The sequence below is a fragment of the Bidens hawaiensis genome, unplaced genomic scaffold, assembly GCF_021521415.1.
Source record: "Bidens hawaiensis isolate Kalapana, Puna unplaced genomic scaffold, B.hawaiensis_p1.1 tig00023231_1, whole genome shotgun sequence".
Lineage (NCBI taxonomy): Eukaryota > Viridiplantae > Streptophyta > Magnoliopsida > Asterales > Asteraceae > Bidens > Bidens hawaiensis.
In genome coordinates this window covers 52,702-196,880 of record NW_027493646.1, presented here as the reverse complement: position 1 = coordinate 196,880, position 144,179 = coordinate 52,702, and the positions used below count along the sequence as shown (strand labels likewise).

The 144,179-nt window shown below is 37.3% G+C and overlaps 2 protein-coding genes, 1 long non-coding RNA gene and 1 pseudogene across 5 annotated transcripts; 2 read left to right on the top strand and 2 right to left on the bottom strand.

Annotated features, from left to right (window-relative positions):
• Positions 1–39,366: 39,366 nt before the first annotated feature.
• On the bottom strand, positions 39,367–42,557 carry LOC143567185 (monolignol oxidoreductase AtBBE-like 15 pseudogene; annotated as a pseudogene).
• A 17,372-nt stretch (positions 42,558–59,929) lies between these two features.
• On the top strand, positions 59,930–61,431 carry LOC143567179 (uncharacterized). 2 transcript variants are annotated; one of them, XR_013141371.1, is made up of 3 exons: positions 59,930–60,083; positions 60,176–60,214; positions 60,764–61,431. It is a non-coding gene; the product is annotated as an uncharacterized LOC143567179 (long non-coding RNA). The 2 variants fall into 2 exon arrangements; XR_013141370.1 differs by having other exon boundaries at positions 60,162–60,214.
• A 40,447-nt stretch (positions 61,432–101,878) lies between these two features.
• Positions 101,879–108,319, bottom strand: LOC143567182 (transcription factor TGA2.3-like). 2 transcript variants are annotated; one of them, XM_077053654.1, is made up of 9 exons: positions 108,065–108,319; positions 107,854–107,989; positions 107,418–107,483; positions 107,096–107,155; positions 106,338–106,415; positions 106,173–106,224; positions 104,912–105,183; positions 103,294–103,539; positions 101,879–102,158 (listed from the first exon to the last, which is right to left on the bottom strand). In XM_077053654.1, the coding sequence occupies exons 2-9, from the start codon at positions 107,917–107,919 to the stop codon at positions 102,012–102,014; spliced, it is 987 nt and encodes a 328-aa protein (XP_076909769.1). In that variant the 5' UTR covers positions 107,920–107,989; positions 108,065–108,319; the 3' UTR covers positions 101,879–102,011. The 2 variants fall into 2 exon arrangements, with proteins under 2 accessions (XP_076909769.1, XP_076909768.1); XM_077053653.1 differs by lacking the exon at positions 108,065–108,319 and having other exon boundaries at positions 107,854–108,020.
• Positions 108,320–143,196: 34,877 nt separating this feature from the next.
• Positions 143,197–143,736, top strand: LOC143567184 (uncharacterized). Its single transcript, XM_077053656.1, has one exon. The coding sequence runs from the start codon at positions 143,197–143,199 to the stop codon at positions 143,734–143,736; it is 540 nt and encodes a 179-aa protein (XP_076909771.1).
• Positions 143,737–144,179: the final 443 nt, after the last annotated feature.

Sequence of the window (144,179 nt, the reverse complement as noted above, 5' to 3'; positions counted from 1 at the left end):
CAGGTCAAGAAAACAATGTATCATGCACAGATATTGATAAAGTTGTTAATACAGTGGTTGAGTGGGCTAAAGAGGGTATTTAATTATTGGTAATACAGTGATTAAGTAAAATGATGTTTTGTGTAAACAATTATATTATGATAACTTAAAATAACGGAGGTTAGCATACCTAGGAAGATAAGGTTGTAACTTGCAACTAGTTATGCAAGTTGTTTTAAGATTATGCAGATTTTATGTTGTAATGTCTTAGTATAAATAGGTGGCTAAAGTGTCTTGTACAAGTGTGGTGGTTTAATCCCTTTAATACAAAAGCAATTTTGTGACTTTGATTTCCAACAATTATAAATAAAAAACAAAAGGGGTTGAATGTATTTAATTATAGTTACAATTATTTTCAGTCAAATTTAAAATGAGTTGTTTTATGTTTAACAGTTGACACTTGATTGTCAACAAGTGATAACCTCATTACACTGAAATCTCCATATCTTCTGAGAGAGGTTGACGTATCCGCTAGTGTCACAGAATATGAAGAAATAATTTCAGAGTGTATATTTTTTTGTCTTGAAGACATTTGGGAGGAGGTCTACATATCCACTCACACAGACTCGTTCAAGGTGATCTTTGAAAGCTACTGTCCTAGAATTTATATAACCACCAATGCAATGGATGCATTCACTGAACTAATGAACTATGAAGAAAAGAACAAATCTGCAGCATCACCGTTCAGATTCTTTGCTTCAAGCACTCTGCTGGTACAAATTAATCTATTTTGTTTGTACTATTAGAAAAAGCTCAATAAACTCTTTCATCATATGCATTTTAATTAATATACAGACAAGTGACCACTATGTTGAGTCAAGGGGTTACACATACAAAGAAAGACTGGATGTGTTTTCAGACAACATCGAAAAACAAATGGCAATTTTTGGAATCAAATCACTCAAGGAGGTTGCTATAGTGCTCGTGCCAATTCTACAACACGAACATTTCTTTGTGGTTACCTTCAATCTTCAAACAGGAGTGATAGAATTACTTGACAACAGTGCAAATCAAGAAATACCAGCTGATGCAAAGTTTGAAAGCTTAGAAGACAAATTAAAAGCAATTAGAGAGAATTTTGAAGAAAGATACAGAAAGACTCCTGATATACTGGTAAACATATATACCTTTAACCCAAAAAACATACATACCTGTTATAAAATTGTCAAAAATACTTAAATTGCTTTATATTTTGTTTAGAAAAATGTCTTTTGCATGTATCTTAAAACAATCAAACACCCCATTGCTCAGCAAATCCAAGTAGCAACAATCAGTGGATTGAAGATGACATGGAGAACAAGAAATGATGGAATAGATTGTGGTATTTTTGCTATGAGACACATGGAGACATATGATGGGAAGAGACCATGGGGGTGTAATTTCAAAAAGGAAGGCCCTGAACAACAGAAACAGCTAAAAAGGTTGAGGTCAAAGTATTTGTGCAAAATCCTCCTCTCGTATGTAAACCAACACAGAAATACTCTTATCAAGAAAGCACTGCTATTCCATGAAAATAACGACACTCGTTTAACCAGAGAAGATTTGATTGCTGAACTTAAGAAAAGGAAACAACCAATTTGAATGATTTCAAAACTGACTGCTATGTACTTTAAGATACTTGTTATGTTATGTTATGTACATTACCACTTTGTAATGTACTTTAAGATAATAGTTACATGTTGAATCAATGTTTTAACACAAACATAAAAATTTTATTATTACCAAAACACACATATAAATACACCATCACAAACATACAAATTTTATTACTACTAATCTCTGAGTGACACACATATAAACACACCACCACTACATCATAAATACTCATGAAACACCATCACATACTAATCTCTGAGTGACATAAGAAACTTCAACTTCCATTCCATTGAGCAATTCAGTTCAAGAATTGCCTTGCCCAAAAGTTTTAACTGGTCAAGCTCTCTTTGTCCTACATCAACCATAAACAAAACAGCAAGATCTCGGATAGTACTAACGGGCATTCGAGTAAGAACTTTTGCAATGACATCCATGGCATCCAAGTTGTTGCTAGTGTTTATAAATTCTTCAGTAAGAGTTTCCCGACAAGCTTTATCTGCCTCGATTTGATCCTCAATTTGCCTCATGAGTACATCCTTGTAGGCTGTGGATGATGACGAGCAATTCATTATTAACTAAAACAAATAATTAATTATCATGTAGGTATATGAGTTTCACAAATGTGGTGTAGGTATATATAACCAAAAGGATCAAAGACAAAACAAAAGTGTGTACCACACTTGGGAAACGCTTACAGACGAATAGTAACTCTGTAATAAAAAAACAAAAGGGTGTCCCGTGCTTGGGAAACGCACAAACTTGTCTCATGTGTTTATATCACCTGTCAGAATTAATTTGGGAAATCACTCACAATTATACTAACCTGTCAAAAATCTTGGAAAAATATTTAGGTTATGATAGCCTACATTAAAGTTAAGCTATATCTTACTAGATCAAACTTAACTCCATCAAATTACTGGCTCAACTACTGAAAATTAAATAAATACTCTATATATACTCACCTGTCTAATTTGTTATTCAATCACACTAACATTTTCAAAAAGATAATAAAAATTTATTCTTCTGTCAAAACCGTGAAGAACATGGTGAAAGAAAGGATGAATCTTGAGAAAGAGAAAGGCGACACTTTGTTGAAGACAATCAAAGAGATTAGGGCTAGACTCGCATTTGAAAAATCAAAGACCCTCGACTCATGTAAACTCATGTTGTTTGAACCAGACACTGAGTTTAAGTCAAAGGTTATTAAATATCTGAAACAACAGTCTGCATGCTACGAATCAGTGTGTGGGACTCTGGTTGACACCGTAACTACGGTGTCAACCAACATGAGTTTAAAGGAGTTGGGAAAGGGAGATTCTGGACAGGACGGAGTGATGGTGATGTTAGCTTCTCTCTCTTTTTTTTTGTGATGCATTGTAATTAGTGGTACTTTTTGTATGGCATCATTTGATGAATGGTAAATATATGGATTATCATAAAATGCTTTCTTACATGTTTTATGGATCATCTAATGGCTATCTCTTTCTTTGTTAAAAACGCTTGTGATACGCTTATTAAATCGTAAACAACACTTTGTTAAATCTAAAAATAAAACAAAAAACACTTTGTAATCAATTAGGTTAAAATATGTTTTATATTTGTTCAAGCGACTCTATTACACTTGTAACACGCTAATGTACAAAGACATATAAATATCCTAATACGCTAGTAACACGCTTGTGTAGAACAACTCCTTTCTAAACCCTCCTATATATATATACATTTATATCTAGTTTTGTTTTCAATAAAAACTCCTTTTTCACTCCCATAAACACTAAAATAAAACACTTAAAAAAACCACAACATCCATTTAAGAAATCTCATCGCGGACCACAACATCCAGTAACAATTGATCTCAGGTTTATTGTTTTTGTGGTCAAGATGCCATTCTAAGAACATCAAGAACCACCAAAAATCCAGGTCGGAGGTTCTACAATTGTGCATCTCAGGTAAGTGATATTGCAAATAAAGTTGGAATTCATCTACAATTGTTGACCCTAAACTCTATATTTTTTAACTTAGGGCAAAAAATGTGATTTCTTTACATAGTCTGATTGTGTTTCGTCCACAAGCTCTGATGTGTGCACAAGATGTTCAGATATAATTCCTATATTGATAAGGGCAAATAAGTCATTAGAGGATCAACTTGCAAGGAGTGTAACTTCACTGATTGAATCAGAAAAAAAAAGTGAAAATATTGTATTTTATTTGCTTCTTGTTGTTTTTAGGGCTTTTAATTAGTTTTGTAATTAAAAGCTAAGAAACTTTGTTATGATTTTAGACCAGCTATTATGATGTATTTTTATGTTTCTGAACGGATTTAAAGGCCTTTTAATGAGTAGTTTAGTTTGAGTGTTTTCAAAATCACAGTGTATTTATTTCATTAAAAAGAGGTTATTATAAAAAATTAATAAAAGAGGTTATTATAAAAAATTAATAAAAATATGTTCCCTACTGAGTTTCGAACCCGCGATATTTGCAATCTATGTTTAATCACAAGCGCCTCAACCGTTTGAGCTACACCCTGAGAACATAATAGAACCTCTTCTAATATTTATATAACGAAATGTCGATATTTAAAATTTTCATTTTTACCCACCAATTATCGACTTATCTTCTGGAAGACTCCCAAATCAATTAGTATTGACCAAATAAAATCTCACAATCTCATCAAACCCTAATAAATGATCTGCTAGTGTATTTATTGAACTCTCGTCAATTAATTCCTACCAAACAACTTCATAAATCTCAGGTGAGTACCAAATATTTTTGCTTTTAGTGTCATACATAATAAAATGCCAGCTACATTTATTGACGTTAATTAGTATATATATATATATATATCGTTGATGAAACAGTTAATAAAAAAATTCTTGGAAGATGGATAAGTCTTGGATGTCAGTAGGCGACAGGTGCAGTAAAACATATAAAGATGGTGTTAAGGCATTTCTAGATTTTGCAGTTCGTAATTGCAAGGAGACATCACCACCAATTTCTATTTAATGTCCATGTGTTTGGTGTGTGAACCACGTATCTCTTAGTGTAGATGATGTAGAACATCACTTGTATAGGTTTGGAATTGATAAGAATTATACTACTTGGATAAAACATGGAGAAGCCGACACCAACATTCCAACTAATTATGTTAATAATACTGGGTTTTCCTGCACTTGCATTCCAACTAATTATGATAATAATACTGGGCTTGCTGACACCACCATTCCGACAGATTCCTGTGAAACTGTAGAATACAAAAGACAATTTCAAAGGCGACAAGAAGTATCAACAGTTTCTAGAACTACTTAATGACGTTGAGAAGCCCCTGTATAAAGGATGTTCTAACTTCACCAAATTGTCTGCATTAGTACAAATACTCAACTTGAAGAGCAAGCACGGGGTATTTCATAAGTTCGTTAATGAACTTCTAAAATTGTTGAAAAAGATGCTACCTGCAGATAAAAATGGTAAATAATATGTATGAGGGCAAAAGGATAATGAAGGCAATGGGCTCAGGATACGAAAAGGTACATGTGTGTATCAACGACTGCATTATTTACTATAAGGATTACAAGGATTTGGAAGCATGTCCAGTTTGTAACAAGTCATGGTGGAAGGAGGATAAGAAGACTAACAAAACTTATATAAACACGCCCGCTAAGGTACTGTGGTACTTTCCCATTATTCCATGGTTCAAGCACCTCTTTCAATCAAAGACCACAATAGAGAATTTAATATAGCATGCCACGAGTACCAATAAACACGGTGATTTACGCCACCCATCAGATTCACCAGCATGGAAAGCCATAGATGACAGGTACTCCGATACCATCGGAAGCGATCCAAGAAATCTTCGTCTAGGGATTTGCACTGATGGGGTCGACGTACATAGAGGCAACAGAAACCACAGTGCCTGGCATGTTTTAGCAGTCATTTACAACCTTCCACCTTGGATGTGTATGAAAAGAAAGTTCATCTCCTTATTAATATCCGGAGTGCCAGGAAACAATATTGATGTGTTTTTACAGCCTTTAATTGACGATCTGGCATCTTTATTTGAGGTCGGGGAGCCAACATATGATGCACATAAACAAGAAATGTTTACACTAAGTGCAGTTGTATTATGGAAGATTAATGATTACCCTGCTCTTGGTACACTATGTAGTTGCCCTTACAGTGGATTCAAAGGTTGTGTAGTGTGTCGGGGCGATACTCAGTGTGTTCGACTTTATCACACAAAGAAGCAGAGTTATGCTGCCCACATAAGGTATTTATCACATGACCACCCTTTCAGAAAACAAACAAAGACGTTCAAACGGAAAAGAGGAGATGAGAACCGCTAAAGAGCCTATGACAGGGGAAGAGATATACGACGAGGTCAAAAACATTAACAATGAATGGGGAAAGGGATCTGAATCCCTAAGTAGGAGTAAGAGAAAAAGGGATAACACAACGCCACAGCCATATTGGAAGAAGTTCAAAATATGGTACCAACGGCTCAGCTATTGAAGTATTTACCTGTCCAACATTGTATTGATTTGATGCATGTTGAAAAAAATGTGGCAGAAAGTATTATCGGGACGTTGCTGAACATTCCCGGTAGGACATAAGACGGATTGGCAGCTAGAAAGGATTTGGATTTTTTAGGGATTAAAAAGGAGTTGCAACCGAAAGCAAAAGGCAACAATACAGAACTGCCTGCAGCATGCTTCACATTATCAGCACAAGAAAAATACATGTTTCTTGAAACATTGTATAAACTGAAGGCTCCACTAGGGTATTGTTCTAACTTCTCTAGTTTGGTGAATCTTAAAGAAAGGAAGCTACAAGGCCTTAAATCACAGGCTTATGCAACAGTTTCTTCCCCTTGCAATACGGTTCATCATGCTAAAACCAATGAGAAATGCTATAATCAGGCTTTGTTTTTTTTTCAAGTCAACTTATAGCAAAGAAATCATTGTAGAAGAGCTTGATAAGATGCAGGAAAAGCAAATAGTTACACTGTGCCTGCTGGAGAATTACTTTCCTCCATCATTTTTTTATATCATGGTTCACTTAACCGTGCACCTTGTCAGAGAAACAAAATTATGTGGGCCACCATGCTTTCGTTGGATGTATCCCTTTGAAAGGTGTATGAAGGTTATCATAGGGCATGTGTGAAACAAAACTTATCCAGAAGGGTGAATTGCTGAGGAGAACATTGCGGAAGAAACAATCGAGTTTCTGAGTGAATACCAAAAAAACATCAAGAGTACTGTTGGTATTCAACATGATAAGCATGATGATAATGGGGAGACAATTCCTATCACAGGCGCTAAATCAATTGAAGTTTCTCCTGATCTCTTCAAGAGAGCACATTTCTATGTGCTGCAGAATACGCCTGAAATAGCGTCGTATATCGAGTAAGTATTACTAACATATATACTCTAAATTATATATATATATATAGGGTGCAGTTACTGTACACTAATGCCTTAACGTACGGTAGATACGCGAGACGCTCAAAGGCAAACAACAAAGGAAAAAACCTAAAATGCTCAGAAAACTTAAACGCTCAGCAAACGCACCCATATATATATATATATATATATATATATATATATATAAGTTCAGAATATACCATACGTTAAGGCATTGCGTACGGTAACTGCACCCATATATATATATATATATATACATACTAGCTGAGTGCCCGCGCAATGCAGCAGGGTGTGCACGCAACTCGACTGAACGTATAGTATGTGTCAGTACATACGTCATCTGATGACAGTGTGCACGTAGCCCGAAATTTTACATGTAACTCGTGCAAATCCAGTTGTGTGTAATCGAAGATTGAACACGCGTAACCGGCCCGGAATGCATGTTACTGACATTAAAACATAATTAACCAACACCACGCATGTAATTCATAACGATTACCGGTGCAGGGCGCTATGTTGAGCGCTTACCAAGATTTGGCTATGTGCGTTACGTGGTGCTGAACACGCGTTTATCGGCCCCGGTACATGTAAACAACGACATCTGCGTAACCGGTGACGAAAATCAAGAAGCAAACCCGAAATATACAGTAATTTCAAATAAATCACTTTTGTAAACCAACCCGTTTTGGTCCTAAACCCGTTCCGAATCGACATTGGTCTGACCTGGCCCCTATCTACTCGAACCCGAACCAAATTAACCATTTTTCTTGTATCGACTTGTTCTAACCCTAATCCACTTTTACAAATGACCCAAGCTCACCCGACTCGACCTGTTACCAGTTCTACACGGTAATCGCGTAAAATGTTAACTTTTTAAAACAAAAACACTATAGCAATACCATACTCAAATTAAAGAGAATAAAATACTCGTTTTTATGATGTAGTTATTTTAAGAAAAATGTTAACGTGTGAAAATATATGGATGTTAAAAAGTGAGGGGTAGTTGGTTTTGAATTATGGGGTATATGTGTAACTATTATCTAAATTTACAAAAAAAGTAGTGAAGTTGAGGGACCAAAGTTATAAGTATATTTTAAAGGAATGAAAAGACTTAATTACCCTTAATTTTTATATTTTTGATGCATTATGTTTTGTACATAAAACATTGAGTTTTGTACCTCTTAAAATTTAAGAGGTCCCTCACTCATGCTTTATATATAGTATAGATATTAATTCACAATATATTAGACTCCAACTTGCAGACAACACAAGACCTCTTTGAAAAATCAAATGCCCGGTAAACGACAAGCGTTGCTGGAAAAGGAGCATACTTTAAAGTTTGGTGACTGGTTACGCGACAAGGTAGATCAATTTATTAAGTCTTCTATAATTTTTAAAAATCTTTTATAGAGAGAGCTAATCCTTGTAATGAAATCCAGGTTGAAAGAGAGCTAGCGGGCTCCCCAGGTTCTATATCGGAAACCGTAAAGTGGATTGCACACGGAGCACACCGCAACGTTTACAAATACGACTCATACGATATCAACGGTTTTGAATTTCGTACAAAATCTCAGGATGGTAGAGTTTACCAGAACAGCGGGGTTGGTGTAGAGGCGGATGACATGCACATCAAAAAAGACGTGGTGACCTATGGACAAAATTTTTATTTTGGGGTTTTGCAAGAGATATGGGTCCTAGATTATCATACTAAAATAATTCCGGTCTTCATGTGCCAATGGGTTGACCTTAAACATGTCAAACATGATATTCTTGGTTACACGTCGGTCGACCTAAACAAATTTGGCCACAAGGATGATCCGTTCATATTGGCCTCGCAAGCACGCCAGGTGTTTTATGTTCAAGATCAGCTGGATAGAAAAAAGCATGTTGTCCTCATGACTCCACCCAAGAATTATAGGCATTCGTATGACGAGGTCCATGAGGAATTTAGTATGGTAACTTTCCCTCATGAGGGTAATACATTTCCACTTATAAAACCAATTCAACTGCTTCGTAATGAGTCCCCGGATGATTACTGGAGGCCCGGGAAAAAGCCTACAACTATTCGTAATGGAGATTGACACCGATGTCGGGGTTGTCGACCCAACAGTTGTGTTCGTTCGACTAGTTAGATGTAAATATATGGTTAAATTTAGTTGTGATACATGATATCACCATTATTTACTTTGTACTTATTAATTCAAACTAAAGAAATATTGGTTGTTTTTAATACTATTACTATTTATACAGGCCGGTTTGTTGAATTCATTTCATCTTCTGGCTATTTTGGTCAATTGGTATCAAGTTCAAACATACATCATGTTACATCAATAAAAGTCACAATTGACTTGTAGTGTATCATAGTAAGATCAATAAAGTCATTACACTCATAACTGACTCGTGCTATATCAAAGTTACATTAATACAAAGAAATCCCAAAAATGCATCATGTTGTCTACGGTGTTCATGGTTCGGTTGGAAACCGCGAAACTGCCTAAACCGGCCATCGGTGACAGTCATCATTTCTCGTCTGATGGTTTTGTTTCTTGCACAACCTCTATTTGGTTATGTTTCAACATACTTTTTAACAGCTGGTTTCCTGCAAAACATTATCAACTCATTTTATAAAAAAGACCATTATGCCCTTCTTTTCACTAACCTGCATACCAAAATTGTACCCTCCATACTCAAATCTTTAACCAAAGCATCTGTGGGTCTTAGACTTTGAAGAAGCCTTTGAACAAATAAAATTCAGTTTTGAAAACCCCCTTCCAAACTCAACGCCATTACCAGTAACCTAATTTAAGATTTGGTGATGGCATTGAGTTTTGGAAGGGATTTTATCAAAATTTAATATCTTTGGGAAGTTTAAGATCTGTGGAAACCATAGATTTTTTCTGCTTGGCCAAGTTTGGAATTCACATAACATATATCTATTAAAGCCTAATAAATTTCAGCCACCAGTTTTATTGCAGTCATTAAAGTCTTTGTTGTTTTATAGTTGGTTGTTGAGTGTATAATTGCATACTACATGTCAAAATGGTTTCCACACGCTTTGGAAACGCTCACAAGCTACTATATCTTGGAAATATATATCACGCTAGTAGTACGCTTTAAATAAACTATATCTTACTAGATAGGCTACAAATCAACTTAACTACATTAAATTACTGTCTCAACTACCAAAAATTAAATTTTAGGTCTATTTTGTTATTCAGTCACACTAACATCTATTATAAAGCTAATTAAAAAAAACTACATCCAATACGCTTTACTTACGCTTAAACCAAAATATAATAATAACATTTACAGTTAAGAATACCATTTATAATAATAACATTCAATAACATATTAATACCAAAATATAATAACATTTACAATAATAACATTTACATTAATATAGAAAACCAAATTACATAAAACTAACTCATAGCATCCGATTCCATATCTGAATCTACATCGATATCCATCGGATTCTCAGCTTCTGGAGTCCTACCATCAGATTCCATATCTGAATCTACATCCGGATTCTCTTCTGGAGTATGAGAGGGCATGATCCTCTCGTACAAGCCATCCGAGGTGTAGGTGGAGTCCTTAAGCCTTTGGAGGCGAAGGTTCACCTGAGTATGGAATGCCCCATAAAGGGACACAGCCTTGAAGTCCTCCAAGTCGTTCAACTCAATGTACGCCACCTTGATTCGGGGGGACTACCATATCAATGCTGAAATAGTCAGCAGTGGTGTACCCAAGCCACCTAACCTTTCGGTTAAGTTGTTGGTACGTGAAGGTTTGAGGGTGGACATAGTCCACAAACCTCACCATTTGATTCTTTCGGACGGCGCCGGAAGAAAAGTGGAAAAGAATGGTGAAAAATGTGGGGTCGTAGTAGATGGGGGCATGAGTACCCGGTTTACGTACGATTCATGTTGAAGCCATTATCGGAAATAAATCGGAAGAACGTGATTGTGGATTGTGATTTTGATTGTGATTGTGGATTGTGATTGTGGATTGTGACTGGTATTTAAACACCATCGGAACCCGGCAGTACATCTCCCTGACAATTTGAAATTGGCGGCACAAGAAACTGTAAAGGCAATGATGACGTCGCCACTCGTCAAATCAACGTGTGGCCATTAATTACGTTTGGACACGCTTAAAAATCTTTTAGTGTGACCATTTATCACTTATAGCCACACATAATAAATGTATCTATGACAATAAAAAACTTAGAAAAAATAAAACTAAGATACTCTTTGGTCACACAACCTCGTATAAGTGGCCATTAATTACATTTGGACACACTTAAAAATATTTAAGTCTGAACATTTCTCACTTATAGCCACACATAATAAGTGTATCTGTGACAATAAAAAACTTATAAAAATAAAACTAAGATACTCTTTGGTCACAACCTCGTATAAGTGGCCATTAATTACATTTGGACACACTTAAAAACATGTAAGTGTGACCATTTCTCACTTATAGCCATACATAATAAGTGTATCCGTGACAATAAAAAACTTATAAAAAGAAAATCTAAGATACTCTTTGGTCACACAACCTCGTATAAGTGACCATTAATTACATTTGGACACACTTAAAAATATTTAAGTGTGACCATTTATCACTTATAGCCACACATAATAAGTGTATCCGTGACAATAAAAAACTTAGGAAAAATAAAAGTAAACTACTCTTTGGTCACACAACCTCGTATAAGTGGCCATATATTTTAAGCGTTTTAGCCACATTACTAATAAATACAATGGTTGTTCGTCATATTTCGCCACTATATTAAAAATGTGGCTAGAAAATATGACATTAGGTCACACAACGTAATATAAGTGGCTATATATTTTACCTTTTAGACACATCTCTTATCAATACAGTAGCCGGTTGTCACATTTGGCCACCCTATTAAAACATGTGGCTAGTTAAATGTCACAGTTTGTGGCGAATGCATGTGTTTTTGGTCACATGTATCAAAGATCAAACAAACTATGACTGTAGGTCACATTTCGCCACACTTTTTTATAATGTGGCTAGTTTTTTTCAAAGTGTGGCGAAAAGTACCTGAGTAGGTATAGAACGGTCACATGAAGAATAATATGTGTGGCCAAAACATTCTGAAAGATTTTCAAACATGGTCAAAGACCTTTTAGCCACACATTTAAGCCGAATTGTGGCAAATCACCCAGACCACATGTGTGGCTAAAAGTCGATATTCACGTAGTAAGCCCTTTTGGTTTGAAAATCTAACAAGAAGAATAATGTATGGGACGGGTATTGGTAGATGATGAGAAGGTTGGTCCTAGAACCAAAAATAGTGCTTTGATACCATGTTTTCAATAAATATTCAAAGAAGAATTTTGTTGATTATTATTATTGTTGTGTTTCTGTGTTTTTTTGTCTCTAAAATACAATGGAAGACAAAATATATACAAAATGAAGGTATGACCATTACAAGGAAATATAAAATAAAAGAAAAGTGTAATCCTTTGATTGTAGCCGCGAACGGTCGATGCTTGCTGTAATTAGGTGATGAAATTTGGAAATAATGAAGGTTTATTTTATTACATATTTTCTTCTTATAACTTTCTAACAGATGGTCGGATTATACCCGATCCAAGATGACAAAACCCGAAAATTATTTCCACACAAGAAGTTAATAACCTAAACACGACATATGTATTTACAACTTGACACATACATGTCCCATATAACCCGAAATATTTTAATTTTATGTTACTATTTTAAATTATTAACTTACAACCAAAAATACAAACGTACATAAAATAGTTACATTAAAACTATAAATCTAGATGTTTAATAATTTTATTTAACTTATAAATTTTGGCCATCACTAATCGCATTACCGCTCTCTCTACTTTTTTTTCTCCTTCACGAATTAACGTACGAAATCACCTTTTTTCTCTCCTCAATAATTGCACGACTGTCTCGTTCTCTAACCCATCTCAGTTGCTCTTGCTTTTCTTTCTTGATGTTCAGGTGGTGGTGCGACGGTGGTGGATGTAGTAATGGCAGCGGTGATAGTATCGAGAAAGTATGGTGAATGAGAGAATTGAATGAAATAAAAGAAGATGGTGTAGATGAAATGATCTTGATATATTTAGAGTGAATATGATTCCTTGTGTAATAGGCGAGTCCCTCACAATGGTCCATTCAATTATACGTGTCATTCTTGCATACCAAATACTACCTTAAGTTCTTGGAGTATAAGATTTTAGTTGGTAGGCTATTTCGTTTCCCCACCTTTATAAAATTTTCTCAGTATCACCTTTGGTTTCACATTATCATCCACCATAAATATAATATAGTTAAGTACCCTCTAACATAGGAATACTGATAGTAATTCATTGTTTTTATTCTTTTCATCACTTGTTTCCTTGATTTCATAACTATCCATCATGCTAATTAACTTCTTTTGTCATCTCAAATATTAAGTAATTCAGGGCCTCCTTACTCATGTTGTCAATCACCTATCATGATGTGGTACATCATCATCGCTGCGAGAATTAGTTTCAACATTGGAATGATCATTAAATTAAACATATCTCTTGTCATGTAAGAAGTTATAATAAGGGATGTAACTCTAGATTCATGTTATTGCTACCACTATCACTACCAACATCATCGTTGCTCACAATGGGATACATAATACCACTATAGTACCCACCTTCTTGAATTTGACCCTCATGATTTTGGACGTTACCGCCACTTACGATTGCATATTTACATCACGTAGTTTTTCAACGATTATATTGAGCTTGTCGGCTTTAATATAGAGATCCTCTAACACATGTCACAAATCGTCAATATTAGCAATATATATTTAATAATATATCACAAGATATTATAGGAGATATAGATCGGTTTTATATTTATATTTAGATAATTTGTTATGATCTTTATCCTAATTGTGTTTGTATAAGGTTAGGATTGCTCCACTATATAAGGAGAATTTATTCATAAAAAATATTTAATCAATTGGATACCATTATTGCTTTTATGGCCTCAGAGCCAATCATCCAAGAAAAACCATAATCAATCAGTCACCTTCATCTCATAGCAGCCATCTTGGTTTCGATCAAGTCCCACGACAGGTTACAAACTAGAGTCATCATCCACGAGAGAAACAAAGTCCTTGCATATGGTTTATTCGACAACAAATATTCAAAAAAAAATTCGTGTTCTTGATGGAACGAAAGTCACCTACTCCGCGTGGGTTAAGTTGTTTAAACTCCACGCAAGAGGATATAAAGTATTACAACACATAGACGACACGCCTGCACCCGTAAGACCGATCCAACGTACGCAACTTGGGCAGAAATTGACTCGATCGTTTTTGCAATGGATCTACGGAACCATCTCAGATCATTACCTCGCTTGTGTTATCGACACTGACGCTACGGTTCAACAGGTTTGGAACAAAATAAAACAGATATTGTCAATAACAAACATGCTCGTGCAGCAAAATTAGAGCAAGAGTTCACAAACCTCACCTTAGCATCCTGCTTGTCTCTTGATGATTATTGTCAAAAATTGCAAGACTTGGGAGAGAAATTGAACGACGTGGACCACAAAGTTGATGAAGCTCGCCTTGTTTCGCAACTCGTGAACGACCTCCCGTGCGAGTTTGATGTGGTGGCCACAATCATAAACCAATATGAAACGTTAGGGGTAATGCAAGAACGACTATCGAGGCTGAAAAACAACGTCAAAATGCAAGGCATGACTCTGCCCAAACTGCACTCGTAACATCAAACAAGAACAGGTCTCATCGCCCTCTTACAAACCAATCCAGTACCAATGGCTATAATGGGTCCAGAAAAAAAAATTATAACGGTTTCAATAACAACAATGGTTACAACGGATGGGTCAAAATTATCAGCCCAGGTATAGGAGTCGTGGGCATGGAGGCGGCAGGGCTTACAGAAACAGGGGAGGAGGCAGCACCACATAAAATAATCAAAACTAACCTTCCCAAATAACTATCCAAATTGGGCTGGCCCACCATTATCCTAACCAGTTTGGTCATCCATGGCAGTTACATTCCTTTGGGCCAGCAATGGTTCCAGCCCAATATGGCAACCAACGACAGTTTACTCAAGGTGAAACCCACATGGCCCAAGTTGCACCTCGTGGTTTACTATCCCAACAACACTACAATATGATGAACCCAACCGAACTTGGACATGCCCTACAAGCTATCAACCTGAATGCACCCGAACAAAGCTGGGTCATAGACTCGGGCGCCTCGTCTCATATGACTGCGGACCCGGGTAAGATACACCATCATTTTCCTTTAAATTTAAATGGCAATATTTCGTTGGCAATGGTTAATCATTACCTGTAACCGGAACCAGCAACACCTCATACCATTTTCCAAACCGCACGTTTCAACTTAAAAATATACTTCTAGCACCTCAAATTTTCAAGATTACTTTCTGTCAGAAAATTTTCCACTGATAATCATGTATTCGTTGATTTTGACCCTTATGGTTTTTCTTTGAAGGACCTCACGACTGGAACCCTCTTTTCCAGACATGATAGCATGGGGAATCTATATCTATTCACACCGCCTACCATTCTGCCTGCTACCTGCCTAGTAGCTTCTCCAACTAATACATGGCACAATCGTCTTGGTCATCCCAGCAACCAAATTTACATTTACTTTCTCGTCATTTATTTATTTCATGTAATAAAGATTCAACTTCTAGTTTATGTCATACTTGTCATTTTTCTAGTAGTAAAAGACTTCCTTTTTTGATTCTAATTCCATTAATATTGCACCGTTTGACATAATTCATTATGACCTATGGACATCACCTATGTTATATGATCAATGTTATAAATATATAAGGTCCTCACAGATAATTACTCTCAATATGTTGGGTATTCCCACTAAAATATAAATTTGAGACATTCAAGAACTTTACCAAATTTTACCAACTTGTTAGGATTAAACGCACACACGAAACCGAACACGACACGAAAGCAATAAACGAACACGAGGATTTAACGTGGTTCGGTCTAAACTGACCTACGTCCACGGGTGGCAACTAGGTATATCTTTATTGAGTGACCAATATTACAAGTACATAATGTTGTTTATATAGAGACTGAACTAGGGTTAGTAAATTATTATGCAAGAAATCTAAACCGGGCCGGGCTTGGGCCCGACCGCCCACACCCGTCTCCTCTTTTGACTTCATATAATAAACCGGGCCAACAAGGCCTACGAACCCAACAATCTCCCACTCGGAGGCCTTGAGTACTCTCGTCTGCACTCCTGATTGTACTTCTGTAATCTGAACATTAAACTTCTTCTAGTTGCCACCGCCTTCTCATCAATTAACCTGAAGGCCCGTTGAAGCTCCCCGGAGCTCCAACACGTCAGTCACGGCTGAAACTGCCCCTGACCCATTCTCTGTCCCTACCGGCTCCCACTGTAACGAACTACCGGATCCTGAGATAACCTGAGAACAAACACTCTCCATATTCAGCAAGTAATTCATTGGAGAGACTTTTACAGCTGGAATACTGGTTTTCTTAATCCACTGTCGACCTGGAACTGTAACTGAAACACGACCTGTGCTCCCACTGTCACGATGTCCCCCAACTGATTTAACCTTCCTAGCTCGTTCATCCTGAATCTTCACTTTGGCTCTGGGTTTGTTACTTGCAAAACGAACCTTCTTCTGCCCACGAGATTCTGTGAACCGGATTTTGTCTTTCACCAAAACTGGATCCACTCCTTTCGATGACATATCGACCATATACAACGAACCCATTTTCTTGCCACGAGCAACAACGAGATTCCCTTTGACTACTTTCCACTGCCCATTCCCGAACTTAACATCGTGCCCCTGGTCATCCAACTGCCCAACTGAAATCAAACGTTTCTTCAAACTTGGAATAACCCTCACGTCTTTCAAAGTCCAAGAAGTACCGGCTGAAGTTATCAAATCAACGTCTCCCATACCCGTAACCTCTAAAATATCATCATTCGCTAGTCGAACCTTTCCAAAATCCCCAAATTTAAGATTCTTCATCGTTTCACTACAGTGAGTGGCATGAAACGATGCACCAGAATCCATCACCCAAGCATCAACGCTACTCTCAACACTACAAACCAAAGCCTCATCACTACTGACCCCGTCATCTGTGTCGTCTTCTGTAACGTTCACCTCTTTCTTACCATTCGGACACTGATTCCTGAAGTGTCATTTCTCTTTACAACCCCAACATTCAATATCCTTACGAGTCTTAGACTGACTCCTCTTCCTGCTCCCACTGCCTCGCTGTTTTCCCCTACCTCTACCTTCTGTGACTAGCATATTGCCTGATGATTCACCTGAACTTCTGCGTCTTGAATCTTCTCCCAGAATCAGATCTCGAATCCCATCGAAAGTAATATTTGTAGACGAACTACAAACTGCAGTCACTGTTTGCGACCAACTGTCGGGCAAAGAGGATAATAACAAGAGGCCTTGAACTTCATCATCAAACTTAATGTCAACTGACACTAAGCGGGACAAGATCGAATTAAGATTATTGATATGAGTTGTAACTGACCCACCCTCTTTCATTCTTGTTGTCACTAGCTCTCGGATAAGATAGACTTTATTCGCTGCCGAAGGCTTCTCATACATGTTGGATAGTACGTCCATCATACCACGGGCTGTGGTTTCTTTCATGACGTTAAACGCCACATCTTCCGACAACGACAATGTAATACAAGCCCTAGCTTTCTTGTCTAACTTCTTCCAATCTGCTTCTGACAACTTTTCTGGTTTTTCATCCTCAAACACTACATCCAAGTCTTTCTGACAAAGTAGTGCCTCAATCTGCATCTTCCACCAACCGAACTTCTGTCCGTCAAACTTCTGTATCGAAACCTTTCCGTCTTCTGCCATAACAATGACTAAAACGAAAAACTGGATAAAAACAGAGACAGACACAACAATGGCACGAGCCTGAACTTAACAACTGTTCTACTAAACTCTGTTAAAAAATCAACATATTTAAAACGTGCAGCGGAATAACGAACTGTAAATCAGAAAACAGAAACTTTAACCGAAACGATAAACCTGACAAACGCGGTTGGCACTGGTTCTCCGTTTCTTTAACGCTTCTTCTGACTTGACAACGATTATTCAACTAAAATAGGATCTTGATTAACGCGTTCCTGGCTCGTACTTTGCAAAATATGATCTCGTCCCAACCCAAATATTTTCAAGCTAAGCTGCTCAAGACTTGGCCCATACAAATTAAACTAAATTGTTGGGCCTAGTGCCTAAATTCGTGACCCAAAGAAAATATAATTTGTTTTTCTTTCTTTTTTTTTCTATACCACAAAATAAACCAAATGGGCCTCCTGCCCAATTACTTCAATACGTGATCCCAAAGAAAAAAAATAAACAATTTTAGGTCTCCAACAAGGTAGGAAACTACTTACTGTACAAGGTCATCTTCTGCAACGGTGCATACGATGGTGATGACAAAGTTAATTGCTTTCAAACAGAACCAAACAACTACAACGAGCGCGCGACAACGGCTGCTGTGGCGGCGAGAGTCAGACGATAGTGGCGAAACAACGGCAGAGGAACCCTAGCGCAGTAGGGTGGCGGCAGCGGAAGGTTTGGCGGCGACTCGGCTGGTTCAACGTGTTCTTCGCGTGATCCGAACCTAAGCTCTAGATACCACTTGTTAGGATTAAACGCACACACGAAACCGAACACGACACGAAAGCAATAAACGAACACGAGGATTTAATGTGGTTCGGTCTAAACTGACCTACGTCCACGGGTGGCAACTAGGTATATCTTTATTGAGTGACCAATATAACAAGTACATAATGTTGTTTATATTGAGACTGAACTAGGGTTAGTAAATTATTATGCAAGAAATCTAAACCGGGCCGGGCTTGGGCCCGACCGCCCACACCCGTCTCCTCTTTTGACTTCATATAATAAACCGGGCCAACAAGGCCTACGAACCCAACAATCTCCCACTCGGAGGCCTTGAGTACTCTCGTCTGCACTCCTGATTGTACTTCTGTAATCTGAACATTAAACTTCTTCTAGTTGCCACCGCCTTCTCATCAATTAACCTGAAGGCCCGTTGAAGCTCCCCGGAGCTCCAACACGTCAGTCACGGCTGAAACTGCCCCTGACCCATTCTCTGTCCCTACCGGCTCCCACTGTAACGAACTACCGGATCCTGAGATAACCTGAGAACAAACACTCTCCATATTCAGCAAGTAATTCATTGGAGAGACTAACGCACACACGAAACCGAACACGACACGAAAGCAATAAACGAACACGAGGATTTAACGTGGTTCGGTCTAAACTGACCTACGTCCACGGGTGGCAACTAGGTATTTCTTTATTGAGTGACCAATATTACAAGTACATAATGTTGTTTATATAGAGACTGAACTAGGGTTAGTAAATTATTATGCAAGAAATCTAAACCGGGCCGGGCTTGGGCCCGACCGCCCACACCCGTCTCCTCTTTTGACTTCATATAATAAACCGGGCCAACAAGGCCTACGAACCCAACACAACTCATCGAAACTCAATTTCATACAAAAATAAAATCATTCCAATGTGACCTAGGGGGTGAGTTCGACAATAACGAGTTTCATAAATTTGCTACCACCCATGGTATTGTATTCCGTTTTTCTTGCCCCCAAACCTCTCCTCAAAACGGAAAATCCGAGCGTATGAGCCGACGGTTGAATGACATTATTCGCCCTCCCCTTATGCAAGCACACTTGCTCCCTGCCTTTTGGGTAGAAGCCTTTCACAGAACTGCATATTTACACAACATTATCCCAACCAAAAGCTTGAACATATTCACACCAACCTTTGCTCTATTTCAACGACATTAAACCTATGATCACTTGCAAGTTTTCGGCTGGGCTTGCTACCCGAAACTCTTTGCTACACAAACAAACAAACAAACAAACTTTCACCTCGTTCTACACGTTGTGTGTTCCTTGGTTATCCTCCTAATTTATGAGGATACCGATGTCTCGACCCTATCTCAGGTCAAGTCCACATTTCCCGCCACGTCATATTTGACGAAGCCACTTTCCCGTTCACTGAACCCATCCATGACACACAATACCATTTTCTTGATGATAAGACCCTACCTCCCATTTTTTCGTTTCCTCTATCCAACCCATCTGTCTCGCAAACTGTTCCTACCGAAGCCAAATTTGAGTCACCCTCACCCTCAACAGCGCAAAGTTAGTCCACGGCCCACTCATTGTTACATCACCCCACGACCTTTTAGACTCCTTCGACCCAACTCCCAACTACACCACCTACTCAACTATGTTCCGTTACACATTCCATGACCACTAGATCCAAATATGGTATCTCCCAACCAAATCCAAAGTATAACCTTAATACTGTTGATAACATTCATATCTCACCCATTCCCTCATCATACCAAAAAGCTTTTCTTATCCCAACTATTTACAGGCCGTTTCCAACAAATTCAAAGCATTAAAAGATCATGGAACATGGGATTTGGTGCCTTATCCGGCTCATAGTCCAGTGATACGATGTATGTGATTATTTCACCACAAGTTTAAATAAGATGGTACTCTAGAAATATATAAAACACGGTAAGTAGTTAATGGAAAAACACAAACCGAGGGTATTGACTATACCGAAACATTCAGCCCCGTGGTCAAACCTGCCATGATTTGTACTGTTTTATCACTTGGTTTATCTAAAGGATGGCACATTCATCAGCTAGATGTTAAAAACGCCTTCCTACATGGTGATCTTAGTGAAATAGTATATATGCACCAACCAGCAGGATTTTTCGATCCATCGGCACCAAGACACGTCTGTCGTCTTCACCGATCGTTATATGGGTTGAAACAAGCGTCGCGCGCTTGGTATAATAGGTTCCCTAAATTTGTTACAGCGAAAAGGTTCAAAGGTGGTGTTTGCGACGACTCGTTGTTCGTATTCCACAATGGGCAAGATTTGGCATATCTACTATTATATGTGGATGACATAGTTCTTACCGCTTCTTGTGAGGATCTTATTAACCGCATTATTGGTACGTTAATTTTCAATGACAGATATGGGACCACTTCACCATTTTTTGGGTATCACGGTAACACGAACATCCGACGCTTTATTTTTATCTTAGTCGCAATATGCTATCGACATTTTAAAGCGGGCTAATATGATGAATTGTAAACCATGTGCTACTCCCGTTGAAATTGGTTCTAAACTGAGTGCTGAAAATCGTCCACTCTTAGCTGACAGGACGAAATATCACAGTTTGGCCGGTGCATTGCAATATTTAACTTTCACCCATCCTGATCTCACATACGCGGTTCAACAACTTTGTCTCTTTATAAATACTCCGCGGGAACCTCATATGGCTTTTCTATGACGGATACTTTGCTACTTTCGTGGCACACTTGATCATGGCTTATACCTATCAATATCTCCCACTACTTATTCGGACGCCGACTGGTGCGGATGCCCGAACTCACGAAGATCCACATCTGGATATTGTGTTTTTTTGGGCAATAACTGGATATCGTGGTCTTCTAAATGACAGCCTACCATCTCTCGTTATAGTGTCGAGGCCGAATACCAAGGGGTAGCTAATTCAGCTACTAAACTTTCATGGTTTCGTAATCTACTTATGGAGCTACATATGCCTTTGTACCATGCTTCCATGGTTTATTGTGATAATGTCTCCGCCGTTTATTTATCGAGTAATTTGGTACAAAATCAACGCGCTAAACATGTGGAGATTGATATCCATTTTGTCCGTGAACAAGTCTGGCTAGGGAATATCCGCGTGTTAGTTTCAAGTCCAGTCTGAGCGTGCGTGCGTACAGCCCGAACTGCGGGGGTGTATTAGCAATATATATTAAATAATATACCACAAGATGATATTATAGGAGATATAGATCGGTTTTATATTTATATTTAGATTTGTTATATCTTTATCCTAATTGTGTTTGTATAAGGTTAGGATTGCTCCACTATATAAGGAGACTTTATTCATCAATAATAATTAATCAAATTGGATACCATAATATCCACGATATCCATCATAAGAATTGGGATACGTATTTACTCCAACGTAGCATGCTATCATGATAGTTAAAGGCTCTTCTACCACCTGACGCAGGACGGATGAGAGAAAAAACTACTCGAGATGCATATTCTAACTAGGAAAACCTAAATCAAAGATTTGTTAATTAGGATATCATAAGCTATCTTCATTGCATTATTTACAAATCTTTATAACTAGTTTTATATCATTCCGGTGGACGGGTTGTGCCAAAATGTTATCACTATCATTCTTTGCATTTTGAAAGGAGACAGTATTTGTTTTAATAAACCAATTTGATTAAAATAATCGGCTAGCTCTTCTCATGTGTGAGTAAAAAAATACGGGCTTTAATAAAAACACATAGCAATTAAAATCAAAATAATCATAATAGTAGTAGTAATAATATTTTAATAATAATATAAAAATGATCATAACAATATTATTAGCATTGACAATTTTTTTTGAACTAGTATTAGCATTGACAATTTTTTTTGAACTATTAGTGTTCAAAATTTTTTTGAACAACTATTAGTATTGACATTGATATTGCTTGAGGAGCCGACTCATTTGCATGCCTTTACATCTTCATACCTTCGTCTTCCTTTGTCTTCAGAGTAATTTCTAGAAAACTCATATCAGTTCAACAAAACCTTTGGCACAATCAAATAACAGAAGTATCATGAATAACTAAATGCCATAAACAAAAAATTAGTACTATACCTCCATAAATTTCCTAATGTCAAATTTGGGAGCCTTCAAAATCTTAATTTTTCACTTGAAAACATTCTGCAATGGATAAATGCCAGATGTCGGTTCATGCTTTTTCAATATCTATACCAACTGATTCGGGAACGTACTTTATAATCAACTCCTTAAGCTCACGAGATTGGGATTGGGTCACCATAATGTGCCTCGTCTTCCTTCGAATCTTAATATCAAACATAAAAATCAAATAGCAACAAAGTGCTTCATCATTGTTGTCAAGTAGCAGGCTTATATACAAACTTCATACATGTTTGATTTGGGTAGATGGTGCGCTACAAGTCCTTTTCACATGATCAACATTGCTTTTTATTGAAGCAAAAGCAACTCAACTAAAAGAAACACTTATCTTGTTTCAGTTGGGGTAGGCTGAAATCGAAATTGTTTTAACAAAGTCAGCCGTGAGCCAAACCGTTAGCAACAGGTTTTGATCTTTCTATAGCGAACCCAACTGTTAAAATCTGAAAATAAACCAAACTGTAGTGAACGGCCTCGCTTCAGTTTGGCCACCAATGGTCCCAAGTACCCTGCATTCGCATCCCATAGGAGGGCTAAGGTTCTCTAAATTCTTTCATATAATTTTTGTCCGCATATACAAAAAAGAAGAAAAACACAGTTAGTTTTTATATTTCAGCACATCATCTGGATATCTAAATCTCATAACATTTTAATCTAGCAGAAATATAAAATTTATCACCTAGAGAAAATACATAAAACAACTATTTTCTAGTTGGTCCATTGGACTATAATGCATGTTTGTTTAATCTATCCAGTGTAGTGATGGTCAAACTGTTCCACGGTGTTCACATGTAGGAGATTGCTTGGAGCAAGAGCCTTATTATTTGAGCAATGAGTCATTTAGTATCAATATCATAAAGCATTATTATATAAAGAATGCAGATAAGCTATGCTTTGTTACATGTATGTGGGTAAGACTTGTTTTATCAATTAAAGAGAAAAAATACCTTTGCAATCAGCATTGCTTCTAATCCCTCAAGAAGTTTTCACATAACCGTGGTCGGTGGTTCATCCTCAAAGCCCAAAAACAGCAATGACCTTTGAAGAGGTATGTACCCGCCTCAACAACGAGCGAGGCGGGTCAACCCACAAGATATAGACAACAGGCTTGAAATCAAGACATTAAGAAGTCACAAAGCCAAAACCTATGCGCATGGCGCATATCACATATGCTCATGCATCACATGCTCAGGCATCATATGCCCAGGCACCACACATGCTCAGGCATCATATGCCCAGGCACCACACATGCTCAGGCATCATATGCCCAGGCACACATATGCTCACGCATATCACATATGCGCGCGGCGCATCAGCGCGCGGCGCATATCACATGCTCGTGCATATCACATCTGCGCATGAAACATCTGCGCGTGAGAATAAAGAGAAGACCTCGCGCATCCTCAGGATTGGCGCATATCACACATGCACATAATCAACCTCGTCCTTATCCAAATCAGGATTAGGGCAACCTTGATTGTGCACGTCAGACAACCTTCCAGAAGGTATCTTTTTAAGGAATAAGAATATGCTGATGTTGACAGCTGCCAAATGAAAGGTGGACAACTCAGCACAACCCATGTGCTACCACGTAATTATAACCAATGAGAAAGCACCAGGTGTCCCAGAGGACACGTGGCGCAGAGCAATTGGAGGAGGAGGCCAACAAGGCTGAGCCCAATCAGTGGAAACCCTAGCACTATAAATACAGCATCAACTCCACAAGGAGAGACACTCAATCATTCACAGTTACAGCCAGTAACATCATCATTCATTCACATTCAATCATATTCAATTACATTCAATCACAGACAGTTACATCCAGTAACACAATCACACAGAGTATTCAGCTATTAAGCAATACTCTCCAGATTTCCTTATTGGGACATATTATTATCTTCTCCAAAATACTTATTCTCACACCGGAGGGTTACCCCAAAGAGGACCCCTCTGTCCCTTTCTGAGGGGTAAGTTGACGGTGTTGTTCATTTTGTAGGTGGAAGAACCCAGATCCAAGAGAAACCATCGGTGAAATTGCATAATCACACCCGAGGAAAGTAGATCGTCTACCATTGAGTCGATCCACGTTTCTTCATTGGCGCCATCCGTGGGACAACGGCAATCAGATCTCATCAGATCTATATAAAAAAAAAATCACCATGGTTTCTGGCGTTCGTAACGTTGATCAAGCTCTGGAGGATATTGAACGTGAGGATGTTAATGAGGGACAACAGTTTCTGAGGGCGCAGCGTGATTCTACGCGCGCCACCAGTAACCGTCCTTTCATCACAACTCCTCATGGCCAGACTGAAACTCCTCCAGACGATCTTACGTTACAAAATCTTGCCGGCGCGAAACAAAAAGGACCAATGGGTCCAGAAGATGAAACAAATGATCCTAACGAATGGCTCATAAACGAGCAGCGGCGTCTAATGGACAAGTACAATGAGATGGTCAAACAGAAAAAGCTAGCCGACTTAACACAAAGGCAAGCGTTTGATAAGCAAACTGTTCATGGAACAAAAAGGCCGCGCGCGCCGGAAGAAGGACATTCTGTTCACACTGCACACACTGAGTTCAGTGATGAAGAAGTGCACAGCATGAGGAAGACGCGAGATACTCATGCAGGAGGCTCACAGCTCCGCGCGCCTGTGAACATGGCGCCTGGAGCCAGAGCCGATCTGGATCTGCAAATACCGTACAGCCCACCAGTTAGAGGGCAAGTGGACGTAACCACACCGTACAGACCAGCCATCTTGGTGAAACATTCAAAGTTCACTGAGCGCATCGCGAAGGCTCCCATCCAGCACAAAACCAAGATGCCAAGTGGTTTGGGTAAATATGACGGCACAACAGATCCAGACGATTTCTTGCAAGGTTTTTACAACACGGGAAACCTAGAGAGCTGGACGATGCCAACATGGTGTCACATGTTTGCTCGCTGCCTCACGGGCGCGGCGCGTGTCTGGTTCGAGAGCTTGCCGACTGGGCAAATTGATGGGTTCGAGGAACTATTGGAAAAGTTCCAAGCCCACTTCGTACAGCAGCGCAGACACACGCGCGATCCTGATGACATCATACACTGCGTGCGCAGGAATGATGAAACGATTGAAGACTACATCACTCGTTTCAATCAGGAGTCTCTGGCAATCGGAGGTATAACTGAGCAACTCCTGCGCGTGGCCTTTATACAAGGCGCGCGCAGTGATCAACTCCGCCGAGCTCTCGTAAGCAGAGATGGCATGCCCACCACGTGGGCCAAGTTAATGGAAGCATCGCGAGTCTTCGCGAGAAATGAAAAACAAATTGCCCAAGATAGAGCAAGAGAAAGAGCGCATCAAGCTGAGTCGCCGCGCAGCAAAGAAAAAAGGGGCAAACAGAACTCTGTATGGTCCAGGTTGCAACCAACCAGTTTTTCTTCCACAGAAAAGCAGGCGCAACCAAGCTCACCCCAGCCCCAAAAAGACGTTCGTAATCGCGGGGAGGGTGACAAGAGGGAGGGCGGCAGAGATCCTAGCAGACCTCTGCCAAGAATATGGACTCCCCTCACTAAAACGCCTTCACAGGTGTTAAGCACGGAGAATGTCCAATTCAAAAGCCCCAAGCCACTACACTACAAGGGACCATCAGACAGTGGCAAGTACTGTGAATTTCACAAGTCCACAGGGCACAACACTGATGCATGCCACCACTTGAAGGATGCAATTGAAAAGGACGTGAAATCAGGCAAGCTGGCTCACCTGGTAAAAAACTCAAGACCGGACAATGAACAATCAGAAGCCTCAGCCAGCAAAAAGTACAAAAGAATCTGTGTAGCTGAGGGAGGAAGGCAAGGGCAAACATCAAGAAAAAGAAGCGCGCAAATCCAAGGAGATTGGCGCGAGCAGCAAGTAATTTTCCCAAAAATCAGGGGAGGCCCTTCCATCAGCAGTCCTCTTGTCATCACTACACACATTGCTCATTATGAGGTGTCGAAAGTCCTGGTGGACACTGGCAGCGAGTCAGACATCATGTATGAGCAATGTTTCAGGAAACTGGATCCGGCAGACCAAGCAAGGCTTGAAATTGTGAATGCACCAATCTCTGGTGTTTCAAATGAAATCATTCATCCCCTAGGTCAAATACAATTTGAGCTAACTATGGGGGATGAGAAACACAAGCGAGCCGAAGTTGTTAACTTCTTGGTCTTGCCCACCACTTCTTGCCACAATATGATCTTGGGTAGGGGAACGATTGCCCAATTCAACGCCATACCGTCGCCAGCGCACGGCGCGTTGGGGTTCCCAACACCAACAGGTGTAACTTTTGTATACCGGGATCATTTGTGCGCAGTGACAAGTACTCCGCGGGAGGGGAGAATGAAAACTCCAATGGCAGAAAACGCGCCAGAGGAATGGATTCTCAACCCAAAATTCCCGGAGCAGAAGATCACAATTGGCGCAACGATATCAGACGACACGAGGGTGAGAATGAAAAGATTGCTCACGGCATATATGTCGGTCTTCGCGTGGCAACACTCTGATATGACTGGGGTTCCGCGAGACCTGGCACAACATTCCCTCAACACCTTCAAGTCTGTAGAGCCAATTGCTCAAAAGAAGAGAGTCATGGGGGATGAAAAGGCGAGGGCCATGAATGAGCAGGTTGAGGATCTACTGCGCGCAAACATCATCCGCCCGATACGATACCAGACGTGGGTAGCCAATCCTGTGATGGTAAAGAAAAGTAACGGGTCATGGAGGATGTGCATTGACTTCAAAGACCTCAACAAAGCGTGCCCAAAGGATTGTTACCCCCTCCCAAACATCGACGCAAAGGTGGACTCCGTGGCGCCATTCAAGCTCAAATGTTTCCTGGATGCCTACAAAGGCTATCACCAGATTCAAATGGCACCACAAGATGAGGACAAGACCGCCTTCAGAACCGACAAGGGTGTTTTTTGCTACACAAAAATGCCCTTTGGTTTGAAGAATGCGGGCGCCACCTACCAAAGACTTATGGATGCCGTTTTCAGCGAGCAAATCGGGAGAAACTTAGAAGTCTATGTGGATGATTTGGTGATCAAGAGCAGGGAGGAAAAGCAAATGCTCAAAGACATCGAAGAAACCCTTGGGCGCCTAAAGGAAGTTAACATGAAGCTCAATCCGAGCAAATGTACTTTCGGCGTACTAGAGGGAAAATTTCTAGGTGTAATGGTCACCAAGGATGGTTTCAAGGTGAACCCTGAGAAGGTGGAGGCCATCCTTGACATGCCCTCGCCATCCACCATGAAAGAAGTTCAGAAGCTGAATGGTAGATTGGTATCAATCAACAGGTTCCTAGCGAACCATGCAACCAAATCTACCCCATTTGTCAATACATTGAGAAACTGCTTAAAGAAAAGTCAGTTCAAATGGACTCCTGAGGCCGAGCAAGCTTTCAGTGAGATAAAAGAATGTTTGATAAATCTGCCCGCGCTCACAGCTCCACTTCCTGGTGAAACATTGACATTATATCTATCAGCAGGAGAGCGCGCCATCGGCGCAGTATTATTGGTGGATCGCAAGGGAATCCAAACGCCAATATACTATGTGAGTCGGGTGCTGACAGATCCTGAGACGCGCTACTCCATCATGGAAAAGTTAGTTTTATCACTAACACACGCGTCGCGCAAGCTTCATAGATATTTCAATGGTCATCCCATTGAAGTTCTGACTGGTTACAACATCCAGCAAGTTTTACGGCGCCCCGCGCTCTCGGGAAGGCTGACAAAGTGGGCGCTGGAATTAGGCGAGCACACGATCGCCTATAAGCCCCGTCCAGCAATAAAGGGACAAATCTTGGCTGATTTCATTGCCGAGGTCCCCGAAGGAAAAATTGAAGAGGCTCAGCGCGAGGTAGACCCTCCGCGAGCCAGTGATGAAGAAAATGTTTGGAGATTGTTCACTGACGGAGCTTCAAACAACGAAGGGTCCGCCGCAGGCCTAAAACTGGTGGATCCAGAGAATCATGAATATACTTACGCCATCAGGTTGGACTTCAAAAGCACCAACAATGAGGCTGAGTATGAAGCCCTGCTGGCTGGCCTGCGCATCGCGCACAAATTCGGGGTTAAAAAGCTAGAGGCCCATGTTGATTCGTACTTGGTAGCAGCACAGGTCAATGGCCTTTATGATGCCAAGGAGAACACCATGCCTCTATATCTAGAGCAGGCGAAAAAGCTCATCGAGCAATGTGACTGCTTCAGAATCATTCATATTCCGCGCAGTGAAAACAAATCTGCAGACGCGCTGAGTAAGATGGCATCAACCAGTTTTGATCACTTTGGCAAAGATGTCAGGGTAGAAGTAATGAGCACCCCGTCGGTGGTAGCGAAGTCTGTCCTGGTAACTCATACAACCCCTTCATCATGGATAACTCCAATAATGGAATTCTTGAAGGAGGGAAAGGTACCAGATGATCGCGCGCAAGCGAGGAAGATAAGACACAAGGCGCAGAACTATGAACTGCTTGATGGTACATTATATCGACGCTCTTATCTTGGGCCGCTCATGAAGTGCCTAGATGCTGAGGAAGCAAGCTATGTGATCAGAGAGATACACGAAGGAATCTGTGGAATTCGTGCTGGCCCGCGCATGGTGGTTGCCAAGGCAATGAGCGCAGGCTACTATTGGCCAGGCATGTACTTGGACGCTTTAAAAGAGATCCAAAAGTGCAAAGCATGTCAGAGCTATGCGCCAAACACCATGCGGCCAAAGAACAACTTGATTCCGGTGACCTCCGCATGGCCTTTCCATAAATGGGCAATCGACATTGTGGGTCCCCTACCACAAGCGCCTGGGCGAGTAAAATTTTTGGTAGTGGCAGTAGACTATTTTACAAAATGGGTCGAATCCAAGCCACTAGCAAAAATCACAGCCGAAGCGATGAAGCAGTTTATCTGGAATCACATCATATGCCGTTTTGGCTTGCCCATGGAAATTGTGAGCGATAATGGCAAGCAATTCACTGACAAGAAGATATCCAGCTGGCTCAAGGAATTGCGCATCAACCAAATTTTCACTTCAGTTTATCACCCTCAGGGGAATGGACAAGTGGAACGCGCTAACCAAAGCTTGCTGAATGGACTGAAGAAAAGGTTAGAGGGAGAATCCCATTCCTGGGTTGAAGAGCTACCTAATGTCCTGTGGGCACACAGGACATTAAACAAAACCAGCAATGGCGAATCCCCGTTCAGCCTAACCTATGGAACACAGGCAATGATTCCAGCAGAAATTGGGTGCCCATCACATAGAGTGCTCATGATGAGCAAGATTGATAACGAGCGCGAAAGAAGGTTGGATCTCAACTTACTTGAAGGGCGCAGAGAGGCGGCTATCATCAGTGAAGCCAAATACAAGAAAAGCTGGAAAAATATTACAACCAGCGTGTGAAAGAATGCCACTTTAAGAAAAATGATTTTGTCCTTCGCAACAATGAAGCTAGCCGCGCGATACCCCCGGGAAAAATGTCCCCCAATTGGGAGGGACCTTATCAAATCTCAGAAGAATTGGGGAAAGGCGCATATGCTTTAAAAGATTTGAAGGGAAAGAAGATCCCGCGCGCATGGAACGCGGCACAGCTTAGAAAATGTTTCATGTAAATGTCAAGTTTGTAATCAAGGCTTTTTAAGCCATTATGAATAATGATACGCGCTATCTTCTCTTAATGTGGATTCTATTACCTTTTGCATACATGTTTCACACTTCCCTTTATTAATTTTGAGCAATATGACAACATTGTATTGACATCAAAATGAAATAAAACGAAGTAAAACATACATGCGCGAGCTTCAAGCTCAAACGCGTTAACGAGTCTTAACTCTAAAACGTCAGGGCCTTAGCCCAACTCTATTACCTTTTGCATACATGTTTCACACTTCCCTTTATTAGTTTTGAGCAATATAACAACATTGTATTGACATCAAAATGAAATAAAACGAAGTAAAACATACATGCGCGAGCTTCAAGCTCAAACGCGTTAACGAGTCTTAACTCTAAAACGTCAGGGCCTTAGCCCAATAATGTGAGCCTTAGCTCAAACAACTCACAACATCCATCCCGCATGCTGCGCAGCCTGACCATAAAATACCTAAACAAAACTAAGGCAAAGCGAATGCCAAAACATAGTTGTTAAGGTCTCAGGTCGAGGTCGCGCATAAAGTTGTAATGGATATCTGAGTAACACATTGACGCGTAAGGCTAAAAAACTCATAATTCCATAAACGCGCGATAACGTCGCGCAAAAGAGGAATAATGAAAGCGCCAAGACACGTGTCAACACAATCAAGATATGGCAAAATCACTTACAATATGACAAGGGTTAAGTATAATAAATTCCTTACAACCTTGTTCTTATTCCAACGTGCAAGCATATCTTATATTCAACAAGCAAACATTCAATATAAAGAGATGAATGGGGAATGCGCAAGATGCGAAGAAGGGAAGAACAAAATTTCATTCCATTGAAATTTACAAGTTTACAAGATAAGATACAAATTACAAATAAAAATAAAAAACATGAAGGGCTTCTCAAGTCTCCACGTCGACGTCAGCCTCTTCATACTCCTCATCATCGCCCTCAGCATCTGGCGCAGCCTGCTCCTCGTCTTCTCCAAACTGACCATAGTCAAGTTGTTCATCTTGAATGGAGTCTTCTAGCACAACAGTGTCAGGAGCGGATCCTTTGGCCACGCCAGAGCCGCTAGCAACGCCAGCTTTCGCCGCGCCATCGTCGCCGCCAGCCCCTTCGCACTCGTCAAGTAATTTCTTTAGCGCGGCGAGATCGGGCTGGTCAGCAAGCGCGGATATCTGCAAATCATAAGCAAAAATATGAGTACAAAAAGACTTAGAAAATAAGTCAAGGCAATCTTATTAAGGTTAAAATACCTGCGCAAGGATGGGAATGGGAGTGTTCATGTACTTCTCCCCCATCGCGGTCATTTCCGCGCAGGCAGCGTTGCTCTGATAAGGGTACTCGGATGGGTTCTTCTTCAACATGCCATATTCATAACCATCCGTGAACCCTTCAGCTCGGCCCACCAAGCGCGCGGCAGCGTTGCAATCCATCACCAGGGCCTGAAACTCGTTTGAGTATTTCATCGCGTAAGCGCAACGAGTCATGCCCTGTGAGATCAGCCATTGGCGATCCTGCGCGAGGCCAGCAACAGACGTCTCGAGGGCAGGAACCTGAGAGTTTAATAACTCAACAGTTTCCTTAGTCCTTGTTAGCTCCTCTTTGTCGGACGCTGCTGCCGCCAAGATTTCTTCTTTTTCCACCCGCGCAGCATCAAGTGCTTCCTGGCTAGACGCTGCCGTCGCCAGGGCTTCATCTTTATCGACCTGCGCGGCCGCCAGCTCCCTCTTCAGGCGCGCAACCTCACTCTCCAGTGATGATTTTTCAGTTATGGACTGGACAAGAGCTTGGTCACGCGCCTCCGCCTCAAGCTCCAACTCGCGCGCTCGGCGCGAGTACTTGGCCGCGTCCGCCTCCGCCGCCTGCAGCTTCTCCCGCGCAGCCTGAAGCTCATGACCGCGCTTCACGAAGGCGCTGTTGGCACTGGCTCTGTTCTCACTGAGCTCGGCTTGGAGCTTCTCAGCTCTCTCGCGAGCATCAGAAAGATGCCAAGCAGACACCTTAGCCTCTTGCTTGGCTTCCGCAAGAGCATCACGTACTTTTACGTAATCAGAGCGAAGCTCTTGGGAGGCAGCAAAGAAGGCCGACCCAGCAAACATGTGGTCGTTGAGCAGGTCGTCGCGAGCGCGGTCCTCCTGGAACCTCCTTTCAGTTGGAGGCACAGCATGAGCCCAGAATTCCGCACACACACCCATGGACTGAAAGGTGCTGTCTTCAGTTATATTCCATCTCGGGCGGTAAATGTGATCGGATTCCTGCAAAAGCAAAGTAATTATCTAAGTTATCAAAACACTAAGATGGAAGTCCGCGCAGCGGAACAAAAAATAACCTATACCTGCGGGGATGAAGCAGAAAAGTCATCGCCAGCCCTACGAGAAGGCTCCGCCGCGAAACCTCGTGGCGCAGCAGGGCTGGCGCTGGCGCCCGCGGAGTCTTCAACTTCAAACTCCTCACCCTCCTCTGAAATAGGCCTCTTCTCCTGCGACCTAGAATCAAAATCGGTCTCGCGGGGAGGGCTGTGCGCAGGAGGAGGTGAGGGAGGTCTCGACGCCGCCAAGTCAGCGCGCAAAACGGCCTCCTGCTCCTTAGTAATGCCGATGACGGGAGATTCATCGCTTGCAGGAGCAGGAGCAGAGCCAACGGCGCTGGGAACGGCGCCAGGAGTGCCGCCAGAAGCTTGTGCACCAGCTACGGCTTCTATGAAAAAATCAACAACAACAAATGGTTCAGGACTTGATCTAAAAGAGTCAGAAAATAAGAGCGCAATACGTACCTTGGCGCAACTCCGTTCGCGCAGCAAACATCGCCATGAAGTCCATTCTACCCTTCTTTGAGGGTAAAACGGGGGACTTCGAAGCGACCTCCGGCGCAGCCTCGGCATCTTGTTGCGCTGTCGCCGGCTCTACAAACATTTGAGTAAGACAAGATTCATTAGTAATCCTATAAGGATCGCGCTCGTAGAAACATAAAGGATAAGCAAAGTTTACCTGTCGCGGGCGTTTCAGCCGCGCGAACGGAGGAGGTAGTGGCACCATGCCTCAGGTGGACAGGAGGTCTGCCCACTTTTTGAGGCAGGGAAGACAAGGAAACCTTGGTGGTAAACTCCTGGGTTTTCCCAAATCCTCCCGCCCGAGTAGGAGGATCCTGAACAACAGGGGCAACATCTTTCTTCTGTTTCTTACTGGCCCCTGCGCCAGTTTTCCCCTTAGCTTTACGCTTTAGTTGGGGCGCCTCCTCCTCCTCCTCCTCTTCCGCGAGCTCCAGCTCGTAGTTCTCCAGCGCATCTACAATACATGCAACAGAAGTGTTAGCAAAATTTGGTATTATAAAGGAAAATGCATAAGTACAAAGGCTTACCAGGCGCATCGCTGTCGAAGACAAATCCCAGATCAACAGGGATGAACATGTCATCAAAGCGATCGGGGAAGCCAACCTCCCCAGCGCCCAGCGCGACGGATCCACCCTCCATGTGCTCATCATAGGCGGCATGGATATACTCCTTGGTGACTGCACAAAACAAGTCAAATGAGTTCAGCAAAAAGAATTATATTCGCGCAGAAGTAAAGCAATGAGATAAAACTTACATAACCCGTCGACTTGGATAACGGGCTCAAGCGCGCTGTCCGCCCACCTCTTGCTCATACCAACCCCCACCAGCGCCTCCTCACAAATGTTCTTGGCGGGGGATGGTTCAGCGGTCAGCTTATTAACCCAGGCGCCAGTTGGGTTCTTGAGGACACCCACATCCGCAGGCGCAGAAGAAATCGCGCGCATGGTCATGCGGATGGGGATCACACCAGCCCTTATGTAAAAGAACCTCTCAGACCAGTCATGAAGGCTCTTGAATGAAACAGTGGAGCACTTCACCTTCTGACTGCGAGGAATAAAAGAGAACCAACTGTCTTGGATCTTGGGCTTGTAAAAAAACTGAAAGTGCCGAGGGGTGGGCTCCTCGCGCTGGGATTTGCACATGAACTCAAAGTGAGTCATGCGCACAAGTCCAAACGGATGGACTTGGGATATATGAATCCCATAGAACTGGAGCAGTGCACCCACAAACCTTGTCATCGGGAGACGAAGGTTGCAGTGGGTGAAAAAATGGCTATATAGGGATATATAGCCGGTAGGCGGGTCCGCGGCCGTTTGCCCGGCCACAGGCAACATGCAGCCAAACAGGGTGGGAAAACCCTGAGAGGCGATAAGGCTGTCAAGATCAGCCTGCCTCAATTTGCAGGGGATTTCATTCCACCTCTTCACCGCCTTGGTCCTCCCTACCTCCTCCGATGAGCCCTCAGCAGCCTTCTTCCCCTTGCCGGTCTTCTTCAATGTAGACATTACTAACGATTTTCTACGGCAATGGATGGGGGAGATTGTATTGTCTGAACTATCAGACATACAACTGTAAAATCGAACAAGGGAAACTTCTGAAAAACAGATAGCTGGAAGCAGAACAAGGGTAATCGGAATACAAGGAAAGAAAGAAAAGAGCTATGAATATTAAACAAGAAGATGAAGGATAAAAAGACTCTAAGGGCTGGCTTTTATAGGCCCAGGAGAGAGAAATTTTGGTGCTGAACGGACTTCACGCGCCCCCACTCGCAGGTCTTGGCCAATGCGAGCGCGACACGTGTCCCTGACACTGTGTGAGGGGACATGAAAGGAAACTATACGGCTGCTGCCAGAGTACACGCGCCACCACTCGCAGGAACGGACCAACACGAGCGCGACACGTGTCCCTGACAGCATGTGAGGGGACACGAAAGGCAACTGTAGCACCTCGAGCACACGAAAGGCCTGACACGTCTCCATCACTGGCCCACGTCAGCAACAACCAACCACGTTCAGGGACGATTCGTTTGTACCCAAGAGGATAGAATTTCGCGCAACGATGAATAATAAGAAGAAAAAGACAAACCCCTACTAAAAGAACAAACTGTTAAGTCTAATATCTATCTTGCCTCGCTCGCGCGAGACAAGACACACATTAGACTGGGGGGGCTTGAAGAGGTATGTACCCGCCTCAACAACGAGCGAGGCGGGTCAACCCACAAGATATAGACAACAGGCTTGAAATCAAGACATTAAGAAGTCACAAAGCCAAAACCTATGCGCATGGCGCATATCACATATGCTCATGCATCACATGCTCAGGCATCATATGCCCAGGCACCACACATGCTCAGGCATCATATGCCCAGGCACCACACATGCTCAGGCATCATATGCCCAGGCACACATATGCTCACGCATATCACATCATATCACATGCTCGTGCATATCACATCTGCGCATGAAACATCTGCGCGTGAGAATAAAGAGAAGACCTCGCGCATCCTCAGGATTGGCGCATATCACACATGCACATAATCAACCTCGTCCTTATCCAAATCAGGATTAGGGCAACCTTGATTGTGCACGTCAGACAACCTTCCAGAAGATATCTTTTTAAGGAATAAGAATATGCTGATGTTGACAGCAGCCAAATGAAAGGTGGACAACTCAGCACAACCCATGTGCTACCACGTAATTATAACCAATGAGAAAGCACCAGGTGTCCCAGAGGACACGTGGCGTAGAGCAATTGGAGGAGGCCAACAAGGCTGAGCCCAATCAGTGGAAACCCTAGCACTATAAATACAGCATCAACTCCACAAGGAGAGACACTCAATCATTCACAGTTACAGCCAGTAACATCATCATTCATTCACATTCAATCATATTCAATTACATTCAATCACAGACAGTTACATCCAGTAACACAATCACACAGAGTATTCAGCTATTAAGCAATACTCTCCAGATTTCCTTATTGGGACATATTATTATCTTCTCCAAAATACTTATTCTCACACCGGAGGGTTACCCCAAAGAGGACCCCTCTGTCCCTTTCTGAGGGGTAAGTTGACGGTGTTGTTCATTTTGTAGGTGGAAGAACCCAGATCCAAGAGAAACCATCGGTGAAATTGCATAATCACACCCGAGGAAAGTAGATCGTCTACCATTGAGTCGATCCACGTTTCTTCAACCTTCAAGAGAAGACATAAATAAATTTTAATTTATCCATCAAAATGAAGAGAATTAATGAAATCTAACATGCAGACAACTGTTGTGACTTGCGACGATGACGGAGTGCATTACACTGCATTAATTGAGAACTATAACTATCAAATAAAATAAACATTCCTTCGTTAGGCGTATGATAAAATAAAAAAGATTAAAACGGCTACATTAATTTGTTCCTCCAAAATCACAAGTGTTACTTGGTATTGGTCAATAGTAGAGGTGGCAGATGGGTTGGGTTGGGTCAAAACGGGTCATGGGTCGGAACGGGTTAGGGTCGAAACGGGTCACTTAAAAAATGGGTTGTTTTGGTTCGGGTCGGAACGGGTTAGGGTCAACAAGTTCGGGTTATAACGGGTCAAGGTTGGAACGGGTCAAAACGGGTTTGGGTCAAAACTCGTTTAACCGATTTTTCAGTTCGTTTTAGCGCGTAACAGCTCGTTTAAGCGATTTTTCAGTTCGTTTCAGCGCGTACCAGCTCGTTTAAGCGATTTTTCAGTTCGTTTCAGCGTGTAATAGCTCGTTTAAGTGATTTTTCAGTTCGTTTCAGCGCGTAACAGCTCGTTTAAGCGATTTTTCAGTTTGTTTCAGCGCGTAACAGCTCATTTAAGCGATTTTTCAGATTGTTTCAGCGCGTAACAGCTCGTTTAAGCGATTTTTCAGTTCGTTTCATCGCGTAACAGCTCGTTTAAGCGATTTTTAAAGTTCGTTTCAGCGCGTAACAGCTCGTTTAAGTGATTTTTAAGTTTGTTTCATCGCGTAACAGCTCGTTTAAGCGATTTTAAAGTTCGTTTCAGCGTGTAACAACTTGTTTAAGCGATTTTTCAGTTCATTTCCGCGCGTAACAGCTCATTTAAGCGATTTTTCAGTACGTTTCAGCGCGTAACAGCTCGTTTAAGCGATTTTTCAGTTCGTTTCATCGCGTAACAGCTCGTTTAAGCGATTTTTCAGTTCGTTTCAGCGCGTAACAGCTCGTTTTAGCGATTTTTTAGTTCGTTTCATCGCGTAACAGCTCGTTTAAGCGATTTTTCAGTTCTTTTCAGCGCGTAACAGCTCGTTTAAGCGATTTTTCAGTTTGTTTCATCGCGTAACAGCTCGTTTAAGCGATTTTTCAGTTCGTTTCAGCGCGTAACAGCTCGTTTTAGCGATTTTTTAGTTCGTTTCATCCCTTAACAGCTCGTTTAAGTGATTTTTCAGTTCTTTTCAGCGCGTAACAGCTCGTTTAAGCGATTTTTCAGTTCGTTTCAGCGCGTAACAGCTCGTTTGAGCGATTTTTCAGTTCGTTTCAGCGCGTAACAGCTCGTTTAAGCGATTTTTCAGTTTGTTTTATCACGTAACAGCTCGTTTAAGCGATTTTTCAGTTTGTTTCATCGCGTAACAGCTTGTTTAAGCGATTTTTCAGTTCGTTTCATCGCGTAACAGCTCGTTTATGCGATTTTTCAGTTCGTTTCATCGCTTAACAGCTCGTTTATGCGATTTTTCAGTTCGTTTCAGCACGTAACAGCTCGTTTAAGCGATTTTTCAGTTCGTTTCAGCACGTAACAGCTCGTTTAAGCAATTTTTCAGTTCGTTTCAGCACGTAACAGCTCGTTTAATCGGTTTTTCAGTTCGTTTCAGCACGTAACAGCTCGTTTAAGCAATTTTTCAGTTCGTTTTAGCACGTAACAGCTTGTTTAAGCGATTTTTCAGTTCATTTCAGCACGTAACAGTTCGTTTAAGCGATTTTTCAGTTCGTTTTAGCATCAAATAGCTCGTTTAAGCGATTTTTCAGCTCGTTTAAGCACTTAACAGCTTGCTTTAGCGATTTTTCAGTTCCTTTCATCACTTAACAACTTGTTTCAGCATGTTTTTGTTTCGTTGTTGTCAACATTTCAGTTTCGGTTAATTTGTCGATTTTTTTTTGAACGAGGACAACGGATGAAACATTTTAGTTTTTTTACATTTTTTGTTTTTGTTTTATTTTTTGAGTTATGATTTTTTTATTAATTTTTTATTAATTTTTTGATGATTTCTATTAAGATCAAAATCCCTCAAAAAAAATTAAAAAAAAAACAAATAAAAAATCATAACTTAAAATATAAACAAATAACGAAAATAGTAAAAAAACCAAAATATTTTCACCGTTAACCTCGTTCATCAAAAAAAAAAAAACAAAACAAAACCCGACAAATTAACCGAAACCGAAATGTCGACGAAAACGAATCAAAAACCTTAATCGACCCGTCTAGTGCGAAAACTCGAAAGAAACCGAAACCCAACCCGTCCAGTGCTAAAACTCGTGTCGGCACGAAAGCTGATCCGAGCCGAAACCTAAACCGATATCGTTCCAATCTAAAACCCATTTCAACCCAAACATGTCACTTTTCCTTAATACACTAACCCACATCGACCCATGTAGTTAAATTTGTCAACCCATTTTGACCCAAAAATAAGAATGTGGAATTTCAAGTGACCCATTTTGACTCATTTAATTAAAACCTATGACCCAATTCAACCCATTTGAATTTTAAAACAACCCAAATTGACCCATTTGGAATGGTTTGGGTCAAGGTTGCCACCCCTAGTCAATAGCATAAAGATGTTTTAAATAAACATAGTGGAAAACCAAATCATTTATTTATGCAAATTGCAAAGCAGTGGAACTCAACATCAAACAACTTTATTCAAGACAATAATTTATCAACCATCTTAAGAATATCTGATTTATTCATCACATTAGAAACAAGTAACGATTACTAATAAGAAACATGATCTAGCGGCTCGTAAAGTCACATGCTTTCGTATGACCCAGCGTGACTGTTCTCTTCACTCGTAATCAAAGGCGGTATACTCTGCTCAAAGAAGAAGAAATTATCTGGATCGACAACGCCTTTCACCAGTGCCAACCTCTCAAAGTTGTCACCGAAATACTTGTTTCCCCACGTCATCGCATTCAAGTAACTTGTGTTATCTGCATTGTCATTTTCACCTAAATCCAAATCCCTGTAGTTCACATAAGCCGCTCTAGGATTCTTTGACACATACGGTGTCATATTTTCGTGCATCTTTCTCATCCAACTTATACGCTTTTCTGATGCTTCAACGCTCCCATCATCCCATTTCTCGAAATACTGTATGTTATACAAATACCCATTTCGATGAGGGTAAGGAATTTTCGTCTCTTCAATCTCATCCATCTTCCCACCATGCGGTTCCATTATAAGGATCGGGTTCTCTCCCTCCAAACACCATTTCCATATCTCGTCTAGTTTCTCCTCAGGTATCGGTTCTTTCACATAGTCGGATTTAGCATTAAAGTAACTTTTGGGCTGGGGTGTCCTGTCTCTAAGGACATCAATGCTTTGCCCTTTTGGATAGTTATCAAAAAAGAGTACCGATTCGATCCAACTCAGTTCACTGCAGTCGCTTTCCTGTAATCCCAACTCAGGGAAGCTATCTGTTACAGTTTCAATGAGCTTATCGACGTTTCCAAAAAACATCGAATTGAATATTACTTGAAGTGTTCTGTTTCCTGCCTCATTAAAAGTAGGTAGTATTATAGCTCTTATGAATAGATCTTCACTTAGGTTGTGTCCAATATACTGCCACCTGTTAAAAAGACTCGAACCGCCTTGTTCTATAGTCTTGGAAAGACTAAAAACTGTAACTTTATCAGGAACATAAACAACAAGATTCACTTGCCAAGCAACCACAACACCAAAACTTCCACCACCGCCGCCTCTAATCGCCCAAAACAAATCTTCCCCCATCGATTTTCGATCAAGAAGTCTCCCATTCGAGCATCGATGACATTATCAGCTGCTAGACCATACTTTCTTATCATAGTCCCAAATCCGCCTCCACTTATTTGACCACCGACACCGACAGTTGTACAGATCCCTGCTGGAAATCCAAGATTTTGACTTGCTTGGGACACCCAATAATAAAATTCACCAACCAGTTTCGACCCACGCAGTGTTCTGATCCGAGTCGATTGTTATTGACCGCAATTCTCTGAGGTCAAGAACAACAAAAGAGGATTGATCATATGAAGTGTATGAAAGGCCTGCGTCCGCCACTTGGAATTTGGATTTGAATATTGAAACTTTTTGAACAAAGTATTGTAGATTGTACATGGGAATATGTTAAGGGTGTGACTATAGCTAGTGGTTTTGGAGTTGTGGATGTTGAAAATCTAAGGTTTATGATGGTTGACTGAAGAACAGATGAGTATTCTGTGTTGTTTTCGGTGAATACGAAATCGGAGGTTGTGACATTTGGATCTTGAGAGAGGCATTGAAGAAAATTATCTGCCAGTGGATCTGAAATTGTTGTAGAGATCAAAGTAAGAACTAGTAAAAGATGTAGTAGAGTTTGAGTAATAATATGTATGTTTTCTTCATGATAGTTGAATAATCATCAGCCTTATATGTACAGAAACTTTTGATGATTAATAAGGTGAAGTCAACTTAAGACAACTTACAAGCCTGTGTAGTCTTAAATCGTTGAATAATAATATATTAAAATAATAAATGGGTTATTGTTTTTGGTTTTTGGATTTCAGCGTCTTTCTCTGTCTTGGTGACAGTCGTTGGTTGTGTTTGTTTTTAATGAAAGTCAATTTAAAAAAAAAAAATAGTAATGAATTAAAATAGAAGTCTTCTTGAAAAAATGTTTGGTCAGTGTTGTGAAGATAAAATATTAAGATATTACAGCTGTGGAATTGTTTTTTATTGAGTTTTAAAGACAAAAGGGTAAAATATAAGAGTTTTAGTGATTAAAATGATTATTTATATGTGATTTTAAAGTTTATTGTAAGAAATTTATATATTACATTTTCAAACTATTTTAATGTATTCTAAGTCATTTTTTTTTTGTTTTACTTCTTATTTAAACATTTTTTATATAAAACTTGACATAGTTTAAATTAGTGTAGTTTATCATTTTTATATAAAAGATTAATTAGTGAAAGTGTAACATAGTTTGAGTCACCTTTACTTCAACGTTAATAATTTCTGATCCTCAACATATGTTGCACCTGCAAGTCTTGTATTAATGCTAATTATAGCTTGATCTTGAATAGTTGAATGGAATATATTTTAATCTAATCATGTAAGTTACATGGAAATAGAATACTAACGTAGTAGTATTATTATTATTATTATTATTACATGCTAGCATATTCCTTTAGTTATGAACATCTCTCTTTTCGTTGAACATAAAACACATAAAACATGTGTTTCACGTACAAGTCAGCTTCTTTTAATATTAAAATTTATTTTAATTTTGTTATTTAGTCACTGACGTGCAATTGACCCACTACATCATTTTCATTCCATCTCAGGAAGAAACTTATCATAGGTTTTGTAACAGGTGAGACTTGAACCCAACATCTTCCTCTTTTCAAAATAGAGTCCTTAGATGTCACATCTCAACAACTTGGGCTTAGATACACTAACAAATCTTGTTTTAAATATATAAAAAAAATCAACAAATAGTAATGTAAGCAACACCTACATGAATATACGGTATTCAAATTTATTGTTCCCATCATCTTGCAATTTTCACGGAACAACTTTTCAAACCTACATTTTCCAGTACGCCTCTTATTACAGGTTTTGCAAACTTCATTCTATCTTCTTTTTCAAATCATGTTTGTTAGCTGATCTCTTCCTTAATTCTCACCAGTCACCATGCCATCAGTTAGTGTTGCAACCAACTCTATCGTGAATTCAGTTGTTTGTAGAGTTACGGCTTTTACTGTATATCTTATCTTCTGAAAAAGACGCCAAATATAGGGACTAATTCTTTTGATTTTTGCGGTTATGAGGTGTGGGACTAACCTCGAGTAGTCAAACAACTTTGAGGTGAACTCTTTGTGGTCTTTTCATTTTCATTCATTGGATATCAATGACATTATTATAATGAATATTGCAAATGATTGAACTCGTATTCTGAAAATTGAAACTCTAAACAGAATTTAAATTTGTATTTTGAAATTGAATTCCCTACCTGGTCTTGAGTTATTTGAAACTGAATCTTGATGTTGATTTAGGTGGAGGAGACTATATTTATTTGTATTGGTTGGGTTAAGTAATTGTAATTAAAGATGAAATACTAAAATTAATGGATTGTAACTTACTTAAGTGTGATTAGTTACAAAAAAAAAATATAACTCACATTTTACTAAAATACCCATGCATTTAAATAATACAAAAATAAAAAGAAAATTTATGATTGGTCTAATTCACTTCTCGCACTCCACACTATAAGAATCACTTCTTAAATTAAAAAAAAAACTAAACCTATATATATATATATATATATACTAGACATGTGCCCGCGCGATGCGACGGGAAACAAAAACCATAGGAATCATGTAACAATTTTGGATGTTCAAGGTTCGTTTGTGAATTTGCGTAAAGAAAATTTTTAAGAAGTTCGTTATTTAATATCGTATAACAAAAATATCATGGTAAGTTAAAATGATTGTCATTGTGAATCGAGATATCGAAAATAAACGATTTTTTTCTTTAAAATAGAATTTCTATGAAGTTTTGCATGAGGATTTCAAGAAAATTACAAGCTATAATTTTGTGAATTTCTTGAAAAATCAAGGCGAAACTACCATAAGAAATTTAAAACGAGGAAAATCGTAAAAATGCAAATTTTATTTGTGAAAATTTATAATAAACCAAGGATTGCATAATGAAAGTTGTTTTGAAAATAAATTTGGGGTAACGAAAATTCTACCATGTGTATCATATAATATAGTGTAATTAAAATGTCGTGTGTAAGGCCCCATTCCCGGTGCCTCACTTTTAGAGTTGGATTTACTCATAAATATAGTTCTACAAATCAGAGTTAATTAAAATTTCGTGGAAACGTTAACTTAAATCATTAGTTACAAAACATTTAATCTTTTCTTTGGAACCATAACATAAAACATCATATTTAATACATCATTTCTTCCATCTTCATATGTCAGCCGTTCCATCCATGCCATGTTACATCCTCATGTCAGCTCAATAAACATATATACCTGCGTACATACTAAAAGTCAGCTACACTGAGTGAGTTCTAGTTAATACATATTACATAACATACATTTATATCCATATACATATGCATCCGAGGATACATATTATATTCTTAATATGATTATCTTTCTTTCATACATACATACATACTTTTATATTTAATCTTACTTTATATACTCCTATATTTAAAAGAGCATTACGCCCTACTTCCTTGAGTATTATTAGGGCACGGTCCCTTTTCTGCCTCGAATATTATTAGGGTCTAATCCCTTTCTACCTTGAGTATTATTAAGGCTCAGTCCCTTTTTGCCTTGAGTATTATTAGGGCTCAGTTCCTTTCTACCTTGAGTATTTGTAACACCCCGCAACCGCAGCGGAAACGTAAACGGGGTGCGACAGACTCGTCTGATATCAACCACATTGTTTATAAAGAAAACTGAATACATTAATATACTTCAAATTACATTATCTTGTATTTCATTACCGTCTAGGTGATACACACATCATACAATACGATACATAATTCTATTTATTATAATGTATCCTAACATTCCGCACGCAAATCTTACACACATCAAGCACTTAGCACGTAAGCAATCACTTCATCTTATTTGTACTTGAAAAGCATGTGAGAAAACGGGTCAACTACGAATAGTTGGTAAGTTTCACAATTTGAGTAAACCATGATAAATCCATATCATAATATAATATTATCGACGTAATTATGCTGAGCCCACAAGTGAAACCTCTGTTAATCCAATACTGGGGACACTGTTAACCCAGTACAATACTCATTCTGGGGACACTGTTAACCCAGTAACACTTCTAGGGACATCTGGGGACACTGTTAACCCAGTAACACTTCTAGGGACATCTGGGAACACTGTTAACCCAGTAACACTTCTAGGGACATCTGGGGACACTGTTAACCCAGTACTGTACCCATTCCGTACGATTCCCGTAAAATCAAATATATATAAATCCACGCAAATCCATGCGTTCAGAAAATTAGCAACTCAGACAATTACCATCTTAGTACATTTCCCTACGATTCCCGTACAATAAAATATATGTAATTCCACGCAAATCCATGCGTCCAGTATGTACTAAAACATTTCAATAATAACATGCTTCCGCCCCGGGAAACTATTTAAAAACAATTCAGAAAAAAGGGGCTCGTGAAACTCACCTTAGCACATGCAAGCAGGTAACAACAATCATTATCAGTTAACACGTCCAATCTGTAATATGATCCCTACGATCGTTACTATACACTCATTATTAATATAACTTTAACCGCGTTAACCGGTACATCTGTGGACACTGTTAACCCAGTACTGTACCCGTTCCGGGGGCAGTGTTAACCCAGAACACTTCTCCGGACTCAGATTGTGATTTCGTTTAGAGTTCAATGGTCAAAATCATTATTAATCGTTTTTCTCGTTTTGCGTGCCTAGCACGGTTATCCGTTTTTACGTTTCAAAAATGAGTTTGATCACACATGACCCGAAAATAGTTGTTGACTGATAATTTAGTTAGAGTTGTGAAACTTGAGCTCGGTTTAGACGCCCCGATTGGCCGCGGGACCCGTTTCCGTCTTTAGCGTACCGGAAACTGTTAAAATAGGTTAAAATTACTCAAATCATCCGAATTATTTTCGGATGATTCATTTTTACTTGTTTAACCCATTTATATGAAAATAGTCCATTTTTAGGGTTTTTATACACCAGTCAGCTCGTTTAAGCGAGCTTTACCGGTTTACTCGTTTTAAGCTTTAAAAGTTTGTTTTTGCACAAATAATTATCCGTTTAATCTCGGATCTTGAAATTTTGCACAAATCACTTTTTAACCGTGGGGAATTTTATAAAAATATTTCCAGAATTAATTCTTATATTTAAAATTTATTTATCTATTTTTAAACACCATTTAAACACTAAATACGTCGTAAATACCAAAAGATCTTAGAAAAGTCCCAAATTTCTCCTGGATGTCCCCTGCCATCCCCATAGTCCCCTGTAATTTTTCCAGAACCAAAATCTTCTTTTACATACCCTTTTCACTAAAACCGAGTTAGAAAACCCTAGAACTCGTTTAACCGAAAAGTCTACTTAGACTTCTCCAACTGACCTCAAATTTTGTGTGTGACTTATAAATGATATAAAAAGCTTATCTGAAATTTTACAGAATTTTTCATGATATTTAACTATTTTTCACCATTTTTGGCCAAAACCGAGCATTAAATTCACCAAATATTCATCCTTTATCCAAAAATTACCAAAAATTCACAGAACTCTTATTTTCATGTGTAGAACATCCCTGTAAAATTTCATGACCTAACTCTACACGTATCACAATCTGTCCAAATATCCCAAAACCGAACATAACCAAATATACCTTTCGTTTTCCGCCACTACAAGCTACAAACTCGTCTTTCCGCCTTATCTACCACTAAATACAGAACCTACAACCAACATACCACAATACCAAGCAAGTTACACTCACGATCAAGCCTCTTACACTATAGTTTCGGTTATGATTCAAAAACAAAGATTTAAACCGTAAAAATTCGTTTTTGGTTCGTTTAACTCCTTTCTTGGACCAAGATCCCTTGTATAACCCGTATACATCACTTGATCACGCAAGAATCGGTTTTCATCTTTGAAACCTCATTTTCTTGCAAACAAACTCAAGAAACGAATATGAACACGTGATTAACTTGGTTTTTACCTCGGTTTCTTTGCTATAATTCCGGGTTTTCTTGATCATAATGTGGAAAGGAGATGGAATGTTGCATTGGTTGCTCAGAAAAAAGAAAAATAATGAGACAATGGGGATAGGAGGTCCGATCGGAATGTATGAGGGGTGGGGTGGGACCCACTTCTCCATTCCTAGCCACACAATTGGATTCCCGTAATCCGGATAATGTTTTGAATAATCGGGTTCAGTTCGTTTTTCGGTTAAATGTCTAATTCGGCTTAAAACGAGGTTAAAACGGTCGTTTTTCGGCTTAAAGATGAAATTTATATAAAACCGATTTAAAAACTTTAAAAACCTAAACCATGACATTTATTAACTTAAAACATCATATCATTAATTATTGCGCATCTTTTTTGGCTTGATCGATCATCTCTTGCTCGGTTTGGTATTAAAGGTTTCGTTTAACGTACCGACGTACATCAAATCGAAATTCTTTTTTTGTGCAGTACTTTACTTATCCCGAAGCATTAATGCTTCGTAAAATCACTACATATCATATATCTCGTCTATAATTGAACCCTAGATTCGTTCGGGTTTCAATAACTATCGATCGATTGATCGCATATTCAATACGATGAATTATATATTCACGTACAATCAATACAGTGAACCATGTATTCTCGTATAATTACTCTGGTAACTCATGTACCCGACATTAAATATGACGTAATTATTATCTACCGGTTAGGGTATACCGGGTTTCGTCGGAATCGTTACAGTATTATTAGGGCTCAGTCTCTTTCTGCCTTGAGTATTATTAGGGCTCAGTCCCTTTCTGCCTTGAGTATTATTAGGACTCAGTCTCTTTCTTCTATACCTAGCCATCCCTTATATTCATTCATATCATATATATATATATATATATATATATATATATATATCAATTATACATTATATATAACACTCATATATGTAATTATAACCTGGCACTACATGCAATATCCGAAGATCGTTCACGTACCGACACGCAATCATTCATATCTTTCACGTAATCATATCGAGTATGCACACAACCCCGAAAACATAACAAGGAATAGGGCCAGAAACTCACCTAAATGCGGTTACGTTCACCGTTAATAGTTATTCTCTTCTTTAGATGTGCGCGACTAATTGTATAACAATTACACATATCAATTAACTATCACTACCCATATTGCGTTTCTAGTCTAATTATAACCCTCAACGAACGGGGGTCCGGGGGCAGCGCCCCTGGCACCGGGTATCTAGGGGCGGAAGCCCCTAGCAGGGTCCAAGGGGCAGAGCTCCTGGCTGGGGTCGAGCTGCACATGATCTGATTCGTTAGATTTTTAAATTATTATCTAATTCACCATCTCAATCGCTATAACAAATTAAGACTAATTTGTTATCAAAACACAGCCTAATTCGTTATCTGCACATGATCAGATTCGTTATCCTGCTTTGTTGTCCTGATTCGTTAGCTTAAATCGTTATCTTTCCTGATCTGATTCGTCATGTAGTCTTCCTCCATTCGTCATCATCTGGTTCATATATTAAACATAGCGAATTGGGTAAGTAAAGAATCACTTGATTCGTTATATTAATATAGCAAATTGGATGAGTAACGAATTACTTGATTCATTATCTTAACATAACAAACTGGGTGAGCTAATTCGTTATCTTGAAAGAACGAATGGACGAGTAATGAATTACCAGATTTGTTATCATAATCCGTCCATAATAACGAATTAGCATCTATTCTTATCCAAACTTTGACTAAGGGGTCAAAGTCAAAATTGATAAGAACAGACGCAGTCAACCCTATTAGATATGCAATTAATCCCTCAAATCATGACGAAACAGCATGATTTTGGTCATTGAATTCGTCTAACCAGCGCCTACAAACCCCGACCATCCAAATACTTAAACATCTCGTTTTAAAAGGTGCGATTTATGTATATAGGTGTGGCTCGTTTATCAACCGATTAAACCATTAAATATAAACAAATTTCAGTAAGTTTTGTTTCATTGGATTCGTTTTTACCATGTATACTCAGATCTAGGATTATTACAAGAATCCGAACCTAAGTGAACGATTTCTAACTATAAACGTACTTTAAACGAGTCGGTTTACAAACACGGTGTAGTCTCGATGTTGTTTTGGTTCGTTACAACGTTCATGCACCAACGGGTTCGGGTTTCCACCTTTGGATCATGGATCGGGATATATGAGAGTGTTAGTGTGTGTTTTTCAAGGTGTAGGCTATGGTGTAGAGATGGATAAAATGGAAAGGATAAGGGTTTAAGGGGTATTTATACTCCCTTAAGCCCATGGACCTAAGACTCATCTTTTCTTTTTGGTCCATAATTAATTCCATCTAAAAAGTCTACTTATCCTTTCATATATTATTATTATTATTATTAATATTACCCCACTAACTCAATTATTTCTCTCGACGCAGTTAATATTTTTAAATAATATTCTCGAAATTTCGGGATGTTACATCGTGAGAATTTAAATAATCGATTTTGTGAAATGATAGTTTCAAAATGAACGGGATCATTATAAAAATAAATTTTTTATGAAATCTTGTATGAAAACTTTAAAGACAATTTAAAATCTATATAATGGGGATTTGCTTAAAACTCAAGGTAAAATTTATCATAAAACCTTTTTAATATGATGAAATTCATATGATAAAAATTGAGTTTATAAATAGTCTTAATGAACAAATATGGTATATTACAAATCACTATAAACAGTTCAAAATATATATATTATTATTATTATCATTTTTTTAACTTATATTGAAGAGATCATAATAAATGAATTTTGTAAGGAAAATCGCGGTGAAATCAAAACGAGAAAATTTGTATAGTAACTTTACCATGTGAAATCAAAACATATTAGAATGAATCATAACGGTCAAACAGAGTTATATAAACGAGAATTTTGTGATGAGAATTTATATGACAAAGTAAAAAAGAAAAATTGTTTAAATCTTTGAAATTTGTAAATAATGTCTTAAGATTTAAAGGCCGAAAAATCATGCATGAATCACCATGACTTGATATTCTGACACTAAAAACCTTTTTACAAAATACCATGTTGGAGTCTAAACATATGCACGTACCACCGCGTCTTTTTCATATTTTCGAATCAAATAATGATTGTAACATAAATAATAAATCAGAATACAACGTCTTGTCAAAACACTAGTCCACGAACCACCGTGGTTCTATTGTTTTGATATAATGCTAAATATTTATGTTTCCCGTGTATATTTTAATTAATATTTTAATAGTTTTTATTCGTTTTTAGTCGAGATTTGTATACTACTAACATTTTTATGTTCCGTAGGTTCCGGGGTTTGATCGTGATGAAAAAAGGCGAAAATCGAGCTAAAACGAGCCAAAACGGAGATCCGGAACGCATCAGGAAGGAACCGGACAGAGAACCGGTCAGACCGGGCCGGTCTGACCGGCCCCATAGAAGAGCACGCCGCACCGCGCCTAGGGGAAAGGCAAAAAGGCCTAGGCGCGGCGCCTAGGCACATCTGGGCTAGAGTTATTTCGTTTTTGCTTCTTGTCGGGCCTAGTTTTTGCTATTTAAACGCATTTAACTTAAACCTGACAATAACCTTTAGCCACCAGCAAAATTAGAGAGTTTTTGGAGCCATCTTACGAGTCTCGTGGTGATTTTGAAGACAAGAGAACATCCGGTGAAGAGCTAGACGTTTAAGATCAAAGAATGCTGGTTTTATCGCCTTTAATCTTTCGTTCTTTATTATTACACCATGTTTTCAGTTTTTATTACTTTGTTTGAAATAGATTTTAATATGCTAGGCTAAATTCCATAGACTGCCTAGGTCGTGATGAACCTTAGTTCGGTTTGATTTTTATTTGGATTTTCGTTTCGTTATGGATTTTATGTTTTAAGTAAACGGTTGAGGTTGATCCAATTAATGCGTATGATTACTTGGTTTTATTTACTTGAATTTATTGTTTCACATTGCCCTTGTTGATTGTTTCATATGATAGGGTTTTGTTAGGTCATTTACTGTGTGTTCTTGACTAGTTTTTGATTAATATGCATTAAAATCATAGAAACAATAAAATCAAGTAACTTCCAGCTTAGAAAGCTGTAAGGTGATAGGTTGTTGATAGATCTTTGCTTGTCGGGATTGCTAGATTTAGTTCTTCGTAAGGAGTTCGTCAAGGTTTGATTGTCAGCTTAGTCTATTAAATTAATTGAGTCTGCTTTGCTATCTTTTGAATTCCGCGCTGTAAGGTAGGTTTTCGTCATAAAAGATACTTAGACATAAACGATTAAATAAACGTAAGGAAGTTTAATATAAAACTGGTTAGTCTTAAAACTTTTTAGAAATCCATAAGCGTCTTCTTAAAGTTCAAGGGTCCTGTTCGGGTTTTCTGTCAAGGGTCAATCTTATGATCCCAGTTCCATAACTTGCGTTTTTCCATTTAAATTAATAACCGTAACTTTGGGGATTCCGGCCTGGGTAGTTATTTTAATCATCTGAATTAATTCAAGTTTTCTAAATTGTTTATTAGTTAAAATTAATTAGGTTTATGTTTTATTAATTAATTAATAAGTAATGATTATGTTTTATTATTATTTAAATAATTAGGGTTTGTTTTATTATTTTATTAATTAGTTTATTAATAGTTTAATTAAAGCAATCATTTGTTAATTATTATTAGAGTTTTAATTAATTAGTTTAAATCCCCCTAAAATAATATTAATAAATAGTCGCGTCTTGTAGTTGAGTCTAATTTAGCTAGTTTACGTAATTAAAAGAGTCTCGTGGGTTCGATATTTGGACCTACTTAGCTGTACTAGAGTCGACCAGTTCACTTGCCGGTTAGTAGTTTAAGGGTCTAGAGTATTACTTAGTGTCTAGATTAGTTTATTTTTAGTTAATAATTTTATAACTACTTCGAGCACATCAAGTTTGGCGCCGTTGCCGGGGACTCTTGGCAATTGCGTTATTTGCTTTATTTGGACTTAATTGCTACATACGTGCTATTTGTTTTATTTTCGTTTGAGTCGTAGGAGTCTAATTAAGTTTTAGTTTATTTTTGTTTTAGTTTTTAATTTTTAGTCTAGTTACTTGGTCTGTTGCGATTTCAGGTTTATGCCACATCTTCGTTCGCAAGGATCACCGCTGGTTAATCTGGATTTTTCTTCATTCAAGACCAAGACCAGCTCGTCAGCAGAGAAACCACAGTCAGAAGCTACTTCTTCACAAAAATCGCCACCACACAGTTCACCACCCGAAAGTCCGAGAATTCAACCAAACGTTCAAATGGCCGACGATAGGACAATTGCTGCTCAAGCCTTCGATGGCTTAACCGGAAACCAGTCATGCATTGTTGTCCCCGCGATCGATAACCCCAAATCGTGGCAGATTCTGTCATACGTCGTGAACAACATCGTTCAAACTAATCAGTTTCATGGGAACGATGACGAGGATGCGCCGGCTCATATTAACCGAATTTACCGTGTTTTAAAAACTTTTAAGTTGCAAGGTGCTACTGAAGATGCAATTTTCTTACATCTTTTTCCTTTTTCACTCACAGGTAAAGCAGCTATTTAGCTTGACACGCAGCCACCTGGCACGTTCACCACTTGGGAAGCACTACGTTCTACATTTATTAAGAGATACTTCCCACTAGCGAAAGCGGCTGTTCTTCGCGATCAGATTTACTCGTTTCACATGGAGCCGGATGAGCAATATTGTCATGCTTGGGAGCGTTTTCAGAGCTTGTTGTCTCGATGCTCACAGCACCATGGGCTCTCGTGGAGAAATTTTACAATGGGTTGAACTACGAAACCTAAGTTCGGTTCGACACGGCTGCGGGAGGAAGTCTACTGGCTAGGAAGAATGTCGCCGAATGTAACGAGATGTTTGAGAGCTTCGCTCAATCGGACCTCGCCAAAGGGCCACGACGCGGGAATTCCACTCCCGTTAACAGTACATCCTCATCTTCTCGAGGTGTACACCAGGTTAATCTGGATATTACCGTGGCTTCTGCTTTGGAATCATTGACCCGAGAGGTGAAGGAACTTAAGACAAAGGTGGACAAGTGTGAGTTTTGTAGAGGTGGACACAACACTTTGGAGTGCCCAGTGATGAATCAGCAAGTCGATTATGTTGGTACTCAGAATAGGTTTCCCAACAACAACGTCAACAACAATCAGAATTGGAACACCTACAAGAACCCGAATCAGAATATCTCCAACTGGCGTCCGTCAGGCGCACCACCCGGCTACCAAAATTCTTACAATCAAGGACAAGGTCAGTACAATAATAATAATAATAATAACAATGGTACTAATGTTCAAAATAATGTGCAGGATCCTAATGGAAGCATGGGATGTCTAGAGGAGATGATGAAGCAAATCTTGGAGAGAGATCAAGTCACACAGAAAAAGTTGACCGAACACGATATGCTCATCAAGAATCAACAATCTTCTATTCTCGATATTCAAAGAACCGTTGGTGATATTGCCTGTCTTCTCGAAGAAAGACCTCAAGGACAGTTTTCGGGTTCTACTCAGACTAATCCGGCCGCTCAATTGAAAGCGATTACTACTCGTAGCGGAAGGGTTTTGGGTCCCGAGGTAGTTAAGGAAACGGGTGGAGTTGAAGAAGAGGAAGCGGTTGATGAAGAGATCGAGTTGGAGGCTCCGGGTAAGTCGCAGAGTAAGACACCAATTATTGAGCCACAAGTTGAGAAAAATACGATCGTATTTCGGCCACCACCCGAAATTAATATTGCCCATGTTCCTTATCCCGCTCGTCTCAAGAATCAAAAGTACTCGAGGGAATACAGGTATTTTCTAGATATGTTCCGCCAATTGAAAATTAATCTTCCTTTTGTTGAAGCCCTCCAACACATGCCAAAGTATGCGAAATTCTTGAAAGATTTACTTAAGAGAAAAGATCGGTTGGGAGAGGTTTCGTCTATTCCGCTTAGCGGGGATTGTTCGGCGGTAGTGTTGAACCGGGTCCCGGAAAAGTTGTCGGATCTGGGTGTTTTTACAATCCCATGTACGTTCGGAAGTGATATGATGAGTCAAGCGTTGGCGGATTTGGGTGCGAGTATTAATCTTATGTCGTGTTCATTGTTTGAGAAGTTGGAGTTGGGTGAGCATACACTGACTCGTATGTCGTTGTCGTTGGCGGATCGTTCGGTTAAGTATCCGCGAGGTATTATTGAAAATTTATTAGTAAAAGTTGACAAGTTTGTATTTCCGGTTGATTTTGTGGTACTTGACATGGAACCGACGAGAAAGTCCCCATTATTCTTGGTCGGCAGTTTTTTAGAACGGCTAAGGCTCTCATTGATGTGTATGAGGGGCGAATTACACTTCGTGTTGGTGACGAGAATGTTACTTATGATATTGCAAAGTTGATAAAGCACCGGGATGTTAGTGATGATGTTAGTGGTCCATGCCATTCGGTATATTTTCTAAATTCTTTTATTCCGGGTTTCGATAAATGTCTTGATTATATTTGTGGAACCGACTTGGTTGGGATGGATGAGGAGAACGAGTTGACGGAAATTTCAGAAGAGAACGAGGAAGAAGTGGTAGATGACGTTTCTTGTTCGACGGAGATTATGGAGGTTAGTGAGATTATTTGTGAAGTAGAGGCGGAAAAACCCGCTCCGTTGGAATTAAAGGTACTTCCGTCACATTTAGAGTATGCGTATCTTGAAGAGGGTTCGGATTTGCCCGTTATTGTTTCGTCTAAGTTGAGTGAGGAAGAAAAGTCAAAGTTGATAAAAGTATTAAAGATGAATAAAGGGGCGATTGCATGGAGACTTTCGGATATTCAAGGTATTAGCCCCGCTTATTGTACCCACCGGATTTTGATGGAAGATGAATATAAACCGGTGGTTCAACCCCAAAGGCGTTTAAACCCAAATATGCAAGAGGTTGTCAAGAAAGAAGTTCTTAAGTTGTTGGATGCCGGGGTGATTTATCCAATTTCAGACTCTCCATGGTTGAGTCCGACTCAAGTTGTTCCAAAGAAAGGGGGGATGACGGTTGTCACGAATGCGAAGAATGAACTTACCCCTTCGCGTACGGTTACCGGTTGGCGGGTTTGTATTGACTACCGGAGGTTGAATGATGCTACTCGCAAAGACCACTTCCCGTTGCCGTTTATTGATCAAATGTTGGAGCGTCTCGCGGGTCAACAGTTTTATTGTTTTCTTGACGGTTTTTCAGGTTATTTTCAGATTCCTATCGCACCGGAAGACCAAGAGAAGACGACTTTTACGTGTCCTTATGGTACATATGCGTATCGTCGCATGCCGTTTGGGTTATGTAATGCTCCGGCTACCTTTCAGCGTTGTATGGTGGCAATTTTTCAGGATATGATAGAGACGTCCATGGAGGTTTTTATGGATGATTTTTCGGTGTACGGTAACTCTTTTGATAATTGTTTAGTTAATCTTGAGAAAATGATGAAGAGGTGTATCGAGACGAAATTGATGTTAAATTGAGAAAAGTGTCACTTTATGGTGACGGAAGGGATAGTTTGGGTCATAAAATTTCAAGAGATGGTATAGAGGTGGATCAGGCGAAGATTGATACGATTAGTAGGCTTCCTCCACCGAAAAATGTTAAGGATATAAGAAGTTTTCTTGGTCATGCGGGTTTCTACCGGCGATTTATTAAGACTATTCAAAGATAACCCGCCCGATGACCCGGTTATTAGAGAAAGATGTCCCGTTTGTTTTCGATGAAGATTGTTTGAAGGCGTTCAAGTTTCTGAAAGATCAACTCGTAAGTGCTCCTATTCTTGTGTCACCGGATTGGAATTTAGCGTTTGAGCTCATGTGTGATGCGAGCGATTATGCGGTTGGAGCGGTTTTGGGGCAAAGGCGTGATAAACATTTTCACCCTATTTATTATGCAAGCAAGACTTTGAATGATACCCAAGAGAACTACACCACCACCGAAAAGGAACTTTTAGCCGTTGTGTTTGCATTTGACAAGTTCCGGTCTTATCTTGTACTTTCAAAGACCACCATTTTTACCGATCATGCGGCGTTGCGTTTTCTCTTTCACAAGAATGACGCAAAGCCCCGTCAATCTTATGATCCCAGTTCCATAACTTGCGTTTTTCCATTTAAATTAATAACCGTAACTTTGGGGATTCCGGCCTGGGTAGTTATTTTAATCATCTGAATTAATCCAAGTTTTCTATATTGTTTATTAGTTAAAATTAATTAGGTTTAAGTTTTATTAATTAATTAATAAGTAATGATTATGTTTTATTATTATTTAAATAATTAGGGTTTGTTTTATTATTTTATTAATTAGTTTATTAATAGTTTAATTAAAGTAATCATTTGTTAATTATTATTAGAGTTTTAATTAATTAGTTTAAATCCCCCTAAAATAATATTAATAAATAGTCGCGTCTTGTAGTTGAGTCTAATTTAGCTAGCTTACGTAATTAAAAGAGTCTCGTGGGTTCGATATTTGGACTTACTTAGCTGTATTAGAGTCGACCGGTTCACTTGCCGGTTAGTAGTTTAAGGGTCTAGAGTATTACTTAGTGTCTAGATTAGTTTATTTTTAGTTAATAATTTTATAACTACTTCGAGCACATCATGTTTCAACACCGAAAATTAGGATGGCGACCGGAACGCTCGCGTTCGACAACTTAAAGTGGTCATCTCATTTAAGACAATCTTTAAGGAGATTTGAAACAACGGGATCCAAGTTAAGCTCATGATCCATAAAACATAATAAATCTAATGTTTTTTCGGTAAGGTAAGGATACCTTAGATTATTTTGAAAGTGCATGTATGTGTAAACATAAAATTAAGCAAAAGTAAGGTAAGGATACCTTAGAATGTTTTGAGTGTTTTGTATACTTACGATTTAATGAGATAAATGAGTATATAAATAAATAAGTATAATGAACAATTAAGTAAGGTAAACACGTATAGGCAACACGTATAAGGACCCTAAAGTAAAGACTATACTAGGTCGTTACATCTAACCACCTATCTTATAGTCTTGTGGCTGGCACGGATACCAATCTGTCACACCGCGACCAAAGACGGCGGAACATGCCGGGGTGCAACGGATTGCCTGAAACACAAGACACTATTAAAGTGAAAATATTTAATCAACTCATTTTATTTCATAAAATCAATAAACAACACATCATGTTCATACAAAACAAATTGAATATAAGTAAACAAATATATGTATTGTTCGTTTTGCTAATATCCTAATAGTCTTGATAACGTTTTTTCGTCAAGTCCTCGAGTCAACAAAAGTCAAACCTGTAACATTGCATAAAATAAAGTTTGTCAACACAAAGGTTGGTGAGTAACTTCATAGTTTTTGAAAAATAAGTATATAATAAGAAATGTCACAGTCTTGTATACGAAACAATAAATAATAGCAACAACTTGGATAAAATAGATAAAGCTAAACACATTAGCGACACCTAGCTATAAGGGGATGCAAAATAGTCTAGGATTTTATAGTTATCTTTAATTGCATTACGTTAACGACACCTTGCTATAAGGGGTTGCCAAATAGACTAGGATTTATAGTTCCACCAAACAAAAGCGATAAACACATAGGCATATAATCATGTAAGCATAGAAACACCAAATCGAGCATTTATTTAAGTAAAGTATACAATAAAGTTTGTGGTTTACGACTCAAGTGTATAAAACATTTTGTTTGAATAAGTATGCAATTTCACCCCCAAAACGAAAGATGGAAAACGGGGGATGAAAGTACTCACATTCAAGTAATAAACTTGATCTGTAAAATGACGAGTAACCAGAAGGATGAGGTCTAACGGGAAAGGTCTAGGTGAAAGAAAGTCTTGTATTTGAAAGGTTGTCTAGGAAGTCTTAAAATAAAATAAATGATAAGATATGCAAAGAATTTAAAGTTTAAGGTTTAAAATGTGAATATTTACGAAATTATAATAATAGTCCTTTAAAAATATAAGTTTGCTCGAAATCGGGTTAAGGTATCTAGCCTTAATATTTACTCAACCTATGTTAAGTAATAAGGCGGGTAAAAATGCTAGAATGCAAGTCCCTTTATAATATAGATACCAAAACGGGTTTTAACGAGTGTTTCATGTTGTTGGTTTGGATCGTGATAATTGGTCAAACCCAAAGTCAACATTCCAAAACAATGAATGTTATGAGATAACTCAATAAAATTTAATAAGACCTAACCAAATATGTAGTTATATTATTTTATAACTAACAACGTCCGTTAAGCGAGTGTTCGGTTTTGTCGGTCCAAACTTTGTTATGAGATCAAGTTGGATCCAACATTTCCAAGTACTTAAGAAAATAATTAAAATCAGTTTATAAAGTATTTTTAAAGATTTATACAAGTCTTGATAGCTAAAAACACACTTGTGTGCCTTAAGTGAGTGAAAGTCAGTTTAGTTCGGTTTGGTTCGGTTTCCATCTCACAATAAGTTCATAGATGGTTTCCACATGCCCAAATATCAAAGAACTTGTATAATAATTTATAAATGAAGAAAGAAACTTAAGTTTTACAACCAAAAAGTTAACAATAAAGTCTTTAAAAGAAAGTTCGGTTTTGTTCGGTTTTCATCTCACAATAAGTTCATAGATGGTTTCCACATGCCCAAATATCAAAGAACTTGTATAATAATTTATAAATGAAGAAACATAAGTTTTAAAACAAAAAATATAAAAATAAAGTCTTTAAACGAAAGTTCGGTTTGGTTCGGTTTCCATGTCACAATAAGTTCATAGATGGTTTCCACATGCCCAATATCAAAGAACTTGTATAATAATGATTTTAGACACTTAAATCTAGCATAAAGCATGTTTATATATATATATATATATATATATATATATATATATATATATATATATATATCAAGAACACTAAGTCCTCCATGAAGCCTTGCCTTACGAGGCCTGAAACTTAACCAACCGGGGCCGGATAAGTAACTACCAAATGTAACAAGGGGTATATATTATATATATGTTGCAACAGCAAGCTTGAATCATATGGAGTTAGTAGAAAACAAAGGAAACTCTTGTTTGACTCTTGAAAGTCAAAATAAGTAAGAACTTGAAGATTGAAGCTTAGAACTTAGGTTGAGAGTGTTTGATGAGTATGAGCAAGTTCAAATGAGTGGTGAGGCTTGTTTTAGGAAGGATAAGGTGTTAGGGTTATCCATAAGGTTGCTTTAGAGATTTCCAAGCATTTTGATTAGTTAAGATGGTCAAACATGTGATAAATAACAACAAAAAACGACTTTTATGCATCAGTGGTCACTAGGCGCCGCGCGACCTCACCCCTTGCCCTGGCCGAGTGATGTGGCATGCCCAGGGGGGTGGGTTGGCCCAGCTCGTCTTGTGTGGTTCGTTACGCGTCCTGGAAGTTCATTTTCGATGTAATTTGATCGTTTTAAAGGCGTTTTCGAATCCGAAAAAGGGTTTTTTTTTCAAGTTGAACAAGTGGGAATGATTTAGTATTATAAAATCCAATATTTTATATATTTGAAATATTCAGGATATAAATCGGGTCGATTTACATGATAAACGAATACAAATAGGACCCGAAATTGACGAATGCCACAGATAAAATGCTCATTTTTATGGTGCAATTTATTATAAAAATATTAACCTATGAAAAAGTTATGGCCGTTGGAAAATCATTCGTGTGAAGTTAATTTAAAAAAAAACCATTAATATATGGGTAAAGATAAAGGTCCAAAGCAGTAATTATTTCTTAAATTTATAAAAGTTGAGTAAAGTTGAGGGGGCAAGTTGTAACTATTTAAAGACATATTTTTTTAATTGACAAGTTTGTTTATATCTTACATTTTTTTAATTGGGTATCTTAATTTGCTTATGTCTCATGTATTATATATGTATATATATATATGATTAAGTTCAAGAGAGAAGTCAAGTTATTACGAGAAGTATTAGAAAACTGCAGCCAATTAGAATTTTTCTTTGTATATTTTCTTTTAATTAATTAAAAGAGTATTTTGATAAAGGTGAAAATTTTATTTTTGGTAAGTACTTAAATGTTGAATGTTTCCGGCAGTATCTTACTTTTTTACTTTCCTTATATTATTATTATTATTATTATTATTATTATTATATATATATATATTAAAAAGGATTATTATGTCAGTCTCTTAAAATCCACTATTCATGAAAATTTCAATTCTCATCCACACACGTATCTCTCTCATTGTATGACTCAAATACTCTCATCTGACATCTCTCATTCATTCATTCATCGTCTATGTTTCTGTCATCTATCTCATATCTCTCCTTATTATCACCGGCCATGTTTGTTTCTCTCTGAATCGGGTGGGAACCGACCACCGTCTGCTTTTTCGATATCAAACCCTTGGTGGTGGTGGTGGTGGTGGAGGTGTGGTGGTTTAGTCTTCGTCACCGTAGGCAGCCTAGTCTTTTTGATATGAACCCTAAATCGCCAGTGTATTCTCCGTTTTCAGACCCACTATCTGGACGTTGCCGGGTTCCGATCCGTGACCGTTGGTGGCGGCGGGGTGATGTTTGGTGTTGTGGTTTAGCAGAGTTCCGACGCTGGAGTTATCTATGGCGTGTCTGAAAATCTGAGGTAAGATACGGCAATTTCCTTTTGTGCCTTTCTTAATTTTGTTATTGTTCGATGTTCTGTATTCTGACTTATTGTTAGGGTTTCTTTTTTAGGTTTCTGCAATTCAGAGGAAGAAACATCGTTCGCCTAGGGTAATTTCTTGCTACAATTCTTTAGTTTCGTAATTGTTCTAGGTTTTCTTAAAAATGTGTTGCATGTTTGTTTGTTTATAACCTGGTCAAAATGTTACTGGCAAGGGTTTGATATCAACTTCCCCCATTCTAATAGAAAAAGTATAAGATTTTAGAAATTATATAACAATAGAGGCACTAACTTGGTTAATTTGGTATACGTTTTTGTTTTTTGTTTACTTATGTAACCATTTTTAACTAATGACTTTACTCAATATGTCTTCTAGGTTCTACAGCTTTGGTATATGTTTTTGTTTTTGTTTTCAACATATATTTTGTAAACATGTTCAACTAATACTTTGCTTAAAGTATCTTCTATAGTTTTGTAGTTGCTTACTTATTCTAAGGTAGTTAATTTGGTATGTTAACTAACAAAACTTAGTTTGATTTGCTTATAAATTAGGACATTAGTTTGGGTAATATATAGAAAAAGTATTTCAATTAATTGAAAAAGTCTAAAAAATAGTCTGAATGATTGTTGGCTTAATTTTTAATGCCTGATTTGATTAGGCATCAGAGAAATTGAGCTCAAGAAAAGGACGGAGAGGCGGCCAACATGTAACCCGTTGTCTATCGTTGCCGGGTTCCAATTCCGAACCTTTGGTGGCGATGGATTTGTGGTGGTAATGGCCTTTTGTGCTTACCGATTGTGGTATACCCGTTTGGTTATGAGCATGTGATGATGATCGTCTATCGTTGCCGGGTTCTAACTTAGAACTCTTGGTGGCGGTGGAATCGTAGTCGTAGTTGGCCATTGTGGTTGCCAAGTGTGCTATATCGTTGACTGGGCCATGATTGTCCGTCGGTCTTTTACCAGGGGCTTTACCCCGAGTTTGGGCCCGTTTGCTTGCTAAAGGCGATGATGATTATGTATCTAAGCCTACAATGATGAACGTCTATCGTTGCCGGATTCCAACTTGAAACACTTGGTCTACTTTTAACTTTTTGTAATCTATTGTTATAAAAATAAGTTTCTTTTACTTCACAAGATATATCAAAGTTGATTCAAATGTCGCACAAGAATGTTTGTAAGACATCTTTTTATACATTTTGTCAATGGTATTATTCTATGTTTAAACAATAATTTATTGGTAGATTATGTACTCCATAGTCACAAGAAATGATTGTGGAGCCTATGATCATAGTTGTCGTCTTCCAAACTGGAACCAAGTCGCGTTGCTCTTATCGATCGCCGGTGAAAAAACACGGATCTACTCCCCACTGATGGGTCCTAGATCCAATGAGTCCACAAGGTAGGATACGGTTATTACCAATACGATATGAATACAATTCCCAAAGTCCAATGACGTGAATCGTGCAAAACAGAACACCGTGAGCTCGTTACGGGAAGGACAAGAGGGGGTCTTCCCGTAACCACCCTCCGGCGTGAGAATAAGTATAGCTCTGATGAGAATAAATTACTTAAGTAAATTGAGAAAGTACAGTGGGAGTGAATGAATACCTCATGATGATTAGGAGGGTATCTATAGCCGAAGGGTGTGGGAAGGTGATTGGGCCAGCTGTCCCTTAAGAAGATGCCTGCATAACCGTCTGGACACGTGTCCCTATGTGATAGGTTCAGCCTATACGTTGCATGTGCATGTATAACAACCTGGACACATGTCTCTTTATCTTTGGTTAACGGGGGAATATTGGCCATGTGCACGGTTATAACGACCTTGCCAGGTGTCACTGGCTAGTTGGCTAAAGGGTCACGTATTGCCCAAGAAAGCATCATGGCAAGTCTTCTAGAAGGTAATTGGTTATTGACAGCCGTCCCGAAGCATTACCTTGTAGATATTTACGCGGAAGGGTATTCCTTCATGCGGGTGACTTTTGAGGTTGCTGTGAGGCTTCCGCATATGTTATGAGGGTGTTTCTTATGCGGATGGTTTATATGTCCCGCGGGTGCCTTATGAGGGACTTCCGATTGACCCGCGGGTATTTCTTACGGGTATTTGGGTCCTTTTGGTACCCTACCTCTATAAGTCCCCCCAGTTCAGTGTTTCTTCCTTGTGGAGTATTTTACACGGGTGAAATTCTGGACTCAATCGTGGATTTGGGGGTTTTTAAATTTGCGAGTTGGTGAGAAATATCTTTTGTTGTTGTGGATAATCATGAAAAAGGAAAAGATGATCACTCGCAAGCGCGTGTGCAGGTGACAAGACGTTTTTGACGGCTGTTACTGTACCCGACTGTACAACTGTTTCCCCTTTTTCGAATTTCCCGCGTGATGTGGCGGTTTGTGATTGGGCGATGAATTTCCCTCTCCACTGTTTATATAAAGGAAGAGAAAACTTCCTATTGATGCTTTATCGGCTTTGTCTTTCTTTCTTTGTTCTCCTTCTGATTTAGAGCTTTGGAATTTCTCCATAACCCTTATCCCAAAATCGCCTGCAATGTCGAATGTTCAAACCGAAGTTGATGAGATAGAGACCTCATGGGACTACTCTGAGTATGAAAGATTACTGGAGACGTATGGCATTCCACCGGAATGGGAGTTGGAGTTTTCTTCACCGGGCTCTATAGCAAGTTTATCTCCACCCGGTAAAATGGCTATTTATGCCGATTACTTTTCCTGTGGGAATTTCCGTCTTCCTTTGACGAAATTCTTTATGAATTTGTTGACCGCCTATGGAATTCATTTGTCTCAACTGCATCCACGTGCTGTGATGCGAATTCGACATTATGAATTCGTACGTATAGCACGTGACATGGTGCCGCATGTCGATTGATTTCCGGTTTTCTACCGTCTTGCCATTCGTGATGGTTGGTATTCCCGCCAGGGATTCTCCGACTGAAGTATTGGATACGAGGTCGAGAAGGTGTCTGCTGATTGGCGTAGCAAGTCCTTTTGGATTTCTGAGGACGTGGTACCTGTTGCCATGGTCCGTCGTCTGGTTAACTCTCGTCTTCCGAACGTTGTCACAGCTGCCCATGAAGGGCGTGATTGGTTCCGTATTCTAATGGCGGAACCAACACCGATGCGGGCGTTACCGGAGGAAACCCTGGTGTGGGCAGGCATGAGCCATTTATGGGCCTCAGAGTTTATGGAGCCCATTTTTGTTGACTTGTATGAACATAAGTTACCCCTGCTGTTCTCCTCTTCTTTTAAAGTATCTCATGATTAAACTTTTTATTCTTTCAGGTCGAGGTTCTATGTTCAATGTCCTTTTTGAAGATAGAGGTTGTGTCCGACATGGCATTCGAGATGCCAGGGACCTACCTATTCTTGAGAAGACCAAGTCTCGTTTCCTTTTTCCAAAAAAGGTGCGAGCTGAACCTATTGTCTCTAACGCCACCTTTGAGACAGGTGTGTATGTTCTAAACCCTCATCCGCTTATTGCTATTACTTCTGATGGGACGATCATCACTTTATTATCGAGTGATGATGTTGGCGATGGTTCCGATTTTTCCTCCTCTCCAGAGGAGAAAGAGTCCGATGACGATATACCTGAGTCTTCTTCTATCTCCCAATTATTGGCAGAATTAGAGAAGAAGAGGGCTTTTATGGCTTTTCAAGTGGGTGCCAAGACTGCAGGTGCTGAGGCGGGACCTTCGAAGAAAAACGAAAGACCCATCGTCCTAAGAAGCCACAGCACTGTCTTGCTGATCGTATTGACACGGTAGAAGGTACGTATTTCTTTTAAAATATTTTGTCGTTTTGGACTGTTTAGCTGAACGTGACTTTTGTGTAGATCCGTCGATCTTGCCGGAAAATGTGTCTGAGAGGTTTCCTACACCAACCCCTCAAATGGAAAAGCAACCTTCTCCTCTTACGGAAAAGGAGGTAGAAGATCGACCTTCTACTCCGCCGAGTACTACCAACGCGGAAGATCAACCGACCTCTCCTCCAACTGATACTATTATAGAAGGGAGAGTGTCGACTCCTCCCGTTGACACTGCAGCATAAGATCCCAACAACCAATCTGGGAATGATAATCGTTTTGACTATCTTTTCTAGGCTGGGGGTGGTACAGGTTTCAGGGGGATGACCCGCGTGTTGATGTAGGAGGTTTTAGGAGTAATGAGACTCCTCCGCGCCCTCCTCCTCAACAGTCATCACCTTTCCCAACTCGCCTAGAGCTATCAGGTTCCCGCTATTATGGGGATGCGAACTTAGGTAACATGCACGACTTGTTTGTCCCCCCTTGGGACATTACCAACGGATCCCGGTTCACTGACCCCGGGATTTGCATGAGTTTCATGAAACATTGTGTGCCCCTGCTGAAATGTCGTATCAGCGTGACCTTTCCCGCCACGACCTTCATACGAATGTAGCCTATCATTTGGCCAATGCTTTAGCTGGTAGCCAAGAAGTTTTATGTGAATGGCGCACTCTAGGCGGGAAGGTGGGGGAGGCTCGTCGAGCTACTGAGGCTGCAAAAAAAGAGGTTGAGGAGCACCGTGTCGCGGCTCAAACTGCTAAATGGAAGCAGGTCAACGCGGAGAATGCCCTCAAGAGCGAACAAGATCGTAACGCTGCAGCTGATCGCCGATGGAAGGAAGCTTGTGAGAAGCAAAATTCCCTTCTTGAGGCCGCTCGGGCAAAAACTCAAAAGGAGAAAGATGATTTGGCCCGGGCGCAAGAAGTAAACTCGGCCCTAGAAAATCAAGTGTCTCTACAAGGTACTCGAATTCAAGAACTTGAGGCCGAGTTAAAGTTGCAGAGGGAGCGGAACGATCTAAAAGAAAAAAGTGCCCTTGAGGTTCAAACCGCTTACGACTCCCTTCTGCAAGCTCATGAGAAAATGTCCGCGGAATCTCGGGTGCTTCAAGAACGAGCCGAATGTGCGGAACGAGATCGTCAGTGATTTCTCACCCGGGGGATTGATGTTGTAAGTTATTTCCCCTTTGGATGTTCGTTGCTTACTTCTTATTCTTGATACTGAAACCTTTGTATTTTTATTCTTGCAGGTAGTCCGTCATATCAAGGGAAGCAAGGAGCTTACTGACAGCTTTGCTAATGTAATGACTGCTTCTTCTTCCCTTAGACGTGTGATAGGATTTAATGAAGGGATGAACTACGCTCAAAGTAATCGCTCATTCAAAGATCATCCTCTTCATGGCCTTGATGTCAAACATGAGCGGAAAATACGGGTCAAGGAACACGATGATCTGCGCTTCCCGCTTCAGTACATGCTTCCGGAATTCGCTTCCGCTCATGACGGTGTGCAACAATTGAAGGTCTACTTGGACGAGGAATCTGAGGATGACTCTTCGGGAGACACGTCATTGAAGGATCCGGAAGACAAAGCCACCTCGAACCCTTAGAATAGGTTTAGATGTTGTGACTTGTAACTTTTCTTTCTATATTTGTAATATTTTCTTTTGAATATTTAATGAAAAAGAACTTTTCATTTTTTGTAAGTGTCCAACTGTTTTGAAGGAAATATCCTTAGAAGATATTTTTGAATTTTGAAAGTCGAACAACTTGGATGACGTGGCGGGGAGAGAAACTTTTTTTTTAGGGGCAACTGACAAGACGTGCATGACGTCTTTGACAGTCTGTCTATAGTTTCTTGAGTTTCCCGCCTAACGTGTCAACCATCTGGTGGTCCGTATTTTCTCTCACTTCTGGCACGCCATCAGTCGCATTAATTTCAATGAGTATAAATATATCGCCTCAGATGCCATATGGTTCTTATTGTTTTCCAACTCTTTTTCTTTCAATCCTTCAAAGCAAAAGAGTTTTCTGAAATTTCTTTCTTCTTCGTATTCAATGGCTGGAGAAAATAAAGGGACTCCTACTATTACCGATGTCGTTGTGGCTCTTAAAAGGATTGACAACGACAACGTTGTAAACATCTATAGTTTGGCACCGGAGTGGGAGCCGGAACGTCCGGCTGACGGTTCTGTTGCCACTAGTCCTCCTCCGAAGAAGATGGTTGTATATATAGACCACTTTACGACCGGGAATTTCCGTATTCCGGTAACGAAGTTTGTCCAGACGATCTTGACAACCTATTGAATTCATCTCTCAAAGATCCATCCCTTCGGGATGTTGAGGATTCGACATTTCGAATTCTGTTGCCAAGCTCCTGATCTTGAACCCTCCATTGGCATGTTTGCCGTTTTTTATAAAATGACCTTCCGCGATGGGTGGTATAGTTTTGCATCATTGAAAAGAGGGTTATAGGTACGGAATGGATCCGTAGCCTCCATGGTTGGAAACCAAAATTTTTCTGGATTTGAGAGGATGTTATTCCTTTTGCGATGACCAAGCGTAAGGCGGAGGAGGCCATGCCTGTGATTGTGACCGCTGCTCATGAGGGTCAAGCATGGTTTACGACTCTGACCTCTACACCGACTCCTATGCGCCCCATTCATGAGGGGGCGATGGTGAGTGTGAGGATGAGTCGGCTATGGCCATTTCCGACCTTGGAACCTTACTACGAGAAAATTGATAAGGGTAAGTTTAGGGAGCATCCCATCTGTTATTTTAATATTTTTCCGATTTCTGACTGTAATCATTATTCTTGTAGGTGAGGGTTCCGCCTTCAGCACCTTGTTGGATCACGAGGGGGGAATGATGGTGTGCCGCCCTATCGACGAAAGGGATGCTCCTTTCCTTGAGCGTACCCGCCTGAATTTTGTGTTTCCCACCGCTTTCCGCCCGGAACCCATAGTCTCCGAGGCGATGTATGCTAAAGGTGAGGCATATGTTAAATATTGCATCCAAAAAGGTGAGGGCATTCTAAAACCCCAACCTGTGACTGCTGTTACTTCCAGCGGGGTGATCGTCTTTTCTTCCAGCGAAGAGTCATCACTTTGTGAAGGAAGTTTTCCAGCTGATGTTAATAAAGCTGTGGATTCAACTGCAGGTCTTACCCGGCAGAGAGATACCACTAGCCAGGCAGCTGGTCCAGATAATGTTGACGCTGCTGCGGTGGAGGGCCGTCCTCAGCCTGATGACGTTACCGCTGAAGGTGAACGTCCCGCTGCTGATGCGGACACCTCTAAGGTGGCTGGCAAGCGTAAGGGTAATCCTGCCAAGGCCACCCCTAAGAAGAAGTCCAAGAAGGCGAAGCCTTCCTCTTTGGGGACTCGTTTGGATGAACTTGATGCAAACGATCCTTCGTTAGGTAAGCAAGCTTTTTATTTTGCTAAACGTTTTTAATTAGAATGTTTCTAACCCCTTTTTTTATGTTTTTCAGTGAACTTGGATAACCTTTCTGAAGGTGTTTCAGGACTGAAAAGTTCTACTCCTCTTCCGCCACCACCGCATAATAGTGCTAAGGATCCGATTGAGGTGGCGGATGGCTCTCCTCTAAAGAATAAGGAGGTTGACAATACTGAACATATCAGTATGTCGCCTTCTTGTAATGTTCGTCACTTTAGGGATCAAGGAGGTGTGAGCATGTTCCTTCATGCTGCTCAAAGCTCTCCAGCTCCTCAGGAGGAAGATCCGACTCCGCACCAACCACGCTGGTCATTACGTCGGGATTCCACATTCCGTGACGTGGACCTGTGTTTTGAATATTTACGGGAGAGTCTTCCTCCTGGTGAAAGGGAGCGACGTCGCCGTAGTATTCTCCAGGAATTGCTGAACTCCAATTCTTATTACTTGGTGAATACTATTTCCACCAATCAGGAAATAACCAGGGATTGGTTGGCGATGAATGAGCAATGGGATAAGTTGGCGGCCTCTGCAACTGAGGCCAAGGAGGAGGGCATGAAAGCTATAAACGAGGCCCGAGAGGCCCGCCAAGCTCTAAAGGAGGAGAAGGTTGTTTGGTCCGCTGCCGAGGATGCCAATGCTGCTCTCCTAAAACAACTGGATGATCAAGCCAAATTGATGGCGGAGCAAGCCAAATTGGTGGAGGCACTTCAAGCTGAATCGGCATCTAAGGATAGGTGTTTGACTGACCTTAATGCCAAGAACCGAGAACAGGCCTTAGAATGTGTTGGCCATAAGATGGATCTCGTCCAGGCCAAGGCGGACCAAAAATGGCTGTTATCGGAAGCTATCCCCAAGGTATGGACCCCTCTTTTTTTATATAAATAAATAATCTAAGGGTTGTTTATACGCTATTGTTCCACAGGTCATCGCCGATGTTCGGGCGAGTGATGAGCTTGGCAACTGCGTTGCCATTCTTCTTAAAGCTTCCAAGCAAGCTGGTCGCAAACTGGGTTTTGAGGAAGGTTACCAATTTGGTTCGACTTCCAAACTCCCTGAGGAATACATTTTGGCTGGACAGGATACTACTGCCGTCCTTAAACAGAAGTAAAAGTATTCTGATTCTTTGAAGTTTTCTTTGACGGAGCAGATATCCGAGCTTGCGGATAAGGAGGACGCCATAGATCAACTAAAAGAACTATTAGATCTCGATGGTGAAGAAGAAGAAGAAGAAGAAGAGGAAGCTGATAACATTGCCAGCAATGAAAATGTCGCTCCGAAGATGTATATATATTTTTACTTGTGATTTTTTCTTCGTTTTTGTAATCTCTTTTGATCTATAATAAGAAGTCTTGTTTTCCTTTCGGTGCACTTTGTCTTATGTACTATAATATAAGTGTCTGTCCGGAACTTCGTTTTTGTCAATAAAAGATTACAACTTACCAAGATAACATAGAACTGACTTGACATTTTCATATATTGGGCATAAGCCTTCTTACAATAAAAGAAATTGCAAAACTTGCTAGTCTATGTGGGCACGCAGGCCAAAGTAAAGAATAAGTCAAACTGCTACATATAGCATTTCTTTAATTGTGTTGCGTTCCACATTCGAGGTATTTCCGCCCCATCCAACTTTTCCAACTTATAGGCACCTTTGGATAGTACTTGTTTGATTCTATAAGGTCCTTCCCAAGTTGGGGCTAGTTTGCCCGGAGGCTCTTGTCCGGAGGCCTCGTTGTTGCGGAAGACAAAGTATCCCGCATCGAATTCGCATGTTTGGACCCGCGAGTTATAGTATTTCTGAAGCTGTCGCTTGTAATTGTGCTCGCAGATCAATGCTAATTCTCTTTTTTCTTCCAGTAAATCAAGATTCATCCTAAGTTCGCGATCATTATCATCAATCAATAGGACCCTGCGGATGGAATCCCGATTTCTGCGGGGATCATGGCTTCAGTACCATAGGTTAGGCTAAAGGGTGTCTCCAAATTGCTGGAGTTCTTTTGAGTGCGGAAGGCCCAGAGTACATGGGGCAATTCGTCTACCCAACCAGTTCGTTTCGTTCCTAGCCTTGCCTTGATCCCTTCTTTGATAGTTCGGTTGGTCATTTCGACCTGACCGTTTGCCTGCGGATGAGCTATGGATGTAAAGGTCTGAATGACATGAAGTTCTTTCAACCATTCCTGTAGTCCGCTGTCAGCAAATTGGGTCCCATTGTCACTTACCAATTCCTGTGGGAGGCCGAACCGGCAGATGATGAATTCCCGAAAGAATTTCTTCACGCTTGAAGCCGTGATTGATGCAATCGGTTTGGCTTCTATCCACTTGGTGAAGTAATCAATGGCCACTATAAAAAACTTGACTCGTCCTGGGGCTTCTGGGAAAGGTCCCATAATATCAATAGCCCATTTTTGGAACGGCCATGCAGATGTTACTGGAATCAATTCGTTTTTTGGACGCAGGGTATTGGGGGCATGACGCTGGCATGAATCACACTTTCTGATTTCCTGCACAGCGTCTAAATGCATGCCAGGCCAATAGTACCATGCGTTCATGATCTTTGCAACCGTCATTCTTAGTCCCACGTGTAACCCACAAATACCTTCGTGAATTTCTCGAATTAGATAATTTGCGTCTTCCTCATCCACGCAACGTAACAGTGGGCCAAGGAATGACCTCTGGTATAAGATGCCATCAATCATCTGGTAATTCAGAGCTTTATGCTTAATCTTCCGAGCCTCAGCCTTTCCTGCTGGAAGTGCTCCAGAAGATAAGTAAGCTATAATGGGTGACATCCAAGACTCAACACCAATTTGAATTACTAGGACTTGATTTTCTGGAACGGATGGATGGTCTAGAACTTCTACACGAATATCTTTGGCGAGATGCTCAAAATTCGTTGAAGCTAGTTTGCTAAGAGCGTCCGCCGATTGGTTCTCGCTCCTCTTAATGTGAACAATACTGAAGGAGGAAAATTGGCGAATCAAGACTCTTTCTTGTGACAAATAAGAAGCCATGACATCGCTTTTGGCTTCATATGTTCCGTTTATTTATCCCGCAATTAGCATAGAATCCACCCGAGCCTCTAAATGTTTAACTCCCAGTTTTTTCGCTATCCGCAGTCCTGCCAGGAAGGCTTCGTATTACGCCTCATTGTTAGTACTTTTGAAGTCCAACTTGATGGCGTAGGTAAATTCATGCCCCTCGGGGTTGACTAACCTTAAACCTGCACCTGACCCTTTGCTTCTGGAAGCTCCGTCCGTGAACAATGACCAAACTTGCCCTTGTTCCAGAGGTGCTTGGGGTTGTTGTTCGATTAAGCATTCTTATTATTTGTACTGCGGAACCTATGTAACGAAGTCCGCGAGTACCTGCCCCTTGATTGCTGGTCTGGGCTTATATTCGATCAAGTGTTCACCCAATTCAATAGCCCACTTTGCCAGTCGTCCGGACAACTCAGGTTTACTCAACACGTTCTTGAGTTTGTATCCGGTTAATACATTGATAGCGTGGCCCTGTAAATATCTGCGGAGCCTTCTAGTAGCATAAACCAATGCCAAAACCAGCTTTTCCAACATCGAATATCTTGTTTCCGGGTCTGATAACGTTCTACTGACGTAGTAGATTGGTGTCTGAACATTTTTTCTATCGGTTAGCAGAACGGCCCCTATGGCAATGTCCGAGGCAGATAAATACAGTGTCAGAGGTTCACCCGCTTATGGTGCTGTTAGAGTAGGAAGCTCCATTAAGCATTTCTTAACTTCTAAGAATGCTTTTTCAGCCTCCGCGGTCCACTTGAAATGTGCCTTTTTAAGGCAATTTCTGAGTGTTGACACGAATGGATGAGACTTGGCCACGTGATTTGCTAAGAATCGGTTCAACGCCACAAGTCTTTCATTAAGTGTTTGAACCTCCTTGAGGGAAGAGGGTGAAGGCATGTGGGCTATAGCCTGGACATTATCTAGGTTGGCTTTAAAGCCCGCGCCTTTTACTATGACCCCAAGGAATTTACCCTCTTCCATGCCAAATGAACACTTAGCCGGGTTCAACTTCATGTTGATGCTTCGTAGTGTTTCAAAGGTCTCTTCGATATCTCTTAACATCTGATCTTCTTCAATGCTTTTGATTACCAAATCATCCATATAAACTTCGAGATTCCGACTTATTTGACTTTTGAAAGCCTGATCCATCAGTCGTTGATATGTGGCCCCAGCGTTCTTTAATCCGAAAGGCATCATTCTGTAACAGAATGTTCCTTGGTCGGTTCGGAACGCTGTCTTGTTCTCGTCGCCAGCTGCTATATGAATCTGGTGGTACCCTTTGTAGGCATCGAGGAAGCACTTGAATTTAAATGGGGCCACAACATCTACTTTTAAGTCGATCTCCGTTGCTTTTTGGGATAATCACTGGGTTAGCCACCCATGTTTGGTACTTGATTTCTCGTATGATCCCAGCGTGAAGAAGGTCTTGTACTTGTTCATTCATTGCCTTTGTTTGTTCTGGACCCATCTTTCGTTTCTTTTGTACAATTGGGGTGATTAACGGATTCACCCTTAACTTGTGTTCTGAAATGCTCCGCGGGACACCGGTCATGTCCGCGGGTTGCCAAGAAAAAATGTCAATGTTCTTGATCAATAATTGCTTTAAAAAGGTTCTCACTATTTCCGAGATAGCGGGTCCTATTGTAACTGTCTGGTCTGGAAACTTTTTGTTCAAAACCCATTTTTCAGATTCGGTCATCTTAGCCTATCTTGGAAGCTTGCTTGGTCTTGAACTTTCGGTTGTAAAACAATGTCGGTTTACATGAATTATTGCTACACCAGTGCGGGTTGGAACTCCTACTGCACCATGTGTTGTGGACGGGTGGGCATTGAAATCTCCAATTGCTTCTGGTCCCAAGATAACGTCATGTTTAGAAGTTGCTGGTAAGACCAAAAATTCAACTTCCTCAGTTCTTGAAAGTACTCCGTCACTTAGTGTGACCGGGAAAGTGATGACACCCCGCGGGTGCATTATCTCTCCCCCGAAACCAGAAACAGGAGCATGAATTGGCTGTAATATTTCTTTGTCTTCCTCATCCAGTTGTTCGAAACATTGTCCGTACATAATATCGGACGTACTACCTGTGTCAAAGAACACATATTGTGACTGATAATGACCAAACTCGGCAGTAATTATCAGTGGGTTTTTGTTGCACGGGCCCCCTTTAATCCGAGGAAAAATAACGGGCTCGTTTTTCCATTCTTCGTCCGAATATTCCCTCTATTTTCCTTTATCCAAGTGTCCCCCTTGAATCATGTGGACATTCAAATCTTTGATTTGCCTTTTGGCCGGGCCCTGGCTATCCTTTGCGGGAGGTTTGCCAGTCCCTCCTCGTACGCCTTTGACCAAATGTTCAAGTTTACCATTTTTAACAGCTGCTTTAATTTCATTTCTGAGAACCACACACTCATTTGTGTTGGGTCCAACATCATTATGATATGAGCAATGTTTTTTGGTATCAAGGAATGACTTCTGCGGTATTGGTTGAGGTTTCCGGAAAGTCAGATTTTCAGTAGTGAGAATTTCTGAGGGAGTCTTTGATAACTGGGTCCAACTGTTAGTGGAGCGAGCTGAAAAATTACGTTTACCCTTGTTGCCGATCAAAGATCTTGCATCAAAAGGTTTAGGTGTTTCCGCACTAGGCTGAAGTCTTGACCATATTGGTCCCTTAGCTTGTCTGTTTGGTCTCGGAGTTTGAAACTCGACCCTTGGGGACTGCTTTTGACTGCTGGAACTTAGAGTTTTTTCAGTTCTTGCAAACAATTTTGATGCCTTCATGATTTCATCCCATGACTCAGGCATTCTGTCCCTTCCCGTTAGGGTACGGATCAAGGCATCACTGTGGACATTCTTATAAAATGATCCGCGCAGCATATCTTCACTCACTCCTCCGATATTAAGGCTCTCGTTAGTAAAATGAGTAATGAAGTCCTCAATAGACTCATTACTTCGTCTTGTAACATCTAGTATTTCTGAAGGATCATGGGTATGTTTCTTTTGTTGACTAAAATGCTGAGAGAATTTTGCTACAAAGTCTTTCCAACTTGTAATCTTTCCGCATGGCAATTTCTCAAACCATTCATGTGCCGCCCCGGTGAATGTTAGTGCGAACATGTGACACCAGTATGGAAGAGTCCAACCACTGACTCCTCCAACTGCTTCAAACCTTGACAGATGATCGCTAGGATCAGTCATTCCATTATATGTTCCCACAGATGTTGGAATTTTTGCATTAATCGGGAATGGAGCTGTCGCGATGCTCGGAATGAATTTTGATTTTTCCGCGAAGGACTCCGGACGATATGGTTTGGAAAAATCATATTCAGCATTGCTATGATACTCCACATGGCGGACAACTGGGCGCGGATAGCTAGCTCCTCCGTACGAAGGAAGACGGCTATCTCCGCTATAAAAACTACCATCCGGTCGATAAGATGAGTCGTACCCGTCCAGTTCGTCCTCATAAGATGGCACCCGCATATCTACGCGGGGACGAGGACGTAACCTCCGGGTTTCGCTCGTGTTCCGCTCCGGCAGCAAACTGTACTGGATGTGGCTTCCCCTTATGGGAGGAGAAATAGATCTTCTGGGAGGCTCGTCATACGTCAGGGTCCGGCCATGGAAACGCTCATTCCGGACCCGCCGTTCATACTCTGCTTTCAAACTTTCTTGTTGAATACGAAGCCACTCGTGTGGAGATAAGGTTTCTTCAGTCCTGAGGTTATGAAGGTGAGCTCTTCTTGGATTAGAGTCACCGGAATCTTCTTCCAAACCTAACTCCGACTGAGTTCGATGGACTTCTCTTGGAACACGCTCTAGATTCCTTATATTAGAACCTCCTGGGGATGTGACGTACCCCAAGTCAGTAGTTGGTGTAACAATGTTTCCGGTGTCTACCTGGGTAACACCCTCTTGTTGAGTAAACAACCCCCGAGCCGTCGAACCATCCAAGGAAAAGATTCCTGGATTGACGGTTTCAGTCTTGCAACAGGGATCGAAATTCGAGCAAACACAGACGTTTCTCCTTCACGTGTTTCAAGGTTGAGATCACGCAGAGGTTGTGCTTGATTCTCCGTCAGCCCTTTAGGTAACTGACTCATATCGTAAAGAGAACGGGAAATTTTTTAGCTGTTCTAACAAAACCACGGATGGCGCCAATGAAGAAACACGGATCTACTCCCCACTGATGGGTCCTAGATCCAATGAGTCCACAAGGTAGGATACGGTTATTACCAATACGATATGAATACAATTCCCAAAGTCCAATGACGTGAATCGTGCAAAACAGAACACCTTGAGCTCGTTACGGGAAGGACAAGAGGGGGGTCTTCCCGTAACCACCCTCCGGCGTGAGAATAAGTATAGCTCTGATGAGAATAAAGTACTTAAGTAAATTGAGAAAGTACAGTGGGAGTGAATGAATACCTCATGATGATTAGGAGGGTATCTATAGCCGAAGGGTGTGGGAAGGTGATTGGGCCAGCTGTCCCTTAAGAAGATGCCTGCATAACCGTCTGGACACGTGTCCCTATGTGATAGGTTCAGCCTATACGTTGCATGTGCATGTATAACAACCTGGACACATGTCTCTTTATCTTTGGTTAACGGGGGAATATTGGCCATGTGCACGGTTGGCTAATTGGCTAAAGGGTCACGTATTGCCCAAGAAAGCATCTTGGCAAGTCTTCTAGAAGGTAATTGGTTATTGACAGCGGTCCCGAAGCATTACCTTGTATTTATTTACGCGGAAGGGTATTCCTTCATGCGGGTGACTTTTGAGGTTGCTGTGAGGCTTCCGCATATGTTATGAGGGTGTTTCTTATGCGGATGGTTTAATGTCTCGCAGGTGCCTTATGAGGGTCTTCCGATTGACCCGCGGGTATTTCTTACGGGTATTTGGGTCCTTTTGGTACCCTACCTCTATAGCCGACTATCGTTGACTACTTTAATCGACCGCCCCGGCAACGCGGGGCCAAAAAACTTGTTAGATTTAAAAGCAATCAAAATTTGACTTCATTTTATGTAAATATAATGAATATTTTTTTCAATTATTTTTTTATGGTTTAATAAACTCAAAGCACACAAATTATCACATACGTAACCCTTTGAAATCTGTTTTTTCCTTGCAGTCACATATTATCTATACTATATATAATGGGAATTCCAATGACCTCTTAATTTTTAAGATGTCCAATCTATATTGCAACATGTACAAGTTTTAAATGTATAAAATTTGTATAAATTAGGGCATTTTTGACTTTACACAAATCATTAACCGTAACTTCTAATTGTTATTCTATATTTACAATATATATCCCATAAAACTTACACTATATACCCTTAAACTTTGGCTGAGTTTTGTAATATCTAGAAATGTTTACACATACTACCCCTCATCTTTATAAAAAAAATGACAAACTTACCTTTTTTTGCTTTCATCTATTTTTTTTAAATATATAATGTTCTTAAAAAAACCCGAACCAACCTTATGACGTGCTTATTTTTGTCGACGTTTCAATATAAAAAAATTGCAAAGCCGATTTGTAGATTACAATGTACAAGTCAATGAATCATTAAATTACAACTTAGATATACAACTAAAAACCTATAAAATGTTATAAACACCCCTTGTTTTATTTTACATTATCAACTATGAAATTACAAAACCAACCCACCCAATTATATAATTCATTACAAAACCATTAGAATAAAATAAACTCAATCTACACATAAACTTCTATTTAGTTGTGGAATCACAAAATTATCCACATATCAATATATAACAAAAATTTATTAATATCAAATTATCGACAATTTTTAAGGTGAAGAAAGGGTTTATTATAGTTTTGACAAAGTTGAGGGCGATAAACTCTACTTTTATCTGACCGAGTTCCTAAACTCACTAAATGTTAGTGGTTAGCTGCCTCATAAACTTCAATTGAAGATTGGATGTCCAATGACATTGATGCGGAATATCGATCCATCACGTGGTTTATCTAATGGCACAAGTGTTTGATTTTACTTGTTGTTCTTCATGGTTTTCCATCATACTAAGTTAATCATTTCTGTATTACATAAATTAGGAAATTATAATGGACGAAACGTAGAAAAAGTTTGAACTTTTGGTATGTATACTAACTACATATAACATTATTACTTTGTTAAAACATATATAAGAGACTAATATTTTTTTTCTTTTTTTCAGTATCGAAACCTGCTATAGAAGATGTGGCAATACAAGTAGACAACAAAAAAGAATCTCAGCCACCACCAAATGTATCAGCGAAACCTGATCATCAACCTCTTTGTGAATCTTTAGATAACATGTTCGCCAATGATGAATGGTGGTTGAAAAATTAAGATGAGATAATTAGGAATTATAGTTTACTGAATTAGACAATAATTTTAATGTCAAATTATATTTTATTTCACACATGTAACAGTTATGAAAAAGACATACCATATTGATGTTGCTAACTTGAAACAATAATAATAGTAAAAATAGATATATAATAAAGTTTTGAAAATTATTATACGAATAACAAAACTAATGAACTAAAGTACTATTATACAATATCTCACGAGTTGACTTATGAACCAACATAAACGACCACAGCGTTGTAAATTGTCGTCGCCGCCGCATCGCGTGGGCACTCTACTAGACTAATATAAGTAAATGTGAGGGTTGGCGCCACAATGTTGCATTTAATAAAGCTTTATTTTCAGTATATAAAAGACAGTTTTCATGAGAAAACATAAATAAAGTAATGGTGGGGGTGGTTGTTATAAGTTTGCTTCTTGGTTATCTGTTGTCAACCCGGGTTCAACTCATACTAACCGCAAATTGTGTGTTTAATATATTAAACTTTTTTTGTGGGCGACGATGATTATTATTATTATTATTATTATTATTATTATAAAAATTGATAATTTTAGTGTTATGACTTATTGGAGTAAGTCTTTATTTTATTTTTGTTTTAGTTTTAGTCCGTAATGAACGAAACAAAAACTGTCCGAATACTAATTTTTCTTTTTGTTTTAGTTCTGATATCGTAACAAACATGACGGATTTCACCGAATTATTATACCTAAATACACTTCAAATTATGTACGTAAAGATTAAAGAATACAAACAACATAACATATTAATATTTACCTACACTTAATACAAAACAACCTACACATGAAATCTTTCATAGACGGTCATTGTATAAGAGATCATTACACAACCAATACATACCTACACAAATTTTTAACAATCTACACAGTTTATATGTATTTGGAGAACCAGATCAACATATACATACACAATTTTTTAACAACCTGCATAGTATGTATTTGGAGATACCATACAACATATACCTCCACAAACTTTAAACACCCTACACGGTCAATATTTATTTGAAGAACCATATTATACCTACATAAAATTTTAACAACTTACACACTAACTTGTAACACCCCGGTTTAAGCGGAAACGCCCGAGTGTGACGTATAGATTGTTCAAAACACATGTTACACTATTACGTGGCAATATTATCATTAATTCATTCAAAGCATTCAAGTACACAAGTTTGAAACATAAAGAAATACATAACAAATAAAACATCTCAATATTTATTTTAAAATACCCTAAGTCTAGCGTCTTCATGTAACATCCCGAAATTTCTAAGATGAAATTAATTATATTATTTAATAATTGTGGGAAGTTTACTCGGGTAAGCGGAGAAATAATTAAATAAGGTAGGAGTTAGTATGGGTCGGGCTAGTGTTGGTTAGTGTATATGGGTTATGGACTTCGGAAAGAAAGAAGAGACCATGTGCTTAAGCCCATGATCCATAAGTATATAAACCTTAAATTCCTATTTTTTCTATTCATTTCACACATATTCCATACACCACCAAAACACACACTTAGCTCTCTCTCATATTTATCTCTAGCCGAAACCAAGAGGAAGAGCCAATCTCAACCCGAGGTATGATAGTTTGATGTTGTAGAGATCCAAACCCGTTAGATCTAGTCGCGAAACGACGAGCCGGCACATTTAAACCGTCTAAGTCACGAGATCCAGGTGGAATCGGGTATAAACCGAACCTAAGATGAGCTTAGGGGTCACCCTAGCTCAGATTTGGATCGAACGGGACGAAAAACGGTGAAAACGGTGGTGAAACAAGCGAGATCTCGCTTTTCCGGCGAGATCCCGTTATTCGGCAACGGCGGCGAAAGGCGGCACCGGAGAATGTATGTACGAGGTAGGGAATGTCAGAGAATGTTTCTGACATTCTCTGACCTAACCCTAATTCGTTAACGGGGAAGTTAACGAATTAGGGGTGATTCGTCAGGTGGTCCGTTAAAGGAAGCTTAATGAACTAGCCTTAGTTCGTATCCAATTAGTTAAGCAAAAAGATAACGAACTAACCTCAATTCGCTATGATCATTCATTAATGGAGATAACAAATTAGAAGGTCCAGTTCGTTACATGAACTGATTCGTTATATGGACTGGTTCGTTATGTGAACTGATTCGTTATAAGGACCAGTTCGTCAGAGGGTCCAGTTCATGGCAAGACCAGTTCGTTATAATGGCCAATTCGTTATAAAGTAACGAATAGGTCATTCGTTATGAACCCAGTTCGTCAAGAACCAAGTAACGAGCTAGAAGTTTAGCGAAATGACAAAACAGTCCCTGGACTTAGAAAAGAATGAGATAATTACATATTAGCCCTTGGACTTTGATAATTGATGAGAGATACCCTTAAAGGTTAACGAGTAACGATTAACTAACCGGGTAATGGTTTAATGAAGTAAAACCGGATTAGACGCGTAAGATTAATTAAGTAGAAATGAGAATGGCTAGAATAGTATTTAATATGATATTTATTAAACAGCCAGTCGCGCACAGCCAAAGAAATGATTAACCATTAACGGAAGAAGTAACCGGGTTCAGGTGAGTTTCTAGCCCCACTTCCTTGCTATGTTTTCGGGACTGTGTGCATACTCGATGTGAAGTGTGAATACACTTACCTTAAGTGGTAAGCGTATGCTATAATGCTTGATATGATATATATCGATGTTATAAATATATGTCTGTCGATGCGTGAACGATCTTCGGATATTGCACGTATAGACAGGGAAAGTAATGTTTGTCGGTGCGTGACGATCTTCGGATATTACACGTAACGCTAAGGAGTGTGATTGCTAAGTGGTTATAAGTGTGTGTATATTATGATGTAACTTGCTTATTATGTAAATGATGTAATGGTATAAAGTGCGTTATAGACAAGTAGAGGTAGACTGTGATAGAAGTGGCAATGGTCTAGTAAGGATGTTAGGGGCATGGCGATAGTACGTGGTAGGGTAAGCCTATACGTACCTTCGTTGTTAAAGTGGCATAACGCGAGTGCGTGGTAGGGTAAGCCTATACGTGTCTTCGTTATTAAGTGGCATAACGTGAGTGCGTGGGAGGGAAAGCCTCAATGTGCTTCCGTAAACAAGTGGCTAAGTGGTTAGGAGGCGGTAAGTGGTTAAGTGGTAAGGTGAGCAGGTCAGACAGTGGACTATATGTCTTCGGACACGTATATAAACGCATGTAGTGGTTGTATGAAAAGTTGCTTGATTAACTAGAACTCACTCAGCGTAGCTGACTTTTAGTATGAACGCGGGTGATCATATTAAAGGGCTAGTATGAGGATGACACATGGCATGGATTAAACGGATGGCATCTGAAGATGGAGGAAATGATGTTCTAAATATGATGTTTTAAGTTGGTCTTAAAGAAAAGGTTAAATGTTTTGTAATGAATGATTGAAGTTAACGTTTCAAAGAATGTTTGAATTAATTCTGATTTGTAAGAACCGCGTTTATGAGTAAATCCGACGTCCAATGTAGGGCACCAGGATCGGGGCCTTACATTTCATCACGGCATCATCCTCTAATAAAGACATGTAGCATATATATAAAATAATGGTCAACTATATGAATAGTTGGTGAGCATCCACGGTTTGATATAAGTACATAAAATTCTACAATTCCATGAACAAGTGTAAATGAGCAAGCAAGGTCATTTCCAGTTGGTAACAACCAACGCATTCGGATAATAGCGAAAGCAAGTGTCTTTTCTGTTGGTAACAACCAATGTACTCGGATCGGGGGTCCCTATTCCACTCATAACATCGAGGTCCTGAGTGCATAGGGGGACGTATGATCATACTTATTTAGGAAACCATGAGCAAGTAATCAAGTAAGCACACAAGTCCATGTAATGAATTGTAGTTTGTAAATAATGAATAAACGAAATTGTAATGTTGATAGGATATATATGCTATCCCCAAAATAGTTAAAAAGAGTAAAAAGGGGGTGTGAGAAACTCACACGATAAAATTAAGCGAACGAAAGACGAACTAAGTAAATAAGCGAGCTGAATTGGACGAGATATCCTAAGAAATAATTTCTGTAGTTATAATAATGTTCATAAAATGAAAAGGTACATGTGAAGATGGGATTGTTTTCAAGTTTGGTGGTTTTTAGTGTTTTATATCAAAAATATATTTTTACTATATAATTAGTTAAAATCTAGAGTTTTGACGTAAAAGTGATTAAGTGATTATTTTTATTTTAAAATCGAGTTTCGATAGTTGTTAATCAGATTTTTGTATTTGGTCCGTTCACGGAAATAAACAGACCCAAAAGGTAGGAAAAGTAATACAAGCGAGAAGTTAGGTTTTAGTCGGACACATACTTGACACAATGTCAGGTTTGATTCCAACATGTTAAAAATATTGACAAAATGTTAGCAAGATGAAAATTTTAATTTATCAATTTGAATATATACAAAAAATTCCCAAACTTAACCACATAGTATATAAGCGAGTAGTGCGTTTATTTGTTGGATATGAACCCGGGGTTGAGTCGGGTTCATGTCTAACATAACTAAGAATTGAAAACAAGGTTTAAAGTGAATCAGATTCTAAAATTTTAGTTTAGAAAAAGTATGATCACAAAACTAACCGAACCTTAAGCGCTGAACTCTTGTATAACTAGATTATTTCTATGCTTTGATAAAAAAAAAACTTGAAAATTGTTTCATGCACGTTTAAAAAGGTGGATGATGGCTTCAGTTTGAACAATTGGACATATAGAGGTATTCGTGACGTTTGATTGTGAAATGTGATTTGAAGCAATGTAACACGTACAAATCATTTTATATAGATGTATATCTATTGGTTATGATTTGGAAATGGTTTTAAAGAATTAATGTCTACCGTAAATTATCTTTGACTACAAAACGAAAAATGTGAATTCAAAATAGGAAGCAGGTCAAAATAATTTAATTTAAATTGAATTTGGCATTCGCAGTCTTTAAACCAATTTAAGTCTCCAAACTCTTTTTATTTTTCCTTTTATTTGTTTTTAAGTGGATACATACTATTACTATTATTTATTTTATTATAAGTTTTTTATAGTTTTTTATTTCCAAATTTATATCCATAAATGTTTCAAATATTAAAATAAATTCAGAAAAATAAAAGATAAACGTTAAAATTTTGGTTTAAATCTATTCATGAAAATTCCAAATAAATACTTTATAACTATATGTAGCATGGGTAAAAAAATCATGTCTTTTCAAATTTATTTATATCATTATTTAAACAATTCAAAAATTCGGGTTTGAAAATTGATTAATGTTACATAACTATCTCCACATAGTTTGTTAATTGTTAGTTAGATACGCAAACTAACGATCATTGTATAAAAGATGAAGGATGTACATACACAGTCTTACACCAACACACTGTTAATCCTACCTAGGTTTGTGTATTTTTATGATTTTTTATTATTATTTATGTAATTGAGAAAAATTAAGCTAATTAAATTTAGAAAAGTATAGAAAAACTAATTAAGTTACTCTAAGTTTATGAAATCTAAGTAATGTAGGTATTCATGTGAGATCATTTATAAATTAAGTATTCAATAGAAAAACATACAAGTTAAAAATAACAAAAAAAATCACACTAAAATGCACAACCAATACAACCCTTTCTTATATCAAAGAAATAAACTTTCAATCAAGTAATCATGATTTATTAATTCTTCTACAAATGCATTTATGAGGATTTTTAGTAAGTGTGTTTTGAAAGGTTTGAAATTGAGTTATGAGGTAGGAAACAATTTGAACAAAATACTAAACTACCATTTTGCTTTAAAATCCATAATAACAGGCATCTTCATATTATAAGATTGTCATCTTAAATGTAGGCCTTAGATGAAATATAATCAATGGTTGTAATTAACTTCTCGCATTTCTCACACTAAGATTACTTCTCTTTTGTACCATCCCCTATATATATATATATATATACTAGCCAGTTGCCCGCGCGATGCTGCGGTGTACGCGCAAACGTAATTGGTGTTAGTATGTTTGTAACCTCGCAACGGTACGTACGTAAACCGATGGTGGTATGCATTTAACGTGGCAACGTGTAGTCGGTGCCAGTAAGTGCGTCACATAACGTCTATACGTGAGCAACTCGGTATGTTATCCACGTAACCGATGCTTAAACGCGCGTAACTGGTGGTGACAAGCAAGAAGCGAAGATGAAATGTATAGTAATTTCAAATAAACTATTTTTTAGCCTAATTCGTTTTGACGGACCAGTTCCGACCCGAATTCCGTTTTGACATGAACCCCTGCGATCTAAACTCATCCCAACATGAACTAAATTAACCCTTTTTGTATTAACATGTTCCAATCTAACCCGTTCCAACACCATTAGCCGAACATGTCCGACCAGTGGCCGGTAATAAATGGTAATCGCGTAACATGTTAGTTTTTTAAAAATTAATAAACTATAGCAATATCATACTCAAATTAAAAAGAATAAAATGCTCGTTTTTATGATGTAATTATTTAGAAAAAATATTAAAGAGTTAAAAAGTTACGGTCGTTAAAGAGTTGTGTGGGTAGTTGGTTTAGAATTAGAGGGAAATGTGTAATATTTAATAAATTAACAAAACTTGATTGAAGTTGAAGGACCATTATTGTAACTTATTTTTGAATGAGCAAAGACTAATGTGTCCCTACATTTTTAAAATTTTATGCATTATTACTTGTATAACATGCAATAAGAGTGGTACCTCTTAAAATTTAAAAGGTCCCTAACTCCTATATTATATATATATATATATATGTTTAAGTTCAGGAGAGAAGTCAAGTTATTGCGAGAAGTGCGATAAATATTTCCAATCAATCATATAATTACTTTTTGTGTTATGTTTTACTATAATAGAAGGGCATGTTAGTAAAACTTCACTTTTTTTTGTTTTTTGGTAACTAATAAATACATTAGAAGTTTCAAAAATAGGTTTTTTCTATAACTTTATATTTTGGTAACTAATAAATACATTAGAAGTTTCAAAAAATAGGTTTTTTCTATAACTTTATATTATATTAATCAAAATAATATATTTTTTGTTCCGGAGGAGGAACAATAGACTTTTGTATCCCCTACATTAATCAGAATACAGTACACTACCCTACACAAGCAAGTTATTTTCAATAAACCTTTGCCAGACAATTTTTCTTAAATTTTATATAAACTTTTCTCAAACAAGTTGTACATGCACTATACCCAAAGTCACCTCCACAAGTATACACTTTTACCATATGCAGCTTTACATTTCCGTAAACTCAGTGTCTTACCAAAACAAATTGCCTTTAATATATATGAATGTTCTCAAACTTCCCTACACTACCATACCCAATATCATACACTACCTTACACAAACATTGTGCAGGGATTTCCTACACAAACAACTAGTGTTTGTATAACCATACCCTACACACCCCTACACAAACACAATATGCTTGTTTATGGATACCTCACAAAAAATTAATATTCAATAATCCTTTCCCAACCAACTCTAAACTTCAATACATAAAAATTTCAAGCATAACCCTAAGCTACGAGTTCACTACAATGAAATACACAAATTGTCGTCATCATACAGCATTCAGAAACTACATGTATTCTGATAAACAGTCTTGTTTGACAAACAACTACTAAACCTTATTCCAACTACCTAACAACGCGGTACAACTTTTGTTTTATCGGAGAACGTTGTTTGTCAAAATACCCTTATACCGCCATACTAAACCTCTCTAGAATCTTTGTCGCGTACTTAATCTTTAAACTTCCCACTTTTTTTCATCTTAGGATTCTTAGTCCGGAATCCCAATGTCATTTTCCCATATAGGTCTCCATATGTCGCAGAGAACTATATATCCAAGCATCTTCATATTTGTTTTTGTTTGTCATTTTAATGTCAACCATTTAGACTATATTATAATGCTAAGATTCTCCACTGCATTACAAATAATATAACAAATTGAAACATATGGTTTATCACATAATGTTCAACATGATTCACTAGTTTAAAACATATTGTAATCTAAAATCATTACCTCCACTTCTCTTTTTACCCCGGCTGTTACTTCCATCATTTGCAGTAACATCAATTTTCTCTCAGTCAACACCTGCAATATTTTTTTTTTCATTTTTCAAGCTACATATTTACAACTCCTGGTCAATTTAGTATGTACTCTATTAAATAACCTACATACTCGCATAACTCAACAATCATCTAAATTATCATATCATTTATAATTTCCAAGATAACAAATACACATACAAGTTAACAACCTAACAAATGACAATATACTGGGCTAATGTAGGCTATTCATTGAGTAACATACATTGTGCCTATTAATCAAATATGAACTATCAGTGACTAACCTACACATTCATAACATGAATTAATAACAACATGAATGATGACAACATCCATATTTTAACATTCCTTCACATAGAAAATATACCTAAAAAAACATCCATACTGATCAATCTACAAATACAAAACATAATGACAAAATGCATATCCAACAAGCAACATATTCAACAAGGTCTAAATCCCAGTCAATAAACTTATTGAACTACATAATATTGTCAACATATAAATTTACTCAAATCCTACACAACTTAATCACAAGTCCCAACACAAAAAACACATACACCTTGATAACATGTGTACCGTGGATAGAGTCCTACACACTCTACATACTGAAAACCCTTCATATATAACATTTTTTTTCAAATAAAACACAGAATCACACATGTGCCTTTTTTCAATTATAGTTTTCCATTCAAACATCAAATTAGAAACGAAACAAAAAAATTCACAATAAAATATCTAACACAACATAACCTACACTTCATCATAATGTTCTCCATTGATTACAGTTAATTGTTCGAATTTCATTTAAAACACACTTACACCCAAAAACCTTTTTTTTTTACCACTAACTAGATGATGTAGGAAGCATCTGATTAAATTTTCAATATCATAATCAAGTTATTAGAACATATAATTAGGGTTTCGCGTATCTAATTGGAGGGAAAAAAAAAGATGAAATTGTATGAAAAACAAAAACCTAACCTTGTTAATTGATTTCTGCTACACCTCCTTCACTACAAAAACTAGGTTTTGATAAACAAAAATACAAAACTGCAAGGTGATCTTTACCAACAGAACGGAGATTTCTAAGAATAAGTTGAATGCTTGTGAAGATTGAGTAGATTTTTGATAATTTTTAAATTTAAAAATGGGAATAACTGATTACGATAGCGTGATATCTGGGATTTTGATTAATAACTATTGGTTTCAACGTTTATTGTAAAAACAAAATTACTACTTTAAATTAGTGAATACATTAATTACAAAAATGTCATAATCAACATAGGCCGTTATCAATCTAATCAAGGGTTATAAATAACTTCTCTCACTTCTCGCAATAATTTCATTTCTCACCTGAACCATCCCATATATATACATATATAGGGGATGGTTCAAGAGAGAAATTGGATTATTGCGAGAAATCAATCTAAACCTTCAATTTGTTTAATCAATGGCTTAGAGTTACTATGGCAAAATTGTAATATATAAGAAAAAAACTATGGAAGGTTTTTAAAAGAAAGGGCATTTTGGACGAATTTTCTATTTTTATTTTTTGCAATAATTACTTTGAATATTAGAATATCAGTTCCTTCAATCGTATTAAATTAATTGATTCCTCCTTTTTAGAAAATTCTCTCACTCTTAACAAATCAATCTTTAAGTTTGAGTTTTTAACTTTTAATTAATGTTACATCTCATTTCCTTTATAGTTAACAGTCGTATGTTTTAAGGATTATGTTACTACAATAAGTCATATTAATGCATATATTGGAATTTGTAGGAGCTATTTACTATATTGAGTTATATTAATACTGGATTGTGTAGAAATAATACAAATTTTACATAAAGTAAATGTTTTTGTGTAGGTTGTGTAGGGATTATTTCATTATATTGATTTATATTAGGATCGTGTAAGAATTATTTCAACTCGGTGAATAATATTAATATTGGATTTGTAAGGATTATTTCAATATGTTGGGGTGTGTGGTTTTTTTCATTATGTAGGAATTATTGCATTGTGTAGGTGACTGATAATAAACTTACCTACACAAAATTTAATTAAAAATAAATAACGTCGAATGAGTAGATAAAAAACAATCTTAGTGTAGGAATTATTACACTGTGTAGGTAAATGGTAATAAATTTACCTACACAAAATTTAATTAAAAATAAAGAATGTCGAAAGAGGAGATAAAAAACAATCTTAGTGTAGGAATTATTATACTGTGTAAGTAAACGGTAATAAATTTACCTATACAAAATTTAATTAAAAATAAATAATGTCGAATGAGGAGATAAAAAACAATCTTAGTGTAGGGATTATTACACTGTGTAGTTGAATGTAAGATGAGGAAATAAAAGAAAAAAAAACTTATTGTTTGTTTTTAATTTAATTAAAATAAATAAAAAATGAAAGGCCTCAATACACGATTAAGAGAAAAAAAATGTAAACTCAAATAACAAATAAAAAAACAATAAAGGAGGAATAAACATGAAACTTCCATAATTTTAATAGTTACCAAAACAATAGTTTTAATTCTTTACCAATATACCCCTAGGTTTAATTAAAATAAAAAAAGAAAAGAAATTTTTGATTGGTCAAAATGACTTCTTACACTTTTTGCAATAATCTCATTTCTCTCATGAACTTAAACATATATATATATGGGAGGGTTATACTAAAAAGAAGTAGTTTTCTAGAAAGACTAAAAATAAATCATAGCCATTGGATCATGTTAATCAATGGTTGAGATTTAAAATCACCAAAAACCGACATAATTTTCTATAATTACTCTTTCACTACTATAACCGACATAGTTTCTTAGAATTGTTCTTTCACTATATGTTATAATGTCACTTGTCAAAAATCAATTGGTTCTTACCATTCTTAGAAAACTCTTTCTTTTTATTTGAACCATTTTCTATATATATATATATATATATATATATATAGAAAATGGTTCAAATAAAAAGAAAGAGTTATATATATATATATATATATATATATATATATATATTTCATAAATGATCTCACATGAATACCTACATAAATTGAGTTCATAAACTTGAATAACTTGATTAATTTTTCTACACTTTTCTAAATTTAATTAGCTTAATTTTTCTCAATTACATAAATAACAATAAAAAATCATAGTTTACGTATTAAAAATACACAAACCTTGGTAGGATTAACAGTGTGTTGGTGTAAGACTGTGTATGTACATCCTTCATCTTTTATACAATGATCATTAGTTTGCGTATCTAACTAACAAACTATGTAGAGATAGTTATGTAATATTCGTTAATTTTCAAACCCGAATTTTTGAATTGTTTAAATAATGATATAAATAAATTTGAAAAGATATGATTTTTTTTACCAATGCTACATATAGTTATAAAGTATTTATTTGGAATTTTCTTGAATAGATTTAAACCAAAATTTTAACGTTTGATTCCTTTATTTTTGTTAGTTTTATTAATATTTGAAACATTTATATATATATATATATATATAAAATGGTTAAAATAAAAATACATAGTTTTGTAAGAAGAGTATGAATGACACAAAATTTAGAGTTAGGAAACTATTGTAAGGCCCCGTTCCTGGTAGCCCTACTTTAGCGTCAGATTTACTCATAAACACAGTTTTACAAATCAGAGTTTATAAAAACTTTTCACGGAATATAAAACAGCAATCATTCGTTACAAAACATTAAATCTTTTCTTTGATACCATAACACAAAATATTATATTTAAAACATCGTTTCTTCCATCTTCAGATGCCAGCCACTCAAACCATGTCATGTGCAATCCTCACGCTAGCTCTTTAGTTTGCTCACCTGCGTGCATACTAAAAGTCAGCTACGCTGAGTGAGTTCTAGTTAATCAAGCAACTTATCATACGACCACTACATGCATTATATACGTATCCGAAGACACATAGTCCACTGTCTAACCTGCTCACCTTACCACTTAACCTCTTATTTACCCCTACAGCTTAGCCACTTTAATAACGAATAACGTTATGCCATCTTGCCACTTTAATAACGAATCACGTTATGTCACTTTAATAACGAATCACGTTATGCCACTTTAATAACGAATAACGTTATGCCACTTTAATAACGAAGTCATGCATAGGCTTACCCTACCACGTACTATTGTCATGCCACTAACACCCTTACTAGACCCTTGCTACTTCTATCACGCCCTACCTCTACTTGTCTACAACACTTTATATCATTACATCATTTACATAATAACCAAGTCACATCACAACATTTACACACACTAATAACCACTTTGGGATCATTCCCGAATGACGGTACGCGCAATATCCGAAGATCGTTCGCACACCGACTAACATTGCCTTCCCTTTCTACACGTGCAATATCCGAAGATCGTTCACGCACTAACAGACATCCATTCATAACATATATAATATATCACATTAATATTATAGCATACACTTACCACTTAAGGTAAGTGTATTCACACTTCACATCGAGTATGCACATAGCCCCGAAAACATAACAAGGAAATGGGGCTAGAAACTCACCTGAACTCGGTTACGTTCACTACTAAAGGTTATTCCCTTCTTGAGCTGCGCACGGCTAACTGTATAATAATTACATGTATCAGTTAACTATCACTACTCACCGTATTTCTAGTTGAATTATATCCATCAAAGGACGGGGGTCCGGGGTCAGCGCCCCTGGCAGTGGGGTATAGGGGCGGCAGCCCCTAGCAGGGTCCAAGGGGCAGAGCCCCTGGCTGGGGTCGAGCTGTCAGGTCTGCTTGGAAAAATTTTATTTCTATTAACTATCTTAACACATTTTCCATTAAGATTTTAAATTATTATTTTATTCACCATCACATTTTCTATAACGAATTAAGCCTAATTCGTTATCAGATCACAGTATAACTCGTTATCAGCTCACAGACTAATTCGTTATCTTTCCTTAGCTGATTCGTTATACTAGTTCGTCACCTTTCATAATGAATTGGACCTTTATAACAACTGAACCCTTAACGAACTGGGGGTTCATTCGTCAGTTCTCCCTTAACGAACTGTTTAACGAATTGGGCTAGTTCGTCATCCTTTCCTTAACGAATTGACATAACGAACTAAGGCTAGTTCGTTAAACTTCCGCTAACGAATCAAGACCCATTCGTTAAGATCCCGCTAACGAATTAGGTTTAGGTCAGAGAATGTCAGAACATTCTCTGACATAAACCCTAACCTCGTACCATCCGACTCCGGCGCTGCCTTCGCCGGAAAACCGGAATCTCGCCGGAAAAGCGAGATCTCGCTTATTTCACCACCGTTTTCACCGTTTTTCGTCCCGTTCGATCCAGATCTAAGCTAGGGTGATCCCTAAGCTCATCTTAGGTTCGGTTTATACCCGATTCCACCCGGATCTCGTGACTTCAACGGTTTAACGGTGTCGGCTCGTCGTTTCGTGACTAAATCTAACGGGTTTGGATCTCTACAACATCATACTATCATTACCTCGGGCCGGTATCGATTCTTCTTCTTGGTTTCAGCTAGAGAGAGAAAGTAGGATGAGAGATAGCTAAGTGAGTGTTTTGGTGGTGTATGGAATATGTGTGAAATGAACGAAAAATGGGAAATTAAGGTTTATATAATTATGGATCATGGGCTTAAACCCATGGTCTCTTCCTTCTTTCCCAAGTCCATAACCCATATCCATTACTCAACACTGGTCCGACCCATACTAACTCCTACTTATTTAATTAATTTCCGCTAACCCGAGTAAACTTCCTCACTGACAATAAATAATATAATTAATATTATTTTAGAAATTTTGGGATGTTACAACTATGTACCATAAATCCTAGGAAACTATTTGGTATTTTAAAAACTACCAATCTCAACCACTAGATCATATATCCAATGACCTAGATTTATTCTTACTCTTCCTATAAAACTAGTTCTTTTTATTATAACTCACCCATATATATATATATATATATATATGGGATGGATCATGCGAGAAGGGATTTTACGACGAGAAATGTGAGAAATAAATCTGAGCCACTAATTATCTTTAATCAACGGTGTATAACTAAAATGGCGATTCTGTAATTATTAAAACCGTATTAGAACCTGTATTTTAATTAAGAAGGGCAGGTATGTCTTTTGTGTGTAGGCATCATCAAACCGCTATCAATCCCACATGCGTTTCCCCCTTTCAACGCCAGAATTAATTTGTCTCGGATGATCCATCAAAATCCTTTTTTGAAGTGGCTATGATACAAGAATCTTCAAGAATCGTGATGTAGGGTATAACGAACGGGTTTAGCCTGTACATAATCATCTTTGTTCTCAAAATTGGGGATTTTTGAAGGCTACGGTCATGACAGAATTGAACACGGTAGATTGATTCATTATTTTAATCTATCTCACCCACCGTGTTTGATATTATGGTTACACACATCGATTCGATTTTTCTACATAGTATATGTCATGGAGATAAGAAATTCTAGACTAAAATTAGGTCTTTTTGTGCATGTATAGGTTGTATGTTTGTTGTGTTGGTAGGGGGTTTGATTTCATATGAAGGACGTTTATATATGATGCCAATATGTGGTATGGAATAATATATGGAATCATTGATGTGTAGGTGAGTTATGTTGTGAAGGCTATAATGCCAAGTTGTGAAGGATAAACCCAACTGTTATATGTTGCGTGTAAAAGTATGTCAATAATATTTTAAGGGTGTAGTAGTTACTTCTGATGTTCACTAGGTTTTTTTTTCTTTTCATGTTGATTTGCATAAGATTAAATGTTAATTAGGTTATGATAATTATTATTTTTTTTGTATATTGTTTATTGAGTTTCTGTTGGTAGTTAACATGTGTAGGTAGGTATGTATATACGTATCTGTAGGACATGTGCAGCTATATGTAGGTACAAATAGGCTTATTAAATATGTAATTGTTATCTTTTAATCAAATTGTATGATGTGTAGTATATATATACTGCTTGATGTGTAGGACATTTTACTTGTTCATAAATATGTATTGTTGTATGAAATTATTCGTTTATTGCGCAACTTAAAATGTGAAAGTGTAGGAAGCTATGTATTGTGTAAGTTTTAGTGTGACAATGTATCGGAGCCCGGACAGTGTTGGTTTAAATATAAGTATTGGTAATTTTCATGTTCATCAATGTGTTTTTGGTTTCTTGAGGTTTTAAGAGGTTCTCGTTGTTAAAATATTTTGTATGCTTATGTGTAAGATATACTGAGTGTTGTGTAAAAGGTAATGTTTTATGTGTAATAAAGCATCATTGTTGGTCTAGAATACTTGTTTTTTGTGTGTAGGCTAAACAAATACCGTATGAGTTATGTTCGTGTGTAGGCTAAAATATTGTAAAATGCACAAACATTTTTACTTTCTTTTCTGTGTAGCCTGAACAAAAAGATGTTTCTTTGTTAACTAAGAATTCCAGAACAAACAGCGTAGGATTTTGAATATGTTATGACTAGATTTGTTGTGGTATGTTGGAATATGTGTGCCCATTGTTCTGGTTATTATATGTAAAAGGTAATGGTTTATGTGTAATAAAGCATCATTGTTGGTCTAGAATACTTGTTTTTTGTGTATAAGCTAAACAAATACCGTATGAGTTATGTTCGTGTGTAGGCTAAAATATTGTAAATACACAAAACATTTTTATTTTCTTTTCTGTGTAGCCTGAACAAAAAGATGTTTCTTTGTTAACTAAGAATTCCAGAACAAACAGCGCAGGATTTTGAATATGTTATGACTAGATTTGTTGTGGTATGTTGGAATATGTGTGCGCATTGTTTTGGTTATTATATGTAAAAGGTAATGTTTTATGTGTAATAAAGCATCATTGTTGGTCTAGAATACTTGTTTTTTGTGTGTAGGCTAAACAAATACCCTATGAGTTATGTTCTTGTGTAGGCGAAAATATTGTAAAATACACAAACATTTTTATTTTATTTTCTGTGTAGCCTGAACAAAAAGATGTTTATTTGTTAACTAAGAATTCCAGAACAAACAGCGTAGGATTTTGAATATGTTATGACTAGATTTGTTATGGTATGTTGGAATATGTGTGCGCATTGTTCTGGTTATTATACGTAAAAGGTAATGTTTTATGTGTAATTAAGCATCATTGTTGGTCTAGAATACTTGTTTTTTGTGTGTAGGCTAAAAAAATACCGTATGAGTTATGTTCGTGTGTAGGCTAAAACATTGTAAAGTACTCAAACATTTTTATTTTCTTTTCTGTGTAGCTTGAACAAAAAGATGTTTTGTTAACTAAGAATTCCAAACAAACACCGTAGGATTTTGAATATGTTATGACTAGATTTGTTGTGGTATGTTGGAAGATGTGTGCGCATTGTTCTGGTTATTATATGTAAAAGGTAATGTTTTATGTGTAATAAAGCATCATTGTTGGTCTAGAATACTTGTTTTTGTGTGTAGGCTAAACAAATATCGTATGAGTTATGTTCGTGTGTAGGCTAAAATATTATAAAATACACAAACATTTTTATTTTCTTTTCTGTGTAGCCTAAACAAAAAGATGTTTCTTTGTTAACTAAGAATTCCAAAACAAACAGCGTAGGATTTTGAATATGTTATGACTAGATTTGTTTTGGTATGTTGGAATATGTGTGCGCATTGTTCTGGTTATTATATGTCTGTTTGTAACAAATCATAAGTCTACATTGATTTCATTATAATAGTGTGATTTAAACAATGATTATTAAAATTTGATTTTTTTGCTGCAATTGTATTATGTTGATTCAAAAACATACAATAATTTACTAATGAAAAGGACTCTATAAGTTTTGTGTTAGGCTCTGTAAGTTCTGTGGAGGACTCTATAAGTTTTTTGTAGGGCTTTGTGAGTACATGTGTTAGTTTATGAATGATTCTGTGTAGATAACTTGTAATCTGTGTGGGGCTTTGTAACTCATGTTTGATTATGTATAGGACTATGTGTAGGTAACCTGCAATCTGTGTAGGGATTTGTAAGTTCATGTGTAAGTTAATGTGTGATGATGAGTAGGTAACTTGTAACTTGTGTATGACTCTATAAGTTCATATATAAGTTTTCTGAGTTCATCATTATTATCTGGTATGTTTTAATTTAAAAATTCATTTGATACTATCAGTATTAGTATTGATGTTGAGAAGAAAAGAAGAATGTCGAAAGCAGAAAAGGGAACACTAAAAGATCTCATATTTTGGGATAGCTATGAATCTGAATGAAAGTTTGGTTAATCCAAGATAGTAGATGGTTAACCTTTTCTTTTTGTAGTTTATCTCATGTATTCTAAACAATGTGCCTACATTTAAGTTTATGGAGTTGTATTTTGTTTAGGACGAGATTATGGAACTTAGAAAAAGTTTAAATTCTTCATTTTGTGTACGTTGTGATTAAGGGTTTTGTAGTATATTGCAGTATTAATGAAATGAGTTAGAAATTTGATTGTAAAATTTGTATCTTATAGTCCTTTTATGAATATTAAAATTAATAAACCTATATCATATATACAGAAGCTTGGTTTCGTGGTTGATAGAATCAAGATAATTTGCTAAACTAATGAAATTGAGCATTTTAATGAATTGTTTTAGAGAAGTCTAATGAGCATAATTGACTATGATATGATGAAGAAATTGTGTTAAAATAAAATAATAAACTTATTAATTAATAGAATAATAAAGTGTGTAATTACCATTAATTAGAAATAGTTACCAAAAGAAGAAAATTTGAACATTTTACTAATACAACCTTCTAATTATATAAGTAGAATTAATAAAAAAAATTACATGATTGGTTAAAGTCTCTTCTCGCACCAAAAATACTTCTGAAATGAATCTAATCATATATATATATATATATATATAAATAATTGTTTTTTCTTAGATAATTCTTGATACGAATATCTTTTAGTATGTTAGCAATGGTTTTCTTACCAAAGTTTGGATGATAGTCATAAGTTCAATGAAACACTTGCATGAGGGAAACTAAAATGTCAAATTTCATCGATGATATCCTAGTGTGACCGTAGCCATCTGTAACTGGGTAGTCTCTTCCATCAGTTGCCGAACATGTTTTACAATGCCAACTAGTTGTTGAACGAGTTATGAGAGCTTCCATCGATAGTGGAAATTTAGGTTCAAAATTCATGTACTATGACCATTTACCCACATACTAGGATTTACCAGTATTCACATGCACCACCAATTATTGTTATGTGTGCACTCATAATGGTAATTTGGTTTGCATGCTCGCCCTAATTTCACCCATTGTGTGTTAAATTGTCCCTTAGATTGGATTGTCGAGTACAGAGTGCTACTAACCTTGAAAAGGTCAACAAAAATATTAGTTATCATTAATTATACGTTGATTAGTTGAGAGTGTCACAAGAAAGAATGGTTGGGGAACCGTTTGGTTCGAGTATTCGCTCGAGTCAAAACACACTGTAAAATTTCAATCCAGCAGATTGTAGATAAAAAAACATGCTTATGAAACAAGTATGCACAAGAAGTGTGCCTTCAAGACACGAGTCTGGTTTGTCAATATAGTTAAATAAATATTACTACAAATTTAATATTATTTTCAACATAAAATAATAATATAAAACAATAAGAATAATATCAAACACTTACTACATTTGAGATCTTCCAATATTGCACGCCCGTGCAAGGTATTCATACTCGTCTGTTGTTCATGATATAGTCTTCTTTTTAGCTCGAGGTTCTACGGGGGGGTTTCTTTGTGTGTTTTCTCTCACGTGAGCCTCCGTCTTTTTCATGTTGGCTTGACCCGGTATGATTCTTCGGTTCAGGTTGCGTCTCCGGCACCGTCTCTTCATCTTGTCTGAAACCGGCCATCGTGCTCGGATTTTGGAAACAGGTCATCGTGCTCGGTAATGGAAAACCGGAACCAAGCAGTTGCATGTATGCCCTTATGCTCGGGTTGTAATTAACACCGACCAGGCCCTCATGCTTGGGTGGTGTTCGGTTGTGGATTTTTTGGCTCAGGATTATTTGTGTTGGGTTGTCGGGAGTATTGATCGAAACCGGGCATAAAATTATTTAATGGATTCATATTTGTCGGGTAAACAATGAAAGCGGATGAGAAGGTGAAAGACGGTGAAGTTGGTGGTTTATATGATAAATAAAACAGCTTTTGTTTAATATTACATGTTCAACGACCCTTTTTAAAAAAAATTGTTCCATATCAACGTAATGTACAAAACGTTTGGAAAATAGCACACCCAAAACGAGCCGGGGGTGCCTGGGCGTTTTTGAGCATAAAGTGCCGCAAAACACGGCAACTAGGTCTAATAGCATTATTTGTCCTTCGGGTATTAATATCAGTCACTTTAAATATCCACAAAAGTTACATTCATAATACTCTTTTCTAATTGGCCAATGCAATAAAACAATACTGCTCTCAAGCATATTTATAGTTTTTATAGTATCACGATTTACAACGACTTATAATTTATAAATAGCGTCAATTTATTTAAAGTAAATATTACAGTTGGTGAGGCAGTTTCCGACAAGAAATGAGCACCACACGTAAATAACCAGCTTTTGGTCGGCTAACAGAACCGTTGTTTTTTTAAATGGGTTAACCTCTAAACCTTTTTAAAGGTATTATATAGTATATTGTTCCCAATCAAAAAAACTGATTTTTGATTAATATCAGCCGTTAGATTTTTCTGAAACAAAATCCTGACCACTTGAACTCAAAAAACTGCTTCTAGAAGCAGAGGTTACAAGCGGTTGCTAAACTTACAGCAGTTTAACCCCACTACCCAAAATTAACCTACCTGAGCCTTATATAAGAAACCATTTATATAAGCGATTTAATTGCATATACCGTCAATTTGGGCATAAATATTGGTATTCTTCTTGTATAGTATATTGTTTTCGTTGTCACTGTAATCTTCAGCAACAATTTCTGTAACAGGAAATTAATGAGCTACTAACTGATTTCAAGCCAAGATATGCATCTCAGCGGCTACCATAATACATCCCGCTTGCGTTGGTTGTTCGTAAGTTTTCATAATTATTTCAAACCTTGAATTCAGTTTGCCCTTAAATTACATTGCTCGTAATGGTTCTCTGCCTGACTAACAATTTTTAATCACTTGAATAATGGGTGTGCTCAAACTTGATTTAAACAGGAGTGAAAGAGACTTTAGAGTTGTCATCAAACTGGCTTCACGAGCAGATTTGCATCATCTTGGATTGTTTTTTAGCAGCACAATGCACCATTTTGCAAGCGGGTCAAGATTACCATTTTTAGTAAGTAAATCAAATTATCATTTTCATTAACCAGGTCAGATTATATTTTTAGTAGAGAAAAAAAATTATCCGTCTCACTGAACGGGTTATTTACCATTTTTAATGAACGGGTCGAAGTTATCATTTTATAAAACGAGCCAAGCTTTTCTTTTTTCCGACCTTATCTATTTTTAATGAACAGTCAAAACCACCATTTTTAATTTTAGTGATTATTATCTTTCATTGGCAGGTAACATGCGGTTTGGTTCGGGTCAACACAAGTCTTCTTTCTCGTGTTAGGTTTCTTACACTACTGCAGACAAGCACGACTACTGTCTTTCAAGCTTCACGTCTAAACTATGCCGTTCTAAGCTTCACCGGATGCGGAACATAGTGTCACCAACTCATCATCGGAAGGGGCTACAACCATGGCTTCTTTTGGCAAGAATAATACTGGCCGTATATGCATCATTAGGCGATGATGAAATAAAAAAGAATTATAAAATGTTTCAACATATTACACATGGCTATTAGATTAGGCGTTACATTTTTTGGTGAGTGTTAGGACAAAGTCTAAGTGAGTATCAGCCACTTGACCCGTCCTTGACTTTGACTTTGAATGTGTATAACCAACTTATTTGGGTGTGATATGCTTATATTTCTTACTACAATACATGTGTTTTAAAGCATGTATTTGAAAGTATTGGTCACGATTTGTTTCTTTGATAAATTGACTACAGCCAACCAATCCATAGATTTTAATCTAGGTATTGAAATTGCTAATAAGGTAAATGACAAATTTAGAAAAGCTTGCATCAAATAAATTCTCTTATATTGACTTTATAATAGTCAAAGATTATTTTGAAGTCCGTTTTTCTAATTAAATGAGGTTTTTAGGGAACACCCTAGCACAAAGGGGGTCATTAAGTATCTATTATTTGTAGTTTGGTCTGGCTTTGGTGTATGATTTCCCATTTACATGGTCCTTGATCCATGAACCCTGAATATGCCTTTCTCTATGGTCCTAAGCCTGATCAAGTTAGGATCAAAGTTTACATAGTTGTTTATAGTTTGCAATATATTTAACAATTTGTGTTGATACTAAACGTGTTGAACTTGTATCTTAAACATATATATTGTTTTAGTTTAAAATGCAAATAATTATATTTTTGTCATTTTAACATTAAACTACCCGTCCACCGGACGGGTATATAACTAGTTATTTAGATTTTAGAACATAATATTTAAGAAGCGTAAACATTTAAAGTTTTTTTTTCTCCTTCAAACAGTTGCTTTTTCAAACTGAAATAGGTTTTACCATCTTTATCACCTCTTAATTACAAAAAAACATCATCCATTCTTGATCATTTTCATTCACTTCTTTTATCAAGAGCTAAACATATATGCCAAGTTTTATTATTTGAGAACAAAAGATAACTAGTTTTATACTTGTCCGATGAACGGGCATTTAATGTCTTAATAGCACAACTATCTTTATTTGCATTCTAAACCAAAATAACATATAATTTAGATAAAAGCTCAACTCTTTAACTTATAAGTAAAAAATAAATATCTGCCTTGGTTAAAAGAACACACAAAATAATGAATTAACAAATGAGTTTTGAAAAAAAAAACTAAATTTAAAGCCCAACTCCATAAATATAAAAAATTTTATAAAAGTATTAAAACTTTATAGATAATGCGAATTTAAGTTAATTGAATTGGTTTTGAGATAAATAATTCAGTATGCATCAATATAAAGAGGCAAAATGGGTCAAAGATGCATAGAATTAATTAAAATGAGATGTAAAACACGAATCATAATTAATTAACTAAAATTTTGACTTGTATTTTACTCATTTTGTATTTAACTCCGTATGTTTTAGTTTGTAGAGTGACCTCTTTGAGTAGATGGCATTGTGGTATTTGATGTTGGTGTTTTTTAAAGTTTTTAAATACAATTATTATTTCAAAGCTTTTGAACGGCCTTTTTGATGCTCTTGCTTTTCTTTTAAATAAATTTTTTACCTTGTTTACACATTTTTGTTATCTTAAAATTTCTTTTTAGTATATATGTGTGAATCCTTGGGCGGGCAAAAGTAAAATTGCACTAATTTTGACGTTATTTTACTAATCACGTGAAAATAACGTTAAAAGTGGCGGAAGGTTAATCAGGCATCATGTGGTGGCGTTGATAGCCGAAAGACAAGGGCACATGCACCAATCAGCCGGTGTCCCGATGATTGAGTGTTATGTGTCTTATGTCCAAGGCTTGATTCAAAACTACTATCGAGCCGGGGGTCTTACCGGAAGCAGCCATCTATCCCATAGGGATAGAGAGGCTTGATTGAGTGTCACGATGATTGAGTGTTATGTGTCCCGATGATTGAGTGTTATGTGTCTTATGTCCAAGGCTTGATTCAAAACTACTATCGAGCCGGGGGTCTCACCGGAAGCAGCCTCTCTATCCCTATGGGATAGAGGTAAGACTGTCTACATCTTACCCTCCTCAGACCCTACCATAGCATTGCTATTGGTGGGATATACTGAGTACGATGATGATGATGATGATGATGATGAAAATTTCTTTTTAGTGGTATTTAGGTTCTCTTCCTGCTCGTATTGAATCTAATAGAAACATCACTAAAACTGGCAACGACTAAAACCTGGCAATGTATAAAGACATTACACGGGAAGAAGTACAAACAATTCACTAAAATATAGGTACAAAAATTTTCTTTACAGAAATCAAATTCTTATTTAACATTTATAAAGTTCAAACAACTTAGCCATAACTGTTGAGGTAGTGAGCCATTATAATCTATACATATTGCATACATGATTCACATTTGCGCTCTTTAGATCATATTATCAATATTGAGACCAAGGAACTACGTCAATGTTGAAACTCTTATGATTGATTGCCTGCACATAAAACCACCAAAATTTCTTATATATTCAAAAAAGGCAAACTTACTAAAGGGCCAATTACATGTTCCATGGATTAAATCATGGATCCACAAGACATTAACAAATAGATAAAAGTTTTAAGCAATTTGCTATATTTGTTTAACAACATAACTGAGATCTACAATTCACCAAAATACATATAAGTGAGGAGGTAACTGTAAAAGCAAGCCAACTGCAACATTCAGTTTTTGGTGCCCATAAACTTGGTCTTGTTTTAAGCTGGGGAGGGTTTCTCTTAAGAGTCAAATGCAATGCATCAACCTCCTAAAAGTATGCAAGGTCCTTTTCATAATTTTGAGGCGGTGCACCTTCTGCCTAGACATTAATTACAGGCAATATTATACATCGGAAAAATAAAAAATAAAAATCGAATGCTTGTACGAAAATCATACCAACTAATCCTGATGAAGAGGGATCGTTCCAACAAATCCTCTATCTTCCTTGGAGCCCAACTCACCAGATCCTTCTGAATGGACTCGCAATCTTTCTGTGTTTGAGAATTATTAAACACATACCAAATATTCAATAATATCAATTACAAATACATATATAGAGAAAAAAATCAAATGCCATATGCTTGACTTGTCTTTGTCAAACTCCTGTGACGCCAAAATAGACTTAATTGTCATACACCTGAACACAATAAATAGTATGTATTAACATAACAATCATGTCTTTGGTGGGCTTCATTGCCCAATTACTTGAACCACATCACAAAATACATAGAAACACATGAATCAGATATAAAAATAAACACATATTTAGAGAATTTATTGTCTATAGATAACAAAAACAAATTACCAAATGCTATTAGAAAATGAATATTTACCTAGTATAACAATTCAAAATTTGGGGCGATGAACTCAACACGAAAGGAAGAGAAGGATGGAAGGTTTAGTGATTCTGAACGTGGTGTGAAGTTGACGTACACATGCATGTGATTCCGAATGAAACCCGACACCTGCTATTTCGATCGAATGGAAATGTAAATGGTTGGGGTTAAAAAGAAGTGAGAAGGAACATGAGGTTAAGAAGCTAAACTATCGGAGACGTGGAAAGAGAGAGTATAACTGTGATGAACTGCTCGTTCTATAAGCATTTGTCTACAACTGCTCTTAACCGCTGCTTCTAGAAGCTTTTCAAGGGGTTTATACGGCTGGGATTTGAAGATGGAGACTTTAAAGGGTCCAGATTAATCTAAAAGTTGGTTACTTAAATGGGGAACAATATATTATATAATAAACAAAAATGACACTTTAAACTGTTAACACTGCCATTTTAAACTATTATAAGTCTTATATTGGTGTCATTCTAAAGACTCATGCATTAAACATACAGTTAAAAGACGATTTTCGATCTTGTAACTAACGTAAGTAACTATTTAACCCACTAAATAAAACCGGTCAAAACTTGGATTAAATCGAGCGTTCAAACCTCCATTCAAGTGGTACATAAAATGAGAACAAAACATCAAGAAACATGTAATCACAAACTATAGTTGCTTGCTATTAACAAAGACTGTCTACTATATTACAAAATACACTAGTACCAAAACACAAACCAATCCCAATGCTGTCACCAAATTTATTGTAATTTATAAGTTAATAGTTGTTGAAAAATCATTCATAGGAAAAAAAAAAAATAAAGAAAGATAAAACTTAACACTATTAAAGAAGATTTTAGAAATGAGACCAAGAATTTGATGGCTGTTATATATACTTTTGCTTCACTCCCTGTTTGTTACAAATCTTTACTTTCTTGCACATGAAGTTATCTTCTTGTATTTAACTGGTACAAGAACTGAGTTGGTCACTCACGAGGCCGCGCGAGCCATAATGAGCTCAAAGCCCGAAGCCGAGATGAATAGTCATGAATGGCAATGAGTGCTCGAGCAGACTGGCGAGTTGTTAATATCCTATGCATTTGTTGGAAGGTTTGTTGCCTTAAGTTGTCAGCCTGGTTAAAGGATAGAATAAACTTGTTTAATAGGGGTGAGCATAAAACCCGAAATTAACCGACATAACTGAACCGAAATAACTGAATCATACAAAAAAACAGACGGTTCGGTTTCGTATTTTCTGAAAGCCGAATTTTATGGTTTCTTTTCGATTTTGTATTTTCTGAAAAACAAATAACTGAAAGAATGGTTAATTTTTTTTTGTTATTCATCTTCAGGATTATAAGTTTGATTTCTGAATGTTAAGTAAATTATAAGAAATCAACAAATGTTGTAGCCCAAATATATTTAGCTAAAAAACCAAACCAAAACCAAATTAACCAACATAACCAACCAAAATAACTGTTGGATCACACAAAAAAACAACAGTTTGGTTTTGTATTTTCTGAAAACCGAATTTCAGCTTTGGTTTCGGTCTTGTATTTTCTAAAAACCGAAAAAAAAAACGAATAACTGAAAAAACCATTTACTTTTAATGTTTGTTATTGAATTTATGGATTATAATTTTGACTTTTGAATGCTAAGTAATGTATAAGAAATTAACAAATGGTGTAGCCTGATATATTTAGCCCAAATATAAAAATATTAATCAATCATCATCTATAAAAAAACTTTTAGACCAAAATTCAATATTTTTAGACTTTTTTCCCACTAAAAAGTTCATGGGGAAGTGGTAAAACCGAAACCGAACAGAACCTATTGTAAAACTCGAAAACCATAAAAATGAAAAACACCGCCCCCAAATTATATTTAAATACAAACAACCAAATTTTCGGGTTTCAGTATGATTTAAGCCCAAAAACAAGACAAGCACGTTCGCGAACTTATACGAGTTTATTATTAATATTATATTTATAGATTTTTATAAGATAACTACTATTATATATTAAATTATGACAAAATAATATATATTATGTTATATCTAAAAACTATAATTTAAAAGCATATAGCAAATTAATTAACAAATAATAAACAACCCAAGCCCGAGCTTAGCTCGAGCTTGAAAAACTAATCACAAGACGAGCTTGAGCTTAGAATGAGCCGAACTCGAGCCTATTTGAGCTCGGGCTTGGCTAGGCTAAGCTAGTTTACACCCCTAGGGTTTAAAGTTGAGGATTTAGAGGATCAATCGACCTGTCGAATGAAGCCCTCTAGGGTTCCTAGTTTACCCATAGCCATAGCCATCTGGCCCATGTAGTTGGCTACATTGCCCGATGAATTTGAGGTACCGAGAGATCCGGCTATGGTCTCGGCTAGCGACTGCTGCAATGCCTCCATCCCTTGTGATAACGCGTCCTCGGCTTGCTGTGATGACTGCTGTAGGTTGCCGATTGCCAATAACTGCTGCTCGGTCAAAGGTTCCAATTGCGTTATAAGCAGCTGCAAACAAAAAAAAAAAAGCAACATAGTCAAAGTTTCGCACATGTCATTATTTATGTTTTCATCCGTGTTTGCATGATCGGTTAACGAATCGGTAGCCTTACTAGTCAACTGGTTGGACTGGTTTCAAAAATAGGATTGCGCCGTAAATGATTTAAAAATAAAAAAAAATGCATACAAAACTAATTTACAACAAAATTTGAAACTAAGTTGTGTATTGGTGTGGATTTACAATTTTAACAAACTATAATACCTTAAATAAATAAAAATTTAATTTATTTAAGAATTAAGAATAAAAATTACATATAAATATAATTAATTTATAATAAAATATGTAACTGGTTATTTTAGACTTTTAGTATCAAATTACAATTTTAATATAATAAAAGTCTTAAATAAATAATGAGACTTTTAAAAAAGATAACTTTTTATGCTACGGTTATGAAAACATTACTTTATATTCTTAACTAGTTTTTTTACACGGCGCGTTGCGCCGGCCAGCTAGCAAAACTCCAGCGTTGAAACACGAATGTTGATAAAAACCGAGTGCTACGACGATGAGCCGACATGAATTCGATCAATATTGGCTGCATTCGTTACGATATAGACATCATTGGTAAAATTTGAGCGTTAAAACTCAAAATTAATTCGTCAAATTAACATATAAGAAAACAAAATATTTAAGACGATGTTTATTTGGTTGGCAAACCCAGGCAGTGGTTGTCGTCCCGAGCATTGAGGCGGTAACTTAACACGAATTCGGTCGGCTTTGATTACGTACATAACAGTACCAAAACTTGAAAACAAAAAAATATAACAATTGAGGTGGACCAACGACCAATTTTATTATTATTATTATTATTATTATTATTATTATTATTTTTATTTATTTAATTTTTTTTTTGGGGGGGAGGTGTTGGTAAACTTGGGCGTTAGTAATACCCGAGTGTTGTTGGTCATAGGTTTTAAATAAGGTCGCAAGTTTGCGCGAACTCGGTAGGTTTTTTTAGGTTTGTTATGGTACCAGAACTAAAAAAAATAACGTTTGATCTCAATACATTTATTATGGCAACTGAACTAAAATAACAAAATTAATCAAATAATACGGTGCCGCCAAGTGCGGCACCAAAGTTCTTGTTTATATTATAGTAATAATTTTTCATCATGTACTTGAAGAAGACAGCGGAAAAAAATTTTAAAAATAAATATGAAACCAAAAACTCAAAAATCAATCCAAAACCACTATGAATCCAAAAACCTCAATTTCATAATTATGAATCCAAACATGTAAATTACTCCTAATACATCAACCACGAATCAAAAACAAGATATTTAGCATAATTCTAAATGACAAACAGGATCTGATACTGACCTTTAAGAGTTCTGAAGAACGGAATCCACCTAACCAGAGAAAACATCTTTCGGCAGGTGTTTTCCACATGCCCGATAAAACATGAAAGACATCGGCTTTTGCAGCATCACTTTTGATTCTGAAAATATCCTCATAATGTGCAACAACACCATCAACTATGATCCTTAGTTCACCATCACCCGCATGATTGCTAACCGCCCCTTTCAGCTCATTTATTCGCCGGTTGTGTTCTTCTAGCCACCGCCCATATTCAACATCAAAAGCCAACGCTCCTTCAAAAGTAGTTTAATAATGGGCCGGTTTGGGTTATTTTGTTAAATGAAAATAATATAGCTAGTAAGGAAACTGTTCAAAAAGGTGCAAAATAATATTGTTGTATAAATTTTTTTTATATTATAACTAGGGTCGTTCAAAAAGCTAGTGGCCCGCTGGAAAGAAACTCGGTTGTAAATGAGCCAAGCCCGAGCCAGTGTCGGCTCATGGCTCGCATGATAACTGGCTCATTGAAATTACACCACAAATTTTAATATATACATACATATACACACACATTTTTATAATCATAACAATTATAAATATTGAAAAAAAAAAACAAAAACCAAAATAATATATTATTTGAATCTGCCTCTTGATCTTTAAAGAAAAAGAGAAAAAAATAATAATACATATAATATTATAAATCTCCTAAGTTTATAAATTTGTCTTTTACTTTTCAATTATTATAAAAAAAAAAACAAACAAACTAATGAGCTGGCTCAGAGCTTTTTTGTCAAGCTCGAGCTCAGCTCATATATTTTAACAAGCTGAAAAGCCGATCTCGAGATCAAATTTACAGCTTGTTATAATAAACTAGCCAAGCTTGAATGACTAATAAAACTCGTTAAAATAAGCAAGCAGAGCTCGAGCTCGAATTTCAACTCTTTAAAACAAACAAGCTGAGCTGATCTGAGCTCAACTTTTCAGCTTGCTAAATAAACGATCAAACACGAGCCCAAGCCCCTTGGCTCGGCCCTAATTCTAAATTCTAATTGTAATGTCAAACAGTTTGGAGATGAGTTGATTGGGTCAACTCGAACTGACCCGTTTCTTAAGTTGCTTAACTCATTTAGCCTCAATCCTAACACGTTTATTTAACCCGTGTCCAACTGTTTACTAGTAAAAACTGTAACACTATGTTCTTAATTAATCAAGAAAGATTGCTAAATTTATTGAAAGCTAAAACTAGTACAATAGAACTATTGAAAATCACAAGAGGTCTTACCGTTCCCGCTCATTGATTGAGATTGTTCTCCTGAACTTGAAATGAAGATGCCCTTTTGATAAAGAAAATTATATTCATTTAAGACAACTGAAATGATTTTCAAAATACAAAATGAAGTAAAACTGAAAAGAAACGCGGAGACAATAATGATTAATCAAACCGTACTTGCTGCCGGGCTCTCTGAAGCTCTTGCTCAAGTTGAGTCAGCTTCATTCTACTACTTTCCAGCTGTTGGACATAAGCCTATAAACCAAAAATTATATAAAACAAATGAGTAATTAATTTGATTAGTTTGACATGTATTAAGCACATTAATCAGCAGTAGACTAACTATTTGACAATCATATCAACAGTAATATTTGGAAAAATGTGATTTATGCTCTTAAGTATTCTTAACTGGTCGTGTCAAAATTTAAGAACAAAAAAGATACAAAGATCAAGATTGATATATTTAAACATACTTAAATCTTTGGCTGTAAATTTGTAATTTTTGAGTATTAACATGAAAATAGAAAAAAAAATCCGTTTTATGAGATGTGTTCGCGTCCATCAGTGAATACATGTGACGTGTTCAGATTTATGGTTTTGACATGATTCTCGGTAGGGCTGTCAATTGGGTACTTGTTTAAGACGTGGTAATAAAAAAAAAGTGTGGTATGTGATTTTTTTTATTGTTTTAAATAATTGAAATTAGTAGGCTAGACTGCATCATTTTCCCTTATTGGTAGATAAAACTTAAAACTGTCTTATAGCCATAACATATAGAGTAGTTAAAAGAGTTGTACTCATGTTTGATACTTGTGTTAAGCGCGTCATTTCTAACCTGTGAAACACGTTTAGACACGAACTGACAGCCCCAATTCTCTGGTTCATGTAAAACAACTTTGTAACAAAACATATGAGCCAAATTAAAGAAAATTTACTTTCTTCCGCAGACGGCTCTTTCTTGCAGCTTCACGATTCTGGGCAAGTCTACGAAGTGTCTAAAACATACAGTTAAAGAATCAGCAAGTTAGTTAACAGCTTGATCACAAGATTACTTAAATATCATGTGTCCAAAATAATCACTATAAAAACAGCTTATTGTACTTGTGTTTCTTTTATTAAAAAATCTAGCTCTGCGTTTTCTTTTTGTTTCCAAAATTGGATTCTGATTTATGATACTGAAACAATCATTTAGGACATTTGAGGATTAAATGTTTATCAATTAAAATATAAATATGAACTTGTAACCAAAAGCCAAACCTTTTGATCCCTTGACTTATCACTAGCATCAGAAACCACAAGCCCATGTGACTGACCGCTATGAAACTGCAATAAAATCACAAATAATGCATCTTAGAAAACTTTCAAGTTAAATGGACCGATCAGGACTTTATTTTATCTTAAACGAACTGAATAAAGAAAATTGCTAAAAGGTTCTATTCCAGGATTCAGATCATCACGATAACAATACTGTTTCATAAAAAAATGTTAATGGATCAACCTGACCCGGCCCGTCTCAACCCATACTAAAAAAATGGCCCGTTTCAATTCAAGCCCATCACAAAGATTTGTCTATCTTATAAAACAATCATTAGATATAATTCCCAATTATCAGTCAAATCAAAGCAGTGTGATTAATGTGTCTAAAGACCTAATAATATTAAAAGTACTTCAAAAAGTAAAAAAAAAAAATTACCCCCAAACCCTTGTCTTCAGTGTCGCCATCGGTTGAAGTATCAGTCCTAGGACTGAGCTCCGCCATTACCGACTCTCAAATAAAACAAATGATTAAACAACTTGTATCCAACTTCTTTTGTGGCATACAGCTGACTCTGCATAATTAAACAAAATCATAAAAATCATAATACAATCAAACTGAAATAACAACATACTATTAAACTCTTCACCTCATTAAAAGCACGCAGCAATCGCACGCGCCAAGCCCTTGATCTTGAGAAAACATAATATCAAAACATTGTGTGTATATGAATCCATATAATAACATATAAAAATAGTGATAATAAACCCTAATGAAAACTACAGGTAAAGCAAAACCCATGTGAAGTTGGGTGAAAAATCAAGTGGGTATATAGTAATTTTGCCCAAAAAGAAAAGAAGTGAATAATCAAAGCCCGAAAGAGTGATAAATTAAGAGTCTTGAAGCTTGCAAAGATTAGGGTTTAAAGAACTTACATGAAGTTAAAGGTGGTGGGTAATAACTTGGGATGATTGATTTGAAGCAAATGAAGAATAAATGAAATGAAAGGTGAATTGGAGTTGCAGAGTGTGTTTTGATGATGGTCGCAAGGTGGTTTGCGATTTTGACTTTTTTATCCCAACAAGGAGACCTTTCTTTGAAAAAAAAAAAGACCCAATTACAAATTTTGTCCTTTAAAAAAAGCCAAATTACGGTTCGTGTCCTTTCCTTGCAGGCGGTGTCCTTTAAACTTTTTTTTTCTACACGTTATGTCCTTTACGCTAACTGGGTTAGAAAAAGTCAGTTAAATGCCCTCACGTGAGACGCATGTGAGGGCATTTTTGTCTTTTTGCCTACCCTTCTTCTTCTTCTTCTTCTTCTTCTTCTTCTTCTTCTTCTTCTTCTTCTTCTTCTTCTTCTTCTGTATCTATTAACACACACACACATTTCATCACCATACCTCCCACTCTTCTTCTCCATCACCTTAATCGATGCCTCCACCATCGCCGGTTCTACTATCGCATGGTTTTAACATACAAACCCTAATCGATTTCGATTCTACTGATGCCGGGTTACAACTGTATTTGTCCCCCGTACCGTCATCTTGCACCTCTAGCCACCACTGTTATCTTGCCTGGCTATTATCGCCTATTTTCCATCTGATCTACTGTTGCCGGGTATCTTTGGGAAACCCTAGGCGGCGGTGTGACGGTGGCAGTAGTCCGATTGTGGTTCTGATTTCGATTGTTGCGGTTACAAGACGGTTGTGATTTTAGGGTTTTCTTCTTTCTTTCTTTTTTCCAGGTCAAAACAGGTTTCAGGTTGAAATTGAATCGGAGGGTTTCTTGACGGATTCGGAGCGATTAAGGGTGGAATTAGGTGAGGGTTTTAGTGGGTAATCGATGGCTGAGGTTGAATTGATGGTGTAAGATCGGTTGTAGATTGAGGGTTGTTGTTTGTGGTGATCGGAACCGATCATTTTTAGGGTTTTCGATTGAATTGAAATGAATTTGGATTGGGATGATGATGGTTTGATTTTGTGGGTGAGATTGAAGGTGATGGTGGCGGCGGTAGGTGGTGGGTAGTGGTGGCAGTCGGCAACAAGCCGCGGCGGTAGCGACCTAGACCAAAGCTCACAGATTCATCGATTTTTTTTGGTTGATGAAATCCTTTAGATGGTGGTCGATGTTGTGGTGGTGATAGATTGGATGACGATGATGAAGATGATGTGGAGCAATGGTGGGGATGGGTGGATGAACAAGGTAGGTGATATAGGTGTGTGTTTTCCAGCGGCCAGTTTCATCAATCCGGCCATGGTTATGGAGGTTGCAGCTAGAGTAGAGAGAGAATAGAGATGGAGATTGAATGTCCGGTGGTGTGGGTGGTCGCCGGATGCTGTGATGGCGGTGGACCTGGTGGTGGCCAGAGAGAGAGAAAGAAGTGTGAGAGAGAGTGAAGATGGCGGTGGCTGCCGGAGTGTAACAGGGGGAGAGGGAGAGAGAGGAGAGAGAGAGAGTTTATATCAATGTGTTAATAGATACAGAAGAAGAAGAAGAAGGGTAGGCAAAAAGACAAAAATGCCCTCACATGCGTCTCACGTGAGGGCATTTAACTGACTTTTTCTAACCCAGTTAGCGTAAAGGACAAAACTTGTAGGAAAAAAAAGTTTAAAGTACACCGCCTGCAAGGAAACTTAGAAAAGGACACGAACCGGTTTTTGGCTATTTTTAAAGGACAAAATTTGTAATTCTGTCAAAAAAAAAGCAAAACTATTATATTATTATTATTATTATCATTATTATTATTGTGGTGTTCGAAAAAAAAAACGACATCCCTAGGCAGCGCGATTAGTGAAATAAAGGCACTAAGTTTCTTATGTGTGAAAAATAGGTTCAAGGGGCTGGGCTTGACATGGGAAGGTGATACACTTTTAATTTTTAACCGAATATAAGGGTGTAACCTAAGAGATTTGAATATTGGGTGATGTTTTATTTGTGTTTTTTTTGTATTGGTGGACATGGCGCTTCTAGCATCGTGCTAGTGTGCGTGTTTTACGTGTATAATATATGTTTGGTTGGTCGTTCAAAAAAAATTACCGTGTTGTTTTTGTTATTTTAGAACTAGGAATATGGTTGTTTTCTATGGTTTTATAGTTTTTGCATGTTTGTTTCTCATGGTTTAGTAACTACATAATTGATCATCATGGTTGAAAAAAATTACTAATGGTCCTGATAAACGTATTTTCATAACATGGATGGTCCTTGGCAAAGTTAGCATCTAACATCGTTAAACTTTCCATTTAAGTTTGAATGAAATTACCAAACTACCCTCAATATAAAAAAATAAATGCATAAATCATTAATAAAAAATGGGTAAGTCCCATTTAAAACAAAAGGTTAAAATCAATTGATAAAACACTTAACCACACACCAACTTTATCTTCAACCTCTATTATCCACATAACACCATCTTCAACCTCCATCCCCCACCTGACTCGCCACCACAACTCCGACCACCATCGTGACATCCGTCAATTTCATTTATTTATTTGTATTTGTTTACCCGACTAGGACTTGTTTTCGGATCTCTGTCATTAATAAAAATGAGTATTTATTAATATTTTATTTTTGTCTAATTCATTTCATATTGTTATGTCACCTAAATATGTTAAACAATCCTTAAAATCACTTAATTTTGGCTTAAAACGCAATTCTGGAAACTATAGGGACTGTATGTGACCAAAATGAAAGTCTGATGGAATCCCCCCCTCGCGTGGTGCGTAGGAATAACGTGGTTACTACGCCTAGCTCAGCCTACGTAGATGTGCATCAGAATTTCGTGTTTATTTGTTTTTGACTCATTTATCATCCAATCTTCATCCTAATCTCGTTATAATTCAAACTCAAGGGTTCTAGAACATTCCTAAGCATATTCTATCATCAATCTACGAATATATCATCTAATCTAAGATAATTATTAAGTTTGAGTGTTTATCTTATTCATTTTTGAGTTTTAAACAAAGTTTAGTGATTTATTGATAGACACTAAGCCTAAATTAGTTTTCCTATATAAACTAATGTATGTTATAATTTTTTTCCGCTACACAAATCATCCACTTCCATTGTCTTTAACGAATTCATGATCTAGCTTAAGTGTTCTTCAAGTTTTGACTTTCAAAAATCAACCAGGTTTCTTAAGCTTTAATCATCTCGTTTTTCCATCAATCCTCAAGTAAGTTTGTATTTTTATTGATGGTTATCGACCAATGAATGAATGCCCTCATCCAATTTCAATGGACTTACGGGATTTCATGTTCAATTGAATCAATTTCAAGTTAGGGTTTATGATAAGAACTAAATTGGGGCTTTTCAATCACACTATGAATTGACCCGAATTAACTTATGTTCTTTCAATATTTTATGTTTGTATTTGTGTTTTGGTTATGTTGGACCTGAAATCGACCTCAAATCAACATTCGATTCAGAGACGAACCGAAGAATCGTTTAAAAACGAACTTTTTGTTTTTCGCATAAAAATCTCAATTTATAATTTATTTTGGTTCGTTTTTGTTTGATTTTGACTTTGGATTATTTACCTAAAATTTAGGGTGTTCTCAAGTTCGGTTTAGTCAGCTTACTTAAGTCAAACTTCTTTTATTATTATTATATCTCGCTCGCCGACTTCCTAAAGTGAATAATTCACACCCCTTTTCATCTTTAGTTTTGTGGGTAACATGCGTACCATACATACCAAAGTTTATTTATTTACATAATACCTCATCAACCACAATTCAATATTATGTGTTTATGGATTTATTGCTCATCGATGGCATGCTATATGGTTATGTGTTTATTTTTATTGTTTGGCGGTTGGGCCACCTCATCCTCATCTATTATGCATACATTACCCCGGTAAGCAGGCTTTGTGATAGACCGAAAAGGTCCACATCTATTTTATTTGGTAATTGTTATATATCATTAATGTTGTAATTGTTCATATTCATGTACGAATTTTTTTGTGTTACAATATAACTATATATCTAAACTTGTGTATTTCTCACTCATTTTAGGTTGATCAAACTCTATTTTCACGCGTGTTACAGGTTTGCTGGTTGAAGAATTGGGTGTTTGAGAAGATATTTAGTTTGACTCTAGGCTATCAAATAACAAGCTAGTTTGTATAATGGATTGTCATTGTTTGTATTGTGATGTACTTCGATTTATGAAATAAATTAATTAGTTATTGTCATTATTATTAATAGTGTCTTGTGAGCTACTGTGCAATCAACCGTGCTCTAGCGTGTGACAGAGCCGAAAGCTATAGGATAGGTTGTTAGACGTAATGATCTAGTAGCATGCTTAAGGTCCCATACGTGTTTATGTGTTTGCCCTAATTGTTTGTATTTGATTGTTCACAACTTTCTTAATTAATTATTTATTTTTATATAATTGATGTAAACACATGTTACTCCGAGGCTATGCCTCTTTCTCAAAAAAAACAAAACAAAACAAAACAAAACAAAACAAAATCCTAGTTATTATTTATTTTTGGGAAACTTCTTAAGAATTCCCTTGATTTTTATTTTTATTTTTTTTTGTTCTTCCTTAAAGTATGAAAATGTGTAACGGATTTTTCGTAGTAACTGAAAAGGGAAGAATATAATGATTCGGAACTTAACAAAACGATTCCGAAAATTAAAGGAAAGATGTTATTCCTTTCTTGGGGGATAATCTGACATAGTATTTGAACTTATAGGCCAAAGAGAAAATGTGTCACATACTTCAAAGCTTTAAGTAGTCTAGTGATTATCTTGAATAAATATAACTACATTATGTAACATTTCGGATTTTTTTTGTAATTGTATTTGTTTGTGTTTACCCAACTCGGGAATGTAATTCGAATCTTTCGTATTAATAAAAACTTGCACTTATTAGTATTTAACTTGGTTTAGGGGAGTATGTGTGAAGTGTATTGTCGTCTACACAAATGGGGGTTTCTTCAAGGGCATCACGTCCACTAACCGCTACAAGACTAAATATACTTCACAAAGGAAGGTGTTAACACCTACTATACTCCAATACTCATCTGTCAAAGTTCCATTGGATATTTTGTGTGTATTTGATCAATCTCCATTCATATGGGGGATTGTTGGAAATTCATTTAAGGTGAATGGAGATTTAACTGTTAAATGAAACTCTTCATATGATAAATTGAATACTAAAATCTTGAGTGGAGTTGTTATGTATCTTAATTAAAATACTTATGTCCCTTTATTAGAGGTTTAATGTCTAATATTAATTCTCTAATTAAAAAGAGACTCTTCATCCATACATAGCTCTATATAAGAGTTCTTTTGTGTCTCATTCGAAAGGGGAAGAAAAGATATCTTGGAGATGTGGTGAACATGGTCATATTAGTTATTGGCTAACTCTTTGTCCAAAAAGTAACGATGTATATATATAAGTATTGTATACAAAAACCCACAATACCAATAGTAACCATTTCGTAAGCCTATAAAGACTTCATCACTATAACGTAATGAAAATTATTTAAAAACATTTGGACGATTATACACTTTTATGGGTTATAAAGGTTTAAAAATCTCAACGACAATGTGGAAAAACTGGCTGTCTCACATAAATGTGAGTTGTACAAAAACTCTAATGTTTCACCTTGCAAGTTTACGAATTACGGGCTTCATGTTGTTAAACACCTAATTTAATACAATGTAGTATATATTAGTATAAACCGAAAAGCTTTAACGATAATCACGAGATTGAAAACCCGACATGGTGGCACAAAGTGTAACACATCCGCTTAAGCGGAAACGCCCGAGTGTGATGTAAAGGTTGCTCAAAATATATGTGACACTATTAAGTGACAATATTATCATTAATTCATTTAAATGCGTCAAATACACAAGTTCATAAAAAGATTCAAGAAAATAAAATATTTCAAATATCTTTATAAAATATCCTAAGTCTAGTGTCTTCATCCATGTCATCCTCTAATAATGTTACCTGTAGCATATGTATAGCATAATGTCAACTGACATAATAGTTGGTGAGCTCACACAGTTTGATATAAATACATAAAAACCATACAATTCCATGAGACAAGTGTAATAATCGCGCAAGTAAGATCCTTTCCAGTTAGTTGGTAACAACCAACGTACTCGGATAATAAGGTCGTTTTCCACTCATAACAACATGGTCCTGAGTGCAAAGGGTGGCGTATTATCATACTTATCGAGGCTACCATGTGCAAGTAAGTTCGAGCAAGTAATCAAGTAAACACACAAGTCCATGTAATAAATTGTAATTTGTAAACGTAATCGTATATCCTTGAATTTATAGGACATATGTTACCCCCAAAAGTAATAAAAGAGTAAAAAAATAGGGTGTAAGAAACTCACCTTTGAATTGGATGAAAACTTGAAATAAAAATCCAAAAGTGCGTTAAGAGAATCGAAGGGGTCGAACCTCACAAACTATATATAAAAAGAAGACACAAATCAATCAATCAATCAATCAATCATACCCAGTGAAGTCTCATCAATAGCAAAGCTATAAGTAGGGTCTGGGAAGGGTATGATGTAGGCACACAGTACCTCTATCCAATGTAATAGAGAGGTGGCTTCAAGTGAGACCCTCAGCTCATAAGAGGAAATCAAAGATCAACAGTAATATAATTAATAACGGAATGTAGTAAAAATAATAATACTAATACATAAATAGATATATATATATATATATATATATATATATATATATATATATATAATATGAAAGGAGAATACCATAATGGTGCGTGACCAAAAATAAGGTAAATAGAAGTGATGTGCTTGAAGTAGTCAAATAATTATTAACTAAAATTATACTAATCTAGACACTAAGTAATACTCTAGACTCTTAAACTTAACTTAAATTACTAACCGGCAAGTGTACCGGTCGACTCTTGTACAGCTAAGTAAGTCCGGATATCGAACCCAAGAGACTCTATAAATTACGAAACTAGCAAATTAGACTCAAGACGCGACTATTTATTAATAATATTTGAGGGGGAATTTAATACTAATTAATTAAAACTCTAAATAATAATTAACTAATAATAATTAACTTACTAATAATTAACTAATGATTACTTAACTATTAAACTAATTATTAAGCTAATAAAACCTAACCCTAATTTATATAATAATAATAAAACATCATCATAACCTTAAAACTAATTAATTAATTAATAAACCTTAACCCTAATTAATTTAAAACTAATAAACAATTAAAAACCTAGGCTAGAATCCCCAAAGTTACGGTTATTAACTAAATGAAAAACTCAAGTTATGGAACTGGGATCATGAAATAGACCCTTGACAGAAGACCCGAACATGACCCTTGAACTTCAAGAAGACGCCTATGGATTTTTTACAAGTTTTAAGACTCACCAGTTTCTTAATTAAACTTTCTTACGGTTATTTAATAACTTATGTCTAAGTAATTTTATGACGAAAACCTACCTTACAGCGCGGAATTCAAAGATAGCAAAGCAGACTCAATTAACTTAATATACTAAGCTGACAATCAAACCTAGACGTACTCCTTACGAAGAACTAAATCTATTAATCCCGACAAGCAAAGATCTATTAATAGCCTATCACCTTACAGCTTTTTAGACTAGCAGCTCACTTTTATCTATTTACATGATTTTATTGCTTCTATGATTTTAATGCATATTAATCACAAACTAGTCAAGAACACACAGTAAATGACCTAACAAAACCATATCCTATGAAACAATCAACAAGGGCAATGTGAAACAATAAATTCAAGTAAAAAAAACCAAGAAATCAAACGCATCAATTAAATCAAACTCAACCGTTTACTTAGAACATAAAATCCATAACGAAACGAAATCCAAATAAAATCAAACCGAACTAAGGTTCATCACGACCTAGGTAGTTTATGGAATTTAGCTGAGCATCTTAAAGTCTAAATCAAACAAAACAAATAATAATGAAAACATGGTGAAAATCTAAAGAACGAAGAATCAAGGATGATAAAACCCGTAAAACTTCAAACGTGAACGTGTAGCTCTTCACCGGCTATCCTCTTACCTTAAAAATCACCAAGAAACTCGAAAATATGCTCTAAGGTCTCTCAAATTCGGCTGGTGGCTTTTAGGTTATGTCAGGTTTAAGTTAAAGGTGTTTAAATACCCAAAACAAGGCCCAACTAAACGCAAAAAACGAAATAAATCATGCCCAGCTCTCCCTAGGCGCCGCGCGACGGGCCTTGGGCACCCCGGTCGCGCGGCGCGGCGTGCTCCATATAAGGGGCCAGTCAGGCCGGCCCGATCTGACCGGTTCTCTGTTCTAGCACCTTCCTGACGCGTTCCGGATCTCCGTTTCGGCCCGTTTTAGCTCGTTTTTCGCCCATTTTAAACACAATCAAATCCCGGAACCTATGAAACATAAAAATATTAGTAGTATACAAATCTTACTAAAAACAAACAAAAACAATTAATATATTAAATAAAATATACACGGGAAACATAAATATTTAGCATTATATCAAGAAGCCCCTAAAAGATTCCTTTCTCCCTAAAAATCCTTAACTTTAATTCTATGTCTCCAAGAATTCATATCCTCAACCATGTCCTCGGAGAGGTCTAGGTCTATCAAATCATGCATAATCCTCTAATCCCAAGTCAATTTAGGTCGTCATTTACCCCTCCTCCCCTATATAGTAATGTATTCTGCGGATCTAACAGGATTCGTCGCCTGTCTTCTCTTCACATGTCTAAACCATCTCAATCTCCACTCTCTTTTCTTGCCTGATATGTTAGCTACCCATAATCTCTCCCGAAACACAACGTTTCTTATTTGGTCAAACCTTGTGGCCCACATCAGCGTAGCAATCTCATCTTTGCTACCTCCATCTTCCGTACTTGTGCCTTCTTGATGGCCCGGCAATCTGTTCCATATAACATTGCAGGTCTAACTACGACCCTATAAAATTTTCCCTTTAGTTTAGTTGGGAATCTCTTGTCACACAATATACATGTGGCTGCTTTCCATCTACACCATCCTACCTGAACTCGATGGGTGATGTGCTTGAAGTAGTCAAATAATTATTAACTAAAAATAAGCTAATCTAGACACTAAGTAATAATTCTAGACTCTTAAACTTAACTTAAACTACTAACCGGCAAGTGTACCAGTCGACTCTAGTACAGCTAAGTAAGTCTGGATATCGAACACACGAGACTCTATAAATTACGTATACTAGCTAATTAGACTCAACTACAAGACGTGACTATTTAATAATAATGTTTGAAGGGGGGTTTAAAACTACTTATTAATTAACTAAACCTAACCCTAATTAAATAAAATATAATAAACTATTAAAATACTTAGATTAACTCAGATGATGAAAATAACTACCTAGGCTAGAATCCCCAATGTCACGACAATCAATCAAATGGGAAACTTAAGTTATGGAACTGGGATCGTAAAATAGACCCTTGACAGAAAACCCGAACAGGACCCTTGACCTTCAAGAAGACACCTATGGATTTTTAACAAGTTTTAAGACTCACCAGTTTTATAAATTAAACTTCCTTACGATTATTTAATAATTTATGTCTAAGTATCTTTATGACGAAATCCTACATTACAGCGCGGAAATCAAAGATAGCTAAGAAGACTCAATTGACTTAATAGACTAAGCTGACAATCAAACCTAGACGGACTCCTTACGAAGAACTAAATCTTGCAATCCTGACCAACAAAGATCTATCAATAACCTATCACCTTACAGTTTTCTAGGCTAGCAGCTCACTTTTATCTATTTAATTGATTTTATTGTTTCTATGATTTTAATGCATATCAATCATAAACTAGTCAAAAACACACAGTAAATGACCTAACAAAACCCTATCCTATGAAACAATCACCAAGGGTAATGTGAAACAATAAATACAAGTAAATAAAACCAAGCAATCATACACATCAATTAATTCAAACTCAACACTTTACTTAGAACATAAAATCCATAACGAAAAGAAATCCCAATCAAAATCAAACCGAACAAAGGTTCATCACGACCTAGGTAGTTTATGAAGTTTAGCCTAGCATCATATAGTCTAAATCAAACAAAGCAAATAAAACTGAAAAGATGGTGAAATAATGAGAAACGAAAGATTAAAGGCGATAAAACCCGTAGTCTTCGATCTTGAACGTAAAGCTCTTCACTGACTGTTCCCATGCCTTCAAAATCACCACAAGACTCAAAAGTATGCTCCAAGAACTCCCAAAATCGGCTGGTGGCTTTCAGGTTCTGTCAGGATTAAGTTAAAGGTGTTTAAATACCCAAAACAAGGCCCGACAAGAAGCAAAAACGAAAATAATCTAGCCCAGCTGTGCCTAGGCGCCGCGCCAAGGGTTTTTAGCCTTCTGCCTTCGCACGGCGCGGCGTGCTCCTCCATGGGGGCTGGTCAGACCGGCCCAGTCTGACCGGTTCTCTGTCCGGTTTCCTGCCTGATGCGTTCCGGATCTCTGTTTCGGCTCGTTTTAGCTCGTTTTTCGCCCTTTTTCATCACGATCAAACCCTGAAACCTACGAAACATAAAAACGTTAGTAGTATTCAAATCTCTACTAAAACGAACAAAAACTATTAAAATATTAATTAAAATATACACGGAAAACATAAATATTTAGCATTATATCAATGGGTCACATCACTGTCTAATTCCCTATTGCTCTGAACAAATGATCCTAGATACTTGAACTTCGTTACCTGTGGAACCACTTGCCTTTCAATGGTGATTTGGTAGTCCTCATTGTCTTTTACTCCACCAAAATCACACCGGAGGTACTCCGTCTTAGAGTGACTAATCCTTAAACATTTTGTCTATAGGGTTGTTCGCCACTTCATAGCCTCATGTTTAGATCTTGTTTTCTCTCAGCAACTAACACAAAATCGTTTGCGAACATCATGCACCACGGGAGTATCTCCTGAATCGACTTTAGATTAGTTTGCACGTTTAATGAACTTTTTGGGGCTTCACCGGAAAAACGAGGAAGGAATAGTGGGAGGCGGCTAGGTGGGTTGGATTATATTAAATTATTATATCTTAAATATATTTACAGTTTAACCCCCTCAAGTTTCAATATATATTAAAAACTGAATTTATTTTATATTTACATTTTAAACCTTGTACATTGAGATGTTATATAAACTTGTTAAAAGTTATTATCTTTGGATTATTTTTATATTATACCCGCATAGTTTGAAACTTGATTATTTTAATAAACTTTAAATCTCGGAATTTTGTTATTCGAACAAAACGAATAGAAAATGAACGAGTAACAACTTTAAATATAGGAAATTATATATAAATGATAAACGACAAACCGGAATGCATTGAAACGACAAAACGGGTCAGTTTAATGGATACAGAAACAAATACAAATACAAATAAAAAAATGACGAATGTCACAGCATTCCCTACTTTTGAGAATTTCGTCCCGATATTAAGTAGAAAAATCCGTATAAATGATTTCCACTGGTTTCTCAACAAAGTGCATTGTTTCATAAATGCGCACCTCGTCGAGAGGTACGTGGAAATTTTCCAAAGCGAGACATTACTTTAGATATTCAAGACACGAAATTTTGGGTGAACATTAGGGAGTTCTTGCGGAAGCTCTAGAGTATAAGCCATGCTTCCTACATGTTCAAGAATCTTTAAAGGTCTAACAAATCGAGGGGATAGTTTGCCTATCTTGCCAAAATGAATAACACATTTCCAAGGGGAGTCCGTGAGAAGAACATGGTCACCAACATTAAACTCGAGAGGTCGTAGTCAGTTATCATCATAACTCTTTTTACGGCGACGAGAGGTTAAGAGATTTTATCGAATTTATCAATTCGATCAGTAGTCTCTTGAACAAGTTCCAGGTCGGTGAATTGGGTTTCACCAATTTCATTCCAACAGATAAGAGAATAACATTTACGGCCATAAAGTGCTTCGAATGGAGCCATACCAATACCCGAATGAAAATTTTTATTGTATGATAACTCAATCAAGTGAATACGAAAATCCGAATTTCCACCGAAATACATGACACATGACCTAAGAATGTCTTCGAGCATTGGAATTGTTCGCTTGGATTGTCCATCGGTTTGAGGATGATAGGTTGTGCTAAGATCCAATCGAGTTCCCAACGCGGTTTGAAGCGACTTCCATAAATGTGAAGTAAAACGTTTATAACAATAGGAAATTATACGCAAAGGTATACCATGAAGACAAACGATAAGCTGAAGATAAATCTGAGCAAGTTGATCAATCGAGAACGTCACGTTAATCGGAAAGAAATGAGCGGACTTAGTCAAATGGTCGACTATAACCCAAATGCCGTCGTGGCGGCTTCGAGTATTCGGGAGCTTAAACACGAAATCCATAGATATATCTTCCCATTTCCAAATAGGGATGTGTGGTTGTACAAGCAAACCGCGTGGTTGTTGATGTTCGGCCTTAACTTTAATGCAAGTAAGGCATTATGCCACATGTAACGCGATGTCGTTCTTCATACCGGGCCACCAAAATATGGACCGTAGATCGAAATACATCCTATCCGCACCGGGATGAATAGAATATTGAAACTTATGAGCTTCGTCCATGATGAATGTGCGAAGATCGTCACAATTAGGGACCCACAAACGATTGAGGTAATACAATAAACTGTCGCTCTTAGTTTCAAGTTGACTCTCAACACCACAAGACATTTCATCATACATGTTACCCTTGGAGATAAATACATGTTGGGCTTAAAATATACGAAGTTGGAGATCGGTTTGAACGGTCATGCTATGAAGCAGAATTGATTTCACATGGTTTTTTCGACTAAGGGCGTTGGCTACAACATTCGCTTTACCAGGGTGGTAACGAATTTCACAGTCGTAGTCACTAAGTATTTCGGCCTATCTTCGTTGCCGCATGTTTAGATCCTTTTGGTCAAAAATATATTGAAGACTCTTGTGGTTGGTGAATATGATGTGTTGCAAAACACATAGCGTTTATCCCGTTTTTGTGTTGTTTTGTGCGTAAACCGTTAATGAATATAACTTGTTCTTGCATGAAATTAATTTTTTTTTTGTGTATATGATAGGTCCCATGTTGAAGAGAGCGAAAAAACGAGTTTAATGAAGAAAGAATCAGCTCAAACGGGATTCGGATGAAGCCGGTATGCGCGTTTGAAGATAAGCGAGTCAGAAAACAAAAAAACCAGCCAAGTGACATGGCCACGCCACGCGACCATGATAGGCCTTGGAATCCACGTAGCGCGGCGCCCTCATGGGCTGCCCAGACCTTTGACTTTCGTTGACCACGACTATTTTGTCTTTTGTGGGCTTGTTTTGGACCTAGTTTGGCTTTTTTTATCAAGTTTAATGCTATATTTAAGAACACTAAACCCTATGAATGAAAATAGAATTCATTCCAGCCATCCCAGATCAGTTCTATACGAAATACCAAGAAGGAGGAGCTTCCGGATCGGAGTTTCATCAACCGGTTGTTATTTTTGCTTGTTTTAATGTTTGTGAGTTTGTTTTTGAGTTTTAGACATTGAAAAAAGTTCCAATCAGTTTGTAATGGATACTTTGAGCTTAATTATGATTATTATATGCTGTTCATTCATTATGGTTGGCTAAACTTGTTTGAATCGCCTAGGTTTGATGTTTAACGGTTTAAATTAACTAGTTTAGGGTGCTTAACAAGTGGTTGATTGTTTTTCTATTTTGAAGTTCATATTTTTTGATATTATCTTGATGGTTTGTAAGCGGTTGGACCAAAACCTTAGGTGTCTGCTTATCTTGATGTTTTAGTTGATTTGGTTAGTCGTTGCGAGACCACATGCGGTTTTCCAGCTTTTGACTAGGTGAGTTTGTAAGTTGAGTTATTTTGTCTTTAGTATTGAATTACCCCTCTTCTCCTAGGTTTGTAATTAGCTCGAGCCTTAGTGAGATATGTGATTTAGACAGAGACCAAGTGATGAGTTATTAGGGTACGTAGATAAACAACCACGAATTAAAAGCTATCTAGGCGTTGTAAGAGTTTCCTGGTAAAACTGACCATAGGGACCCAGTTGCCTTGACCTCACCTATGTTAGCTCATCTTTATAACCCTAGTTTCAACCACATGTTAGCACCGGTGTCATCTTATAGCTGCTAAGTCATCCTACCTAGGTGATTTGTTTTCTTATTATCGTTAGTTCTGTTAAGTTTCACCGTTAGTTAAGTTAAGTTAGTTAAGTTAGTTAAGTTTAGTTAGTTTAAATAATTAAGATAAATAAATATATTATTTAGGCAAGACTTAGATTAGGGTTAATTATCTTAGCCGTTCTCACGTGTTTTTGTGTTCGACATCTGGACTTCCATTAGACTGTGCTGCTACGCGATCGGTACACTTGCCGTTTGTGGAAAGTTTTGTTAGGATTGTTTGGTTTTATAAATTTAAGACTTAGTGTTGAATTGCGAGAATTAGTTATTAATATTTATATATATATATAGCTTTTTGCACATCAAGTTTTTGGCGCCATTGCCGGGGACACGGTTTGAGGCGATTAGAGAACGACCCGAGTTTGGGGACTTGCCTTTTGTATTTTGTATATATATTTAGATTAATATAGTTAGTTAGTTTAGTTTTTATTTTATCTTATTATTAATTACCTAGTTTTTGCTTTGTTTTAATTAATATTTGTCTACTACTATCGGGTGCCTGTGATTTGTTTACGTTTAAGTGTGTAATAATGGAGACTTACGGGAATGGATTTAAAGAACTAAAACGTTACATCATTTGGCTGATGGAGATAAAGAGGATTCTGGATTGCAAACAGAAAAATCGAGTGAAACCCCGGTTACGTTTGATGTTTGATTTAAGGGGGAATTTTCAGGGTTATGAAAACTCATCCCGTGAATTCATTGAGAAAATACCAGACCCGGATGAGGTAATGTTTGATTGTTTACGCATCATCCATGATACAAATCCAAATGCCCCATTTCCGACCCAACAAGCTTTAGATGGAATTCGGCTTGGTTTAATGAGTCAATCACAACTTAGTGAGCCGATTATCGAATTTGAAGATGCGGGGATGGAAAATCAGTCAGAGGAATATGTTCCCTTGTGGGAAGACGAGTTTAGGGGTCGATTTTACAGTGACAAATGAAGGAGAGTTTGATCCACTTGGTGATTTAAAGTTACTTGAAGATCTATTATATAACGAGCCAAGTCGTCAATATTAACAATTATGAATTTATCTAAGTAAGGTTTGCATACGCGGTTCATGAGGTCCATAAACACTATGGGTGAATTGGTTAGCCCGAAAGACATAACCCTAAATTCGTAATACCCGTATCGAGTCCGAAAAGTGGTCTTGGGTATGTCATCTTCACGCGCGCGAAGTTTATAATAACCTGAACGAATATCAATATTTTAGAAGCATGAAGCTGTTTGGAGTTGATCGAAAAGATCGTCAATACGTGGCAAAGGATAACCATGCTTGATTGTGAGCTTGTTGAGCTCGCGGTAATCGATGCACATACAAAAGAATCCATCTTTCTTCTTGACGAATAGAACGGGTGCGCCCACGGAGACGAACTAGGGCAAATGAACCCTTTTTCTGAAAGTTCTTGGAGTTAGTTAGACAATTCTTGCATCTCGGAGGGTGCAAGATGATAATGAGCCCTAGCAATTGAGGTTGCACTAGGCACGAGATCGATTTGAAATTCAACTTCTCGAATAGGAGGAAGACCGGAAACATCATCGAGATACTCGCAAAAAACAGGGAATGTCTTCAGTTTTTCGTTCCTTCTTTTCCACCACATGAGCTACGAATGCAACATACTTCTTGCGTAAGTACGTTTGGGCTTGAAAACAAGTGATAAGATTTAGGCTCGAGGGATAAGGCTTTTCATAGAGACACGAAGGAGTTGACCATCGGAAAATGGGGTATGAATGAACTTCTCGAAGCAAACAATTTCAACATGATGAACATATAACCACTCCATCCCTACTATGATGTCAAAACTTCCCAATTTTATAGGAATGAGATCGATTGAGAACTTGTGGTCATTTAGATCTAACTTGCAATTTTTAATAACCGAGTCAATTGATACAAATTTACCATTAGCTACATCAACAGAATACAAGTTTCTAAGCATAGATTGGGGTCTAGCAAGAAAAGGTTCAAATTCAAAATACACAAAGCTCATATCGGCACCAGTATCATATAAAATAGATGCGAAGTGGTCGTTTGAGAGGAACGTACCGTTCACTATGTCGTCGCTTTGTTAGGCTTGATTGGCGTTAATCATGAAAGCACACCCACGAGTATCTTGAGGAGCATGAGCAGCTTGAACGATTTGACCACCTTGTGGTGCAAAAGCTAAAATGGCGGGATGCAGGTGAACGTGAGCTTGGTTACCAAGAATTGTGAAACTTGTGACTAGTAAGCTTGCTGAGTTTGGTACGTCTGGACCTGATATAGCAGGGCTGGAGAAAGCTGAAGCGAGTTCACATTTTCGAGTAGTGGAAATGCTTCGCGAAAGTGGCCAAGGCACCACAGGTCCTAAAAGGAAAGAAGTCTCGGATTTGGAAAGGTTGTCTTGAAAGTCTTTAAGTAAAATAAATGTTGAGAAATGTAAACAATTAAAGTTTCAAGGTTTAAAATGTAACTATTTGTAGTTTATAATAATAACCCTTTAAAAATGTAAGTTTGCCTTAATATTTACTCAACCTATGCTAAGTAATAAGGTGGGTAAAATGCAAGAATGCAAGTCCCTTAGGAATAAAGATACTAAAACGGGTTTTAACGAGTGTTCGGGTTGTTGGTTCGGGTCTTGATAATTGGTCAAACCCAAAGTCAACTTTCCAAAATAATGAATGTTATGAGATAACTCAATAAAACTTAATAATACTTAACCATGTATGTAGATCTATTGTTTTAGAACTAACAACGTACGTTAAGCGAGTGTTAGGTTTTGTCGGTCCAAACTTTTTTATGAGATCAAGTTGGATCCAACATTTCCAAGTACTTAAGAAAATAATTAAAATCAGTTGTAAACTATTTTTAAAGAAATATACAAGTCTTGATAGCTAAAAACACACTTGTGTGTCTTAAGCGAGTGAAAATCGGTTTAGTTCGGTTTGGTTCGGTTTCCATCTCACAATAAGTTCATATATGGTTTCCACATGCCCAAATATCCAAGAACTTGTATAATAATGTACAAATGAAAATACTTAAGTTTTACAACCAAAAAGTTAACAATAAAGTCTTTAAACAAAAGTTCGGTTTTCAGTTCGGATCTAGTTTCGGGTTAAGACCGAGTTTAGAATCTACAAACCCATAACCATGGAACTCATAAAAATGGTTTTATGAACTGAGATCTAACATTAAACATGTTTAAACAAGTATTTAACAAAAAACTAGTAAGCAAAGTTCGGTTTACGGTTAAACCAAAGCATAGACCCTCAAACCCATAACCATGGAACTTGTAAATAAACCAAAATGAGCAAAAGTTAAGCATGGTTAGTAAACAATAATAAAGTTAGATTGTTAGGTGCAGAAAATATATAACAAGGACCACGTATGTCCTCCATGAAGCCTTGCCTTACAGGGTCCGAAACCTCACCGATCGGAACCAGAGAAGTAACTACCAAAGGTAACAAGGGTTGTGTATTATATATATGTTGTACAACCATAAAAAAAGTGTTAGTAAGACTACATAAGTTAATTAGAATGAAAAATTAAACTCAGTTTGACTTTTGGAAGTCAAACCTTCAAGAACACTAAGAAAACAACCTTAAGATCTTTGTATTTGAGAGAGAATTTGGAGTTTTAGTAGGGGAAAATGAAGGGAAAGGGTGGTATATATAGGGTAAGTTAAAATGGTCAAGCATAAAAGGTTTTGCATGAAAATGGGATGGTTTAGTCACATGTTTGCATAAAAATGATCAAAAAGCGAGCTGTTGCAGGTCTTGGGATCACGCTACGCGATGATGGCAGGTATCCCCCATCGCGTATCGCGATGGGGTGGTGTCCAGACATTTCCAACTTTTCAAAAATGATAGTTTTGACCCCCGTAGTTCGTTTTAGGTGATTTTTACTCATTTTAAAGGCCGAAAAGGATGTTTTCAAGACCCAACAAGTGTAAAACAATATTGTAACATAAAATCCATCATTTTGATTATTTCCAAGGTTTTGGTTCACAAAACGAGTCGGTATACATAATAAAAGTTTACAAAACGAATACGAATCGAGACCCAAAATTGACGAATGTCACACGAACCAAGACCGAACTCTCGTTTAAATGCTTTATATATTTAAAATGATTTAATAATGTGTTAAATGTAATATTTGTGTATTATAATTTCTAAAGTTACTTAATAAGTTCCATGGTATTGGGTATGTGGCAACCATCCTCGGTTTCATTCCGAGTCAAGGACCGAACCAAGACCGAACTCTCGTTTAAATCTTTATTTAATTGTTTTAAAATCAAGTTGTATGTAAGCTTCAAGTGTTTAAGTTATTTTATTTGCATTTTTGTATTTGTTATTATAATATGGAATTTTGTACCCCAAGCTTGGTCACATACCAAGTCTTGAACCAACCAAACTGAACTAAACCAAGTTCACTGGCTTAAAACACACTAGTTGTGTTTCGGGCCACCGAATATCACATTTTCTTTTTAAGATCTTTTATAAAAAAATTATAAATGTTTCTTAAAGTACTTGGTATGTCGGATCCAACTTTATCTTATAACAAGCTTGAACCGATAAAACCGAACACTCACTAAACATCAATGTTTGGAGTTTCTCCTTAATAGAACTTCTAACATTAGTTAAGTTTCTATTTTAAACAATTTATCTCATGATATTTATCACTTTGGAATGTCGGGTTCGGACTTGACAATTTATGAAGACCCAAACCGACTAACCGAACACTCGCTAAAATTCCATTTTGGTACATCTAACAAGGGATCGTGCACTATTGCATTAAACCAATCCACACATATTTACTTAACAAAGGTTAGGTAAAACTAATGAATAGAATACCGAGACCCGATTTCTAGCAAACTTACTTTTCAAAAACCGTTACTTTAACTTCGTATGTATTTACAGTTAAACCCTCAAACTTTAATTATTTATCTTACTTGTCATGCTATTTACTTTAAAGATTTAAGACAATATACTAACTCAAGACCCTCTCAATCTAGGTCTTGCTCGTTGAACTTACCTTTCCGTTTTACCGCAAACTAATCCTTCAAGTTACTTATTACGTGTGAGTAATCACACTCCCCCTTTTTTCGCTCTTATACTTTTGGGGGTGGCATGCATACCATATTCAAACTTACTTGTTTTATGACCTCATTATCAAATCCACAATTCAACATTATGTGTTTGTACGAATATTTGCTCGATCTTTGTTTATGCCTCAAATTGATTATGTGCACGAGTGTTTATTTTTATGTTGTTGTTGAGCCTCAATAAGTTTAATCATATGCACCCCTAACTATTTTAGCCTTGTGCTAGTAGAATAGGGCATCATTCTCCGAGTAATTTGGTTGTTACCAAATAGAAAGAAGCCACCGTTATTTACTTTGCATTTACAATGGTTGTTGAATTATTCTATTTACACATGTGAATTGTGATTTTTGCCTCGTGATATACATACGTCAAAACTAGTGTATTGCTCACAAACATTCGTGTTGATCAAATCTATTTTTACGCATGTTACAGGTTTACTCTTAGGTTGCTCGTGAAGATTGAAGACTCATCACTTAGATCATACCTTTAGGATACTTTAAATGAATTTATGACTATATGAAATTGTTTGTATTTTATCTTGGACAAGTTGTATTTATAATTATTGAATGGAATAAAAAAAGTTGAGTAAATATTGTCACTTCAATAGTGTCATAGTGTTCTTGAGCAATCCGTTGCACCCCGGCATGTTCGGCCGCCTTTGGTCGGGGTGTGACATCTAGTCTGGGTATGACTGTTACGCCCAAAACATGTCAGTAGTTTTAGATTGTGATGTTGTACAAGGTCTAATGATCAAAATCTGTTTTGGATCTGTTTCACCGTTATTCGTGCCTGACCAAGTTGGTCGTTCATGCGTTTGAAAAAAGGTAAGATCACACAAATTTAAGTAAACGTGATGTTTGATAAAAATGATTCAATTTACAAAAGAAATTTATGGTTTAGATGCTCGAATTTGCCACATGGTTCGTTTTCGTTTTAATACAAATTCATTTGTACAAAACGTGTACAATTCACCCGATCGTCCGGTAATCTGGTAAAAAGTTCGAGTTTACTATCTTTATTCAAAACTATGACAATTGATCATTTTTGATGTTTTGTTATCCCAGTCAGCTCATTAAACATTATGATGTCGGTTTTATCAAAACATATATAAATTAAATCTTCAAATTATTATAACTTTTTATTTATATATAATTAAATTGTAAGAATTTTTATACTAATTAAATTCGATTTGTTAAGCCTTGTTTTCAAGTTTCCGAGTCCTTGGTTGGCTATATACAGTATCTACAGATCAAGTACAACAAAACCATGCATAAAACATCAATCATCCAGGCATGAAACATAGGGTTTTTATTAGGGTTTATAATCGAGTGTTTAAACCGTAAAAATGTGATATAAACCTCCTAATATGTGTTTTTGGCCAAAAAAAAGTGTATAGTTCAGATTCGTAACTGATGTGCTAAAAGTAGTCAAACAATTTATTAACTAAAATATGCTAATCTAAACACTAAGTAATACTCTAGACTCTTAAACTCAACTTAAACTACTAATCGGCAAGTGTACTGGTCCACTCTATTACAGCTAAGTAAGTCTAGATATCGAACCCACGAGACTCTTTAAATTACGTAACTAGCTAATTAGACTCGACTAACTGACACGACTATTTAAATATTATTATTAAAGGAGGGGTTTTGTAAACTAATGAATATTGAACTAATTAATAGATATTATGCATTCAAAGTATTTCACGAATCAACAAATATATAAAATAAAAATGAATAATTAGCAGCAAAATAATAAATATAAAGTATACGGCTTAGCTGCTCTGTCCCTGCACATTTTTTTTCAATATACTCAACATTGGGGATCGACTCTCTAGCTCACTCATTCATTATTCAACCTAGCAAAACTTAAAAACAAAAAAACAAACTACAAAAAACTACGTTAGGAACTCAATGACTTATACAAGACTTGAACAACTAGACCTTAAAACATGACTCAAATTACCAAACTAAGTACAAGAAATCACACCTGAATGATAACACATGGAATAACACAAGAAGAATAAAATAATAAAAAATATATGGGTCGTGGGGTATGCCGCGCCAGGAGAACAGTGATTGATGCCCTGGCCGCACTACGCGACATGTCTGCTATATCCCACAAGAGCGGTCAGCTCCCATAGCCTCGTCTTGCGGCGCGACGAGGCATTTGTTCAGAAAGTTTCGAGTTTTGGAAGCAATAATCCCTTAGAAAAATTTTATAAAATTACCAAGCCTTCCTTCCTAAACCCATTTCATATCAATTTTACGTGCGAAACTTACCTGGAACTCCATATTCTCGTAAGTTCCTCTCTCCATGATGGTAGTGATTCCTTGAACCGACTCAACGACAGAAAACAAAAACTACGAAAAACTATTGTTAATGACTCAAAGAAAAAATAAAATAAAATAGACATAAAAATAACATAAATTTTACAAACTCTACACTTGATTTTTCACTCAGGAACTCATGCTATACGAATCATGTGGAGAGCTTCCTCCACCTCGGTAGAACTCCAGTGGCCTTAAAGATACCGAATCACGATCCGACCATTCATCAAACTTGCTTTTCTTCTTTCTAACTTCACGAACCTTCTCAAACTTTTGCTTACCACCTCCTCTTTCTCTAACACACTTCACCATCACTCGAGAACTCGAAACCTCTCGCTCTTCCTTCACACTAACTCTAAACAAACGGACTTCATTAAGACGTGGATTCATGCCTGAAATAAAACATTTATGGAGTAAACTAGATGACATGGATCAATGAGACCGTCTTAACCGCTCGGATGTCTCATGGATTTAGCCATATAACTGGCACTATCATCACCGACTCTAAGAGTGATATTTCCTTCAAAAACGTCAATGACTTCCCTAGCAGTACGTAAAAACGGACGACCCAAGATTATATCAACTCTCTCGTCGGCCTTCATATCCAAAACAACAAAATATGCGAGAAAAACCAAATTGTCGACCTTCACGAGCAAGTTTTCCACGACACCCCTCGGATACTAAACGAAACGATCGGCTAAAGAGAATGTCATACGAGTAGGGGTGATCTCTCCTAGGCCCATCTTTTCATTAAAAAGAATACGACATGAGGTTTATGCTAGCACCTAGATCTGCCAATGCTTGACACGTCGTATCTCTTCCGAAAAGGCATGGAATAGAAAAAACGTCGGGATCGGGTAACTTTTCCAGTAAATTATTAAGAACTACCGCATAATACTCTCCATTCAGTGGAACAGTCGAAAGCACCTCCAAATTATCCTTTCTTTTAAGAAGATCTTTCAGAAACTTGACATATTTAGGCATATGCTGGAGTGCCTCGATGAACAGTAGGTTAATCTTCAACTGGCTGAACATATCAATAAACTGCCCGTATTCCCTCATATACTTCTGATTCTTTAGAAGAGCGGGAAACGGTACACGAGCATGATCAATAAGCGGTGATGTTCGAACTTTAACCGACTTCTTCTCGATGCTTCTCTCTACTTTCGGCTCAATAATTGGTGTGTTACCCTGCATTTTTCCTGGAACCTCCATCTCTATCTCTTCATCCAGCAACTCATCTTCCACATCTTTCTCAACCTCTCTACTAACTCTCTTCGAACCAAAAATCCTATCACTACGAGTGGAGATGGCTTTCAATTGAGCAACCAGATAAGGTTGAGGAACACCCAAAAAATGACCCAGAAGCCTCTCTTCTAACCGAAGAGCAATATCACCAACGAACCTCTGAATATCAAGAATGGCAGACTGTTTATTCTTAAAAAGTGGGTCGTGCTCGGCAAACTTCTTCTGTGTAGCTTGATCCCTCTCCAGGATCTGCTTCATCATATCTTCTAATCGTCCCATTCCACCACTCGAGTCCTGTCCATTATTTTGAACATTATTATTATTATTATTATTATTATTATTATTATTATTATTATTATTATTATTATTATTATTTTTATTATTATACTGACCTTGTCATTGATTATAAACATTTAGAAAACTAGGAGGTGCATCGGACGGACGCCAATTGGAATTATTCTGATTTGGGTTCTTGTAGGTGTTCCAATTCTGATTGTTGTTGTTTTAAGTGTTGGAAAACCTATTCTGACCAACAACAAATTCTACCTCTTGATTCATCAACGGGCACTCCAAAGTACCATAACCACCCCTACATAACTCACATTTATCAACCTTGGCCTTGAGCTCATTCACCTCTCTAGTTAAACTTTCCAAAGCCGCAACCACACTAGTGTCCAAATTAACCTGGCGCACACCTCGAGTAGATGAGGGTCTGCTATTGACGGGAATGGAATTCCCGTGACGTGGCCGTTTGGCGTATTCTGAATGGGCAAAACTTTCAAACATCTCATTACACTCGGTGACATTCTTTCTATCCATCAGTATACCTCCCGCAGCAGTGTCGAAAGGAGTTTGGGTTTCGTAGTTCAGCCCATTGTAAAAATTTTCAACAAGAGCCCATGGTGTGAGACCAATCTGTGAAAAGCGAGACAACAGATTCTGAAAACGCTCCCAAGCTTGATAATAAGGTTCATCCAGCTTCATGTGAAAGGAGTGGATATGATCACGAAGGTGAGCTGCCTTAGCACGTGGGAAATATTTCTTAATGAATGCTGAACGTAGTGCTTCCCAAGTAGTGAACGTGCCAAGTGGCTGAGTGTCGAGCCAAAGAGTTTCCCGTCCTGCAAGTGAAAAAGGAAAAAAGATGTAAGAAAATAGCATCTTCAGTAGCACCTTGTAAATTAAAAGTTTTAAGAACACAGCTGAGTCGGTTAATGTGTGCTGGTGCATCTTCGTCATTACGCCCATGAAACTAGTTAGCTTGGGTGAGAAATTTATGACATATGATGGAATTTGTCATAAATTCGGGTTGTCGATCTCGGGAATGATGATGGACGAATGGTTTCCGGTGAAACCATTGAAAGATTGCGCAGCATCCGTTCTATTGTCAGCCAGTTGAACTTTTGGTTGGCTTCTCAGACTTGACAATGGTGAATCTTGTGGTGATGATTTCAGTGTAGAATCAGTCTTCAACGGAGAAGATCCAAAATTATCCAGTAGTGGTCCTTGCGAACGAAGATGTGGCATATACCTGAAAAACACAAAGGACCAAATAAATAGACTCGAAAACTTCAAAATAAAATAAAAATAAACTAAAACTTAAATTAGACTACTACGACTTAAATTAAGCAAATAGCACGTATGTAGCAAGTAAGTATAATCGAAGATAATAACGCAATCGCCAAGAGTTCCACGGAAACGGTGTCAAAAACTTGATGTGCTAAAAGTAGCCAAACAATTTATTAACTAAAATATGCTAATCTAGACACTAAGTAATACTCTAGACTCTTGAACTAATAACCAGCAAGTGTACCGGTCGACTCTAGTACAACTAAGTAAGTCCGGATATCGAACCCATGAGACTCTTTAAATCACGTAACTAGATAATTAGACTCAACTAATTGACACGACTATTTAAATATTATTATTAAAGGGGGGGGGGTTAAATGAATGAATATTAAACTAGACTTAACCCTAATAAATTAAATAATAATAAAATCTAATGATTACTTAAAACCCTAATTAATTTAAAGACTAAAAAACAAGCAAATTAATTTGGATTAATTAAGATGGTAATGTAACAACCTAGGCTAGAATCTCCTAAGTTATGGCTATCAATTAACTTGGAAAATTAAGTTATGGAACCGAGATCGTAAGATAAACCCTTGAAAGAAAACCCGAACAGGACGCTTGACCCTTCTCAAGAAAACGCCTATGAGTTTCTAAAAAGTTTTAAAACACACCAGCTTTATGCATTAAACTCCCTTACGGTTATTTAATTATTTATGTTTAAGTACCTTTATAGGGAAATCCTACCTTACGGCGTGGAAATCAATGGTAGCAAAGTAAACTCAATTGACTTAATAGAGTAAGTTGGCAATTCAAACCTAGACGGACTCCTTACGAAGAACTAAATCTAGCAATCCTAATCAACAAAGATCTATCAATAACCGATCATCTTACAGCTTTCTAGGTTAGTAGCTCACTCTTATTATTTGATTAGTTTTATTGTTTCTATGATCTTATTCGAATTCAATCACAAACTAGCCAAGAACACACAATAAATGACCTAACAAAACCCTATCATATGAAACGGTCAATAAGGGTAATGTGAAACAATAAACCTAAGCAAATAAAACCAAGTAATTATATGCATCACTTTAATCAAACACAACAATTTCCTTAAAACGTAAAATCCATAAAGAAAAGAATCCCAATCAAAATTCAACCAAACAAAGGTTCATTATGACCTAGGTAGTTTAATAAGTTTAGCCTAGCATCTTAAAATCAAACAAAATAGTAATAAAAGAAATCATGGTGAAAAACAGTAGAAACGAAAGGCGATAAAATCTGTGTTAGAGCATTAATGTCTAATTCTAGGTCTAATGGAATAATTTTGTCATTTGTATTATTTTAAGGGGCTAAATTATCATTATATGAAAATGTGTAAAGTTTAGCGTATAAGGATAGTGGCGTATAAGCTTATACGTCCGTATAAGCTTATACGGTGACTAGTCGTATACGCCAGCACTATAGCAGTATAAATAGGGCTTTCATGTTTAATCTTGTAACAATTGTGTATTTTGAAACTGATTTGTGCTCAAAATTCTTATATCAATATATCAGTTTTTATGAGTGAATATGTTGTCAGTCCTGTATGATATAATTCTGCAATGTCATTTAGCATAGCAAATATAATCATATCGATCCGAATCATTACGTTTTCACGTGCATGATGAGGATCATGAACTTACAAGTGGTATCAGAGCATGAGGCTCATATTTGCTACTTATTACAACACATTCAAAGGTTAATTGTTGAAGATTTTAAGATTCAAAGTCAACTCATTACTCGTTTACATTTTCTTTGATTACTCTATGGATGATGGATAATTTTACAATTCAATTGGTCATTGTGATCGTGGATACCTAATCGTCGTTTCTGCAAAAGTGAATTGGATTAATTCAAGCTTAAAATCCAGTTTCTGATTCAAAATGTTGAACAGTCATTACGAGCGCATAAGGTGTCTGGTGAGCGTATAAGTGGATGTACGGACGCATAAGTTGTTATACGGACGCATAAGTTGTTATATGGACGTATAAGTTGTTCTGTGGAGTATAAACTTTGTATGTATCAGTTTTTGGGCGTATAAGGTTTACACGTTTAAGTGGGTTATACGTTTGAAAGATATACGGGGAAATTTATCCGTATAAGGTAAAGAGGTTATACGGATAAGTGAGTTATACAGATAAGATAGTTATACGGAGAAAAAGGTTATACGTTTGAAGAGGATATACATGTGTGTTGTTAATTTTTTCAAAAATGGAAGATTTAAATGCATTTGTTACACATGCTTCACCGATCATTCAGAACATTAACTTGGAAAATTAAATGGGGACATCAACCAAGCCCCCGAAGCTACTTAGGATGGAAGATTATCCTAATTGGGCAGATAAGTTTGAAACATATGTACAAGCTATGAACTATGACACTTGGGAAGCTGTTGAAGTTGAGTATATCATTCCGAGGAATGAAAATGGCACAAGTCATAGATTATGTCAAATACCTGAGGCTGACAAACCTAGATTCATTCGTGAGAAAAAGATGATGAATTTGTATCAAAAATCAATAAAATCTGAGATCTTTGAATAACTACAACACAATGGGTCAAGTCACTCAATATGGGAGGCTTTGCTGAATAAAGATAGAGGGAATGCTGACATGAGAAAATCAAAAGTTGGTTTGCTAAAGAAAGAGTTTGATATTTTCTCCATGGTCAAAGGTGAAACGATGCCTCAACTGATTGAAAGATATTGTCATCTTGGGAATGAGATGAAAAGGTTGGGAATTGATAAAGAAGAGTTTGAATACATTGATAAACTGGCAGATTCTTTATCTGACGATTGGGATACATTCATAATGATTCAACAATCCAACCCAATCAATTATGCAAGACTGACTTTGGCCCGATTTATTGTGAAATTGGAATCTCATGAGATTGAGATTCATAAGAAACAAAGAATAAAGAGTTCATCAACAATTCAAGACATTGGTTTATATTTTAATTCTTCACAATCGGTGATTGCCCCGAGCCAGAAGATCCAAACTGCTTATGTTACAAATAGTAGTTCTGGTGGAAATTATCAAACTAATCAACCATCCAACATGCCTCACTTTACAAGTTCTTATGTTGGAACAAATTCAACAACTTCTTTTGTTCCTGATCAATCAACAAAGACCACTAGCTCGCCATATGATGTTGTTCAATGCAATATTATTGTGAATATAAAAAGCAACAATGGACTGACTGTGGAGAATGTTCAAGAACACATGGCCTTATTAGGATCTGTCTTGGAGTCGTATGAATGTTTGATCATTGGTCGTATTGGTAATTATAATATGACAAAAGAAGATTGTGATCAAATTAACCCCGAGGAGATGGAAATGCTTGACATTCGTTGGTGTATGACAAATGCAGTGAGGAGGGCTCAAAGATTTAAGGAAATAACTGGGAAGAATTGTCTTGATGGAACCACTGCTAAACTCGGTTTTGATAAGTCAAAGGTCAGATGCTTTCGATGCAAAGAAAAGGGACATTTCAAGAGGGAGTGTACTAATCTTGAAGTTGGAGATTCTGGTCCTAATCCGTTTGGTCGAAACTACAACTGACAAGCAATATATCATCAAAGTTCACTTACACAAGCTGAGACATCAGAGAAACCTGAAGCTTCGTCCTCAAAAGAATGCCATGCTTAACTGGATGAAGGGTTTAACTGGAGTTATGTGGTTCATAAAGCTAATGTGGCAAAAGTATTTGGTGAATGTTCACAAGAACAAGAAAACAAGAATGATGATGCTGCTGAAAGAATGAGCGATGCTAAAGAAGATATTTCAACTACTACTGAGGATTATCCTAAAAGTTTTGAATCGATTCCTAATGAATTCTTTAAGTCATTTTTGCCACCTGAAAGAAGACGTTAAGAAGAATGTAGTTGTGTGCCTGATACTTTATGGAAGAGACCAATAGCGATACTTTCGTCAAAGTATGAGAATGGTTAAGAATTGCAAGGTAGAACTAGAGGGACGTGAGTTCTTTTCTACTCTTTATGATTGACCTTAAGAGAGTTCGATGTCGTTTGGGAATGGATTTGACGTCTGAGTTAAAGATCGTATAGCATGTAAGAGTAAGTTGATAAGGTTTATGTCATTGGATGGCAGTACAGTGACGGTTTATGGTAATAAGGAAAGTTCAAGGCCTAACGTCATTCTGATGATAGAAGCTAAAGGTTTGTTAAGGCGAGGGTGCAGTGCGTACCTGGCGTATGTTGTCAAAGCTACAGCCGACACGAAAGAAATGAAAGATGTTCTTGTAGTGTGTGACTAGCCAAATGTGTTCCCGTGGGACCTTCTGGGGTTACCACTAGAACGAAAGGTAGGATTCCAGATAGAGTTAATACCAGGAGCACAATCCATCGCGAAAGCACCTTACCTCCTGGTGCCGTCTAAGATGAAAGAGTTAATGTCCCGACAACAAGAACTCCTCCACGAAGGTGTTTTGTGCCGAGAATTTCCCTACGGGGTGTACCAGTGATGTTCGTGAAGGAAAAAGACGGAAGTATGAGAATGTGTATAGATTTCTACTAGTTGAAAAAGCTTACTGTGAAGAATAGATATTTGTTGCCACGGATTGGTAATTTGTTTGATCAAATGCACGATGCGAGTTGGTCCTCACAAATAGACCTCAGAGCAGGCTATTAACAGTTGAAAGTGAAAGAGACAGACATCCCTAAGACAACGTTTCCGACACGATATGGACACTAAGAATTTCTCGTGATATCGTGTGGATTGAAGAATGCTCCAGCAACATATATGCTTATGATGAATAGGGCGTGTCATCCGATCTTGGACAAATCTGACATTTGATTTTGTTGATGATTATATTGAAATATTCAAGGAATAAGTCCGATCATGCTGAACACTTGAGAGAAGTGTTGGAGACGCTGACGAAAGAGTAATTGTATGCTAGGTTTTCAAGGTGTACCATTGATACATGGATACCTCTTCAATCTGAAAGAACGGAATTCGAGGCTAGAAGATGGGCAAGGCTGATAAAGGATTATGATTGTGAAAACAAGTATTATCCCAGAGAGGCTAACGAGGTCACTAACGCACTAAGTCGTAAAGGTGGAGAGGTTATCACGACAATTGAGTCGTATAAATTAGTTAGTACTTCGGATTGTATGAGCGAGATCCACGAGGTACAGCTAAAAGTTATAAAGGATGAGAGCAAGATGAAAAATAAATGAATTCTCCAGTTACACCGAGAGTTGAAAGATAATACTTATGATGTAAAAATTAGGTTTGGTCGCCTGAGGAATTCCACGTCATGGATATCTTCGAGGCCAAATCCTAGATGAAGGTCATAAGTCTAGATGTCGGTTATAATGAAGGCATATACAAATAGAAGTGAAACGCTTAAGTAGAAGTCAAATGAAGACTAGTCCATGATATGTGATGGCTGTGGATAGACATGATACCTTGCCTACACAGATAAGAACAACCCCAAGTGTTACGAATGTGGAGCCGAAAGTCACACCGCAAGAGGATGCTAGAAACCAGGGACAAAAGGTAGAAAGACATGCGAGGAAAGCATAGATATGGTTTAGACTTATGTCTACCTGAATTGAGTCTTGACACAAATGATTAGTGTGTAATTGATAATCATGTGATCATGGAAGTCTCTGGAATGGAAAGGATAGGAGGGTATTATAAACGAAGGTCGAGACGTACTCGAAGGGAAGTCGGTTAAGGTAATTGGTTAAGATAAGATCAGACAGTCTGATATGCAACGGCAAACAACAACTGATTCATAGGACAACGCGAGACTTGATTAGTCAAGAAAAGGAAGATGTATCATCATGGACTTCATGATCAAGCTACCTTAGACAACTATAACTCATGAACCCTACGTGTTGATACAGAGCTGAGAATGAAAGAAGGTTTAAGTGGTAACTTAAGGAGTTCTCCAACAAGTTATGCAATGGATGTACTCAAGGATTGCAAGAAGTGTTCTACCTTAAGAGATGGACAAATGGGTTTCAAGAAATAATCATTAAAGAGGAACTGGGAGTGCTTCCTTACGTTTTGAATGCATCGCAAACAGTATATTTGCTAAAGGTTGCAGATGGACAGAATGGCCATTCAGTGCTCAGTGTAATGATAGTAAGTGCAATGTTTCTATTTAAAGGACAAGAAATAAGAGTATGCTTGTGGAAGTGATATGCACTAGCAAAGTCTAGATAAGGAAACGTATCATCAAGGACTTCATGGACAAGCTACCTAGAAAGCAAAAACTAATTAACATCACTCGATGATTATGAGACAAAGTATAAACCGGTAAGTTAAGAAGCTAAGCTGGTTCAAGAAAGAATGTGAATATAGGAAGTAGTCCTTTTACAAGGACTAAGTAGGTTTCGAGGAAGAAACCTCTTATAAGGAGGGTAGACTTGTAACATCCCGAAATTTTTAAAAATAAATAATTAATATATTATTTATTTAAGAGGGAAAAGTTTACTTAAGTTAGTAGAGAAATAAAATAATAAAGATGGAAGGATAAGTAGGCTAATTAGATGGAATTAATTATTGACCAAAAAGGAAAGATGGGCTTAAGGTCCATGGGCTTAAGGGAGTATAAATACCCCTTAAAACCCTAATCCTTTCCATTTTCATACATCTCCACACCATAGCCTACACCATCAAAACACACACTTAACCCAATTCCCGTTTTTGAGAAAACCACCCATAAAGACACAAAGATTCCCGGAGATCTAGCCGTCGAATCAGTCTCAAATATTAACTGAGTGTTCATGGTATATAAATGAAGATTTCCACCGATTAGATCTTCGATCAGAGGTAGGGAAGTCCGATTTTTATCAGCAAAACCATAGCAGCTCAAAAGTGAAGATTCTGGCAACTGTTCAGGTGTTCTGGCGACTGTAGCGGCGCTTTTCGGTGAAGGTGAGCTGATGGATTTGTAGATCGGGACGAGACAGTTCCGTGGCCGCTTGAATCACTCAAATTGGAGTTCGTTTGATATGGTTTTGAGCATCTCGAGTGATTTCATACAAAAACCTCAAAGGTACGTTTTTGTTAAAAAGGTTTACTTTTCATGAACGGATTTAAATGAAAATTGGTAGGATGATAGATCGGGTCATGATTATTGATAAAGTAATGAACTTGATAGTAAACGGGTTAGTTGGTTCGTTTCGGGTAAAACGAGTAGTGTTCGGTATATGAAAAGGACGGGTAAACGAAGTCGGTTTTGCATGAAACTTGGTAGGATAGTAAATCGGACCCTAGCATGTGAGAAAGATGTAAATTTAACCTGAATAAGTTGTTTTGAATGAAAAACGGGTAAATGGGGTAAGATCCCGGTTTCCGGCGATGACGGCGCCGGAAAAGCGTATACAAGGATGAAAAGAATATTAAAACCCTAACCCTAATTCGTTATGTGAAACTAACGAATTAAAGGTAATTCGTTAACGAACTAGCCTTAATTAATGAACTGATTCGTTAATGAAGTAAAGACGAACTAGCTCTGATTCGTTAAATAGTTTGTTATGATGATTCGTTAAGGAAGAACAACGAACTAGCTTCAATTTCGTTAAAGCCAGTTCGTTATAAAGAGTCCAGTTTGCTATATTCTGAATAACGAATTAGAAGTTTGAAAGAATGACAGAAAGGTCCTTGGACTTAGAATAAATGGCTTAATTACATATTAGCCCCTGGACTTTATTAATTTATGAAAGATACCTTTAAAGGTTAACGTGTAACGATTAACTAACTGGGTAATGACTCAATGGAGTAACATCGACTTAGACACTTAAGATTAGTTAAGTAAGCAGTAAGAAGGGCTAGAACAATATTTAATATTGTATCTATCAAACAGTTAGTCGCGCACAGCAAAGGAAGGGAATAACCTTAAACGGTGGACGCAACCGAGATCAGGTGAGTTTCTAGCCCGTTCCTTGTTATGTTTTCGGGGCTGTGTGCATACTCGATGTGATTAGTAATACACTTACTTTAAGTGGTAAGTGTGTGCCTTATATGATTTATGTATGAATGAGTGCTTGACGGTGCGTGAACGATCTTCGGATATTGCATGTACCGCCAGGTGATAGTTTGAAGATATGATTGTTATATATGATGTTTAAATGATGTGTGTATGTATGAAAGTTATAATTATGAATATATAGAAAATTATGGTATGGTTTTATGGAAGAAAGGGAGACCGGACCCCAATAATATCCGAGGATGAAGGGTGACCGGACCCTAATAATATCCGAGGATGAAGGGTGACCGGACCCTAATAATATCCGAGGATGGAGGGTGACCGGACCCTAATAATATCCGAGGATGGAGGGTGACCAGACCCTAATAATATCCGAGGATGGAGGGTACCGGACCCTAACAATATCCGAGGTATGTAGGACGAAATGCTCTTTATAATGTAAGGTTAGTTACGTGTGTATTGTGTATGTTAAAGAAAGAAAGCACGAAAGAATGAAAGTATGTGTATGGCAAAACTATGAACATGTTAAGTATGTAATATGTATCTTCGGATACGTATATAAGTAGGTATATGAATGTATTGTATGTTGCCTGATAAACTAGAACTCACTTAGCGTAGCTGACTTTTAGTATGCACGCAGGTTAACAGATTGAGACAGCTGGTTTGAGTAGGACACATGGCAAGATTGAAGACGCTAGCATCTGAATATTTGTCGTGATTTTTTGATATTATCGATTATTTTATGTTTTAAAAGACAAGTTAAAAATGTTTGTAATAAATGGTTAACTATTATTATTATTCCGCGAAAGCTTTAATTAACTCTGATATTTAGAACTGTGTTTATGAGTAAATCCAACACCAAATGTATGGCACCGGGAGCGGGGCCTTACAGACAAGGAATTTGTTATTAATTCATTGATAACATATTTTAATTTGCTAAAAAATGATTATGACAAAATTTTTCTTGATTATCAAAATGTGAAATAGGCTTATGACAAGCTTAAATCGTGTGAGAAAAACTTGTGGATGAAAATTTTGCAAGATGAAAAAACGATTTCTATGCTCACTCACACGGTTAAAGATAAGCAAATTGAAATCAATAGACATGTGGATGAGAAAGCGGAACTCAAAAGAGAACTTCAATTGACTAAAATTGAAGTTGAAAGAGTTGAAACAAAACTGAAACGTTATTCCGCTTCTCAATATGTTTTGGATCATATTGTTCCAAAAGAGATTCCAAAATATCATGTTGTTCCGCCACCAATTTGGAGTTCTTATGTTCCAAAAGAACCAGAAGGATTTCTTAAGGCGTTGAACGTGGTGTCTGATTCACCAAAACTTGATAATTCATGTGATGAGCAAGTTGTTCAATCTGTTCATAGTTCTAAGTGTGATAGTGAGATAGGTAAACAAGCTGTTGAATTTGTGATGTCTGAATCAGAAAGTTCATCTAAAGAAAGTGTTAAAATTGGTAATCAATTTGAGAAAACTAAACCCCAAATCAAATGGTAAAACTGATAATCTGAATTCTAGATTTGCTAAAACCAGTTTTTATTATAAAAGAAAAGGTATTGGTTTCAAATAGGATAACCAAAAGTCTGTAAAACCACAAGATGGTTTTCAAAAGATTGTTCTTTTAAAGGTGTGACCTCTGAAGAACAAAAGGAGGCTATCTTTACAAGGCAATCAAATGATGAGTTTTACAAACTTAAAGCTGAAAGAGAGAGTCAAGATAATCATGTTCATTCTGTTAATAAATTTGTTGATATGAGGAAGTGTTTCTATTATAATGAAGAAGGACATTTGTTTTATTCATGTTCTAAAAGATTTTCTCAAGAGGGTAAACATGTGGTGAAAAAAAAAACATATGTTAAAGTTCCTATGGTTAAACCTACACCTCCACCAGTCAAGATTTTAAAAAGAGGTGTAGATAAGGAATACATCAAAAATATTTTTGAAGTAGGTGAATCTTCAAATTCTAAGAAAAATGATGGTTTTTATAAAAAGAAAAGTTCTGTTGGACATAACTAGGTGGCAAAGGTTAAAAGTAATGAAAATGATAAATCACCAATTGAACAAGTTGTTAATCCAACTGATAATTAAGCTGCTGAGTCTTTAAATGAAGTTATTAATCAAGTTGATGAAAAAGTTGTTGTTTCATCGAGTTCATGTTAGTCTGATGATTCATTGTTTGATTATGAGTATGATGATTTTGAGAATTTTTAAATGAAAAAATGAAACAACCCAAGACCAAGAAAGCTTGGGTTTCCTTGTTTCACTAACTGCGTGTTTTTGTAGGGGCTTTCAAGATCCAATGACTCACGTTGGATAATGGATAGTGGAGCCTCTCGACACATGACTGGAACTCTCCATCTACTAAAGAATGTTCAATCTATTCAAGGAGGGTATGTGGGATTTACAGGAAATCAAGGTGGACAAATTGTTGGAGAAGGGACGTTATCAAATGGGAAAGTAATGTTCAAAAATGTGAATTACATCACGGAGCTTGAGAATAACTTACTGAGCATATCTCAAATTTGTTATAAAGGCTTTTCAACGCATTTTACAAATCAAGATTGTTTGATTCTTAAGCCTGGGTATAAGATTCCAGGAGAGTGGATCTTGATGAAAGCACCAAGAGAAAATGATCTTTATGTGCTTACCATGAATGTCGCGTCATCGATTCAAGGAACTGTTCAGTGTTTTGTCACCAAAGCATCTAAAAATGAATCCGTGTTATGGCATCGCCGCATGGGTCACATCAATGTTCGGAAAATGAACAACCTTGTTCATAATCAATTGGTTGAAGGAGTGAATGTTAAGGGTTTTCATTTGAGTTCTGAGTGTTTGAGTTGCAAGAAGAGAAACTAAAGAAGAAGTTACACCTGACAAAATCTGTCAATTCAATAAACTTACCATTTGAGAGGGTACATGTCAACTTATTTGGGCTTGTGAATGTTAAAAGTATCACCGGGGAACTTTATTGTTTGGTGGTCACAGCTGATTACTCACGTTTTTCATGGGTAATGTTTCTTGAATCGAAGGATGAAACTTTTGACAACTTGATGATTTTGTTCAAAAAGCTAGAGATGTTATATAACTTGTTAATCCGAATGATTCGAAGCGACAATGGTACTGAGTTCAGAAACAACCGTATGCTTCAATACTGTAATGAGTGGGGTATTCTTCATGAGTTTAGCGCTCCTTATACACCACAACAAAATGGTGTTGCTGAACGGAAGAACCATACTCTGATTGAAATAGCTAGGGCGATGTTGGCGGATTCGAAATTACCTGTGAGTTTCTGGTCTGAA

Excerpts from the sequence above, each read along its gene's own strand:
- LOC143567182 (XM_077053654.1), bottom strand. The coding sequence starts at position 107,919 with ATGGCGGAGCTCAGTCCTAGGACTGATACTTCAACCGATGGCGACACT. Across the intron at positions 107,484-107,853 it reads CTGAAGACAAGGGTTTGGGG|TTTCATAGCGGTCAGTCACA; the intron begins GTAATTTTTTTT and ends ATTTTATTGCAG. Across the intron at positions 105,184-106,172 it reads TCAATCAATGAGCGGGAACG|GAGCGTTGGCTTTTGATGTT; the intron begins GTAAGACCTCTT and ends CTACTTTTGAAG.
- LOC143567184 (XM_077053656.1), top strand. The coding sequence starts at position 143,197 with ATGGATAGTGGAGCCTCTCGACACATGACTGGAACTCTCCATCTACTA.